Here is a 144,179-nt window from a genome sequence, read left to right on the forward strand (position 1 = left end):
TATTTAATTATAACCCTACTAGGATTCTAATTAAACAAAGTTTATCTATTAGGATTAGATTTAATCATATTACGAATCCCGGTAGCCTTAGGATTCCGAGTAACACACACGAGTGGCGCACAAGCACCGCACGCCCGCACGCAGGCCTTGCGGCCCACGCCGAGCGCACAGCGCAAGGCCCACTGTCGCAGCCTTGTCCGCGCGCGCGCCCAAGCTTCGGCTGGGCCTGGCTTTTGCGCTGGGCCTGGTCGTATGCTTGGCGTGTGGTTGTTGCGCTTGGCTTGCTGGGCGATGGCCCGGCTTCGTGCTGGGCCTTCGTCTGGCAGGCCTCGTCCGATGCTAATTCGTACGATACGCTTCCGATTAAATTCTCGATTCCGGAATTCATTTCCGATACGAACAATATTTAATATTTCCGATTCCGGAATTAATTTCCGTTTCGAACAAATATTTAATATTTCCGTTTCCGGAATTATTTTCCGATTCCGATAATATTTCCGATTATGACAATATTTCCGTTTCCGGCAATATTTCCGATTCCGGTAATATTTCCATTTCCGATAATATTTTCCGATACGTACCATGTTTCCGTTTCCGGCAACATCTACGACTTGGATAATATTTATATTTCCGATACGATCCATATTTCGTTTCCGGCAATATCATCGTTTCCGGAGTATTCATTTCTTGCCTGTGACGATCTCAGCTCCCACTGAAACCAAGATCCGTCGATTCCGAATATCCATAGATGGAGTATTTAATGCCATTAAATACTTGATCCGTTTACGTACTATTTGTGTGACCCTACGGGTTCAGTCAAGAGTAAGCTGTGGATTAATATCATTAATTCCACTTGAACTGAAGCGGCCTCTAGCTAGGCATTCAGCTCACTTGATCTCACTGAATTATTAACTTGTTAATTAATACTGAACCGCATTTATTAGACTTAACATTGAATGCATACTTGGACCAAGGGCATTATTTCCTTCATTTGGAACATAAAACTAAGTGTAATAAATATGTAAATGGTTTAAAATACTCATTTAGGTTAATTAGTTGAAAGTTGGGAGCGAAATAAGCCATTTTTGTCGAAATGTGACCTATAATGATCAAACAACCCTTATATGTGCATAACTTGACCTAAATGGGTTATAATGAGTCTTTGAAACATAAACCTAAGTGTATTAAACATGGAAAGACGTTAAAATACTTATTTAAGGTCATTAGTCGAAAGTTGAGACCGAAATAAGCCGTTTTAGTCAAAATGTGACCGATAATGATCAAACGAGTCTTATATGTACATAACTTGACCTAAGTAGTGAGATCGAGTCTTTGAAACATTAAAATAAGTATATAAAACATGTAAAGGGTTTAAAACACTCATTTAGGTGATTACCTGAGCGTTGCCTTTATAGCCTCCTTTTACGGTGCGACGGTTGGTCAACGTCAAAGCAACCAGTTCTCAAACAAGTAATCTCAAATCACTCAGGTATTGAGGATTTAGTGTCTAATAATTTTAATGAAATTTACTTATGACAGATTTTCATCTCTTACAGTAAAGTTTCATAGGTCTTGTCCGATACTAGTCTTCCCAAAGTAAGTATCTATGCAAATGATTATGACATTGCCATGTCCACATAGTTCAAGAAACAGAACTACTAGTCATCTTGCATTCTAGTCGTCTAACGTTTTCTATGCGTCCAATTTTATAGAAAACTCCGACTAGGGACCATTTTCAACCTTTGACATTCAAGTTCACTTGATAGGCATTTCTTAGTCACAGGACTGGTCCTGACAGTCTATCTTGAATATATTGTCAAATTGAAGGGACTCATCATTTAATAAACCACAAATTAAATGGAAAAATGAATTCTTTTCATTTATTGTGAATGATTAACCAATAATGTTTTACAAAGATTTAAACTCTAAAACTTTAAAACATTAAACAGGGTCATCAAAGCCATTCTCCAATATGCTTGATTCCCATAGCTGCAGTGTGCGAGTTGTGCTTCGCCTGCGGCAGAGGTTTAGTCAATGGATCTGATATGTTATCATCAGTTCCAATTTTGCTTATCTCGACTTCTTTTCTTTCAACGAACTCTCGTAGAAGGTGAAATCTACGAAGTACATGCTTGACTCTCTGGTGGTGTTTAGGCTCCTTTGCCTGTGCAATAGCTCCGTTATTATCACAATACAGGGCTATTGGTCCTTTAATGGAGGGGACTATACCAAGTTCACCTATGAACTTCCTTAGCCATATAGCTTCCTTTGCTGCTTCATGTGCAGCAATGTACTCCGCTTCAGTTGTAGAATCCGCAATGGTGCTTTGCTTAGCACTTTTCCAGCTTACTACTCCTCCGTTGAGGCAGAAGACAAACCCAGACTGTGATCTGAAATCATCTTTGTCGGTTTGGAAACTTGCGTCCGTATAGCCTTTAAAAATTAATTCATCATCTCCACCATAGACCAGGAAGTCATCTTTGTGCCTTTTCAGGTACTTCAGAATATTCTTGGCAGCAGTCCAGTGCGCCTCTCCTGGGTCTGACTGGTATCTGCTCGTAGCACTGAGTGCGTACGCAACATCCGGGCGTGTACATATCATAGCATACATTATTGAACCAATCAATGATGCATATGGAATCCCATTCATTCGTCTACGCTCATCAAGTGTTTTTGGGCACTGATTCTTGCTTAGAGTCATTCCATGAGACATGGGTAGGTAGCCTCGCTTGGAGTCCGCCATCTTGAACCTATCAAGCACCTTATTGATATAAGTGCTTTGACTAAGTCCAATCATCCTTTTAGATCTATCTCTGTAAATCTTGATGCCCAATATGTACTGTGCTTCTCCTAGATCTTTCATCGAAAAACATTTCCCAAGCCAAATCTTGACAGAGTTCAACATAGGAATGTCATTTCCGATAAGTAATATGTCGTCGACATATAATACTAGGAAAGAAATTTTGCTCCCACTGACTTTCTTGTATACACAAGATTCGTCTGCGTTCTTGATGAAACCAAAGTCACTGACTGCTTCATCAAAACGTATATTCCAGCTCCTGGATGACTGCTTCAATCCGTAGATTGACTTCTTTAGCTTGCATACCTTTTTAGCATTCTTTGGATCCTCAAAACCTTCAGGCTGTGTCATAAACACAGTTTCTGTTAAAACGCCGTTTAAGAAAGCAGTTTTGACATCCATCTGCCATATTTCGTAATCGTAATATGCAGCGATTGCTAACATTATTCGAATAGACTTTAGCATTGCAACTGGTGAAAAGGTTTCATCGTAATCCACACCGTGGACTTGCCTGTAACCTTTTGCAACCAATCTAGCTTTGAAAACTTCAAGTTTCCCATCCTTGTCCTTTTTCAGTTTGAAAACCCATTTGCTTCCAATGGCTTGGTAGCCATCTGGCAAATCGACCAAATCCCATACTTGGTTTTCAGACATGGAGTCTAATTCAGATTGCATGGCTTCTTGCCATTGCTTGGAGCTAGGGCTCGTCATAGCTTGTTTGTAAGTCGCAGGTTCATCACTTTCAAGTAATAGAACGTCATAGCTCTCGTCCGTCAAAATACCTAAGTACCTTTCTGGTTGAGATCTATATCTTTGCGATCTACGCGGGGTAACATTTCTAGATTGACCATGATTCTCACCAGATTCTTCTAAAGATCTCTGAGTTTCATCCTGAATGTCATCTTGAGCATTCTCTAGAGTTTGTTATTCGACTCGAATTTCTTCGAGGTCTACTTTTCTCCCACTTGTCATTTTGGAAATGTGATCTTTCTCCAAAAAGACACCATCTCGAGCAACAAACACCTTGTTCTCAGATGTATTGTAGAAGTAATACCCCTTTGTTTCCTTTGGATAGCCCACAAGGATACATTTGTCAGATTTTGGATGAAGTTTGTCTGAAATTAATCGTTTGACGTATACTTCACATCCCCAAATCTTAAGAAAAGACACATTTGGAGGCTTTCCAAACCATAATTCGTTTGGAGTCTTTTCGACAGCTTTAGACGGAGCTCTATTTATAGTGAGTGCAGCTGTATTTAGTGCATGTCCCCAAAATTCTAATGGAAGTTTGGCCTGACCCATCATTGACCTGACCATGTCTAGTAAGGTTCTGTTCCTCCGTTCTGACACACCGTTCCATTGTGGTGTTCCAGGAGGAGTCAATTCTGATAGAATTCCACATTCTTTCAGATGGTCATCAAATTCATAGCTCAGATATTCACCGCCTCTATCAGACCGCAGTTCCTTAATCTTCTTGCCTAATTGATTCTCTACTTCACTCTGAAATTCCTTGAATTTGTCAAAGGATTCAGACTTATGCTTCATTAGGTAGACATAACCATATCTACTGAAGTCATCAGTGAAAGTGATAAAGTAGCTGAAACCACCTCTAGCATTTGTACTCATTGGTCCACATACATCTGTATGGATTAAACCCAATAGTTCATTTGCTCTTTCTCCAACTTTAGAGAAAGGTTGCTTTGTCATTTTGCCAAGTAAACATGATTCGCATTTACCATAATCCTCTAAGTCAAATGGTTCTAGAATTCCTTCCTTTTGAAGTCTTTCTAAGCGTTTCAAGTTTATATGGCCTAATCGACAATGCCACAGATAGGTGAGATCTGAATCATCCTTTTTGGCCTTTTTGGTATTTATGTTATATACTTGTTTGTCGTGATCTAATAAATAAAGTCCATTGACTAATCTAGCAGATCCATAAAACATCTCTTTAAAATAAAACGAACAACTATTGTCTTTTATTAAAAAGGAAAATCCCTTAGCATCTAAGCAAGAAACTGAAATGATGTTTTTAGTAAGACTTGGAACATGGAAACATTCTTCCAGTTCCAAAACTAGCCCGGAGGGCAACGACAAATAGTAAGTTCCTACAGCTAATGCAGCAATCCGTGCTCCATTTCCCACTCGTAGGTCGACTTCACCCTTGCTTAACTTTCTACTTCTTCTTAGTCCCAGTGGATTGGAACATAAGTGTGAGCCACAACCTGTATCTAATACCCAAGAAGTTGAATTAGCAAGTATACAGTCTATAACGAAAATACCTGAAGATGGAACGACTGTTCCGTTCTTCTGATCTTCCTTTAGCTTCAAGCAATCTCTCTTCCAATGCCCCTTCTTCTTGTAGTAGAAGCATTCGGATTCAGAAGTGGGTTGACTGACCTTCCTCTTTACAGATTTGGCGCCAGTTTGCTTAGTTGGGCTGGCCTTGTTGCCACCTTTCTTAGCATTCCTCTTCTTTCCAGATTTCTTGAACTTGCCCCCACGCACCATAAGCACATCATGCTTATCACTTTTGAGCGTCTTTTCAGCGGTCTTCAGCATACCGTGAAGCTCAGTGAGCGTTTTGTCCAGACTATTCATACTGTAGTTCAGTTTGAACTGACCATACCCGCTATGAAGAGAATGGAGGATGGTGTCTATAGCCATTTCCTGAGAAAATTGCTGATCCAGCCGACTCATATTCTCAATGAGTCCAATCATTTTGAGAACATGTGGACTTACGGGCTCGCCTTTCTTAAGCTTGGTCTCAAGAATTTGCCTATGAGTCTCGAATCTTTCGACTCGAGCCAGATCTTGGAACATGTTCTTCAACTCACTGATGATTGTGAAAGCATCTGAGTTGATGAACGTTTTCTGCAGATCCGCACTCATGGTGGCGAGCATTAGACATTTCACATCCTTGTTGGCATCAATCCAACGATTGAGGGCTGCCTGAGTGACCCCGTCGCCTGCGGCTTCGGGCATCGCCTCTTCTATGACATACTCCTTTTATTCCTGCATAAGAACTATTTGCAAGTTCCTTTGCCAGTCAAGGAAGTTTTTCCCGTTCAACTTCTCCTTTTCGAGAATTGATCGAATGTTGAATGAATTGTTGTTTGCCATATTAAAAACTACAATTGAAAAGAATAAACAAATAAATAACCATTCACAGTTTCTCTTAATAAACTTAAATTCTAGCATACATGCATAATTCAATGTTTATTAAGCATTTTATTCAAGTTATGTGTTCCGGCAGGTGTGAATAAAATGATTCCAAGATCCTAAAATCATTGAAGAACTAAGCACAGTTTGTCGACTTAATCCTAAAACATCTTAGGTAAGCAAAAGCCTTTTGCTAATAGTCTAGAAACTATTCTTGGTTGATAGGTACGTCTAAGAACTTATTAGGTAAACCTATCGATTTTGCCACGACATAAAAGGACTCCTTACTTATATCGTTGAGTTTCACCAAAACTAACATGTACTCACAATTATTTGTGTACCTTGCCCCTTTAGGACCAATAAGTAACACCTCGCTGAGCGAAAACTATTACTAGATTGATGTAAAGGATATCCAAGCAAGTGTATATTTTGGCATGGCACCTTTTAACTCAATTTTTTTTAAGTTTGGAACTTAAGGCTCTTACTATGTTGGTTAGATTTTAAGTGAACTAAAATCCTTAATCATGCAACATAATCAAGCCACAATCTCATGCATAATTAAGACATGTTTAAAGCAATAAATAACTTAAAGCATGCATAAGATAAATGTGATCTAGTATGGCCCGACTTCATCTTGAAGCTTTAACTTCAAAGTCCGTCTTGAAAATCTCCGTGGGAGGCACCATTTTCTTCAAATAGGATAAGCTATAATTAAAACTAATTACAACTATTTGATGGTACGCAGACCATATTTGAATTGAAAAACAACTTTGGTACTTTAGACCAATTACATTCAAATTAATGGTACGCAGACCATATTTTCTATCCTATTTGGGCCATACTAGTCACTTCATAACCTGCAAAACAGTACATATACAATATATACCATTCACCCATTCATTATCATGAATGGCCCACATAGCTGGTTAGTAAAACACATTATGCATCACGTAAACATTTGCAGCAATTAATCAAGGGCACCAATAATCTACCAATTATTCAGTCCTTATTAATTCTAATCAAGTTGTTTTAACCTTAAGGATTTGTAGACCTAATCAAGAGTTTATGACTAAAAGGGCTCCCACTTAAACCAATAAATTCATATGCTTTACTAATTTTAAACATAAAAATGTATTTCTAGTCTAACCGGAAACATACAAATTTAATTAAAATTTAAAGCTCATATAAATTTATAATTGAATCCAAAAAGTTTAATTTAATTTCAGTCGTATTTAAATTAATTCATGATTTTAATTTTAGTAAAATAATTAGAATAAATAAAATTTATTATAATTACAATATTCAAAATTAAAATCCAAGAAAATAATTTAAATTATTAATTTTAAAATTAATTAAAATTACGTAAACTGAAAATTTCAAATTAAAATTTCAAAACGATCTAATCGCAACGCAACAACCCTACGCGACGTTCGCCCATGGGCCACACGCACACAGCTATCGCTGGCCATGTGCGCGCAGCCCATGCGCTGCGTCGCATCGCTGCTGCTGCTTTCCTTCGCAAGGCCTCATGCGAGCTGGTGCTTGCTGCGCGCGCGCCAGCGCTCGATGCACGCGAGCCATCGCTCGCTGCGCTCGCTCGCCAGCGCTCGCTGTGCGCGCTCGCCAGCGCTCGCTGCATGCGAGCCAACGCTCGCTGTGCGCGCTTGCCAGCGCTCGATGCTGCGAGCCATCGCTCGCTATGCGAGGCATCGACGCTGGGCGGAGCACTCGTGGCACGCGAGCTTGCGCTCGCTGCGCGCGAGGCTCTGCACGCTTTGCGCGAGGCAGTGCGCGCTGTGGCGCAGCTCGCTTGCTGCCCACACGCGACTGTCGTGCCTTGCCTTCGCCCATGCCCATTCGTCCATTGCTCATAGCCCACGACACAAGGCAGGGCTGCTGCCTTGTGCTCGTGCACCATGGCCTTGCTCATTGCATTCGTGCCGCATGGGCGACGAGCTCCCTTGCTCGTCGTCACATGCCCGCACTATACAACACCCCTTAAGGGTAACACGTAGCGTCCATTGCTTTGTGCGTGCAAGTTATATGAGCGAATCGCATAAAATTTAAAAATTTTATATTTAAAATTAATGACAAATTAATAAATAATATCAATTTCATAATTTTAGGGCAAAAAATCGAAAATTTATTATTCAATTGATTTCCGATTATCATGGATTCAAGCCTAGGTCATAAAAATTTAAAATTTATCATAAATTTACAATTTTTATGGTGGTTTTTAATCATAGGTATCTAATTAAATTATAATTAATTATGAAAATCAAATTAATTCTAAATTATTCTAATTTTCAACAAATTATTCATAATTACAAATTAGATTGCATAATTAACAAGGCTAGGCATTCAAACTTGTTAAACATATACAGTAGGTCAATCAAAAATTCAAGATTTATCAACAAGAATCGCAAATATTTAATTTAACATCTTAAATTTACGAAATTTTGCATTCGAAAAACTAAAACCTCCGAAAAGTCATAGTTAGGCTTCGAATTTGAGAATTCTGGGTTCGGCAGTAAAATACTACTTTTGTCAAAATTTTAGAATGCCTTTTACATGCGGAATTGACACAAAAATCACTCGATTTGGATGAGTAACGAAGAAACTGCCGAAAAACTGCGTACGTATAATTAAATAAACGCAATTTGCAATTAATTAACAATTACGAAAATTAATCACCCCTTTTAATTCTTGCAAATTTGTAATATTTAACCATGTTCATGCAATTTAGATTATGAAAATAATAAGAGGCTCGTGATACCACTGTTAGGTTATGATACATATGACAATTCATAAATCATGCGGAAACAACCATTAAGCCAGGAATACATATTATTTACACATAATCATTTAGCATAGTTTAGATGCATACTCTTTGTTGCGTGCCTTCCCTAGCTGCGCCCGAACCGAACAAGAACGAGTCTTTAGGACTCCAAGTGTCGTCCCTCCGTAGATAGTCCACAGCACGTCCGGATCCGCCTTAAGATTGACCAACTAGAATCGCCCTTAAGGTACTATTATTTTCGGCACTTTTAGGCAAATGTGTGACTGAATTTTTCTCTCAAAAACTCACTTTGAATACTTGAAAACTCGTTGTAAATATGTGACCCTAGGCACTTATTTATAGAGTTTATGGAAAGGAATTATAATCCTATTAGAATACAAATCTATTTAATTATAACCCTACTAGGATTCTAATTAAACAAAGTTTATCTATTAGGATTAGATTTAATCATATTACGAATCCCGGTAGTCTTAGGATTCCGAGTAACACACACGAGTGGCGCACAAGCACCGCACGCCCGCACGCAGGCCTTGCGGCCCACGCCGAGCGCACAGCGCAAGGCCCACTGTCGCAGCCTTGTCCGCGCGCGCGCCCAAGCTTCGGCTGGGCCTGGCTTTTGCGCTGGGCCTGGTCGTATGCTTGGCATGTGGTTGTTGCGCTTGGCTTGCTGGGCGATGGCCCGGCTTCGTGCTGGGCCTTCGTCTGGCAGGCCTCGTCCGATGCTAATTCGTACGATACGCTTCCGATTAAATTCTCTATTCCGGAATTCATTTCCGATACGAACAATATTTAATATTTCCGATTCCGGAATTAATTTCCGTTTCGAACAAATATTTAATATTTCCGTTTCCGGAATTATTTTCCGATTCCGATAATATTTCCGATTCTGACAATATTTCCGTTTCCGGCAATATTTCCGATTCCGGTAATATTTCCATTTCCGATAATATTTTCCGATACGTACCATGTTTCCGTTTCCGGCAACATCTACGACTTGGATAATATTTATATTTCCGATACGATCCATATTTCCGTTTCCGGCAATATCATCGTTTCCGGAGTATTCTTTTCTTGCCTGTGACAATCTCAGCTCCCACTGAAACCAAGATCCGTCGATTCCGAATATCCATAGATGGAGTATTTAATGCCATTAAATACTTGATCCGTTTACGTACTATTTGTGTGACCCTACGGGTTCAGTCAAGAGTAAGCTGTGGATTAATATCATTAATTCCACTTGAACTGAAGCGGCCTCTAGCTAGGCATTCAGCTCACTTGATCTCACTGAATTATTAACTTGTTAATTAATACTGAACCGCATTTATTAGACTTAAAATTGAATGCATACTTGGACCAAGGGCATTATTTCCTTCATTTGGAACATAAAACTAAGTGTAATAAATATATAAATGGTTTAAAATACTCATTTAGGTTAATTAGTTGAAAGTTGGGAGCGAAATAAGCCATTTTTGTCGAAATGTGACCTATAATGATCAAACAACCCTTATATGTGCATAACTTGACCTAAATGGGTTATAACGAGTCTTTGAAACATAAACCTAAGTGTATTAAACATGGAAAGACGTTAAAATACTTATTTAAGGTCATTAGTCGAAAGTTGAGACCGAAATAAGCCGTTTTAGTCAAAATGTGACCGATAATGATCAAACGAGTCTTATATGTACATAACTTGACCTAAGTAGTGAGATTGAGTCTTTGAAACATTAAAATAAGTATATAAAACATGTAAAGGGTTTAAAACACTCATTTAGGTTCATTAGTTGAAAGTTGGGATCGAAATAAGCCATTTTAGTCAAAATGTGACCGATAATGAACTAACGAGGCTTAAATGTGCAAAACATTACCAAAATGGGTGAGAATGAGTCTTTGAAACATAAAACTAAGTGTATTAAACATGGAAAGACTTTAAAATAATCATTGAAGTTCATTAGTTGAAAGTTAGGACCGAAATCAGCCATTTTAGTCAAAACGTGACCGATAATGAACTAACGAAAAGCTTAAATGTGCATAACTTCACCAAAATGGTAAGAATGAGTCTTTGAAACATAAAACTAAGTGTATTAAACATGGAAAGACTTTAAAATACTTATTTAAGTTCATTAGATGAAAGTTGGGACCGAAATTAGCCATTTTAGTCAAAATGTGACCGATAATGAACTAACGAGGCTTAAATGTGCATAACTTCACCAAAATGGGTGAGAATGAGTCTTTGAAACATAAAACTAAGTGTATAAAACATGGAAAAACTTTAAAATACTCATATTAGTTCATTGGTTGAAAGTTGGGACCGAAATTAGCCATTTTTGTCAAAATGTGGTCGATAATGATAAAACGAGTCTTAAATGTGCATAACTTCACCAAAATGGGTGATAATTAGTATTTGAAATATAAAACTAAGTGTATCAAACATGTAAATACTTTAAAATACTTATTTAAGTTCATTAGTTGAAAGTTGGGACCGAAATTAGCCATTTTAGTCAAAATGTGACCGATAATGAACTAACGAGGCTTAAATGTGCATAACTTCACTAAAATTGGTGAGAATGAGTCTTTGAAAGATAAAAATAAGTGTTTTAAACATGGAAAGACTTTAAAATACTCATTTAAGTTCATTAGTTGAAAGTTGGGATCGAAATTAGCCATTTTAATCAAAATGTGACCGATAATAAACTAACGAAGCTTAAATGTGCATAACTTCACCAAAATGGGTGAGAATGAGTCCTTGAAACATAAAACTAAGTTTATTAAACATGGAAGGACTTTAAAATATTTTTTTAACTTCATTAGATGAAAGTTGGGACCGAAATTAACCAATTTTATTATTATACGGTTCATTATTTATTTGATATGAACAAATTAAGTCTTAATTTATTGTACGATTCAATATTTATAATATAACTAAAGTTTATATATACATTTTTTTTATGGTCGATCTTTTTAAGGTATTCAATAATCCGAGGGAGCGGCCTTTTACCTTTGAGGAGATAGATGAAGTTCGAGAAATGTTGGCAAACTTCATTACCAGTGATCGTATTTGATATTTTCTTGTACTGAATCTTATATTATGGATGCTAGTTAGTTTTTCATATTATTGTAATGTAATCGACTTTTATATTTACAATTATATACTATTTAATTTAATTATCTCTATAATTGGATACTTTTTATATGACGTATGGAGGTTAATCATTGGCGTGGTCCAATTGTAATATGTAGCAGGGAAATCGGTTATACAACAAATCTAGATCAAGTGCGGCTCATTTATAGGCCAAGTGCGGCTCATTTATATATCAAGTGCGGCTCATTTTTATGCTTGTGCTGCCCATTTTTATGTCAAGTGCGGGCTCATTTTTGGCAGCATCAAATATGTCAAGTGCGGGTTCATTTTCAATATTGGCAGCATCAAATGTGTCAAGTGTGGACTCATTTCAAAATTGGCAGCACCAAATATATCAAGTGCGGGCTCATATTCTAAATTTGGCAGCACAAAATATATCTAGTACGGGCACATTTTCCAAATTGGCAGCACTTGATACATCAAGTGCTGCCAATATTTTGGCAGCACTTGAGAAACATCAAGTGCGGGCAGGCCATGTGCTGCACATGTAAAAGCCCGCACTAAACCCCTTAAAATGAGCCTGCACTTGAGGTTTTTTCCTCTAGTGGTTACACCGTTCTTTTACATAAATTGACCAAAATTATTTTTGTAATTAGTTATGTAGTTTAAGAAGCATGCTTATTTGTTGACAGAATATAATACTCACTCATATTAGGATAGATTTGGTTATATTGTGTTGATAAATACTTTTTAGACTAAAAATGTAATAATAAGCTAGACATATTAATGTGGTTTTTTTCAAAAACTTCACACCGCGTCAGCCGAGAGCCGTTCTATTCTTCCGTTACAAGCGGTTTCCGCGACAATGCAACCGTTACCGTAAACGCGACCGCATTCGCGTTTTTTTCCTATGCGTATGACTATACCTCCATTTAACGAAATCAATATCTATATAGTTTGTTGGAATCTTTTCAAAAAGGGTCAAATGTCATTTCCCCATTAATTAACTACAATTCATTGACAACAACTCAAACTCCTAAACATACAAAGATCAATTAGTAGGTTTTTTACATGAACATTTTGCAAATGTTTACTTGATTTAAGATGATTAAAACCTGTTGTACACAATACATCTACCATATACTTATACTTTGGAAGTAATGTATTAAAAAAAAGATAGAGGAAAATCAGCCCCGTACCAAAAAGAATAGGTACGGCCCGCAAAACCCACCCATGCCCGCAAACTAAGAGCCCATGTACCATGGCCCGAACCCGGCCTGACGCGTGTTATGTGTCCACCCATACCACTCTCACACTTTCTCAAACAAACAAGAGTTACACCCACACCCCAATTAATAAACAAAGAGAATATAAAGAGTTTTCCCCATATGAGACTCTTATTTTATACTTTCTTCTTTGTGTTTCCCAATAAGAACTTTCCAACAGAATGTACCTAAGGTTCGACCATATGATCACCATATGCATGATTTATTAGGTTGTAGAATCAGTTCTTGAACTGCAATGTTCCCTTGAAGCATGTTTAGTGATGCTGACATAGTAGGCCTAAGTGCTGGAGATTGAAGCACAAATCCATCTCCAGCACTTAGTCCCCACTACTATGTCAGCAGCACTAAACATGCATGCTTGAAGGAAACATTTTATGCAGTTCAAGAACTAATTCTGCAGCCTGAATCATCATTGATGCTAGCTTCTTCCTTGTTGTAATCGGTTCCCAGTAATTGCAATTATGTTTGGTAAGTAAGTATTTGACGATTTGATATCGATATTTATGCTTCAATTCCAATAAGACGTTTTTATTGTACTCCATAAGTAACTCTACATGTGCTTGTGTCCCACAATAATGTTCGTTCTTGACTTCTAGACTTGACGACTTGTTACACAAACTTGACTCTAGCCACATAGGGCCATGAACTTCACTCTAGCCACATAGGGCCATGAACTTCACTCTAGCCATATAGGGCCATGAACTTGACTCTAGCCGTCCTATCGTTTCCCACCTCAAATAGGGCCACAAACTTGAGTATAGCTTGTATAGAGACATGGACCGTGTTGGCGGACCTGGAGTATTTTTTTACAAAGGGATTAGCAGAAGAAATTTAAGGATGGGTGTGAACCGGGCCGAACTAAAGTCCTACACGACAAATCGTGCGCCTTAATTTTTAGGAAAACGCACGACACGACTCGATCCGGCACGATAAATCACGCTAAATTTAGTAAAATTAGTCTTACACACGACGGGCCGACCCGACCCGACCCGTCAAGAAAGCTCGTGTGCTTGGGCCAGGCCTGGGCCTATTTTGAACTTTTCGGCCAGGCCCGACACGTTACAATGTGGGTATGTCGTGGGCCTGGCCCGGTTAGGCCCGAAACCTGACCCGACCGGGCCTACGACCATCTTTAGGAAGAATTACTCGGTCAATATCGTTTTTTTTTGTTTTATGTTTTTTACAAAACTAAAAACCAATATCTGAAACCACAAAAAAATAGTTTCCAGTTGTTTGATGTCAGTTTTAATTTAATATGATTACGATATGTATGACAATTTTTAATTTCATGATTCAATCTGAATCATGTGACATACAAAAATAAAATACTAGAAACTGATAGTGATGCCGAATGAGTCATATGCAATACAGAATGAAATATACTTCGTATTCAATAATACACAAATTTTAAAGGGGACTAGAACTAAAAATACCCTTCATAATTTTCCGTCTAGGGAAAGAAGGGTACCCAACTGACCAGAGCCATATACTTCCTCCGTCTTTTAATACTCGCAACGTTTGTTAGTTTCACGCATGCCAATGCACAACTTTGATCATTTATATCTTAAATTCTCTTTATGCAAAAATTATAAAAAGTTGATATTTTGAAAATACACATTGAGACGAATCTAACAAGATCACACATGACTATGTTTTATCTTATATAAAAAAACACTACGAATAGTCAAAGTAGATTATATGAATAGTGGCAAAAGTCCAAACGTTGCGAGTATTAAAAAACGGAGGAAGTAGAAGATACGCCACTGGTAGTGGTGGTGTAGTTCCCCAGCCACCAAATATCTATATGAAATATCTAATACTCCATACATGCAATCGGTAGAAGATATACACGGCCGGTTGCATATAGAGCTACATGCAACCGAGTCAATTTTGTATTTTCACTCCTTTAAAACACATTTTTACACAAAAAGTACATCCACTTTAAAAGAACAAACAATATACGAAATATATGCTCTATTCTTTTTTTTTAGGGTACGAAGTATATGCTTTTAAACTATAAAATGTGCTTTTAAACTGTAAAAATATACATTTAAACTGTAAAAATGTGTTTTTAACCCGGTTGCATGTAGAGTTACCTACACCGAATACACCTTCTAATTTGGTCTAGGAATATTACGTAGAGCCCGCAGATCAGAAAGGGATGGATCGAAGGAGATCGAGGGGAAATTCGAACAAGATCCCGCGTTATGAGTCAATTCAATTTCTCTAATTGATGGGTTTAGAAAGGAACAAATAATTCCTAATTAATCAATATCATACATATAAGTAGTTTTTTTAATAATTTTTTCTATTTCATTAAAAAAAATGTGTACATTTTCTCTCTATAGATGATGATAAAAGTTCTCCCGTTTCTAAATACTTGAAACAATTTTAATTTTTACCCCTATTCACATACTAAATATGACTTTTAATTTAACTAATACAACACGATTACAGTACGATACTTAACTAATAATGATCAACTGGATAAAGATCATGTAAAGACGTCGAGGAAGAAGATAAATCAACCTTGGGTGCACTTGGTGAATGTATTAGGCTTTGAGTTTCGGTTTCAATCATTTGGCTTTGCCAATTCCTAGACGATCCGTACATCCATTCGTGACCATATGTGTTATTAGGCTCTAATATTAGTTCTTCAACCTCTATGTTTCCTTCAATCATGCTCAACGCCTTTGACATTGTAGGCCTAAGTGCTGGAGATGGATTAATGCATAATAATGCGACTTGGATTATCGTTGATGCTTCTTCTACGTTGTAATCTGTCCCTAACTTCGGGTCTACCAGCTCTATCAGGTTTCCTTTCCGTTGAAGAACAAAGGCCTGGAAATTAAGTGAAAAGCAGTGGCGTATTCAGGATATCATATCAGGATGGATAGACACAATTATAAAAAGTGATTAACTTTATACGTAGTATAATTGAAGAACAAAGGTCTGGAAAGCAAGCAGTGGCGTATTCAGGATATCATATCAGGAAAGACACAATTATATAAAGTAATTAACTTTATATAGAAAGATTGTTGTGGGCCCGCCCGACACGAGCCCTGACCCGACCCGGTACGGAAAAAGCACGGCCCAACATGAGCACGAAGTTGAGGGTTGGGCCTGGGCCCATTTTTTGAAACAATCACGATTAGGCACGACACATACTGCTTGACCCGACACGACAAAACATGCTAAATTTAGTACAATTAGGCTTAGGCACGACGGTCCGTGGGTCTGGGAAATGTTTTGAACTTTTCTGCCCGATCTGACCCATCACGATGCAGAGTGGGCTTGATGTGGGCCGGGCCTGTTCAGATCATCGGTCCGAAATCCGACCCGCAACCATTTTTACTTGTGTCTACCAGTATTGTTTACTAGATACGCCCGTGAGAGAAAGTAAAATTGTTACGTACGTAGTACTTTAGTTTCAAGGCCACTATTTTACTTTTAAGCATCATACCCGCGTAGCTCGTCTAGATTTAGTTGTCACATTACTATTAGTAAACTTTAAATTAGTATCAATGTCACAGCTAATTCCGAACGGGCCGAGTTATAATTTTTTTTTATGTGATACATGTAACAAACTTTATTTGTCTGTTAAAAAAAAGAAGAGAATTACCAAATCCAGGAGACAAAAAAGATCACCACTTGGTTGAAATTTCATATTACTTCTTCCAGCTACTATTTCTAACGCAACAACGCCAAAGCTGTAAACATCGGCCTTGTCTGTTAAGTAACCTCGCATTGCATATTCTGGCGCCATGTATCCTCTACAAGGACAAAATATATATGTTATAACATAAGCAATAATATAAATAAAGAACGCAGAAATTTAACTTGGTTCACTAACAATGTGTTAGCTACGTTCACATGCAGAGGAGAGTGAAGTTTTATTAATCTTGAACAGTACAGATTACAGAATACAACTAGGTTATTATCAATTCAAGGCATGCATATTCTAACAATGTCAAAAAAAAGTTCATGAAACATGGATATGATGGCATGGTTGATTAAGCAGTATAAAATGAAGGTTTAGTAAGCTTACATTGTTCCTGCAATTCGGGTGCTAATATGAGTATTATCTTCTTCATTTAGCTTTGCTAAGCCAAAGTCAGAGATTTTTGGGTTAAGATCGCGATCAAGAAGTACATTTGTAGCTTTGATATCTCTATGAACAATTTTTATTGTTGATTCATCATGCAAGAAGGCTAAACCCCTAGCAATTCCTACACAAATCTTTTTCCTCGTTGGCCAATCTAATCTCAACGAACCATTCTTTGAACCTTCATCTGCAACAAAAACCAGTTACTATGTTACGCGATTTACATGGTAGCGAAAAGCAAAGATGCATAAACTTAAGCATACAAATGAAGTAAGGTCACGTTCTTTTGAGCTGAACCGAAATGAACAGAATTGAACTGAAAGCTACTGAACTGAACTGAACTAAACTAAACTAAACTGAATGCTACTGAACTGAACTGAACTGAAATGAACTAAACTGGACTTAATGCTACTAAACTGAACTGAACTGAACTGAACTGAATTCTTACCAAATAGAGCATGTCCAAGGTCATTGTTCTCCATAAATTCATAAACCAAGAACAATTGGCTCGTATCAACACTACACCCATACAATCTTACAAGATTTGGATGGCACAAGGTAGAAATAATGCCAATCTCATTTACAAATTCCCTGTTCCCTTGAGATGATCTTGAAGAAAGTTGTTTCACTGCAATATGAGTACCATCCCATAACCTCCCCTATACAAAGATACAAGGATTTTAGATCATTTAAAGTCCTGATCAATGAAAATGCAGGACATATTACAGATTTCTAGCAATTAATTAAGAATAAGATGCAGACCTTGTACACAGAACCAAAACCACCTTCTCCAATCTTGTTAGCTGCATTGAAGTTGTTACAAGCAGTCTTGATTTGTTTGTAAGTGAATAAACCTATTTGTGGATTCTGTCCTAGAAGATCTGATCAAGAAAAAACAAAGAAGTTTTTCTTATGACACAAATTTTATGATTACATACTTGACAATCTATCAAAGTTAAGCAGTTTGAATATAATGCAAGTCTTGTTCGGACAACACTACTCACCTTGTTCCCTTGCTGCTATGTCTTCCATACGGCGTTTCCACCAAAGTATACCAAGAACAATAATAATTACACAGAACATAGCCCCGATTAAGATCCATACGAGCAATCTCCAATTAAATGGAGGGTCGAACTCTACAATGAGTAACAGAAAATAATCAGATAATTAGATTAAGGGTCTATTTGGCAATTGATTGTTAGGTTGTTGGTTGATGGCTGTTTCACTTGGCTTGTTTGACCAGCGGTTTGTGTTGGCTGTTTGACTTTAGATTTTCTAAAAATGTGTTTGGTAAAGTTGGATGTTGGCTACTTGTTGTTTCATACAAAATGTAATTACCAACATGAAAAGCCAAGAACCAATGTAAAAAGGTATATGTTACTAGCTTTTGAGTTTTGGAGGAAAATACTGCTTTTTTGCCAAGGAGAAAGTTATTTACCAAACATGTATTATTGGCTGTTTGACCACATAAAAAAGCAAAAAATCAAAAGCCAGCAAAAAGCCATTTACCAAATAGGTTCGAAGACATACAGAAAGAAACAACTGATATTAGCATTATTATAAGAGCATGAGCAATGGTGAGGTTGCTCACAACCATGCATAAAGTTATCTCTCTTCCACATCATGTTTCCACATCACTTTCTACAATAGTGAGGTTACTCACCACACTCATATGACACTAAGAAAAAGCCAAAAGTAGGTTACAAGTGTCACTTTCTGCTTGGATCACAAGAAATCCTGCTTGTTTTCCATCATAACATGGCTCGTGGGCCAAGGTTATCAGTGACTCGATAGTCACTAGCTAGAGCCCCATCCCACGGGCAAGCTAAGAGTCACCATCTACAATGGTGAGCTTACTCACAAAGAGGAGAGAGAGTGTTGTGAGTAACCACAAACTCACCAATGCTCATGCTCTAAGGCATGCAGAGGAATAAATTGAACAAATGTGCTGAAATACCAGTGTGTGCATGCATGCAATACTCACCTGCTTCTACTGAAATGGCTGAGATAAGAGGACCATAATTCCCTCTTACTGGGAGCTGCCAGCTCCCTTTTCCAGCGTAGTAGAACCGAATCTCTACATAATTCGTTACAAATATGTGTGGAAAAGTTACATTGATTGCCTTACTCGTTCCATTCGCTTCCTTCTCTATATTAAAGTCCTTCGCTACCAACTTCTCCTGCACCAAAAATTCATGTCTATGAAGTGTTATGACTCAGGGTTGCACACGGGTCCAAAATCGGACTGAAAACCGGAATCAAGAAAATTACGGACCGAAGACCGGACTGAAAAAAAATCTGATATGGATCGGACCGAATCATTTTTTTTCCAGTCCGATCCGGGTTTAGACTGGATTGGACCGAAATTATTTAATATGACTCCATGTAATTTTCGAGGTTTATTAATTTTCAAACAAAACGTAGTTAAAAAAATACCTTTCAAACTTTAGTTCTCCATTTTTAAGAGAGATGGTAGGGAAAAAAAATAACACGTGATTTTAGGACACTAAAAAGGTCTAAAGATTTGTTTGATATAAACCAGGTCAACCGGCCAGGACCGGGAAATTTTGATTTTGGACCGGACCGGACCAGAAACCTAGAAACAAAAATTTAAATGACCAAAGACCGGACCGAGATTAACCGGTCCAGTCCAAAACCGTTCGATTTCGGTATATTTTCCGGTCCAGACCTGATTTTGAACACTCCTCAGTCCTCACTCCTAGTGCTACTAATTGCAATTTTTTAATTTTTTTTGAGAGAAGCTACTAATTGCAATTTAGACAACAATATCAGGAAAAGTTTTTGTTAAAAACCTGGATATAGATATCAAAAAATCTTCTCCCAAGACTCAGAAACGAGTTGTTATCAGCAAACACGATCTCAGAAAAGTAAAGAGTCACTGTGTAGTTCCCTTTTGCCAGACAACGACCATAGTAAGTGAGAGATGTAGCTGATAGTCTTGCTTCTTCATACAGCTCCGTACCATTCATCTTCAGTTCAGAAGAATTCTGGGCAATATAAAGATCAGTAGGAAATCTAGGATTCCAGAACTCCCCACTACTACTGTATCCCCACTCTGCTCTTCTTGGAACAAATTTAGCAGCACCATCAGATTCGTTATCTTGCTCAAAGGTTGTTTCTCCTATTCTTGTTCTTCTTCCTCCACAGTTGATGTGTAATGAGTACCGAGCTTCAAAATTACACGAATTTGATTAGAATAGAGTAATAAGGTACCAAATCTTCATAGACATGGGTAGAATTAGAGTTCAGATTCTGACGAATTTTTGTGTGTTACATGTTTTGCACATATAGATTAACATGTAACGAAGAAGTTGTTATAACATAAGCAAGAAAGATTATAAATAACGTAAATAAAGAATACAAAGATTTAACGTGGTTATGACCTAGGGATTTTATAAAGTACTCTCTAGACAGATGCGGAAAAGCCCAAAAAATAGGTCTAAAACAGATAACCCTAGTGTACAGTAATAGATACCGTGCTTGAGCGTTGCAGTGAGGGACTTGACTGATTCAATGCATATTCTAACAAAGTAAATGCAAAAGGAGCATCAGACTATTTCTATAGAGAATGTATAAGATCATTTACCTTTTGAACATCTAAAGCTTGTCATGCATGTGCTTGTATCTCTTTTTTTGGTTTTTCAGAAACCGAAACAAAATCAAAGGTCAAACATCAGACTACAAAAATGATGTGTTCTTAATGCGAAAGAAATGGTAAAAATGACTTCTTACAAGTTTGTATTGAAATCCCTTGCATTGCATCTGTACAAGTTTCTGAATGAAAGAAAAGAACAAATCAGCCTCATCATCTAATCTAATTAAACTGAAAGAATTATGGAAATTTTAAAATGTAACCCACTTACAGAGTTGTTTTATCACAACGAGATGGTATAGAGCTATCATTAAAATTGTTGTAAGAAAGGTCTATACGGCTGAAACCAAGAAGTATCGAAGTTCAGGAAACCAGAAAGTATGAAAGAATCAGAAAGTATGGCCTATTCGCCCAAAAATTGAAAGAATTACAACCAAAAACTGACAGTATGATCTAGAACTGATCAAAGGGCGGGCCGGGTTCGGGCCGGACCGGGTGCATAAAATCTGCCCATTGTGTCGGGCCGGCCCAATTTTGTGTGCCCAAAAACAGCTTTTTCGGGCCAATTTTGGTCCGGGTCAAATTTATAACTAAAATTGTTGTTTTACGTTGCCCAAAGCCCGTAATTTTTAAAAAAGTTCGGGCCGGGTCCGAATATCGGGCCGAGATATGCTGTCAAAACCCGACACTTTTCGGGCCGGGCCCATGTTGATTAGCTCTAGTATGATCGATCTGTAACATTGAGGGAAGACTGAAAGTCCAAACCTACTGTCATCTGTGTCTGTGATCCAGCTGGGAATTGTTCCAGTTAACATATTGCTTGTCAGATATCTAGTAAAAGTTTCAATGAAGTAATCAGATACTATTTGCATAATCTTGTCATACGAAATTCACAACTAACAATATTTTGATTCAATTATGAATTCAAAAGTTTAGTTTAGTTGCTTACAGTTTTCGCATTAAGTACAAATTTTGGAAGCTATCTGGAATGATGCCTGTTAACTTGTTGAAGCTAAGATCTCTGCAACACAGCAAAAAGATTATAAAAATCATACACCAAAATGTATATGATGATCATATTTATGTATGAAAAAAGAGAGGAAGATGAAATACAGATGGACTAATTGTGGCATTCTGTCTCCTATGTATGAAGGAATAATTCCAGTGATGTTACAGCTTCTTAAAACCCTGTTAGAAAAACAAAAACATTTTCTCAACATAATGTGTTGTCTTAGAAACAAAAACCATATTTGATTGAAGAAAAATGATCTACATTGTTGTAAGTCCATTCAAATTTTCGAATGGTGGAAACTTAGATCCATCTCCATTCAGATCAGTGATTCTCCTGCAGAAATATATTATGAAAATACTTTACTAGGTAAAACTTTGATTGTTCAAGTATAAGAACACAAGAAAAAAAAAGAATGTGTAGATAACTTACAGTTCCTTTAAATCATTCAGAAGAGAAATATTAGATGGTATTGGCCCTTCAAAGCCACTACCTTGAATTTCTCTGCCAACAGAAACATTGAGATCGATCAGAACAGTTGTTGGAAGTTGGAACTAGACATGATCAACATGAGCCCGGATCGAAATTTGGCGGGGTTCGGCAGATTTTTTAGGCCCGATTTTCAGGGCCTGGCGTAATTTTAAAACTTTTAAAGAGCTTTGGGCAACGTAAAAAATATACTTTTTTAGTTATAAATTTGACACATCCCAAAATGGCCCTGAAAGCCCGGATTTTAGGCCCGAATACCGGGCTGGACACAAAAATTGACATGAACTTGGCCCGGCCCGGCCAGAACCCGAAACGGCCCGCTTTTTTATCAGGTCTAGTTGGAACATACTCCGCATGCAATATTTGCGATTCAGAAAACAAACTTATAAAGCTTTGACAACGTAAAAACTACACTTTTTAGTTATAAATTTGACGTGGTCCGAAAATGTCCCTTTAAGCCTGACATTTTAGGCGCGAAATTGCGGACAGGGCACAAAAGCCGGCCCAAATCTTAGCCCGGCCCCTACATACGGGCTGATTTTTATGCCTCGACCCGGCAAGAACCCGACCCGGCCCGCTTTTTGATCAGGTCTAGTTGGAACATATGCAATATTTGCGATTCAGAAAACAAACTTACAGAGCTTGGAGTTTTGGCCAACTACGGAAATAATCAGGCAAGCGTCCGCTGAAGTTGTTACTGCTTAATCGACTAAAAACAACATTAAAAAGACAGGAAAAGAGTTAATTAATTAGTCCATTATGAGTTTATGACTAAAGAAAGAAGGGTTCTTCAAAAAATGGATACTTACAATTCTGTTAGATTGTTTAGTTTAGTTAACTCGACTGGTAAGGACCCTGTAAGTGAGTTGTCGCTTAAAGTTCTTCCATCCAAAAGTACAAGTTGAAAGAAAAAATAAATCAGTAGATAGTATCAGCATAGATTATAGTGTTAATTAATGCAACAAAAATTATCTTGATTATAACTAGAGCTGATCAACATAGGGCCGGCCCGACTCAGCCCGAAAATCATCGGGTTTTGGGCAGAATATTTCGGCCCGGTTTTCAGGCCCGGGCCCGCCCAAACTTAAAAAAATGCGGGCATTGTGCAACGTTAAAAATGCACCCAAATTGGCCCGGTCCAAAAGGCTGCTATTTTGGCCCGAAAGAGCGGGTATTGGGCACAAAAAATTGACCCGAATTTTGGCCCGGACTGACAAATGGCAGATTTTACCCTCGACCCGGCCCGGCCCGCCTTTTGATCAAGTCTAATTATAACCTAATAAGAAGAAATTTGACATACAAGTTGCTCAAGTTGGTTAAATTCCCAAGTTCAGGAGGAATAGTTCCGTTGAATAGATTGCTCTCAAGGCTTCTGATTAATTTAAAATGAAAACAAGTACGGATCGAGTAAGAAATATGTGCAACAATTCGAATGTGGAGAAAATGATTGTTGATCAAAAGTGAAGGAACGTAGTAGCATACAAATATGTTAGGGTGCTAATATTTCCCACATAATCTGGAATTGGTCCTGACAAACGATTAGCAAAAACAGACCTGCAATAACAAACATAAAACATCATATCCCTTTTTAATTAACAACAGATTCTGAGAACAAAAAGAACACCATTACATTGAAGTGTTTTCTTACACGAATTCCAAATTTGTAGCTGTCCATTCTCGTGGGATAGTTCCAGTAAGAAGACTCCTTGAAAAGTCACTAAAAATATACAAGGAACAGATAAATTAAATGTCATATACTCATATATCTTTGAGTATCCATGCATGATTCAGTATGTAACACAAGTGTAAGGCTCCGTTTGGTTGGGGTGTAAAACATTTTCAGTATAAAATGATTTTCATGTAAAATAATTTACAACGGAAAACACAATAAGACTTTGTTTGGTAGGGTATAAAACGTTTTCATGGAAAACGATTTTCCCCTTTTCAACATTTTACGTCGTTTGGTTGGGCTAAGGATGGAAAACAATTTTTCATAACTCCCTTAATGGTGGAAAACCCTTTCCATTTGAAAGGGGGGAACCATTTTTCCTCCTTTCCTCCCTCTCCTTTCTTCCCCTCAATCTTCACCATCTTCTCTCATTTTCTTTAAGGAATCAAACAAAGGAAAACTATTTTAGAATTGTGTTTTCCTTGGAAAATGTTTTCCACGGAAAATCATTTTACAATGAAAACGTTTTACACCAAATCAAACGGAGCCTAATTCAAAAATTAGTTTTCTGTTGTTTGGTTTCATGTAAGAAAAATGATGAAACCAAAGGAAAATGAAAGGGGAAAGTAAGCAGGCCGGTAGTGAGAGGAGTGTACAAGAAAGATAAGGAAAATGAAGGAAAACAGTTTTCCCTGCAATTTTACTCCTAGAGAAAATGGTTTTACACTCGTTTGCAAACCAAACAATGTAAAATTGAAAATAGAAGAAAATTATTTTCTAGGAAAATGTTTTAACGCCCTATCAAACAGAGCCTAATTGAGGAGAGTGTTCAATTGTTCATACATAGTGGTAAGGTATGAGAGATTTGCAAGGGATCTTGGAAGGACACCTTGAAGACTTTGGCCCTTCCATGAACTGCATGTTTTACAAGAAATAAATTAAAACCTTGATATTGTTAGGAGTAAATTTAATCAATTTAACAAGATTAGAAAGACATTTGAAGCATGTTATAATTTGTTCTTACATATTTGCTACATGTGTTACACCGTCAATGCATGAACATGAAACTTGGTTAACATAACTATGCCTTCTTGGATCAACTTCTGTATACCAGCAAGTGTTATTTCTGTCACATGGATCCCTCGTGCAGTTACTCATACCAGGTTTTTTTAATTCTTCGGCAACTTTTAGAAGGGCAACCACTGTAGACACAAGAACATAATCTAAAGTAATTAAGTTACTATTCGAGGTCTAGTCTATTAGGTGTATTGTGTCCCAATGGTATTTGTATGCTCATTAGTGGTCTGTATTACATTTTCTCCTCGTATGGAAGGAGAAAATGAGAGAGGATATATTGTGCATCCATGTGCATATACTATGCTCTATAACATGCATATAGTTACAACTAGATTAGGTCCCGTGCACGCACGGATATTTGAGAATTATTATTTGACCATTTTGTTATAAAAATTTTAATTGAATTATTTATCCCTTAAAATCTTAAATCTATTGCGTAAATAGTAATCTCGAATATACTCATTTTATCATATAATATACAATTTTAACCTACTACGTAATATATTTTATATGTTTAATACGATGATTTGACTAAAATATTTGATATATTTAATATGCTAATTTGACCAAAATATTAAGTAAGAATATTTTCTATTATTGATATGGCAATTTGACTAAAATATTACCAAAATTTTCTAATAATGGCATATTCCATAATTCTATATTTTTTTTCCATATATAAATATTTATACAAAAGAAGAGAAAATAGGAAAAAATAATGAAATAGATATGTCTTTTTAGGAAAGAGTTTTTGGCGGGAAAAATTTTCACCAGGAAGTGACACGTGTCATTCCCGGTGTCTCTTTTAGTATATAGTAATAGATATCAAGTTACAGCTAAACGGTCAATGCCTAGAAAAGCATAATTCCTCTTTCAATCTTTGTATCTAGGACTTTTTATGTTAGAGGAAATTAACCTACAAGTGAGTTGAGATTAATTGTCCCACATAGAAAAAATATAGGAAGATTGACTAACATAAAAGAATGGTAGGGTACTCTAACTATCACCAATTGGTTTAGGATGGAAGCTCGTCAAACTTATATGTAGTCAATCTCTTCTCTTGTATGAAATTGTGTATGGACTGGTGAGTTTATCACCCTTATGACTCATTTGGTAGATGAACCTATACAAAAAAGTTAGGAAAATATTAAATATTCTAATTTATTACAAATATAATAAATATTTGTTGAAAATATTAATATTCTAATTTATTATAAATAGGATTTTTTTGTTAGAAAGGACCTTTTATATAAGGTTGTTTGTGTGAGAAAGAACCTTATATAAAAAAAAAAAGTGGCATTTTGGGACCTTAAACTTTACTTTTGTTGTTGACTAGGACCTCTTGCCGGTTTATTGGAGTTGACCCAATTTTCAGGCATTGACTTGCACACATGGCACCCGAAAACCGACACGGCGACACATGGCATATTAATGGATTTAAATTTTTTTAAAAAATTAAAAATTTACTCAAATCCCTCCAAAACCCAACTGACCCGTCACAATAAAAAAAAATTAAAAAAAAAAATGAAAAAAACCAAAATTTCATTTTAGTTTCTGGCTCGACGCCATTGCAAGGAACATGGATTTTTTGAAGGCCACACAAATAACCTTCCCCAGTTTAATTAGCTTCCACATATTGTGATTAACACCAACGCGAATCAGGTATGATGTTTTTCCCTCTCAAATTCAACCCCATTTTTCCGAATTTTGCCCCACAAGAATTAGGGTTCTTCGATTATTCATGAACACAAATTGGTAAGCCGCCGTGAAAGGAGAGGAGATGCAACTTCTGAGAAGGAAGATGAAGGAATTCCGATAAATTCCTGAACCATTGCTCGGAAATTCGTCGTATCCGTTGTTAACACCGTCGCAGGCGCTCTTCTTGACGCTCGTGTCCTCTTCCTTGGATTCTTACTCCCACCACCACCACCACCACCACCACTACCACCGCTACCGCTAGCTCCTCTGACAGCGGTGTTAGAATTCTGTTGAAGGGATGATACAGACGACGGCCCAACGACTGATCGAGGAGGCGGATGAAGATGGTTAGGGATGGTGCAACTATGATTAGGAATTACATTAACAGGATCGGTTGGGTTTAATGTAATGGGTAAATTGGGTTTTGGAGGGAATTGGGAATTTTTTTTTTAATTTAAATACATTAATATGCCACGTGTCGGTTTTCGGTTACACGTGTGCAAGTCAATGCTTGAAAATTGGGTCAACTCCAATAAACCGGCAAGAGGTCTTAGTCAACAACAAAAGTAAAGTTTAAGGTCCCAAAATGCCACTTTGTTTATATAAGGTCCTTTCTCACACAAATAACCTTATAAAAGGTCATTTCTAACAAAAAAATCCTTATAAATATAATAAATATTTGTTTCCTCCTTTGTGTCGACTACCTTATTTACATATTTTCATAGTAAAAAATATTGCATTGATAGTAAAGTATTTTGATGACGCATGTCCTACATGGCGCATATATGTACCATTTATAATCTGACACGTAGGATTGCGACAAATAAGTATTGTCACAATTTACGACATTTATTATCACCTTGGAGTTGATGCTTGCTGTTACAACTTGCAACAGTAATCAGGCATCGCAGCCTCAAAACACTGATTCGAATTCACACACATATATGACTATATGAGATAATCTCTTATAGCTTAATTAATCTAATGGAGCTGCAATAATTGACTAAATTAGTTATTTATAAATTTCTTACGTTTTTAGCCAATGCAAACACAAATACAAATACCATCTTATTCAATTCCTACTTCTGTATGACTAACAAGCTTAGGTTTTAATTACATAGAAAATGACTGGTCAAATAGCTAATTAAAACATTGTTATAATTTTGAACACCTCAACTCCTTGACCACATTTGTGTAACTTAAACATTATTATAACTTTCATGCATATCATGACGGAAAGATTACAAAACAGATTTGCAAATTATCATACTTCCTCCGTTCTGAAAATTTCACACCAATTTTTTTACACTAATCACATTACAACTTTGACCATTTTTTGTGATTCGTATGTAAGGAAGTTTTAGTCATGTGGGGTCATATTTGATCCGTATCGATATATATTTTCTAAATATTAAATTTTATATTTTTTATTTGCACAAAATCAATCATGGTGCGATATTTCCGAAATCGAAGAAGTATAATACTTCTTTCGTTTGGAAATTGAAATTAATTAGTTTGTCTTAAACCCTATACGTTGTAAGGGGCGTATAACGTCTTATTCCTATACGACTTACAAGAGATTTGTAGGGAAAAGGACTGCATTGACAATTGTACTCTCGTGTGAATTAATGATCATAACACAGCATTAATAGTCTTATGTACGTGATGCCAAATAATTTTTAAATATAAATTGGGAAATCTGTTGAATGTGACACATTTAAACAAAGTTGAAAAGGTCTAAAAAGGCCGGTATTAACGTTTCAGGTTTGGATTGCACAAACTCAAAGGTATTAATGACAAATTGAATTGTTCTAATCTAGCTACATCTTAACGAATAATCAAACTATACAATTGAATTAAGAGACTGATCAAAGACAAATGCAAATTGGTAATGTTAATTAAGCATATACGTAGTACATTCATCATGAATTCACGATAATAAGTACGTCAATATAATGCATGTCACTGGCTTAGTTGATAAGGATACGGAGTATCATTTAACAAATTTCTAATGAGCGTAAAAAGTCTAAAGATGCATCTATTGAGAAACGGATGATGTATAAGCATATAAAGTGAAAATGAACACAAGAAAATCGAATTAGCAAGATAAAGTTGAATTATGAGAATAATTATATATTTACAACATACATACACATTGTGCATGCTCTACTCGATCACTTCTTTTTCCTAAACTTAACTTATCCAAACTTATTAAAGCTTATTGAATGAACTTGGATAATCCTTAGCTTTTTGAAAACTGGGTTTAATTGAACTTTTTATTTTTTTTCCAGATAAGAGAAAATGTGGTGAGTTTGACATAAAAACCAATTCCGCAAAATAGTAACGGTTCCCGGTAAACTTATGTAAAGACCTATCCCGATCAAATTTCACCATATATGGCTCACATGCAAATATGCAATAAGTCAAAGTCAATGTTTACAATATGGAGTTTAAAAACATTTCATTGAGCTGGACAGGAGCCGAACCAAGCCAAATTCTAACATGGCTCGGCGTGGTTTGGTTAAAGTTAACCGAATTTAATTCGGGTTCGAATTGAACGTACCCACCTCAAGCTTAAGAATTAATTCTTATCGAGCTAGTCTTGATACAATTTTTTCGAGTTTGAGCCAAGCTTTGAGCTTTTTACGAAGAACTATAAATAAAAGCTCAAGCTCGAGACGCACCGTTTCCGAACTGTTCAAGAACAGTTATGTTCGTGTCCACCCCTTATTTGAGCAGTTTGATGAGATGATCTTACGTAATTACTCATGCCAAGCAACAAGGGAAACAAACACAAGAAATGGATGATGTATATTGATATTATTGTATAAGTTAGGATAAATTAAGTTTTGAGAGAAGAATATCATAAATTTTATTGTATCTTTCCATTTATAAAAAAGAAAAGAAATGGATGATGTATTGATATTATAGAAATAAATAATGAATTGAAATTTGATTTTTCTTGTGCATAATATTTCACAGTTTTAAAAATCCCGATCCCTCACCCGTTTGTAATTTGTATTTCCCTAGTATATAGGCTTCATTCGAACCGAAAATTACTGAATAGAAGTGAGTGAAAATACTAACCTTCTTCCGGAGGTGTGTTTGGTGCGCAAACATCAACAGATGCGCAGAAATGCGAAAGCAGAAGCAACATGAATAAGAGCAACATGAGCATATAATTTGAACAGGATGATGATTTGGCACTCAAATATGCCATTTCCTTAGCTTGGTCGATCGATCTTCAGGTGTGTACGAACAACTGTCTTTGTTGTGTTACGTTTTGCGTCGCCAACAAAGACAATTTATAGATTTCTTCAATTTATAGATTTCTTTTCAAATTATAACCCAAACAAATATCATAGTTTATTAGTCGTAATAACGAGTTGACGAGTTAAGAGCAATTCCAAACGGTGAGCTATAAGGTGGTGTGGTTAATATGTCACATTAAATTTATATCTACAATATTTTTTACGGGGTAGCTCTTATAATATTTATTTTATTTATTTGATTCAAAATAAATTATTCAATGTCCAACAAGATTTAAAGCTGCCTGCTCAAAATAGCTATAAGATTTTGATAGCTGCTAATGTCTATATCATTGATGTGACAACGGTTCACTACCTGCTCACGTATCTTTTATTTTGTGAGCATATATTTTTTTTAACCACTGGAGTTGCTCTACTTTTAATAGTTGTACCTTTAGGAGTATGTGTATTTTTTTTCAGCAAAATCTTGCATGAGTCTGACTTAATCATATTACATTTGTTTTGAAATGAGTTTTACAGTTATTATTTACACAAATGTTATAACAAAAGAAAAAGATTATCTAAAAAGGCGGGTGATCGAATATAACACTACAAGAATTTGTATCTTTAACGACAACCTAATTACGACGGGTCAAAAATCCCGTCGCAAAAGCCTTTTGCGACGGGGCAAACAACCAAACAATGACGGGAATAACCGTCGCAAATGTCTTTTACGACGGGTTTACGACGAATTTACGACGGGATTTCTATTAACGACAGCCCCCTTTTATGACGGGTTCGCGACAGGAAATTCCGTCGTTAATCAACGATTATTGGCCTTTCGCGACGGGATTTCCCGTCGTTAATAGTACAATTTCTTATAGTGTAATGAACTATGGATATAGTAATAAAAAGGTGAGTGGTGTAAAGAAAAAAAAAGAAAAAATTAAAAGAATTTGAGTTGAAAATTGTAAATGTTGTGGGGTAAGAATAGAATAAAGCACAATGTAAAAAACATTATGAAACGGAATAAAACAGAACTGTAAATTAGATCATTTTGAAACGGAAGTAGTGTGAATAACGACCCTAGTGCGAGCCTATTAGGGATGGCAATCACATCCGAATCCGAACCGAGTCCGACCCCTTCCGAAGGAAAAAATCCGATCCGAATCCGAGAAAAAAAAGTCGAATCCGAATCCGATTAAAAACATCCGAATCCGAATGGATATGGATAGGATATGGAGTTTGTAGAGTCTTCGACCCGACTCCGACCCGAGTCCGAATCCGAGTCCAAATCCGACTCGAAATTATTTCAAAGTGTATTATTTTTCGTACATAACTTTTTTTTTAAGGAAGTTCCCAATTTAATCTAATATATTTAATTAAAGCGCATACATTTGTAATTTATTAATTTATTAGAAACTCATTAAATTTTGGTAAATGAGAAATATGATTTCTAATTTATTTTAAAATTAAGAAATACAAGTTCTATGTAAGTAAAGTTAACGCATTATTCGGATTTGGATGTGGATATGGATATGGATTCGAATATGGATATTATATGGATGCAATTTTGGAGTCCGAATTTTAAATGGATATGGATATGGATATGGATGTGGATATGGATGTGGATATGGATATGGATATGGATGCAATTTTGGAGTCCGAATTTTAAATGGATATGGATATGGATGCAATTTTAAAGTCCGAATTTTAAATGGATTGGATTTGGAATTTATTACATCCGACCCGAATCCGATCCATTGCCATCCCCAGAGCCTATGCTTGTACTCGAACGAAACTCAACTAGCTAAACCAAATTTCACCATATGAGCACTCACTAATCACTACACTTAAAATATGTACTTTTATTAAAATTAACAACAAATTACAAAACAATCAATTAATTAAAGAGAATTTTAAGGGTCAAGAATTTTCGGCCGTGAGAATCGTAACTTTTATAATACCCTAGATAGAAAAGGATAGAGGAAGCAGCGGCAATCATCAACCAACTCGTTTAGCAGGCGATTATAAATGGAGTTAATTAATTAAAGATAATAATGAAATTTATAATTGAAATTTGCTAGAAAAGTCTTACAAATCTAAATAAATCTCGATTATCGGCTAATGTGTACGTATTGTTATTTGCCAAATTTCAATTTGACAAATAGTTATTTTGACTTTGCATTAATTAAAATTGATATAATTCTACGTAACTAACTCCTTACCTATCTACTCCATAATATCGTACTCCCAAATACCAAATCTCAATAATAGTGTTGTTTTTGTAGCCGATGTAGCTCTATTATATAAATAGATATCTCCATTCATGTATATCCTAAAGATGGATGTGGATCGGGTCGGGCTTGGTCGGGCCGGCCCGAAGTCAGACCCGACCCAGCACGAAAAAAGCCCGATCCGGTACAATCACGTAGTCGTGGGCTGTGGGCCGGGCTTGTGCCTTAATTTTTTTTGGAAAAAATACTACAAGGCACGACTCGATCCGGCACCAAAAAGCACGTTAAATTTAATAAAATTAGTCTTAGGCACGATGAACAGGCCCGACACTGCACGAAAGCCCGTGGATTCGACTCGAAGCCGACCTGACCCGACCCACGACCACTTTTATGTGTATATGATTATATGTCAAATGAAAAGGTCGAGTTGATCCATATATGATTCTAACGTTATCAATGTGAATATATGAATGAAGTTCAACGTGCATGCCTAAAACTGACAAATCTTTTAACTATCTCTACGTGACTTTAGATTTTCACTTTTCTACTACTAACAATTACTCCCTTCGTCTCTAAATATTTTTCTCGTTTTCTTTTAAGGTGTTACTGAATGATCTTTCCACTTCTTTTCTTTCCTTTTTAATCTCCTCTTTGTAATTTGTGTGCATATAACCTTGTAATTCTATTGAATTATCTTAAAAAAAAATTAACCTTATAATTATTATTTTTTGGTAAATAAATGAGCTTTATTACCAATAAGAACGTTAAATGGTCACATCCTCAAAATAGTTTGTATTGTCATAAATAAAAAAAAACAAATTTAGCCACAAAAGTAGATATATATACTCCGTATATGTTTTTAAAAAACACTTAAGTAAAAGTTAGTACGTATTGAACATCAAAACCCCGAAGTAGAAATATATAATATTTAATCAAGTATACCTAACATACCTCCCTATGATGTCCTATATTTTTTTTAAAAGGTAAGAAAAATAGTACATTAGGAACCCCTCTACACGAGGGTTACTCCTTAACTGTCTAATTAAGATGCAAAGTAACAATGAGAGTTTGAGTATTACTCCCGCCATTTCGAAATAATATATAGGGACACTTTGACTTTTTGATACTATTCACAAATTTTAATTTTGTCTATCATTTATGAATTATGGGTAAGAAAAAAATATAGTCATGTTATTTCTTGTTTGATTAATCTCGATATGTATTTTCAGAATATCAACTCTTTATAATTTTCAAGAACACAAAATTAGAGATAAAAATGTCCAAACATTTACACGGACAAACTTGAAAATTTTAATTATTTTCATTATTTCAAAACAGAGGGAATATTTTACAGAAACCTACTCCAAGTTGCGTAAATATTTTATTATGAAATTAAAAATACAAATAAGAAAATTAGTGATAGGGAAGAATCCATGTGTCGAAAACGAAAAAAAAAGTTATCTTGAAGGGTTCGAGAAGTGGAACTAGCTGCTATAACACGTAGCAGAAAAGAAGCTAATAATTGCATGGCACGTGCCGGTTTACGTGTCCCATGTCAAGACACGTGGTGTCATTTAGGAGAAGCATGCAGAGTTATAAATATAGGGTCGTTTCAACCTAATAGCTCAACACAAGTCGAATAATTAACTCATACTTATCACTTTTAATTACTATCAAATACTCAAGTTTGGAACTTCCTTTTAGAAAAGACTGAAAATGGCATCTCATGATCAGAGTTACAAGGCTGGTGAAGCTACTGGTGTCGCTGAGGTAATGTGCTTAATTAGTTTTTTTTCATACGTAATTAACTAGTCACATACTACGTATGAGTATAATTAAGTTATATTTTTATGTATTGTTACTATTTTTAGTTTGAAGTGTTACAGATAATTGATGATACATTGATACGTACTCCTGTTTTTTCTCTCTTTTTTGTTTTTTTATTTTTTATATATGTATGTATTTTCCTTTAAAAAGTATTGTTCTTTACATTTACATTAATGTAACACATATGATGAAAGTTTGAAATCTATCTAAAGTTATCCACTTGTCCATATGGATAGTAAATACTGCTAGTTTCTGAATACTGCTAGCAGTTTGATTAGCATACCTGTTAAAGACACTAGTTTAAATACAAATACATATTGGTAAAAGTTTTAAAAATTATATATGTGAATGTATACACTAAGACTAATCTAGTAATATATTATACAACAATATTTAATTTTTATATATTAGCATAAAATATAAATTGTTTCAAGTATTCATGAAATGATTGAAAGGAGGGCCTTTAATCACTGGCCTAACTTTTGATTCTGGGAGGAAAATCATGATGTTAAGAATAACCTATTTTGTACATAGATTTTTCATATTATTCTGTACATAAATTATTCTTGATGTGGTGTTATCTCTTCTTTGGAACATAAAAACATTGTTACCTACTGCATCCGTTTTAAAACATTGTGGGAATTTATGGTTAAAAGTTTTGATTTTTTTTACAATTAGTGTAAACGACCTTATGAAAAAGGAGTTTTTATTTTGATAAAAAAAAACCCACATAACTGGTAGTTTCTATGTTACTTTAAAAAATATTTTAGATCTATAATTCAGAGTCCCAATGGATAAATAAATTATCAGATGCACGAACATCCAGTATAATATCCCAAAATTCTCGAAGTTTTCCTTCAATTAACAGTCATTATTGGGCTTTTTCACAGGAGAAAGCTAATCAAATGATGGGCAAGACTAGGGGAGCAACAGATGCAATGAAGGACAAAGCCCAACAAGCAAAAGACAAGACAATGGAGACGGCCCAAGCTGCAAAAGACAAGACATCTGAGAAGGCCCAAGATACCAAAGGCCGGGCCCAAGATACAAAGGACGAGGCATACGGGGCAGCCCAAACCACCAAGGACAAAGCGGCTAGTGCGGCCCAAACCACCAAGGACAAGACTGCAGGCGCGGCCCAAGCAACCAAGGACAAGACTGCAGGCGCGGCCCAAGCAACCAAGGACAAGGCGTATGGGGCGGCCCAAGCCACCAAGGAAAAGGCCTCTGAAATGGCTGAGGCCGCCAAAGAGACGGCCCAAGCCGGTAGCGAAAAGACGGGTGGGATACTACAAAGGACTGGTGAACAAGTGAAGACCATGGCTCAAGGTGCTGCTGATGCTGTTAAGAATACTTTTGGAATGGGTGAAACTGGTGAGGATGACCCAACTCACCCAACTAGTACTACTACTACTAGGACTACTAAGACTACTAGGCCATAGACTAGATAATCTAATTGTCTGTTGGGCTTTTGTATTTGTGGGCTTTTTCTGTTTTGTTGTTAAGTTTTTTGTGGTTTTGTTGTTGGATTGTGTTTTGTATTTGCTTTTCAGCTGGGCCCATCTTGGGCTTGTAAGAGTGACACTTTTTTTTGTCACTTTTTGGGAATTAGGGGTGTGATTAGTTTGGTGAATTTTATTAAGATCCCCTTTATGAAAGTATAAATGAAAAAAAAAAACATGTTTTAGATTTTACTTTCTCTTCATGGTTGGAAAATGCAATGTATTATGCAAAGCTTTCAAAAATAGAAAGGTTGTAATTAAAGACAAACCTTGAAATAGAGACTTTACAACTAAAAGAAACAAGAGTAAGTATTATGGTTGTGTAGCTTGTGTTTTACCATGTAACCAAGAATCATCTATGAAAAACTTTGGAAGAAAGAAATGATAAATTTGTTGTTTGTACTCCAGATCTCTCCGTCACGGAATACTTACACTGCTTGCTTTTCTTACGTTTTAGATTACTTGCACCGAGTTTATAAATGGTAAATTTTATTAATATTATATCAACTACTCCCTCCGTTTCTTTTTGTTGTATCCGTTTCCATTTTAAGCGTTTCATATTGTTGTATCCATTTAGAATCTATTCTATTTTTGGACATACATTTTATCCTAAAATACCCTTACATTTCTATCTAATTACCAAAATACCTAAAGATTCTACCCATATTCCCACCTAATTTTCCCCACCCATAATATTTAATTCTTTTCCCTTCCCCATATACCCACTCTCTCACCTCCTTTATCACCCATCATTATCACTCCTCTCTCTTACCTTATTTCTTTATTATTTTTTCACTCCTTTATTTATTATAATCTCTTACACCCAATCATTTTTCTTACACCCAATCATTACACTTATACCCATACAAATCAATATTCCAATTTTCTTAAAAACCACACCAGATTCCAAATTGATACATAAAAAAGAAATGGAGGGAGTACTTCCTTCACATGTCATTGTGGTCCCATACTCCCATGCACCTTTTCCCTACCCCTTAACTTCTTTAAAAAGTTGACACATATCTCATTTATGTGAAAAATATATCAACTACTAATTCCGTTTCAGAAAGTTCTTTACGCTTTGAAAAATGTGTCAAAGTACGAAAATTTTGACCGTGGATTTCCACGATCTATGTATAGTGTATATTAAAAGGCGTTGTGATAAGCAAGCCTATGTGCCACGTGGCACTCACACTAATCTCACTTCAAGGTTCCATGTAATACACAATTATTTAAAAATTGGTACAAGTCTTGAACCCGTTACCTCTAATTTGTAAACCAAACAATTAACCACTAATCCAAATCAAATTATATGTCATCTTTTCATAACAAAACATAATAAATGACAATTTAATAATTATGGAGTATTGAATTTATTTAAAATTTGTATCGCGTGTATTAACCCGGGGCATTACCCGGGCCCAAATACTAGTTATATATATCAAAATTTGTAAAAAAGTTTATGAAACGGATGTAGTATCATCTAATTAAATAATAAAGTCAATTATTTGTATTAATTTTGTGCGGTCAAACCGATTCAAGTATTCCGGGACGGAGAGAGTAATACACAGACACAATTTTGGCACACAACTTCTGAATTCTGATAAAGAAATTTACAAATTCACCAAGTGTATTGTTCTTTTATACACAATCTCCTCCATCAGAATAAGGATTACTTTCAGTTCTGCTCGAATCATTCAAAAGCGGCTCTTCCCTATTATTATCCTCTGTACTAACCTTCCCAAAAATCCCAGAACAGTAATAAAGAATTACAGACAACACATACAACATCAAGTACAGGTACCAAAACTCGGATTTGGTTTTTACCGCTATGAAATACTCCTTCCGTCCCTTAATACTTGACTTGTTTTGACTTTTTGCACTATTTACATAATTCACTTTGACCCTATTTTATTTTTAGTATATGAAAATAAATGTTAGTATATAATATATTGTTGGATTAATCTTAATATAAATTTCAAAATATTAATATTTTTATAAGTTTTCATAATATGTAGTTAAAGAAATTGGTGGTCAAAATTGTGCATCGGCAAACGTGTTCGGTCAAAACAGGTCGAGTATTAAGGGACGGAGGGAGTATGCATAATACAAGGCAATAACAAGAAACACTAAGGTAATTTTTCCACCAATATCTCAACACAAGTGTAAATTGCACATCTTTTGAGTGGTCAAATTGAGTATGCAAATAAATAGAAAGAACCAAGAAAGCAAGTACCTTCAGAGCTAAATCCAAAAGGGTATATAGCTGTAATTCATTTTCATACCAGTAATTCAAGCAAAACGATGTGAAATTTCGCCGAGAAAAGAAAAGTGCACTTTGCATAACCATGAAACGATGACATACAACAACAAGAGTAAGTCTAAGATAACAGAGAATTCTCGGTACGTCAAAGAAAATGAAATTCCCATATCCATTTTAATGGTTTATGTAATAACGGATGTAAAAAAAAATTAAATAATGTAGTAATAAAAAACGCAGAGATTTAACGTGGTTCACTAACAATGTGTTAGCAAAGGGGATGAAAGTTTTATTGAATACAGAATACAACTAGGTTATGACCTAGAGAACTTATATACTACTCTCGTGTTGGGGTGTTATAGTAAGGGCTTGACCGATTCAATACATTATTCTAACAGTTTCTATGGAAGAGTTATGGCTTCTGAGAGATGAAGCAGTAACAGAGTTGGGTTTTTAGTTCTTAATTTTAAGTAGAAAACTCGAAATTTATAAAAGAAAGGAGATTAACATCAACAAACAATCCAATGGCGTTGATGATCAGATAAATCAGAATAGCATTCAAAAGCTAGCGGAAATGTCAGTTGGCGTGCTTGACGTAGTAGTAGCGGGAACTTTGATGGGTGGTGGGAATTTGAAAAGTCCCCGGTCTTTTTTCACGTTATTTTTATTGTTTATTTTTATTAAAATCAAACTACATACATAGGAAAATTTTCAAACTAGATTAGATTAGAAAAAGTAAAAAGACTCTCACAGAAAAAATTCAGACCAGATGAAGAGAACAAAACCTTACATGGAAAGTGTAGCCATTCATAAGACAATTATTGTGTCTCTAAATGTCTATTGTACACTCGGGTCGGGAGTTTTTAAAAAAATACCTTCTCTAAAACGAGCGATTTCCTTCAATATTGCTTAAAGAACGTTAAATTCCTAAAATACGCCACTTTATAACATATTCCTACCATACCGTCCACGTCAGCATCAAAACCGGTCTAATTTTTATTTTTATTTTTATCAATCGGTACTAAACTGCGAATTGAAATAGCAGTTGACCCAACTAAACCGCTATTTCAATTAGCGGCTTAGATTTCAGCCATTTTCTGGCTGCAAACTGGAAACAACAAGTTATGAGATATGATGCATACAAAACCGCCAACTCAAATGACAGTTTTGTTTTAAAGCAAACATCCTTTTGAGTTGGTGGTTTTATACTGAACCGAGAAAAATATTATTTTTCTTTTTCCATGCTAACATGTACAATATGATGGAAAATATGTTATAAAGCGTCATATTTTAGGAATTTAACGTTATTTGAATAATATCGAGGGGAATCACTCCTCTAAAACCTGTGAAAAAGTAGGAAATATCACGGGAGTTTGAGACTACTTTTCAAAGGCCCATGCCTAGACTTTCATCCTTGGCGGCAACTATCCTTGACCTCCATGTAGTGGAAATGTTGCATGTTGTTTGGCTTATTGAGTGGCCCTCCTTAGTCCTTACCTATGAACCAAAGGCACAAAGGCTAAGGTGTCTATTCTTCCTATGAATAACTTGTTCCAATGCATATCCCTTTACCGCACGAGTTAACATTCACCTTTTAAGGCACCATGCCACCATATAGAACGAAAACACAATTTCTTGTTACCCTAAAACCCTTTTCTCCGCCCCTGAATTTTTAGTATTTTATTGGATTTATTTAGGTTGTGTGAATTTTCTGTATTATAACGGATGCAAATGAAATTTAACACTAATAATAATGAGTTAACTACGTTAACAAGTAGGGGAGGAAAGGTTTATTGATCTTGAAGACTGAAGAGTACAGATTACAGAATATAATTAGAAAATAGGCCAAAAACAGATAAGTCTAATCCAGAATAACAGATACAGTAAAATTCGAGATCTCGTATTAGAAACGTTACGGTAAAGGGTTTGACCGATTGAAAACACTATTGTGACATTCTGGTCGACGGTTCTTTCCCACTCTCTGGGTTCTTGGTTGTGCAAACTTCTCAACTTCTCCACTCTAACAAACTTAACAAAACCCCAGTTTTTCAATCTCTCTCTCTCATATTTTTTCACTGAACAAATTCCACTAAATCTAAATTAACATGGGTATTTCATCAATTTCACATTTCCTCTCTCCATTAAAATACCCACCTATTGATTTCCTTCAAAATCCAATCTTTTTGAGAGAATCCTCTGTTTTCATACACTTAATCCTATTATTTGGTCTAATTTTTGCATGGGTATACAAATTATTCCGAAGAGTTGAGAATGAACACTCCAAAGATAGAAACTTTTGGTATTATAAACCTGCTTTCTTGCCTTCTTTAGCTCTTTCTTTATATAATCTACCTTTGTTTTGCTTAAATTGCTTCTATTGGTATAGAAATGGTTGGTTAGATGAATACCTAGTTACCCTCTTAGATTTAACATTGAGGGTGTTTGTTTGGTTGTTAGTTTCTATTTACTTGCATACACAATTTATTAACCGCTCAAATGGGGTAAACCTCCCCATTTTATTGAGAATTTGGTGGGGTTTTTATCTTGTTGTTTCTTGTTATTGCCTTGTGGTAGACATTGTCCAATTTAGGGGGAAGCAAAGTTTGCCAATTCAAGTTTTGGTGTCTGATGTTGTGTATGTTATGTCAGGGATTTTTCTTTGTTGTGTTGGGATTTTTGGGAAGGTTACTAGTGAGGATAGTGATCTTCAAGAGCCCTTTTTGGATGGTAATGGTAATGGCAATGTTAATGGTAATGGTAGAGTAGAATCGAGTAAGAGTGAGGGGAGTGAAACAATTAGTCCTTATTTGAATGCTGGGTTGTTAAGTAACCTAACTTTCACTTGGGTAGGATCTTTAATCACCAAAGGGTATAAGAAAACTTTGGACCTTGAGGATGTTCCGTCACTTTCGGGTAAAGATGATGTTAGTGAATCCCATATGATTTTTAGAAATTGTATGGAGTCTTCTAGAAATGGCAGTGATAAGAAGGTGACTAGTATGAGCCTTGTGAGGTCTTTGATCTTAACGACATGGGTCGATATTGTATTGACGGCTTGCCTTTGCCTCATTAAGACATTAGCTTCTTATGTTGGCCCCTACCTCATTGACACCTTTGTCCAATACCTTAATGGGAAAAGGGAATTCAAAAACCAGGGCTATGTACTTGTTTCTGCATTCTTCGTTTCAAAGCTTGTGGAATGCCTTTCTCGGAGACATTGGTTCTTTAGGCTTCAAGTAGTTGGTATAAGGGCAAAAGCTGTGCTTATAGAGAGCATCTATAATAAGGCATTGACCCTCTCTTGTCGGTCGAAGCAAGGTCATACGAGTGGGGAGATGATCAATCTCATGTCTGTTGATGCTGAGAGAATTGATGACTTTAGTTGGTATATGCATGATCCATGGATGGTCATACTTAAAGTTGCATTGGCTTTGCTTCTCTTGTATAAAAGTCTAGGGGTTGCAGCAATTGCTGCACTTATTGCAACCGTGATCATCATGTTGGCCAATTTTCCTTTGTCAACTGTGCTTGAGAAGTATCAGGAAAAGCTTATGGAATCGAAAGATAAGAGGATGAAGGCTACATCTGAGGTATTGAAGAACATGAGAATTCTGAAACTTCAAGCATGGGAGATGAAATTCTTGTCTAAGATTGTTGAACTAAGGAACGCTGAAAATGGTTGGTTGAAGAAGTTCCTTTATACTTCAGCAGCAACAACTTTTGTTTTCTGGGGTGCTCCAACATTTGTGTCTGTTATAACTTTTGGGACATGTATTATCATGGGTATCCCTCTCGAGTCAGGGAAGATTTTAACTGCACTTGCAACATTTAGGATTCTTCAGGAACCCATTTACAATCTACCAGACACAATCTCTATGATAATTCAGACAAAAGTTTCCCTTGATAGAATTGCCTCTTTTCTTTGTCTTGATGACTTGGAACCTGATACTATAGAGAAAATTCCTAGAGCTTCTTCTGAAGTAGCAGTTGAGATAAATGAAGGAAATTTTGGCTGGGACCCATCTTCCCCAAGCCCTACATTGAAAGACATAAATCTTAGAGTTCAACATGGTATGAGGGTGGCAGTTTGCGGTACAGTTGGTTCCGGAAAGTCAAGCCTACTCTCTTGTATTTTGGGAGAAGTACCAAAGATCTCTGGATCTTTACGGTTGAGTGGGTCCAAGGCTTATGTTCCACAATCCCCTTGGATTCAGAGTGGCAAGATAGTTGATAATATTTTGTTTGGTCAGAAAATGGATCATGAAAGATATGACAGGGTTTTAGAGGCATGTTCCTTGAAAAAGGATCTCGAAATCTTGTCTTTTGGAGACCAGACAGTTATTGGTGAGAGGGGTATTAATTTGAGTGGTGGTCAGAAGCAAAGGATGCAAATTGCTCGTGCTTTATACCAAGATGCTGACATATATCTGTTTGATGATCCTTTTAGTGCTGTTGATGCTCACACTGGTAGTCATCTCTTCAAGGTATTATCTTTTTTCCTTTAGCATATCATATATTCTATTTTGATCCATTTTCTTTGTACTGATACAAGAGAATATTCACACGATTCCTGTTAGATGGTGTAAATCTCCTTAAGTTAGGACACTTAGGAATTGTATATTCCCTTCAATTTATACCAAGAGATGGAGAGTCCTTATCGAAACACAGTATTAACAAGAAAATGCATGATATATTCACACAATAGCTATGCACTAGAATATTTCCTATTCTAACAATTCCTAATGATAGATATTTTACATAATGATCACTGTTAGGGCATGCTTGGATTAAGTGTAATGCATTAAGGAGGTAGTAAAAGTCAAACTAATTTTGGGTGTAGATAATTTTGTAAAAAAAAAATGTAAAGAGGGATATTCGATATAGAATTACAGTTGTAAATTCTAGGATTAGTGCAGAGGATAAAACTTGGTTTGACAGTATATGTCACTAAGGTTTTCCCTGGTTTTTTGCTGCTCTAAGTTGTTAGCCTTGTAGTTTTGTTGTTCTCTGGCTGTTTCCATGGTCCCTCCTAGATGGTTTGTGGCGCCAGTTAACTCTTGGTTGTAAACGGGTGTTTGGATTGCAATATAATTCTTACTTGCTTACAAAAAAAAAAGTCAAAACTAATAAAGGTGATTGGAGGTGATGATAAGGGGATGAAGTAGTGGTAAAGTGAACAAGCTAGTGTTGGTAATAAGAAAAGAAAAGGAAGAGGGGAATAATTACTCTCATTATCGGGGTAATAGTTACCCACCATCCCCCTAGGGTAATTATTACTCTCATTTGGGAGTAATAACATTCCCCTTCCTCCCTTCTGCTCATAACACCACGACTTCTCATTATAACACCACCACATCACCCTCCTTGCAACCACCTTAATTTACCTTCATTTTTTCATCTATTAAAGTAGGTTTGACTTTTATTACCCCCTAATCCATTACCCTCAATCCAAGCATGCCCTTAGAGTTAATGTTATGTTGAGAGTGTATGAGGGTATTACAGTAATAGCTGCAGGCTACTACCTATGCCATTGTGATACTGGCCATCCGTCGTGCACGTTTGATTCTGCTTCTTGATCTATGTACATGTCTAAGCAATCAGAAGTGCTGACTCACAATTGTTTTAAATGTGCATTCTTAAGGTCTGACTGTCTGAGTCTGCAGATGCAGTGTGTGGAAAGCTGAGATTCAGGCTTATTGTACACATTACATGTGCAAGCTTCAAATATGTTGTCCTGTTTAGAATCTCTTGTTTTCAATAGTGAATTTCATTTTGCCAATTTCCCTTTCCATTCTCTAGTTACTTTCTTGTCCCAGAGATCATAACTTATTGGGAACTGCCTGATTTACAACACCTATAATGCTAGTTAATTTGTGTATTTGCATGGATTCCCTTGCAGGAATGTCTGCTTGGATTATTAGAATCCAAGACTGTGATATATGTCACACACCAAGTGGAATTCTTACCTGCTGCAGATTTAATCTTGGTGAGATTTTTTTAAAAAATTTTGCTTCTTTCTCTATTCGATGCCATTGTATTTTAAATCAACTTTTGATTGCTTTCTAACACATATATCATTTAAAGGTCATGAAAAATGGGAGAATATTGCAAGCAGGAAAGTACAATGCTATTCTTGCTTCAGGAACAGACTTCATGGAACTTGTAGGAGCACACGAAGAAGCCTTATCTGCACTTGATTCAGTTGAGCCTGGAATGATAAAGCCGACATTTCATGAGGAATATAGTGGTACAAAACCCTTAGAAGAGGGGAGCAATGTTGGTGAGGATGGAAAAGCTGATGACACGGCAGGGATTAAGGGACAACTTGTTCAAGAGGAAGAAAGAGAGAAAGGTAGAGTTGGACTTTCAGTCTATTGGAAATATATCACAACAGCATATGGAGGTGCTTTGATACCCTTCATATTGTTAGCTCAGATACTTTTCCAGACTCTTCAAATTTTAAGCAATTATTGGATGGCTTGGGCAACTCCTGTCTCGCCTGATGCCAAACCTACAGTTGATGATAAAACTTTAATAATGGTGTATGTTGCTTTGTCCGTTGGAAGTGCCTTTTGTATCTTAGCAAGGGCAAGTCTCCTTATGACTGTTGCATATAAGACTGCTACTTCACTTTTTACTAAGATGCACTCTTGTATATTCCGCGCCCCAATGTCATTTTTTGATGCTACCCCAAGTGGGCGGATTCTGAATCGGGTACTTTACACTTCCCCTGCTTATCCTTTGTCATATTGCATTTATTTTCGAGAATTTTTTTGAAAATTGATGGTAGAAGAAGAATAGGAAGGTAGAAAATATAACGAGATTTCCCTAAACAGAAATAAGTTTCATACAGCATTTGCTGCGACATTATAGTTCCATGTCATGATTCAGGCATCTACGGACCAGAGTGCTGTGGATTTGAGCATTCCATCTCAAGTTGGTGCTTTCGCATTCTCTTTGATACAACTTTTGGGAATTATTGCAGTGATGTCAATGGTTGCATGGCAGGTTTTCGTGATTTTCATCCCTGTTATTGCAATCTCTCTATGGTATCAGGTAAATCTGATGATCTGTGTTTTTTTTTTTTTTTTTGACGTGAAATCAGATGAGCTTTGCACCCTTGTTGTTATGCTTAATTGGAACTTGCTTTGGGGTTGTTCAGGAGCTTTGTGTTGAAACTGTGGTTTTTCATGCAGTATATCTCAACAATTTACTAAATGATTTTCTCAAGTCTTTTTCCTCTCAGAACCTAGCTCCAGTGTTAGTGATATTTGTATTCGTTGCCACAACATCTTGACTCCAAAAAGTCCGAATGGAAAATATATCATTTAGTTAATAATCTCCTGTCGTTACTAAACAAATCAATATTCTACAAAGCATTAGGTTTGTTGTTAAACTATACTGCTTAGGATCAGCGTTCTAGTATTAACCTTCTACAAGCATTATCTAGTTTGTGAATATCAGCTGAAATGCGAAGATTGAGCTGCAGCTACTGCAGTACAGGCACAATCATTTGATACTCAATTGAAAATCAATTTCTTTTCCCGATTTGCTGCCCCTTGCTGACATAACCGAGTATGAGGTGGGGAGGTTGTGGGTGGGTGGTGGGGTAAGAGTGGACAGCTGCTGCAACTAGATGCCAACAAGTTTTCTCTATGTTAGCGAGATCAAAAGTTTTTTGTTTATCTCTCTTATGTTGTCCTTTTTCCTTGATTAACCTTAGGCGAGTACTGTTTAAAAATTCTGATAAAAAGGTATCAGATGTTGGATTATTAAGGAAATAGAATTGTCAATTTGTCACCAGGAAGCACATTGGTTAATGCCACGGTTGGCAGCCCTGGCAGGTGTATTGCATGGGAATGGAAACGGGCAACGAAAACATAAAAAATGTGTAAAGAACTGAATATTTTGGGCAGAAATATGTTTAATTTGATTGAAAGATGAAGAACACCAAACTGAGGTACCAAAGTAGTGACTTGAGGCCACCAATCTCCAAGGGTTAGTGACTTGAGGTCACCACTCTCCAAAGCCTAAGCTTTACTAATTTTTCCACACCCTTTCTCTTTCCTCTCCTACTTTACTTATACTATTGTGCTCTCTCCTACTTACAAGTACAACATTAATTGCTGCTGCTGCTGCTTTTATTTGTCAAGTAGTGGCAACAGCTTCACTTGGTGTTGTTGGTGTTGTTGGTGTTGTTGGGTTGCAGTCTGCTGTCTGCTGCTGTGTCTGTTCTTTTGGGCCTCATTAAGTGGGTTCATTACAATACCGACCCCCTAAACTTCCACCTTGTCCTCAAGGTGGGTAATAATTAGCTGAGAATTCACGGCCTCGGTAGCAATGGTCAATGCCATTCAGTTTTCTTAAATTGACGCCCAGTTTCCATTGACGCTCAAGCTCTTCTTTGTTAAGTGTTGCAAGAAAAATGATCAGGTTGTCATGGGGAAGTAAAAAGTTGTCATGTGGTGAAGTCAAGGTGAGAGTGGAAGTGGTCATGCTTCTCATGTGCTGAAATAAGTTTTGATTGAAAGGTTTTGGGTTGTAACCAGGAAAGTGATTGGTTTTAAAAGTAAAGGGTTGGGTAAGTTTGATGAAAATTGGGCTGGGTTGATTAGATAAATGAAGAGTAGAGAAAGTAGGTTTAGAATTTTGGGCCTTAAAGGTGGGCTCTGTCTCATTAATCAAAAAGAGATTAATTTGTGAAGGAGGGGTTGCCAGCTTGTCTTCTGCCTGGTTGATTACAGAGTTGCCCTTAGTAATCTATTGTGGATTTTCCCCAACTTTTTCACCCTCTTCACGTATCTTCACCAACCTTACATGACCCTTTCTTATGTCACCTTGCCCACAATTTACCCATTTGCCCTTACTTTCACCATCCTCTAAAGTTATCTTCTTCTCCAAGCCAAAGAGTAACACACTGAAGCTTCTCCCAGACACTTCATTTTCTGGAAACCTCTTCTGCAAGCTCCACCGACATAGAATTGCTCCACCACCAGTCAGACCGCCAGCGAAAAGACCTTGCCCACTTATGACCAAGCCACCTCCACCAGTGTACCCATTTGAAAAATCACCTTGTCTTCCACCAAACTTTGGTGGCAAGTAGTTGACTTTACCAACTCCGTTCACGAACTGAACACCACTGCGGCAGCCACCCACGAGAAGACCTGGACCACCACCAGATCCGCAACCTCCAGCACCGCCACGCTCAAATCCTTGTACAGTTGGTCTGCCTACCAAAACACCAACATATCCACCTACTCTACCATACCTAGCACAGCCTGGTCCTCCGCCCAATCTGCTCCCCCAGGCACCACCGCTCTCGAAAACATTTTCGCCACTGTGGTTGTTTCCGTCGACAAAAATTTCTGAACCATCAACATAAAAAACCCAAGGAACACCTCCATCTCCAAATTCTGGTAACAATCTCCCAGATCTACTTTTCTCAATCTCCATTTTCTCTTGCATTACCTCCACAATTTGTGGCTTGGTTTCGAAATTCTCCCCCACTAGATCTTGATCTTCGTCCCCAAGATCCTCCCGAATCCGCTTCAATTCTCGTGGAAGGAATGCTTCACCTATTATCTTCTTCAAATCTTCTTTAAACTTCTTGATTTCCTCCTCCATTTTCTCTTTGAAATTTTGTGTCGAGGGAGGTGGTGATAACCCAAAACGTCGCAATACATGGTCCTTCAATTCTTGCCAACCATGGAAAGGCAGGAACTTGTGTTCTCCTTCGAACCATCGCAATGCTTCACCATCGAGTCCGATAATGGCAGCCTTAAACTTGTCTTCTTCATTTAAGTGAAAAAAATCGAAAAAATCCTCCATTTGAGGAATCCAGACATGTGAATCTCTTCCACCAAACACATGAATTTGAAGCTCTTGTCGGATGCGCTGCTCCTCCTTGCAATCTGAAATCCCTTGATTTCTTTTGCTTATGATGTAAGAAAACTTATCACGAATCCACCTTTGCATCAAGTGTGCTGACTGTTTTCCAGCAAACTCCATGGCTGATTCTTTTTCTTTTTCTCTTTTTTTTTTTTTTTTTTTTTTGGTGAAAATCAAAAAAAAAAAAAGTAAGATCAATAATCCCTCCCAGAACTGTACCGCTCTGATACCAAGTGTAAAGAACTGAATATTTTGGGCAGAAATATGTTTAATTTGATTGAAAGATGAAGAACACCAAACTGAGGTACCAAAGTAGTGACTTGAGGCCACCAATCTCCAAGGGTTAGTGACTTGAGGTCACCACTCTCCAAAGCCTAAGCTTTACTAATTTTTCCACACCCTTTCTCTTTCCTCTCCTACTTTACTTATACTATTGTGCTCTCTCCTACTTACAAGTACAACATTAATTGCTGCTGCTGCTGCTTTTATTTGTCAAGTAGTGGCAACAGCTTCACTTGGTGTTGTTGGTGTTGTTGGTGTTGTTGGGTTGCAGTCTGCTGTCTGCTGCTGTGTCTGTTCTTTTGGGCCTCATTAAGTGGGTTCATTACAAAATGATAAACACAAATACTGAAAATTTGATTACGATTTTTTGGTCGAGAAATTTAAAATTCTTGTGTGTGCTTTTACCATTGACATAAATAGAGGTACTTGGGTTCACTTTAAGAAATATATAATTGGAAAAAAAAACATGGTTTAGGGGCTGTAAAAAGCTACTAGGGGAACAACTTGCTGTTCATTTAAAGAAGAGTCTTCCCTGAGTTTCTCTGAGTTTTTGAAATGAGAAAGTGACCTTCATAGATTCATGAGACCATTCTGTTGGCTATCATTTATTCTCTCGACGAGGACAACTCTGTTTCCTCGGCCTGTTATTGATTGCTCATGTCCCTGATTGAGGATTGTGTGGTTATGTTTCAAAATGAAAACACTCATACTATAAGCTTAGATTAATGGGAAGATCGTGTTAGATGGACCATTTCTTCTATTTTATTATTATTTTTTTTTTTTTTTTAGAATCATGTTGTATAGATACACGAGGTACTTTATTCCCGTTATATTACATCTTGAGTTTGATTATACTGCAGCAATATTACATACCATCAGCACGAGAACTTTGTAGATTGGTTGGAGTAACTAAAGCTCCAGTGATACAGCATTTTGCCGAGACTATATCTGGAGCAACAACTATTAGGAGCTTTGATCAAGAATCAAGGTTTTGTCAAACAAGTGTCCAGCTAGTAAACGGATATTCAAGACCAAAGTTTTACAATGCTGCTGCAATGGAATGGCTTTGCATTCGCTTGGACATGTTATCTTCAATTACATTTGCTGCCTCATTGATCTTTTTGATCTCCTTTCCTGTAGGATTGATTGATCCTGGTATGTGAGCCCACTTCATTCCTTACTTGATATCCTCCTGCTTACAACATAAACCTTCTAACATACAGTTCTCTATATTTGAAGGAATTGCTGGTTTATCTGTTACATATGGGCTTAATCTTAACATGCTACAAGGCTCGTTGATTTGGAATTTATGTAATATGGAGAATAAAATCATCTCAGTTGAGAGAATCTATCAGTATACTTGTATCCCGAGTGAACCTCCACTTTTTATAGAAGAAAATAGACCAGTTCCGTCTTGGCCGTCTCTTGGAGATGTCAATGTTCAAGACCTTCAGGTAATTTTAGTTTCACTTCACTTTAAAACTTAAACACAAAAGTCGTTTTTTTTAGCCTCCGTTTGGTAGGGTGTAAAACGTTCTCATGGAAAACAAATTTCCCATTTTCAATCAGTTTACGTTGTTTGGTTTGAGAAGGGATGGAGAACTATTTTCCATAACCCCCTCAATGGTGGAAAAACCTTTTCCATTTGAAAGTGAGGAAACCACTTTTCCACCTTACCTCCCCTCTCCTTTCTTCCCCTCAATCTTCCCCATCTTCTCCCATTTTCTTTTAAGGAACCACACAAATGAAAACTAGTTTGAAATTGTGTTTTTCCTTGGAAAATAATTTTGCACCGAAACCGTTTTACACCAAACCAAACGAAACCTTAATGCATGTTGGTTTTAACATTGTGGTGGATATGTACAGATTCGTTATGCTCCACACATGCCACTTGTGTTACGAGGTATTACTTGCACTTTCCAAGGAAGGAAGAAGACTGGCATTGTAGGAAGGACAGGAAGTGGTAAATCAACCCTCATACAAGCACTTTTCCGCATTGTTGAACCTGCAGTTGGGAAGATTATGTTAGATGGTATCGACATATCTTCCATTGGACTGCATGATTTAAGGACCAGATTAAGTATAATCCCACAAGATCCTACCATGTTCGAAGGAACTGTCCGAAGCAACTTGGATCCCCTTGAAGAATACACTGATGAACAAATTTGGGAGGTATATTTTACATTTTGTACACAACTTTGCTCCATTTATATCCTCTTTTCCACCCTAAACTAATGTATTATTATCATCTAACTGTTTTAGGCCCTTGATAAATGCCAACTTGGAGATGAAGTTAGAAACAAAGAAGGGAAGCTTGATTCAATAGGTTTGTTCCTTCGTTTACTTTTTTTTTTTTTGATTTTGGCCGTTCACAAATTCTTATTTACAAGTGGTGTACAATAAATATTGTACACCGGAGTAAAAGTTGACTCAAAATGCTTAAAAATTACCCTAGTAAAAGTTGTCTATTTTTAGTGGTAAATTTTTTCATTTTAATAAAAAAATATTTCTCCAAAATCACTAATAATGTGCAAAATTAATCGTTTAACCCTTTAAAATGTTTATCTAACAACTTTCTTCTATATAATATAAAAGCTAATCAAAACATATTAAAAGTTACAAAAAACTGGATAAACAACTTGGGCGCGCAAGACCTTTTGTTGGCCGTTTTCTACTTTTCACTTACAGCGGTTCTTTTTTCAAAATCTCAGTCACTGAGAATGGAGAGAATTGGAGTATGGGGCAAAGACAGCTTGTTTGTTTAGGCCGTGTTCTTCTTAAGAGAAGCAAAGTATTGATTTTGGATGAAGCAACTGCATCAGTCGACACAGCAACAGATAACTTGATTCAGCAAACACTGAGAAAACATTTCTCAGATTCAACAGTGATTATCGTTGCACACAGGATTACATCTGTTATTGATAGTGATATGGTGGTGCTTTTAAGCTATGGACTTGTTGAGGAATGTGATTCTCCTCTGAAATTGCTTGAAAACAAGTCATCTTCGTTTGCTAAACTCGTTACAGAGTATACAACAAGAGCAAACTCGAATGCAGAGGAAGCAACTTAATACCACAGGGGGATTCATAGAAGGAAAAAAAACATCTTTGCATATCTAGATGATGGCGAAATTCATTGCAATATAAAGTTTGATACAGTATACTCAATAAAACTGTTCAAGTAGAGTTATGTGGTGGTGGTGTTGGTATTAAGGATAATTCTCACTTCAATATACAAACGATAACTATCCTTAATAGTTGGTGGTAAGTAGTAGCATGTAAGAGCGAAGATTTTGATGTTGATAGCAAACCAATTCTGAAAGAATATTATTTTTGAGACGATGTAAAACAATTGATCTCGGATTCTCGATGCCCCTCATGCATGATTCATGAAAATTTCTGGTTCCCCACTGCATCAGTCATTCTGCTACACACTAACACACACTTCCATTCAGGGCTTCAACATTGGTAGCTTGCTACACACACTTCCATTCAGGGCTTCAACATTGGTAGCTTACTAGCTTTCTGGTAATTGCATTGACCCTATCTCTCTTTTCTTTCCTGTTTAGTTGCTCTGTTTTTTTCTTGCACACAATATAAGTCATTGTAGTCCTTGACCGCACGTTTGGTCAGTAATAAATGGTGGGAATGAGAATACTCTAATGGCCTGTTTAGATAGAGGGATTCCATTTCAAAGGTTGGAATTGGACAAAGTCAGCTGTTTGGGAATGCAAAGTATTTGGAACTGAATTTGGCCCAATTCCAAGCATTTTAGGAATTAAAGCCTAAAATTGGAATTTGAAATTACGTTAGAATAACTAGTATTTCAAATCCAAAATCACAGTCTCATGACCTCTCAGTTCTTCTCTTACTCTCTCCTACGCGAATCGATCTTCTGTTTGAGGAGGTACAATTTTCTAACCTTTTTTGGGTTTGTTTTTCCCAAAATTTTGTATTCTTAGGGTTTGATTTCAGTCAATTCTTGATTAATAAAATGATTACATGAATTATTCTTATTTTTGTGTGTTAATTAACACATTTTTTCCGATTTTGATTTTTAGGGTTTGATTTGTGCGAAACAACAGGTATATTATGATATTCATTCTTTGTGATTGCTAATTTCCATCTTCCTATGCGTAGTTATGAAATTAAAAACAGGTAATGTATCAGTTTGAGACTTTGAACGGTAAGTGGTATGTCTTGCTGGATAGCTTGTTTATTTTTAGAATTTTGATTACATGTATGTCTTTATTCAAGCATGTGTATTGATTCATTTAAGCTGGAAAAAACTAAAATTTGATACCTACCTCCTCTGTTTGGAAGTTTTGAAGAAGCTAGTGAGTTCTGAAAAGTACTTGAAGCTTTAGAATAGGGGGGCTGTTGTTTTATCAAGTACGATGTATGTTTTGTCTATTCTAAAGTACTTGTTGCTCTTGAAGTTATGAGTTTTTATTGAAATGGGTTGTTTAGTTGATACTTGATATGCCTTGTGTAATTAGCTTCAACTGGTATTGTTTTTAATTTCTTTTTAATTTTTAATCTCTGATGGATATTGTTGGAACTGAATACTTCATATGTTGAATTAGCATTCGGGACATAGATTCCAGTTGAAGCTATTCTATGATCATTCATTATCATTACCCCATTGCCTCAAAGAGGCTCCCGTAAGAAGCAGGGTAAGAGGGGGTCGAACGTACGTATCATTGCCCCTGCAATTGCAGAGAGGTTGTTTCAAATTGACCAAAAGCGACAACGGGACGACAACGTGACAACCATCTTCTACCTCATGGAAAGGAAGAGCCATTTTAATTTAGTCTATTACATCCAACCGCCAAAAAAATAAATGAATCTTTAAATTAAGGAAGCTATTCTATGAATGCAAAATATAAAACGTGACAACCATCTTCTACCTCATGGAAAGGAAGAGTCATTTTAATTTAGTCTATTACATCCAACCGCCAAAAAAATAAATGATTCTTTAAATTAAGGAAGCTATTCTATGATGAATGCAAAATATAAAGTATGCCTGCTCAGCTAATTCAGCAGTGTTTGTAGTGTCAGATTAACTGTTTATGCTAATATGATTCATATTTTGTGTAATGCTGTTAATTTGGACAGGAAGTACCCCAGAACAAATGCATCGACAATTGGGAAGATATTTGCACAATATTTGCCTCGGACAGAGCTATTGGTGAAGGCGCAGAGCAACATTATGAATCTGGAGACTGAAAATGAAGGTGGGTGTACTTCCGAAACAACATCTGGAGAGTCAAACAAAAGGTTCAAGAGAGACCGTCTTGCTGATACGGTTAGTACTTAGTAGCTTTGCTGAATCTTTCAAGGCACGAAATCCTCCAAGACCAACTAGCCAAGAGATATATATACGATGTGGTGTCTAGCGTTCTAGGTTTGTCTCGTCAGCCAGTCTTAAGGGCGGTCAAGCGATTCGTTAATGGTATGAATGATGAGTTAGATATGCTCAAGAGCCTACCGGATGATCAAAAATTAGATTGGATCTTATTATGTATGGACGGGTAGCATTTTAGGTATATTAGATTGGATCCTATTATGTTTTATTAGATGTCATATTTGAAATTTCAATTCCATCCAAACAATTTACTAGAATTTGAAATTATGAATTTGAAATTCTTATGTTTCCCAGCCACAAATTTGGAATTGAATTCCATCAATTCAATTCCAGAAATTGTATTTCACTATTTCAAATGAATCTGTGTATACAAACGCACCCTAAAATCATTCACGTTGATAGCCGATCATAAATAGCGTCAATGGGAATGGGAATGGATTTGTGTGTAAATGACTAAATGTGTAAGGAATATAAATACACATTCTCATGGTAATGTTAGTTCAATCAAAAAAATCTATTTTTCTTCTCAATTTTCATTGCCACCCCCATTTGGAGAGTGGTATTGGAGGGAATGCAAATCTATCAAGAAAAACATCAAGTTTGAGAAAATGTTTCATTACCATAGACGTTATGTATTATTTTTCTTGTCAAATTACACTTAGATTATTTTCATTTCCACCATTTATTACGATTACCAAACAGGCCGGTATGACTTATATTGTGAAAACAGAGAGCAACTAAACAGGAAAGAAAAGAGAGATAGGATCAATGCACTTACCAAAAAGCTACCAATGTTGAAGCCTTGAATGGAAGTGAGTGTAGTGGAATGACTGATTGAGTGGCGGAACCAGAAATTTTCAAAAATCAAGAGGGGATGCCGAGATCAATAGTTTTACATCGTCTCAAAATAATACAGTATTCTTTTAGAATTGGGTAGATACAGAAAAACTAACCATTTGTAATCAACTAATTTTTGCTATAAACATCAAAATCTACCCTACTATTAAGGATAATTATCATTTGTATATTTGAAATGAGAATTATCCTTAATTCCAACAAAACAGTATTACTGTATCAAACTTTATATTGCAAAGAATTTCTTCATCATCATCATCCACCTATGTAAAGATATTTTTTCCCCTATGAATCCCTCTGTAGTATTAAGTTGTTTCCTCTGCATTCGAGTTTGCTCTTGTTGTATACTCTGTAACAAGTTTAGCAAATGACGATGACTTGTTATCAAGCAATTTCAGAGGAGAATCACATTCCTCAACAAGTCCATGGCTTAATAACACCACCATATCACTATCAATAACAGATGTAATCCTGTGTGCAATGATTATTACTGTTGAATCTGAGAAATGTTCCCTTAGTGTTTGCTGAATCAAATTATCTGTTGCTGTGTCGACTGATGCAGTTGCTTCATCCAAAATCAATACTTTGCTTCTCTTAAGAAGAACGCGACCTAAACAAACAAGCTGTCTCTGCCCCATACTCCAATTCTCTCCATTCTCAGTAACTGAGATTTTGAAAAAACAACCGCTGTAAGTAAAAAGTGGAAAACGACCAACAAAAGTGTAACTTTTACCTAGTTTTTTGTACTATCGTTCCCTAAAGTTCTTTACGACTATTTGCACGGACTCCAATGCAATATTTAACTACTAATATGTCCAATTCCGTAATTCCGTATATGAAAAAATTATAAAAAGTTGAAATTCTGAAAATCAATACCGAGACCAATCTTACATGACAACGTTTTGATGTATATATACTAGTGAGAATTTATTCTGAAAAGAGTAAATGAAGGAACAAACCTGTTGAATCAAGCTTCCCTTCTTTGTTTCTAACTTCATCTCCAAGTTGGCATTTATCAAGGGCCTAAAACAGTTAGACAATGCATTAATTTAGGGGGGAAAAGAGGATATAAATGGAGCAAAGTTGTGTACAAAGATGTAAAATATACCTCCCAAATTTGTTCATCTGAATATTCTTCAAGGGGATCCAAGTTGCTTCGGACAGTTCCTTCAAACATGGTAGGATCTTGTGGGATTATACTTAATCTTGTTCTTAAATCATGCAGTCCAATTGAAGATATGTCGATACCATCTAACATAATCTTCCCAACTGCAGGTTCAACAATGCGGAAAAGTGCTTGTATTAGGGTTGATTTACCACTTCCTGTCCTCCCTACAATGCCCGTCTTCTTCCCTCCTTGGAAAGTGCATGTAATACCTCGTAACACAAGTGGCATGTGTGGAGCATAACGAATCTGTACATATCCACCTCAATGTTAAAACCAGCACGCATTAAGGCTCTGTTTGGTTTGGTGTAAAACGTTTTCAGTGCAAAATGATTTTTCATGGAAAACATTTTCCAAGGGAAAATACAATTCTAAACTAGTGTTCCTTTGTTTGGTTCCTTAGAAGGAAATGGGAGAAGATTGAGGGGAAGAAGGGAGAGATAGGTAAGGAGGAAAGGTGAAAAAGTGGTTTCTCTCCTTTTCAAATGGAAAAGGTTTTTCCACCTTTGAGGGAGTTATGGAAAATAGTTTTCCATCCCTTGTCAAACCAAACAACGTAAACTGATTGAAAATGGGAAAATTGTTTTCCATGAAAACGTTTTACACCCTACCAAACGGAGGCTAAAAAAAAAACTTTTGTTTTCAAGTTTTAAAGTGAAGTGAAATTAAAATTACCTGAAGGTCTTGAACATTGACTTCTCCAAGAGATGGCCAAGACGGAACTGGTCTGTTTTCTTCTATAAAAAGTGGAGGTTCACTTGGGATACAAGTATACTGATAAATTCTCTCAACTGAGATGATTTTATTCTCCATATTACATAAATTCCAAATCAACCAGCCTTGTAGCATGTTCAGATTAAGCCCATATGTAACAGATAAACCAGCAATTCCTTCAAATATAGAGAATTGTATGTTAGAAGGTTTATGTTGTAAGCAGGAAGATACCAAGATATCGATTAGTAAGGAATCAAGTGGGGCTCACATACCAGGATCAATTAATCCTACAGGAATAGAGATCAAAAAGATCAATGAGGCGGCAAATGTAATTGAAGATAACATGTCCAAGCGAATGCAAAGCCATTCCATTGCAGCAGCGTTGTAAAACTTTGGTCTTGAATATCCGTTTACTAGCTGGACGCTTGTTTGACAAAACCTTGATTCTTGATCAAAGCTCCTAATAGTTGTTGCTCCGGATATAGTCTCGGCAAAATGTTGTATCACTGGAGCTTTAGTTACTCCAACCAATCGACAAAGTTCTCGTGCTGATGGTATGTAATATTGCTGCAGTATAATCAAGCTCAAGATGTTAAAACTCAAGATGTAAAATAACGAGAATTGAAAAATAAAAACAAATAAAAGAAAGAAGAAAAGAACCATCTAATGGGGTAATGATGGACAAAAGGGTAGCCGCTTCATGTTCAACACCAACAAGATTTTTTTCATGAGTATGTGTATTTTCATTTTGAAACATAACCAAATAATCCTCGATCCAGGGACATGATCGATCAATAACAGGGCCGAGGAAATAGAGATGTCCTTGTGAGAGAATAAATGAAAAGCCAACAGAATCGTCTCATGAATCTATGAAGGTCATGTTCTCATTTCAAAAACTCAGAAACTTAAGAGAAACTCAAGGAAATAATCTTCTTTAAATGAATAGCAAGTTGTTCCCTCTAGTATATTTTACATCCCCAAAAATCATGTTTTCTTTCCTATAATCTCTTTAAGTGAACCCAACTACCTCTATTTATGTCATTGGTAAAAACACACAAAAAAAATTCACATTTCTCGGCCAAAAACCGTAATCAAATTTTCAGTATTTGCGTTTCCACATTTGCTAAATTTCTTCTGAAATTTTGTTTTCGTCTTCCTCATTTTTTATGTTTTTGTTGCCCATTTCCATTTCTATGCAACACACCTACCAGGGCTGCCACCTCTGGCATTAACCAACATATGTAAATGTGCCTCCTGGTGACAATTCTATTTCCTTAATAAACCAACATCTGATACCTTTTTATCAGATTTTTTAAGCAGTACTAGCCTAGCTTTTAATCTCGCTAACATAAAATGTGATGCTATGGTGACGCGGAAGCTTTGGCAAGGAACACTCAGTACCACTAGCTAGGAGACAGAAGATGCAGCTCAATCTTCACATTTCAGATGATATTTACAAACTAAATAGTGCTTGTAGAAGGTACTAGAACACTGATCCTGAACAGTATAGTTTAACAATGAACCTAATACTTTCTAGAATATTGATTAGTTTAGTAACGACAGGAGACAATAACCAAACGATGTATTTTCCATTTGGACTTTTTGGAGTTAAGATGTTGTAGCAACGAATACAAATATCACAAAACTGGAGCTAGGTTCGAGAGGAAAAAGACTTAAGAGAATCATTTAGTAAATTGTTGAGCTATACTGCACGAAAACACACAGTTTCTATACCAAGCACCTAAACAACACCAAAGCAAGTTCCAATTAAGCATAATAGCAAAGGTCAAAAGCTCATGAGATTTACCTGATACCATAGAGAGACTGCAATAACAGGGATGAAAATCACGAAAACCTGCCATGCAACCATTGACATCACCGCAATAATTCCCAGAAGTTGTATCAAAGAGAATGCGAAAGCACCAACTTGAGATGGAATGCTTAAATCCACAGCACTCTGATCTGTAGATGCCTGAATCATGACATGGAACTATAATGGTCAGCAAATGCAGCAGATGTTGTATGAAACTTATTCTGTTTAGGGAAATCTCATGATATTTTGCACCTTCCTATCTTCTAGACTTCTACCATCAATTTTCAAAAAGTTTCTCAAAAATGAATGCAATATTTACAAAGGATAAGCAGGGGAAGTGTAAGTACCCGATTTAAAATCCGCCCACTTGGGGTAGCATCAAAAAACGACATTGGGGCGCGGAATATGCAAGAGTGCATCTTAGTAAAAAGTGAAGTAGCAGTCTTATATGCAACAGTCATAAGGAGACTTGCCCTTGCTAAGATACAAAAGGCACTTCCAACCGACAAAACAACATACACCATTATTAAAGTTTTCTCATCAACTGTAGGTTTGGCATCAGGCGAGACAGGAGTTGCCCAAGCCATCCAATAATTGCTTAAAATTTGAAGAGTCTGGAAAAGTATCTGAGCTAACAATATGAAGGGTATCAAAGCACCTCCATATGCTGTTGTGATATATTTCCAATAAACTGAAAGTCCAACTCTACCCTTCTCTCTTTCTTCCTCTTGGACAAGTTGTGCCTTAATCCCTGCCATGTCATCAGCTTTTCCATCTTCACCAACATTGCTCTCCTCTTCTAAGGGTTTTGTACCACTATATTCCTCATGAACTGTCGGCTTTATTACTCCAGGCTCAACTGAATCAAGTGCAGATAAGGCTTCTTCGTGCGCTCCTACAAGTTCCATGAAGTCTGTTCCTGAACTAAGAATATCATTGTACTTTCCTGCTTGCAATATACTCCCATTTTTCATGACCTTTAAATGATATATGTGTTACAGAGTAATCAGAAGTTGATTTAAAATACAATGGCATCGAATGGAGAAAGAAGCTAAAAAAATCTTACCAAGATTAAATCTGCAGCAGGTAAGAACTCCACTTGGTGTGTGACATATATCACAGTCTTGGATTCTAAAAGTCCAAGCAGACATTCCTGCAAGGGAATCCATGCAAATACATGACTTAGCAAACATCATAGGTGTTTAATCAGGCAATAACCTATAAGTGATCTCTAGGACAAGAAAGTAACTGGAGATTCCAATGGAAAGAAAAAAAATGGCAAAATGATAGTCACACTGAATGACTGAATTGAAGAACAAAAGATGAACAAAAGATTCTAAACAAGACAACGTATGCTAAACAACACATGTAATGTCATGGCACAATAAACCTGAATCTCAGATTTCTACACACATCTGCAGACTTTGATATCACTATATCAGTGAACCTTAACAATGTACATTTTAAAACAATTGTGATCAGCACTTCTAATTACTTAGCCATGTAACGAGATCAAGAACCAGAATCGAACTTGCACGGCGGTTGATGGTCAGTATCACAATGGCATAGGTTATTGCCTGTAGCTATAACTGTTATACTCACATAGTCACACATACTCCTAGTATTAAAATGACTCTAACAGTCATAATTATGTAAATATACGAAGTATATCATTAGGTATCATGTGAATATTCACTTGTATAAGTACAGGAAAAAAAGGATCAAAATAGAATGTATGATATGCAAAAGGAAAAAGATATAGTACCTTGAAGAGATGACTACCAGTATGAGCATCAACAGCACTAAAAGGATCATCAAACAGATATATATCAGCATCTTGGTATAAAGCACGAGCAATTTGCATCCTTTGCTTCTGACCACCACTCAAATTGATACCCCTCTCACCAATAACTGTCTGGTCTCCAAAAGACAAGATTTCAAGATCCTTTTTCAAGGAACATGCCTCTAAAACCCTGTCATACCTTTCATGATCCATTTTCTGACCAAACAATATATTATCAACTATCTTGCCACTCTGAATCCAAGGGGATTGCGGGACATAAGCCTTGGATCCACTCAACCGTAAAGCTCCAGATATCTTTGGTACTTCTCCCAAAATGCAAGAGAGTAGGCTTGACTTGCCGGAACCAACTGTACCACAAACTGCCACCCTCATACCATGTTGAACTCTAAGATTTATGTCTTTCAATGTAGGGTTTAGGGAAGATGGGTCCCAGCTAAAATTCCCTTCATTTATCTCAACTGCAACTTCAGAAGAAGCTCTAGGAATTTTCTCTATAGTATCAGGTTCCAAATCATCAAGACAAAGAAAAGAGGCAATTCTATCAAGAGAAACTTTTGTCTGTATTATCATAGAGATTGTGTCTGGTAGATTGTAAATCGGTTCCTGAAGAATCCTAAATGTTGCAAGTGCAGTTAAAATCTTCCCTGAATCGAGAGGGATACCCATGATAATACATGTCCCAAAAGTTATAACAGACACAAATGTTGGAGCACCCCAGAAAACAAAAGTTGTTGCTGCTGAAGTATAAAGAAACTTCTTCAACCAACCATTTTCAGTGTTTCTTAGTTCAACAATCTTAGACAAGAATTTCATCTCCCATGCTTGAAGTTTCAGAATTCTCATGTTCTTCAATACCTCAGATGTAGCCTTCATCCTCTTATCTTTCGATTCCATAAGCTTTCCCTGATACTTCTCAAGCACAGTTGACAAAGGAAAATTGGCCAACATGATGATCACGGTTGCAATAAGAGCAGCAATTGATGCAAGCCCTAGACTTTTATACAAGAGCAGCAAAGCTAATGCAACTTGAATTATGACCATCCATGGGTCATGCATATACCAACTAAAATCACCAATTCGCTCAGCATCCACAGACATGAAATTGATCATCTCCCCACTCGTATGACCTTGCTTCGACCGACAAGAGAGGGTCAATGCCTTATTATAGATGCTCTCTGTAAGTACAGCTTTTGCCCTTATACCAACAACTTGAAGCCTAAAGAACCAATGTCTCTGAGAAAGGCATTCCACAAGCTTTGCAACAAAGAATGCAGAAACTAGTACATAACCCTGGTTTTTGAATTCCCTTTTCCCATTAAGGTATTGAACAAAGGTGTCAATGAGGTAGGGGCCAACATAAGATGCTAATGTATTAATGAGGCAAAGGCAAGCCGTTAATACAATATCGACCCATGTTGTTAAGATCAAAGACCTCACAAGGCTCATACTAGTCACCTTCTTATCACTACCATCTCTAGAAGACTCCAAACAATTTCTAAAAATCATATGGGGTTCACTAACATCATCTTTACCCGAAAGTGACGGAACGTCCTCAAGGTCTAAAGTTTTCTTATACCCTTTGGTGATTAAAGATCCTACCCAAGTGAAAGTTAGGTTACTTAACAACCCAGCATTCAAATAAGGACTAATTATTTCACTCCCTTCTTTCTTACTCGATTCTACTCTACCATTACCATTACCATTAACATTGCCATTGCCATTACCATTACCATTCAAAAAGGGCTCTTGAAGATCACTATCCTCACTAGTAACCTTCCCAAAAATCCCAACACAAAAAAGAAAAATCCCTGACATAACATACACAATATCAGACACCAAAACTTGAATTGGCAAACTTTGTTTACCTCTAAATTGGACAATGTCTACCGCAAGGCAATAACAAGAAACAACAAGGTAAAAACACCACCAAATTCTCAATAAAATGGGAAGTTTTACCCCATTTGAGCGCTTAATAAATTGTGTATGCAAGTAAATAGAAACTAACAACCAAACAAACACCCTCAATGTTAAATCCAAAAGGGTAACTAGGTTTGCATCTAACCAACCATTTCTATACCAATAGAAGCAATTTAAGCAAAACAAAGCTAGATTATATAACGAAAGAGCTAAAGAAGGCAAGAAAACAGGTTTATAGTACCAAAAGTTTCTATCTTTGAAGTGTTCATCCTCAACTCTTCGGAATAATTTGTATACCCATGAAAAAATTAGACCAAATAATAGGATTAAGTGTATGAAAACAGAGGATTCTCTCAAAAAGATTGGATTTTGAAGGAAATCAAGAGGTGGGTATTTTGATGGAGAGAGGAAATATGAGATTGATGAAATACCCATGTTAATTTAGATTTAGTGGAATTTGTTCAGTGAAAAAAATATGAGAGAGGGCGAGAGATTGAAAAATGGGGTTTTGTTAAGTTTGTTAGAGTGGAGAAGTTGGGAGCAGGAATTTATAATGTATAGGAAATCAAAACAAAATAAAAAGCATTAAAAAGTCAAGAACCCATATGAGTGGAAAAGAACAGTCAACCAGAAAATCTGCACAACCTAAATAAATCCAAACAAAATACTAAAAGTTCAGTGGCGGAGAAAAGGGTTTTAGGTTAACAGAAATTGTGTTTTCCTCTCTGTGGTGCCTTGAAAGGTCAATGTTAACTCATAAAGTGAATGGTTTATACTCTAAGTATAATTTTTTGATATTGTTAATAATTTAACACATAAAAACATAGAAATTATATGAAGAATTCTCATTTAACGTGTTTTTAGTGGGAATTAAACCCTAAATCTTTTAGTTAGAAGAAGCAATCTTTTTTTTATTATGTCAACACATCAATATCACATTGGAGATATGTCAAACATTCAAAATGCATTCAATTCAATACGGAATTAAAAATTAAATGTGCACATGTAAATGATAGAAATACGGAGTATTATTTATGACATATTCGGTATTGCTAGAACATTGTTGACATTTGAAATGCAACTTCGCTGCATGGAATTTGTAATCCTTCCTTCAGCTGGCGGCTACACTTGAATGTTGTTTCGGCAAAAGTAGCGGTAGCGGGTAGCGATTAGCGGTTGAGTAGCGGGTAGCGGGTATCGGTTGGAGTAACGGGTAGCGGTAAATAATAGTGGGTAACGGCTAACTATCAAAGTAGCGGGTAACTAACATGAGTGTTCGGTAAAAGTAGCGGTTGATATTGTAACGTAAAAATAAAAGCTAAAATATTATTTAAAAATTTACTATAAATTTGTCAAACGCAACCCGCTATCTTAAATTAATCGCTACTAATTTTAACGTTTGGCAAAAGCTACCCAACCGCTACCTCTACTGCTAACCGCTACCTTGCCAAACACTTACAAAATCTACAAGTAGCGTCTTGAGTCTTGACTAGGCCAAAACGCTACCCACTACCTCAAACGCTACCGCCGAACACGCCCATATGTCACCCGTCTCTAAATGTTTGTCCTTTTTTTAAGGTCAAATTATTAAATGTTTGACCATTAATTGTGAAATAAAAAAACACAAAATACAGGTAGAGCTGGCAATGACTCTCGTTGTAAGACTAAACGCAACGAGGGACACGTCGATGGGACATGGGCCGCACATGGACGTCATTTGAGAAATTTGTCACCGCGGGTTAGCCCATACTTAGGCACGCTTTATTTTTAATAATTAGCAAAAACATCTTAAAATTAGTAAGGAGACCTACTAGTATAACACGATTCTGCCCGACACATCAGGTGACTCAGGTCGTACACGAGCCTCATTTATAGAAATAGATGCATGAGTCTAGCACCACACGACTTTTCTTTAACCCATTCCAAATACGACCCATCAAGGCACCACACGCGGCCCGGCCTGGCACGTGCCCAACCCCCATCCCTGCGTGAGTCCTTGAATCAACTCCTTGTTCCTCAAGTAAAGACCATGGAACAATTTCCACATAATGATTAATGAGTCATATTATATAAAAGTATTGGTCCAAAATGAGTCCAACTTTCCATATTCACAAGAATTAACAATTAAAATAAGACGTCAAACTTTTTTTTTTGACAAGAAGCGTCAAACTTTTCTTGGGGATCAAGGATATTCCATTAAGAAAATCATGTCATTTGAATTATTTGAAAATGATATCTTAAATGGAATAATCTGCCAAAACTCAAAAGACAAAGCCAAATTGCAACTACTCTGTAAATAAAATGCACCATTCATTGAAACTTCCCTCTTAATTTCTTGATTCTGACTCTTAAATAACCACAAGCCAAAAACCTTAATGCATCATTTTCATCTCGTGATACCACAAGCCAAAAACCTCAATGGATCTCGAAAAGTACCTATAAAGAATTCAGAATCATGGGTGGTTTATCCCTATATTTTTTTTAGGAGTACCTATATTTTGTATATTATTTTTTACTTTATTTTTTAAAGATTTACATTTCTCTTTATAAAAAAATTTACATTAAAATATTACAATCAAGTTCCCCACTCCCCCATTGTTTATTATTTATATCCTCATTGTCTCCACACATACTCACAATATATTTTCTCACGCTAAATTATTCACTCAGTACAAAATAAAGAAATAACACATCCACCACTTGCATCATTATTACGAGAAAATCTACTCACCTTCCTTAATTTTTGCGTCGGTCAACATATAACTCTTAAAAAAAAGTTACAGAGAGGGTATCACTAAATATTGGATGCTAGTTGGCTTAACCAGCTAAAAACTCGTTGTGTTATTAATTTATTATGTCGTACTACCTCCGTTTCTAAATAGTTGAACCATTTCGACTTTTAACACTATTCATTTATCTTACAAACTAAAATTTTCTACTAATAAATAAAACAAATATTATCATGAGAAATATTATTAGAATTGTCTCAATGTACAGTTTAAATGTATCAACTATTTTGAAACGAGGGAAATATAATATCTGAAATGGAATCTCCTCTATATCACCCTTTGTTGCTACTTTATGCATAACCTACCAAAAGAATTGAATTAAAAGGGTTAGCCTATGGGACGAGTATTGCCATGCCGAGTACGCGTACTCTTTTTAACAAAGGTGGTCGTAATTTTCTATCTAGCAAAGTGATTGAATTGGTTATGATATAATGCGTAATTGAATTCTAGCAAAAAGTTTCAAGACTCCTACAAGTAATCTAATTCTCACCAATTACAACAAAATTTTCTTCTAACCCGAAAAGCCCGAAAAAATGATAATAATAGCAATACAAGATCATGTAATTCAATCACTAATAAATCCTTCACTTAGTTTAGCATCGCTTATACCACTGAAATCTTCGGGTTCTTTAGTGTCTTCATCGATGTCCATTGCATCTTCTTCGGATTCTTCTTCTTCTTCTTCGCTTCTTTCATCCTTGTCCTCGTAAATGACCGGAGGACCAAAGTCATACTCGTCTACTCCTTCGTCCTCAACCTAGTTCGTAAGCAAATCATATATTGATAAAAAAAAAAAACACTTATCCCAGAAGCTAGGAGGTCCACTCTCAATGTTCTAAATTTATTCAACCATGTTCTAAATTTTCAAGCTCATGTTCTAAATTTATTCAAGCATGTTCTAAATGTATTCAACGATGTTCCAAATTTGTTCAACCATGATCTAAATTTATGCATGCATGTTCTAAATTTATTCAACCATGTTCTAAATTTAGAACAAGTCAACACATATACATATATAAATGTTCTAAAATTTCAAGCTCGTGTTCTAAATTTATTCAAGCATGTTCTAAATTTATTCAACGATGTTCTAAATTTGTTCAACCATGTTCTAAATTTATTCAACTATATTCTAAATTTATTCAAGCATGTTCTAATTTTATTCAATCATGTTCTAAATTTTCAAGCTCATGTTCTAAATTAATTCAAGCATGTTCTAAAATTATTCAACCATGTTCTCAATTTTCAAGCTCATGTTCTAAATTTATTCAACCATGTTCTAATTTTATTCAACCATGTTCTAAATTTGTTCAAAAATGATCTAAATTTAGAACATGGAACATAGTCAACACATATATATATATATATATATATATATATATATATATATATATATATATATATATATATATATATATATATATATATATATATATATATATATATATATATATATATATATACATGTTCTAAAATTTCAAGCTCATGTTCTAAATTAATTCAAGCATGTTCTAAAATTATTAAACATGTTATAAATTTATTCAGGCATGTTCTAAATCCAATCAAGCATGTTCTAAATTAATTCAAGCATGTTCTAAAATTATTAAACATGTTATAAATTTATTCACCCATGTTCTAACTTTATTCAACCGTGTTTCAAAATTTATTCAAGCATGTTCTAACTTTATTCAACAATGTTCAAAATTTATTCAAGCATTTCTAAATCCATTCAAGAATGTTATAAATTTATACAAGCATGTTCTAAATTTATTTAACAGTGTTCTAACTTTATTCAAGCAAGTTCTAACTTTATTCAAGCATGTACTAACTTTATTCAACCGTGTTCAAATTTTATTCAAAAATGTTCTAACTTCATCCAACAGTGTTCTAAATCCTGATATACGCTTAAACGAGATCTGATTCGCTGCCACCCAAATTGAAATCGATTTTTATTTTTGAATTTAGAAATCGATTGATTTAAGAATCGAAGAAATAGATTGATTTTAGAATCTCAGAAAATCGAAATCGATTGATTTTAGAATCGAAGAAATCGATATCGATTGATTTCGAAGAACCTTACCGAAATTGAAATCTGATTCAAGAACCACAACCACCGCGAACGGTATAATCGAAATTGTTGAAACCACCGCGAACCACAACCACCGCGACCGGCGATTGAAAGGTAGTGAGTAGCGGCGAGAGTCAAGCAGCGGCGGCGGCGAGCGAGGCCGAATGTTGGTGGTGTTCGAAAAGGAGAGAGAGAGGAATTGAAGAGAGAGAATGAGAGCCGGAAATAATGAAAACCGCCGCCACAATCGATTTCGTTCGATTTTGGTTTGAATTTTTCGAATGACGATTGAGAATTGTCGTTCGATTTTGGTTCGATTTCGATTTCGTTCAAATTGAGAAATCAATTGATTTATATTTCGCGGCAACGAAGGAACCACCACTGCGAGCACCGACCGACGAGCAGCTACCGACGACATACTGGCGGCGACCAGCGAGAACGAGCGGCGACCATTGATGGTGGAGAGAGAAAAATCTGAATCTAGAAGAGGAAGTGAAGAGAGAGAAAAAGAAATCTGAAAATGGGGAAAGAGAAAAAAAATCTGGGAAAAAAAAATTTGTTTTTAATCCCAACCGTAAAATATTTTAAGATCCAGATTTGTTAAAATCGATTCATTTTGGGCGGTCAGATTAGAAACAATCCAATAGTCTAGAAAGTGTTCTCACCGTAAGAAGTGTTCTTACGAGAGTCTCTCTCTCTCTCTCTCTATATATATATATATATATATATATATATATATATATATATATAAATATATATATATATATATATATATATATATATATATATATATATATATATATATATATATATATATATATATATATATATATATATATATAGGAAAATCCTTAACAGTCTACTTGTTCAGTTGCAAATTCCATGTTCTCATACAAAATCCTTAATCAAAGTTTGACTCCTATGGTAGATATTTTTCAGACTATACAAAATACATAGTATAGTCCGAAAAATGTCTACCCTATTTCAAAATCCTGGATACGCAAATCCTATGCGTAGTTATGAAATTAAGAACAGGTAATGTATCAGTTTGAAATGTAAGTACGTGGTATGTCTTGCTGGACAGGTTGTTTATATTTAGAATTTTTTTTATTACATGTATGTCTTTATTCAAGCATGTGTATTGACTATTGATTCATTAAAGTTGTCAACAAGGTAAAACCTAAAATTTGATACCTACCTCCTCTGTTTTGAAGAAGCTAGTTAGTTATGAAAAGTACTTAAAGCTTTAGAATAGGGGGGGTGACGGGTGTTGTTTTATCAAGTACGATGTATGTTTTGTCTATTCAAAAGTAGTTGTTGCTCTTGAAGTTATGAGTTTTTATTGAAATGGGTTGTTCAGTTAATACTTGATATGCCTTGTGTAATTAGCTTCAACTGGTATTCTTTTTAATTTTTAATCTCTAATGGATATTGTTGGAACTGAGAACTTCATTTGTTGAATTAGTATTCGTGACATAGATTCCAGGTGAAGCTATTCTATGATGAATGCAAAATTTAATATATGTCTGTTGTTGCTGCCTTAAAGCTTCTTGAACCAAAGAAAACAGACCTTTGTTCTGCTATTAATTTAAGCTAATTCAGTATTGTTTGTAGTGTCAGATTAATTGTTTGCGCTAATATGATTCATATTTTGTGTAATGTTGTTAATTTGGACAGGAAGTACCCTAGGCCTCTGTATATCTGAACAAATGCATCGACAATTGGGAAGATATTTGCACATTATTTGCCTCGAACAGAGCTACTGGTGAAGGCGCAGAGCAACATGATGAATTAACTACTGCAATGGAGACTGAAAATGAAGGTGGGAGTAATTCCGAAACAATATCTGGAGAGTCAAACAATATCTGGAGAGACCGTCTTGCTGATGCGGTTAATAGCTTTGTTGAATCTTTCAAGGATTATGTGAGCAAGGCGCGAAATCCTCCAAGACCAACTAGCTAAGAGATATACGATATATGTGGTGTCTAGCGTTCTAGGTTTGTCTCGTCACCAAGTCTTAAGGGCGGCCAAGCGGTTCTTTAATGGCACATGATGAGTTCGATATGCTCAAGAGCCTACCGGATGATCAAAAATTTGATTGGATCTTATTATGTATTGATGGGTAGCATTTGAGGTGTATTGGATTGGATCCTATTATGTTTTATTGGATGCCATATTTGAAATTCCAATTCCATCCAAACAATATACTAGATTTTGAAATTCTTATGTTTCCTAGCCACAAAATTTGGAATTGAATTCCATCATTTCAATTCCAGAAATTGAATACCATCATTCACTAGTAGAAAAAACCCTTGTTGCAGCGGGCTTTTAGACCCTTGTTGCAGCGTACATTGTATGCTGCAAATGGGGGGCCTGCAACAAGTCTGAACTTGTTGCAGCATACACTGTTCGCTGCAAAAAGTGCTTTGCAGCGTACATATAAAATTAGGCAAAAATCAAGACTTGTTGCACCGTACAAGTTGGTGTACATAGTAAAAGAACCATCATGTTGCAGCGAACAACACTTTGTACGCTGCAACAGGTCTTCAATTTTGCAGCGAACAATATTTTGTACGCTGCCATAGGATGGCTCTGTTGCAGCGAACAACAATATGTCCCCTGGAAACAGAGCCGTACTTTTGGCAAAAAAAAATTATTTTATTTAGCTATATCTAGAGTGGCTCGCACCAAATATAGAAACCTATCAACAACAATAATAGAATATCGTAACCTGTATAACAAATATAACAAATATAAAACACAATAACTTATATATATATATATATATATATATATATATATATATATATATATATATATATATATATATATATATATATATATATATATATATATATATATATTCCAAAACCAAAGTGCACGTACTACATTTAAATATATGTTCCAATTTCAACGTACGCATACATTTTAATGTAAAAGATTGTTCTATAACCAACTCGATCAAGCGCTCAGGCCAATAATAAATACTTGTTGACAAAGGAAACCAATCCGAGACTTTTCAACTGATTTGGTATCATCGTGCAATAAATACCTACAAAGTTAACCAATGTTACACTGTTAGGATCGATAAAGAAAAAACTTCAAAGAAAGAATAGTTCACAACACAAAAAACATTTGCAATATGTAGCAATGTCATTTTAGCCTAAATATGACCTATAACAACTCCATGAGCCTTAATTGTGCATAAATAGATTGGAATGAGTCTTAAAAAGTTAAAACTATGCATATTAAACATGTAATAAGTATAAAATGATTCATTAGGTTCTTTAGTTCAAAGTTGGGAGCGAAAATGCTTCATTTTAGCCTTAATATGACCTATAACGACCCAATGAGGCATAAATGTGAATAAGTAGAATGGAATGAGTCTTAGAAAGTTAAAACTATGCATATTAATCATGTAAAAGGTTTAAAATGAGTCCTTAGTTTCTTTAGTTCAAAGTTGGGAGTGAAAATGTCATTTTAGCCTAAATATGGCCTATAACGACCCAATGAGCCTTAAATGTGCATAAATAGATTGGAGTGACTCTTGGGAACTTAAAGCTAAGCATATTAATCATGTAATAAGTTTGAAATGAGTCCTTAGGTTCTTTAGTTCAAAGTTGGGAACGAAAATGTCATTTTAGCCTAAATATGACCTATGACGACCTAATGAGCCTTAAATGTGCATAAATATATTGGAATGAGTCTTAGAAAGTTAAAAATATGCATATTAATCATGTAAAAGGTTTAAATTGAGTCCTTAGGTTTCGTTCAAAGTTGGGAGCGAAAATGTCATTTTCGCCTAAATATGGCCTATAACGACCCAATGAGCCTTAAATGTGCATAATTATATTGGAATGAGTCTTAGAAAGTTTAAACTATGCATATCAAACATATAATAAGTTTGAAATGAGTTCTTAGGTTCTTTAGTTCAAAGTTGGGAGCGAAAATGTCATTTTAGCCTAAATATGACAATATAACGACTCAAAGAGCCTTAAATGTGCATACATAGATTGGAGTGAGTCTTGAAAACTTAAAACTAAGCACATTAATCATGTAATAAGTTTGAAATGAGTCCTTAGATTCTTAAGTTCAAAGTTGGGGACAAAAATTTCATTTTAGCCTAAATATGAGTTGTTTATAAATGAGTAACTAAAGACTAAGATGATGAAGTTTTGTGCTTTTTTATTGTTTTTCATGAAGTTTCAATTTATTTTTCATAGTTTGATGATGGTTTGGAAATATTGGCCTGACTCCATGTTGTATCGGTCCATAAAAATTAATGTTATTGTAAAGTAAATCATTTGAGGATTGATGGCATATGGAAAGGATGAGAACGACTACATGGTAACAAATGTACTCTCTCTGTTCATTCACTTTTAATTTGGTGTCCTTTTTAGAAATGTAGCTGAAATTTGAAATGCTATAAATATCGTTCATGGTTAACATTTGTTCATCTCTACCGTTCCAATGTGGTTTTTCGTTAGAACTCTTCGTTAGAAATGTAGCTGAACTCTTATTCTGCAACTATCCACTGATTTTCACATACACGAGAATTATATTTGAACATTTAAAAAAGACCGAACCAATAAAAAGAAAATTCATCTTCAACTTACTCATATCAAAGAAAGTAAGAAATACATAACATACCTTTTGACCTTGATTTCTAGCCTATATTACTCAATACTAGTATATGCCTCCCAAGTTTTAAAAAGCCTCTGGTACTCTGGATATTCAATTAGCGTTGCAAGCTTTGTTTAACTACGCGACTACAGCAGATACTTCTAGCAAGTCAGAGACTTCTTAAGTCTCAAGAGTCTGTGACTCTGAGTAACACAGACAGACAACACATCTCATGTTTCTGCAACTCCGCCAGCGTACAGACAGACAAAACAAGTTAAAGAGATGGAGATAGGACATACCTTGTAACTTTCAGCAGCAACATAAACTGGTTTGTTCAAGCTGTGAGCAACCAATGCAATCTGGTAAGTTCCCATCATGTTAATTATGCCACCACTTTCAACCACTCCATCTGCCCCAACAAAAACCATGTCAACCTCACCCATAGAATTTGCAACTGCTGAGTCAATTAGAAGTTTCACAGGTAAATATCCTTACGCAAGAGAAGCAGAGATTTCGTTTCAATATTTGGTGTAACAGAGGGTAAGGGAAATCTTCTGAGAAACTGGAATTTCGCTAATGAAAGGGGCCATATGAACCATTACAACTGTTTCCAGGTGATCAGGTAGACGATACCCGGCATCAAGCATATTTTCATTCATCTTAGAGATAAGGCACAGTAAGATGTAATGTAACCACTTGTATCCAACAATGGACACTGAAATTGCAAACTCACCACGGGTGGATCGACATGTACTTTTGCATTCACCACTCCAAATTCTAAAAAAAAAAAGTTGGTATGAAATGGTAATGTTTCATTAAGAAAACATAGCAAAAACATAGACGTATACATTGAAGTTTCTGGAGAATACATATGACCCAGTATTTAATTATCACAGTCATACATGATAGAGCATAAACTTAAGTACTTAATCTTTAAAAACAAAGATAAGATATTGCCATTAAATAAAGTTAATCTGGTCAAATTTAGGCGCAGGTCCACATAAGTCACGGACTACAAGCTCCTCTTGGATAGATATGTATCTACTTTAATTTTCCAGCTAACGACAACACCAGCCAAATATGATTTTTGTTTTATAGACTAGCGCATACATGCAGCTACTTTAGTTTACAATGTGATAATTGAACAGATGATGATAACGATGACGACACACTGGCGATAACAATGATGACACACCGATGACAACAAAGACGATACGGTAGTGGTAACACAATTACTAGGCTGAAGAATATCTATAACAAAACGGAATATCAATGAGTTGCAACACTAAAAAACACCAACTCATTACCCACCTATAAGGAATATGTTGATGGGTTGTACACTTGTACTGTCTCTATACTTCTTTGCTAGACCAAAATCAATCATATATACCTGTATAAAGTTAGCAAACCGCACAAGATACATTAGAATGAAAGAGTTATTAATTTATCAAAATAGATCCCTAAAAAAAAAACACCCAACAAAAATTTTCAAATAACACACAGATGGGAGTCATACCTGATTTGCACGCCGCCCTAACCCCATGAGGAAGTTATCAGGCTTGATATCTCGATGCAAGAATGACTTAGAATGAACAAATTCAACTCGATTGATCTGACAATGCCATATCAACTAAATTAAAGAAAATTTGGTACATCGAAAGAATTAAATGAATATCAACTAATAAAGACAAAAATAATACCATCTGATCTGCAAGCATAAGAAGTTAAGAACAGTCTTCAACGAAAATTTCCTACTACAGAAGTTGAACAAATCTTCTAAGCTGGGCCCAAGTAAATCTATGACTAGAACATTGTAATCTCCTTCAACACCAAACCATCTTACATTAGGAATTCCAGGTGCCAACATCAGAGAAAATCAGAGTAAGAACAATATCACGCTCCAGGAAGGAACAAAGCAGCCAGATGATACGTAACATTAGCTTTAGAAACAATCAAAACCCAAATTCAGAAGATAAGTTCATACTTCCTCCTTGCAGAATTTTATATAATTTGGACTCATACAGCAGTTGAGGATGCTTTGTTCTCACGTTTTCCTGAGAAGCATAAAAAGAAATCAGAAAGGAAATAACTGAGAAATATGGCATGGCAGACATTGTTTTATTTATCACGCAGATCGCAATCACATCAATTTTATCATACTACCAAAACACATACAACCCTAGAATGCATTAACATAATCTTCATCACCAGAAATTGAATTCCACTATTTCAAATGAATTCCGTGTTTACAAACGCAACCTAAAATCATTCACGGCACGTTGATAGCCGGTCATAAATAGCGTCAATGGGAATGGGAATGGGAATGGATTTGTATGTAAATTTGTAAGGAATATCAATGCATATTCTCATGGTAATGTTAGTTCACTCAAAAAACCTATTTTTTCTTCATAATTTTCATTACCACTGGTATTGGAGGTAATGCAAATGTATGAAGAAAAACATCAAGTTTGAGAAAATGTTTCATTACGATGGACGTTGTGTATTATTTTTCTTGTCAAATTACACTTGGATAATTTTCATTTCCACCATTTATTACTGACTACCAAACGGGCCCGTATGACTTATATTGTGCGTAAGAAAGAAACAGAGCAACTAAACAGGAAAGAAAAGAGAGATAGGATCAATGCACTTACCAAAAAACTACCAATGTTGAAGCCTTGAATAGAAGCGAGTGTAGTGGAGTGACTGATGGAGTGGCGAAACCAGGAATTTTCATAAATCATGAGGGGATGCCGAGATCAATAGTTTTACATCGTCTCAAAATACTACAGTATTCTTTTAGAATTGGTTGGATACAGAAAAACTAACCATTTGTAATCAACTAATTTTTGCTATAAACATCCAAATCTCCCCTCTTACATGCTACTTCTATTAAGGATAATTATCATTTGTATATTTGAAATGAGAATTATCCTTAATTCCAACAAAACAGTATTACTGTATCAAACTTTATATTGCAAAGAATTTCTTCATCATCATCATCCACCTATGTAAAGATGTTTTTTCCCCCTATGAACCCCTCTGTAGTATTAAGTTGTTTCCTCTGCATTCGAGTTTGCTCTTGTTGTATACTCTGTCACAAGTTTAGCAAACGACGATGACTTGTTTTCAAGCAATTTCAAAGGAGAATCGCATTCCTCAACAAGTCCATGGCTTAATAACACCACCATATCACTATCAATAACAGATGTAATCCTGTGTGCAATGATAATTACTGTTGAATCTGAGAAATGTTGGCTTAGTGTTTGCTGAATCAAGTTATCTGTTGCTGTGTCGACTGATGCAGTTGCTTCATCCAAAATCAATACTTTGCTTCTCTTAAGAAGAACACGGCCTAAACAAACAAGCTGTCTTTGCCCCATACTCCAATTCTCTCCATTCTCAGTAACTGAGATTTTGAAAAAAGAACCATTGTAAAGTGAAAAGTGGAAAACGGCCAACAAAAGTGTAACTTTTACCTAAGTTTTTGTAACTTTTAATATGTTTTTATTAAATTTTATGAAGTATTATATAAAAATAAGTTGATAAATAAACATTTTAAAGGGTTAAATGATTAATTTTACACATTATTAGTGATTTTAAAAAATATTTTTATTAAAATGAAAAATTGTATCACTAAAAAGTGGAGTAGATAACTTTTACATACATATAAGGGTAACTTATAAGCATTTTGAGTCAACTTTTACTCTTGTGTACAATATTGTACACTACTTGTAAATAAGAATTTGTGAACGGCCCAAATCAAGAAAAAAAAAAAAAATGAAGGAACAAACCTATTGAATCAAGCTTCCCTTCTTTGGTTCTAACTTCATCTCCAAGTTGGCATTTATCAAGGGCCTAAAAAAAGGTAGATAATGCATTAATATAGGGGGGAAAAGAGGATATAAATGGAGCAAAGTTGTGTACAAAGATGTAAAATATACCTCCCAAATTTGTTCATCTGAGTATTCTTCAAGGGGATCCAAGTTGCTTCGGACAGTTCCTTCGAACATGGTAGGATCTTGTGGGATTATACTTAATCTGGTTCTTAAATCATGCAGTCCAATGGAAGATATATCGATACCATCTAACATTATCTTCCCGGATGCAGGTTCAACAATGCGGAAAAGTGCTTGTATGAGGGTTGATTTACCACCTCCTGTCCTCCCTACAATGCCCGTCTTCTTCCCTCCTTGGAAAGTGCATGTAATACCTCGTAACACAAGTGGCATGTGTGGAGCATAACGTATCTGTACATATCCACCACAATGTTAAAACCATAATCCATTTAAAAAATGATAAATTGTTTTTTACCACCTAAAAAAATCGAAAAATTGTTTTTTGTCACCTAAAAAACTAATACTTGTATTTTACCACCTGAAAACAGGAAAATAGATAAATTGTTACGTAGGGCCCACTAATTAAATTTTACTCCAATTTTTTACACTCCCTTGCGATTTTCTTTAACTCCTTCACCCTCCTCTCTTTACTGCCATTGATTTTTGTCAATTTGTAAATTAATAGGGAGAAAATTTATGTGAATTCATGGACGAGAATGAAGCAAGGGAAGAGAAGGGAGTTAAATACATGAAATCGTGGAAGAAAAGCAAATATAAGAAATATTAATGTTATTGTAACCCCAACATAACGGTTTCACCTTTTTTTTCCATATTTAGGTGGTAAAAACATATATTTTTTTGAGGTGGTAAAAAAACAATTTTTCGATTTTTTAAGGTGGTGAAAAACAAATTTTCCTTTTAAAAAAATAAAATTGTTGCTAAGTTTTTAAGTAAAACGAAACTAAAATTACCTGAAGGTCTTGAACATTGACTTCTCCAAGAGACGGCCAAAACGAAACTGGTCTGTTTTCTTCTATAAAAAGTGGAGGTTCACTCGGGATACAAGTATACTGATAGATTCTCTCAACTGAGATGATTTTATTCTCCATATTACATAAATTCCAAATCAACGAGACTTGTAGCATGTTAAGATTAAGCCCATATGTAACAGATAAACCAGCAATTCCTACAAATATAGAGAATTGTATGTTAGAAGGTTTATGTTGTAAGCAGGAAGATACCAAGATATCAATTGGTAGGGAATGAAGTGGGGCTCACATACCAGGATCAATTAGTCCTACAGGAATGGAGATCAAAAAGATCAATGAGGCGGCAAACGTAATTGAAGATAACATGTCCAAGCGAATGCAAAGCCATTCCATTGCAGCAGCGTTGTAAAACTTTGGTCTTGAATATGTGTTTACTAGCTGGACGCTTGTTTGGCAAAACCTTGATTCTTGATCAAAGCTCCTAATAGTTGTTGCTCCGGATATTGTCTCAGCAAAATGCTGTATCACTGGAGCTTTAGTTACTCCAACCAATCGACAAAGTTCTCGTGCTGATGATATGTAATATTGCTGCAGTATAATCAAACTCAAGATGTAAAATAGTGGGAATAAAAGACCTCATGTATATATACAGATGATTACAAAGAACAGTGAAGAAAAAACCATCTAATGGGGTTATGACTTATGAGTGAAAACAGGATAGGCAAAGCAGTTATAGTTTCAACACAAAAAGATCTTCTCATTAACAATTTGAGCATATGTGTTATGATCAGTGTCCTCATATAGAAACATAACCACATAATCATAAATTAGGGACATAATAGGGCAGGGGAAACAGACCTTACCTTGTGAGAGAAAATCAAAAGCCAACAGAATTCTTTCATGAATCTAAATAGTTCTTGAATCAAAATAGTTCTAAATAGCCAACAGAATTCTTTCATGAATCAAAAGCCAATGCAGCTCAATCTTGAATAGCATTTCAGCTGATACTCACAAACTAAATAGTTCTTGTAGAAGGATAATATTAGAATCCTAATTCTGGCCGGGTATAGTTTAAGAACAAATTACTACGTACTTTGAAGAAAATTGATCAAAAATCAGTAAAGACAGGAGAAAATAGTTAAATGATGTAATTTCCATTTGTAACCAAGTCGTCGAGCAATGGAATACAAATATCACTAAAGGTGCGTTCTATTCACCTGATTATCACTTACTTTTTCTGGATTTATCTTATCTAAACTTATTTGAACTTATCTGAACTTAATTGAACTTATTTGAACTTATCAAAACTTATTTTAGTTATAAATTGTACTTGGTCAACCCTTATTTTTCCTGAAATTTTCTTATCTGAACTGAACTTAACTGAACTTATTTTTCCTGAAATAATAACGTGAACATAACAAAGCCAACACTGAAGCTAGGTTGGAGAAGAAACAGAGAAACTTTAAGAGAATCATTTAGTAATTATTGAGCATACTGAATGGCAAACCACAGTTTCATTACCAAGCTCCTGAACAACCCCAAAGCAAGTTCCGATAAAGCATAATAACAACAATTCAAAAGCTCCATCAGATTTACCTGATACCATAGAGAGATTGCAATAACAGGGATGAAAATCACGAAAACCTGCCATGCAATCATTGACATCACTGCAATAATTCCCAGAAGTTGTATCAAAGAGAATGCGAAAGCACCAACTTGAGATGGAATGCTCAAATCCACAGCACTCTGATCTGTAGATGCCTGAATCATGACATGGAACTATGGTAAGCAGATGCTGTATGAAACTTATTCTGTTTAGGGAAAACTCATTACATTTTCCGCCTTCTTATTCTTCTTCTACCATCAATTTTCAAAAAGTTTCTCAAAAATGAATGCAATATGACAAAGTATAAGAAAGAGAAGTGTAAGTACCCGATTTAGAATCCGCCCACTTGGGGTAGCATCAAAAAATGACATTGGGGCGCGGAATATGCAAGAGTGCATCTTAGTAAAAAGTGAAGTAGCAGTCTTATATGCAACATTCATAAGGAGACTTGCCCTTGCTAAGATACAAAAGGCACTTCCAACGGACAAAGCAACATACACCATTATTAAAGTTTTCTCATCAACTGTAGGTTTTGCATCAGGCGAGACAGGAGTTGCCCAAGCCATCCAATAATTGCTTAAAATTTGAAGAGTCTGGAAAAGTATCTGAGCTAACAATATGAAAGGTATCAAAGCCCCTCCATATGCTGTTGTGATATATTTCCAATAAACTGAAAGTCCAACTCTACCCTTCTCTCTTTCTTCCTCTTGAACAAGTTGTCCCTTAATCCCTGCCATGTCATCAGCTTTTCCATCCTCACCAACATTGCTCTCCTCTTCTAAGGGTTTTGTACCACTATATTCCTCATGAACTGTCGGCTTTATCACTCCAGGCTCAACTGAATCAAGTGCAGATAAGGCTTCTTCGTGTGCTCCTACAAGTTCCATGAAGTCTGTTCCTGAAGCAAGAATATCATTGTACTTTCCTGCTTGCAATATTCTCCCATTTTTCATGACCTTTAAATGATATATGTGTTAGAGAGTAATCAGAAGTTGATTTAAAATACAAAGGCATCGAATGGAGAAAGAAGCAAAAAAAAAATTAAAAAATCTTACCAAGATTAAATCTGCAGCAGGTAAGAACTCCACTTGGTGTGTGACATATATCACAGTCTTGGATTCTAAAAGTCCAAGCAGACATTCCTGCAAGGGAATCCATGCAAATACACGAATCAGCAAACATCATAGGTGTTTAATCAGGCAGTAATTTGTAAGTTATGATCTCTAGGACAAGAAAGTAACTAGAGAATGGAAAGCGAATTTGACAAAATGAAAGTAACTGAATTGAGAACGAGAGATTCTAAACAGGACAACATATGGTAATATTGCACATGTAATGTCCTGGCACAACAAGCCTGAATCTCAGTTTTCCACACACTGCATCTGCAGAATCGGACCTTAACAATGTACATTCAAAACAATTGTGAGTGCACTTCTGATTACTACTTAGCCATGTGTGGAGATCAAGAAGCAGAATCAAACTTGCACGCGGATGATGGTCAGTATCACGATGGCATAGGTTAGTAGCCTGCAGCTAAGACTGTTATACCATCATATACCTCAAATATATAGAAGTTAGAATAGGAAATATTCTAGATATTATAGTGTGAATATATCATGCATTTTCTTGTTAATACGGTGTTTCGATAAGGACTCTCCGTGTCTTGGTATAAGTTGAAGGGAACACACAATTCCTAAGTATCCTAACCTAAGGAGATTTATACCATGTAAAGGATCATGTGAATGTTCTCTTGTATCAGTACAAAGAAAAAGGATCAAAATAGAATGTATGATATGCAAAAGGAAAAAGCTAATACCTTGAAAAGATGACTACCAGTATGAGCATCAACAGCACTAAAAGGATCATCAAACAGATATATGTCAGCATCTTGGTATAACGCACGAGCAATTTGCATCCTTTGCTTCTGACCACCACTCAAATTGATACCCCTCTCACCAATAACTGTCTGGTCTCCAAAAGACAAGATTTCGAGATCCTTTTTCAAGGAACATGCCTCTAAAACCCTGTCATACCTTTCATGATCCATTTCCTGACCAAACAATATATTATCAACTATCTTACCACTCTGAATCCAAGGAGATTGTGGGACATAAGCCTTGGAACCACTCAATCGTAAAGATCCAGTGATCTTTGGTACTTCTCCCAAAATGCAAGAGAGTAGGCTTGACTTCCCGGAACCAACTGTACCGCAAACTGCCACTCTCATACCATGTTGAACTCTAAGATTTATGTCTTTCAATGTAGGGTTTGGGGAAGATGGGTCCCAAGTAAAATTTCCTTCATTTATCTCAACTGCAACTTCAGAAGAAGCTCTAGGAATTTTCTCTATAGTATCAGGTTCCAAGTCATCAAGACAAAGAAAAGAGGCAATTCTATCAAGGGAAACTTTTGTCTGTATTATCATAGAGATTGTGTCTGGTAGATTGTAAATGGCTTCCTGAAGAATCCTAAATGTTGCAAGTGCAGTTAAAATTTTCCCTGAATCGAGAGGGATACCCATGATAATACATGTCCCAAAAGTTATAACAGACACAAATGTTGGAGCAACCCAGAAAACAAATGTTGTTGCTGCTGAAGTATAAAGAAACTTCTTCAACCAACCATTTTCAGTGTTTCTTAGTTCAACAATCTTAGACAAGAATTTCATCTCCCATGCTTGAAGTTTCAGAATTCTCATGTTCTTCAATACCTCAGATGTAGCCTTCATCCTCTTATCTTTCGATTCCATAAGCTTTCCCTGATACTTCTCAAGCACAGTTGACAAAGGAAAATTGGCCAACATGATGATCACGGTTGCAATAAGTGCAGCAATTGATGCAAGCCCTAGACTTTTATACAAGAGCAGCAAAGCTAATGCAACTTGAATTATGACCATCCATGGATCATGCATATACCAACTAAAATCACCAATTCTCTCAGCATCCACAGACATGAGATTGATCATCTCCCCACTCGTATGACCTTGCTTCGACCGACAAGAGAGGGTCAATGCCTTATTATAGATGCTCTCTATAAGCACAGCTTTTGCCCTTATACCAACTACTTGAAGTCTAAAGACCCAATGTCTCTGAGAAAGGCATTCCACAAGCTTTGCAACAAAGAATGCAGAAACTAGTACATAGCCTTGGTTTTTGAATTCCCTTTTCCCATTAAGGTATTGGACAAAGGTGTCAATGAGGTAGGGGCCAACATAAGAAGCTAATGTCCTAATGAGGCAAAGGCAAGCCGTCAATACAATATCGACCCATGTTGTTAAGATCAAAGACCTCACAAGCCTCATACTAGTCACCTTCTTATCACTACCATCTCTAGAAGACTCCATAAAATTTCTAAAAATCATATGGGATTCATTAACATCATCTTTACCCGAAAGTGACGGAACATCTTCAAGGTCTAAAGTTTTCTTATACCCTTTGGTGATTAAAGATCCTACCCAAGTGAAAGTTAGGTTACTTAACAACCCAGCATTCAAATAAGGACTAATTGTTCCACTCCCTTCGTTCTTACTCGATTCTACTCTACCATTACCATTAACATTGCCATTACCATTCAAAAAGGGCTCTTGAAGATCACTATCCTCACAAGTAACCTTCCCAAAAATCCCAACACAACAAAGAAAAATCCCTGACATAACATACACAATATCAGACACCAAAACTTGAATTGGCAAACTTTGTTTACCTCTAAGTTGGACAATGTCTACCACAAGGCAATAACAAGAAACAACAAGGTAAAAAACCCACCAAATTCTCAATAAAATGGGAAGATTTACCCCATTTGAGCGCTTAATAAATTGTTTATGCAAGTAAATAGAAACTAACAACCAAACAAACACCCTCAATGTTAAATCCAAAAGGGTAACTAGGTTTGCATCTAACCAACCATTTCTATACCAATAGAAGCAATTTAAGCAAAACAAAGCTAGATTATATAAAGAAAGGGCTAAAGAAGGCAAGAAAACAGGTTTATAATACCAAAAGTTTCTATCTTTGGAGTGTTCATTCTCAACTCTTCGGGATAATTTGTATATCCATGAAAGAATTATACCAAATAATAGGATTAAGTGTATGAAAACAGAGGATTCTCTCAAAAAGATTGGATTTTGAAGGAAATCAAGAGGTGGGTATTTTAATGGAGAGAGGAAATATGAGATTAATGAAATACCCATGTTAATTTGGAGTTAGTGGAAATTGTTCAGTGAGAAAATATGAGAGGGAGCGAGAGATTGAAAAATGGGGTTTTGTTAAGTTTGTTAGAGTGGAGAAGTTGGGAGCAAGAATTTATAGTGTATATTCGGAATAACGAGGAAATCAAAACAAAATAAAACCAACGCATTACTGGTATAGTTTTTTAATATATATTTATTGCGGCAATTGGGTTGAAGATACGTCAAATATTCAAGATAGAATTCAATTACGGAATTTAAAATTAAATGCGGTCATGTAAATGATAGAACAGTAACTTTTCGGTAGGACCGTCTTACAGGCGCGTGTAGGAAAGACCGGCTGAATAATTACGCGCGCGTGGCCTCACGCGCGGTATAAATATAATTTTTTTTCTCTCTCCTCTCATTTTCTACAAACGCTTCTCTAAACTCTATCGTTCTCAGTAGGGGTGTAAATGAGCCGAGCCGGTCAATAAACTACTCGGGCTCGAGCTCGTTTAAAGCTCGTTCATGTTCGTTCATTTATTAAACGAGCCGAGCTTGAACAACTTTTGAAGCTCGCTTAATAAACGAGCTTGAACATGAACATAGGTATGCTCGTTCATTTAAGTTCATGAACAACTCGTTCATTTATGTTCATGAACAACTCATTCATTTATGTTCGTGAACAAGTTCGTCTAGTTATATTATGTATTATATTTTACCATATATACGTTTTTCAAATATAAATAAAAATCATGTTTTTGACTTTTGAAATCTGTAATAGAATAAAAATATTTTGAAATAAAATTTTAATTGCTAAATTAGTGCTCTTTGACTCTTTTTAAATTATTAGTTTGTTTATCAAATAAAGTAATGTACTTTAATCTTTATTATTAGATATGATTATAATTTGTTAGATTTTCAAGTGGTTATACTCTAAAGCTCGTTTAAGAATGCTCGTTCATGAAAAAAGCTCGTTTATAAACTCGGCTCGATTAATAAATGAGTCGTTCACGAACAGTTCGCGAACACAAAATCTTTTAAACGAACCGAGCTTGAACAGATTTTTGAGCTCGGTTAAAAGCTCGGGCTCGGGCTCGAGCTCGCATAAGTTAAATGAACATGAACATGAACAGGGTAAAGCTCGGCTCGGCTCGGCTCGTTTACACCCCTAGTTCTCAGTCTCTCTCCTCCAAATCTCTATGCCTTTATCTCTCCTCCAAAACTCGAACACACTGTCGACTCGTCGTCACAGTCACCTCCTTTCCGCCGCCGTTTCATCCTCACCGTCCCATCCTTGCAGCCGTCGTTGTCCCCTCCGCCTTCGTTGTACTCGTCGCCGTCCATTCCAAAACCCTAGAAACTCGCATTCTCCTTCCTCAATGTCGTTGTCCCCTCCGCCTTCGTTGTACTCGTCGCCGTCCATTCCAAAACCCTAGAAACTCGCATTCTCCTTCCTCAATCTCCGGCTAACTCATTCACTCCATTTGCGAGTACAACGACGGTTTGTAGATCGAAGAATTTGTTTTCGAATTTGTTGATCGAAGAATTTGTTTTTGAATTTGTAGATCGAAGAATTTTGTTTTCGAATTAGTGATGTGATTTAGTATTGTTTTGTGGTTTGATTGCGTATGAAAGGCTTCGTGCAAGGACTAGGAGGCAGAGAAGAGCTTGCGATCTCATACCGAATCGGTGATTGAAGAAGACAGGCCGACGGTTCATAAAGAATCGGGATCGGTGGCTGATTGATGCGACGCGAAGGAAGAACAGCTGCACAAGCCTGGCCGGTGACCTGGGCTGCAGTTTTGGCGCTAGTGTGTAGCCTTGCGGTGGTGGGCTTGTGGCGCTGACAGTCGTGGCCTAACGTCGGCAGCGGAACGGAGTAGCTAGGGTTTAGTTGACGATTATGTAAATTTATTTGATATTTTTGTTGTAGTCAAGATTAATTTTGTTTTCGTTTAAATTTGTTTTAGTTAAGAAAGAATTTGAATTAGTTAAGAATATTTTGGTTTTGCTTAACTAATTAGTTCCATTACCTAACTAATTGGATTTCAAACTTAACTAATTGAATTTCAGGCTTAACTAATTAGTTTCATTGTTTTAACTAAATCGTTCCCTTGCTTAACTATTTGGTTTCATTGGTTAACTAATTGGTTTTATTTCTTAACTAATTGAAATTCAAACTTAACTAATTGGTTCAATTGCTTAACTAATTGGTTCAATTGCTTAACTAATTGAATTTCATGTTTAACTAATTGGTTTCATTGCTTTAACTAAATCATTCAATTGCTTAAATGAAATGTTCCATTACTTAACTAATTGAAATTCAAACTTAACTAATTCATGCAATTGCTTAACTAATTGAATTTCAGGCTTAACTAATTGGTTTCATTGATTTAACTAAATCGTTCAATTGCTTAACTAATTAGTACCAATACTTAACTAATTAGTACCATTGCTTAACTAATTGAATTTCAGGCTTAACCAATTGGTTTCAGGCTTAACTAATTGAATTTCAGGCTTAACTAATTGGTTTCATTGATTTAACTAAATCGTTTAATTGCTTAACTAATTAGTACCATTACTTAACTAATTAGTACCATTGCTTAACTAATTGAATTTCATGCTTAACTAATTGGTTTCATTGCTTTAACTAAATCGTTCAATTGCTTAAATGAAATGTTCCATTACTTAACTAATTGGAATTCAAACTTAACTAATTCATGCAATTGCTTAACTAATTGAATTTCAGGCTTAACTAATTGATTTCATTGCTTTAACTATATCGTTTCGTTGCTTAACTAACTGGTTCTATTGTTTGACTAATTGATTTCATTGCTTAACTAATTGAATTTCAGACTTAACTAACTGATTCAATTGCTTAACTAATTGGTTCCACTGCTTTAACTAAATCATTCCGTTGTTTAACTAATTTGTTCCATTGCTTAACTAATTGAATGTCAAGCTTAACAAATACTTTATATCTGTAAACTTATTGGTTTCCATGCTTAACTAGTTGATTTTAATGCTTAACTAATTGGTTACAGTGGTTAACTAAATGGTTCTATTGCTTAACTAATTGGTTATATTAATTAACTACTTGGTTTCGGTGCTTAACTAATTGGTTTCATTGCTTAACTAATTAGTTCAATTACTTAACTAATTAAATTTTAGGCTTAACAAAAATTTCTTTATATCTGTGAACTTTTTAGTTTTATTATTTAACTAACTCGTCACAATGTTTAACTAATTGCTTTCATTATTTAACTAATTAGTTCCAATGCATAACTAATTGAATTCCACGCTCAACAAATATTTTCTTTATACTGGTAAACTTATTAGTTTCAGTATTTAACTAATTAGTTTTATTGCTTAACTAATTGGTTCCATTTATTAACTAATTGGTTCCATATCTTAATTAATTGGTTTCATTTTTGGATCTTAATTAAAGCTTTGAAATTCGTTGTCTGAAACTCGAAAATATGTAACTTAAACTCAAAATATCATAACTAAAATTCAAAAAACCTTAACTAAAACTCAAGAAATTATAACCAAATGTCATAAATTAATCACAACTAAAACTTAAAAAATCATAACTAAAATTCTAAAAACCTTAACTAAAACTCAAAAAATTACAACTAAACATCAGAAATTTATTCTTAGCTAAAACAATTAATTTTGAACTAAAAGAAATTATTCTTAACTAAAACAATCGTAATGTTAACTAAAACAATTGTAATCTTAACTAAATCATAGTTATTCTTAACTAAATATAAGATAAGAAAAAACAAAAATATTACAAGTATTAACTATTAGCAATTTAATCATTACTAAATACATCGGAAATATAACTAGAACGAAAATATTATTAACTATAAGCAATTTAATCATTACTAATTATATCAAATCCATTAATAATTACACTTTTAAAAAATACAAATGATTCTTGAACTCTTGTTTGTTGTTGAATAGCAATCTCAATCCAACAACAAAACATAACACCAACATCATCAATCACCACAAGCTCAGGCAACCCTTGCACTGGCTGATGTTCCATCGAGTCGCAGCTACCAGCAGGGGATTTAGGGGTGTTCATCGGTCCAAACCCGAGCCGGACCGGACCGATCCGGACCGGACCGAAGACCGAAATTTGATAATTTGAGACCCAAAGACCGGACCGATTATGCTTGGACCGAACCCGGACCGGACCGATAAAATCGGTCCAAAACCCGGACCGGACCGATTTGGACCGATTGTAGACCTTTTTCTATATATTTTTTATTTTTCTAAAAATTATGGTAAAAAAGAAAAAGTATATATAAAAAAATTAATTTTTTAAGGCCTTTTTTGGAAGCTAAAATAAAACATATCACAATATAATAATATTTACAACATATTAAAGGAGAGAATTAACTTTTTAAATATTTTATATTATATTTTATTAAGAAAAAATCGGTCCGGTCCAAAATCGGGTTTTGGACCGGACCAGACAGGACCGGACCGGACCGAAGACCGGAAATTGATATTTCTCGACCCGATGACCGGACCGATTGTCTTCGGTCCGATCTGGTCCGGTCTGGGTCGGTCCGGTCCGGTCCATTTTTTCGGTCCGGACCAATTTTTGCACACCCCTAGCAGGGGATAGCGAAGCCACTGCAAGACCACCAGGCCACACTGAAGAAACATCGCAGACACCAAAGCATGTTACTTCGCGATTGCAGTCACTGGCAATTGCAACAGCTCCTCCAGTTCTCTCTCCTCAAACATCTGCTGCCTACTACCATCTCCACCATCGACCGCTCAACATCCTCTAACATCGCATCCAAAGCACAACCTCGATTCAGCCTGTGCCTGTGCCTGTGCCTGTGCAGCATCCAGAGATCAGATAAGACAACAAAAGAGAGGAGGACAACAACAACATTATGATAATGCAAATGCTTAAACAGTAGAATTTTAACAATCCAGAACAACATACCCCAAGTCAATTATTCAATTGATCCAACTAGAAATTGCAAAATTAAGGAGAAAAGGCAGTAGAAACCTAGAAAACGCAATCGAGATTAAATTCAAGCTCAATAGATCCACACTCAGATTACATAACACAACATCAAGCCTAAGACATCCAGAAACTCCTAATTGCATAAAATGTAGAAGAAAATAACCAAAATTGCAACCAATTCAATTTAATCGGCACAAAATTAAATCCTAAAAGAATGACCAGAAATATGCTCATAAATCTTAAAAGATCCTCAAAATATGCCTCGCATCAAGAGTGGTGGCAGCGGCGGATTCAAAATGAGGAGAGAAAGCGAGAGATACCTTGAGAAGGAGACTCTGTCGTCGACAATGAGGCTCTTCCCCGTCTTCAGCTCATCGGTTTAATTAGCAAGTGAAATCGATCTTGAAAAATCAAAAAGAAAAAAATCGCTGCCGCACCTTGACCGTCGTTGTAGCATGGTCGCCGCAGCGGCGCCATCCGCCGGAACCGGCCAGTTCTCTGACACGTTTAATGACGGTGTCTCATCCATTAAGCGCCCTCGTTGTAGCCTCAACCGCCACCTCTGCCGCTGCGGTGTAACGTCAGATAACATCAAATCAACCCAAATTCAATTGAACATTCAAATCACATGATCTTAAAAATCAAAAACCTAACTAAATGAATAAGAATAAAGGAGAGAGGTGGAGAAATACCTCAAGAGGCAACGACGATTCTCGAATCTCGATAACCAGCGGCGGCGAGATGAAATATCAGAATGGCCGCGGTGGATCTTGCGGCAACGAAAAGATCGCCAGCGTTTTCTGAGGAAGAGCGACCCCGTTGAGCAAGAAGAAAGATCGCCCGAGAGAATCGGCGTAGCCGCCATGAAATTAGGGTTTGAATCTTTGAGAGAGGTCGAGGAGAGAGAAATAACCAGAGAGCTGCGAGGAGAGAGAAATGAAAATGAAAAATAAATGAGAAAGTAGTATATATATTTTTGGAATTGTTTTCGGAAAGTAAGGCTGACGTCGGATTAACGTCAGCGTCCACGTTTTGCAAAGGTGAGACCGTCTTTTATAAAAGTTTGTAATGATAGAAGTACTCCTTTATTTATGACATACTTGGTATTGCTAGAACATTTGGAGGGCTTTCGAGTCTTATTTGTAAGGCTGTCACATCTCAACCCGAATCGTTGAACCCGTTGGGTTAATCCGAATCGTTAAGAACCCGAATCGTTAATAATCCGTTAGTTGGAACCCGAAAACTAACCGAATCGATAACATTCAACCCGAATCCGAACCATCTCGAAAATATTAAACCGATTAATACCCGATACCCGATAACAAACCGCCATGCGTCAACCCGAACCGTTTCTACCCGAACTGAATGGACCCGAAAACCGTTAATAACCCGATTTATTTCAACCCAAACTGTTACAATCCGGACCGTTTACAACCCGAACTGTTTCAACCCTGACCGTTAGAACCCGAACCGTTTACAACCCGTAACCCGTTTACAACCCGTTTAATTCAAACCGTTTTAAACTAATTATGATCATCAATTCAGCTGTTATTAGCTTATTAGAGTAATAAAATGTAGAATGTTATATTCCTTAATTCTTGACAATGTTATAAAGGTATAAAACTCATGAATTTGTATTGTTTTATTAGCGCATGCCTTTCACTCTTTTATTGACTCGTATTTAACTGACTAATGGTCGAATCGATCATTAAACTAAATTGATCTAATTCAATACCTTATAAGCTTATAACCTAAGAACTAATAGAAAAGATATGCTATGTTAATTGAATCGATTTAATTCATTAACAATTTGAACTTGTTTGTCTCATTTCGTTGTTGAACATGTTAGTCTCATTGCTGTTTAAACCAATATGAATATATGACAAACGTGTATTTACAAACTTTACAAATTCATTACGTATTAATTCATCATTATCGATTATTAATTACTATGTTATTAGTATTTAGTTCATCAATACATGTTTCGTAATACTCTGGTATGATGGGGGAGGGCATAGGTGATTTTGATTCCAGGTAAATATTACAGGAAATAATAAAAGACATTGACTGACTTTTCTTAATTAAGTTTATGAAATTAATTGGATAGTAATACATTAGTTGTTCGTCAAAAAAAAAATAACATTAGTTATAAATGACGTAATCAAATTATATGGCCTATTTTACCTTTCACTTTGCTTTAATAATATAGATTAGTAGATATTATAATATAAACGTATTGAAAATTGTGATTTTAGTAATAACCCGACATTGTTTGTAATTTGTATCCGAATTGATCTGACTAAACATGAACCCGGCCCGATATGAACCCGACCTGATATGAACCGGACCCGACTACATGCAATCCGACTAAACCCGTTAACAAACCGAACTGAATTGACCCGACCCGACTACAATCCGACCCGATCTAACCCGACCGGATATGAACCCGACCCGATATGAACCCGACCCGATTATGACCCGACCCGATATGAACCTGAACCGATATGAACCTGACTTAACCCGTTTATGACCCGACCAAATATGACCCGCCCCGATATGAACCCGATCCGATATGAACCAGACCCGATATGAACCCGACTCGATATGAACTCGTACCACATAACCCGAATATGAACCGAACCGTTAATTTTTCAACCCGACCCGAACCGAACCGATAGCAGAATAAACCGATTTTAACCCGAACGATGAACCGATTTGACACCGGCCCCTACTTATTTGCGTTGACAATTTGAAATGCAACTTCGCATGCATGAAATTTGTAATCCTTCCTTCGGCTGGCGGCTACCCTTGAATCTTGTGTTTGAAGTATTCCATCCGTCTCTAAATGTAGGGATGTCAGTGGGGTGAGTTTCGCGGGAGACCCGCCCCGCATCCGCCCCAAGTAGGCGAGGATGGAGGTAGATTTGGCGGGTGATGAGGCGGGGATGGGTATAAAAATTGTAACCGCCATGGGTGATGGGGCGGGTGTGAATTTTGTGTTGAACCCGCCCCATTCCCGCCCGCCCCGTCTCATCCCCACTCGCCCCGCCCCATCCCCACTCTCCCCGATTCATACCAGCCATAGGTGATGGGGTGAGTTTGGATTTATTTGCATCTTTAGGTGATAATTTAGGTGAGATTTTTATGTTTTTTGTTTGGATTTTTTTTGTTATGACGAGTATTTTTTTCCGATTATATAGGTTACTTTAGTCATAAGGTATTTTTTCTATAGTTAACTTTGATTACTCCGTATAAATGGCAAATGTTTGCTAAATAAGAAAAATTAGCCGGGTATTAGCGCGGGTATGAAGCGGGGATAAGACGGGGATGGATACCCAGTTGGGTGGTGGGGCGGGGATGGATTTTAGCTTACATCTATTGGGGCTGGGATGGGGATGAATTTTGTACCCGCCATGGGTGATGGGGCGGGGATGGGGATGAAAATTTTAGGTGGGGTTGGGAATAGAGGGACCTACATCCGCATCCGCCCCGCCCCATTGACATCCTTATCTAAATGTTTGTCCTTTTTATTTAGGTTAAAGTATTAAAAGTTTGACCATTAGTTGGGAAAATTAAAAAAAAAAAAAAAAAAAAAAACAAAATACAGGTAGAGTTGACAATGACTCCTATTGTAAGCCTAAACACAACGAGGGACACGTCGATGGGCCATGGGCCGCAAATGGACATCTTTTTGAGAAATTTGTCACGGCGGGTTAATTAGCTCGTACATAGGCACGCTTTATTTTAAAATAATTAACAAAATATCTTAAAATTAGTAAGGGGACCTACTAGTACAACACGATTATGCCCGGCACGACAAGTGATTCAGGTCCTACACAAGCCTCATTTATAAAAGAGATGCATGAGTCCATCATAACACGACTTTTCTTTGACCTATCCCAAATACGACCTGTCGAGGCACGACATACGGCCCGGCCCGGCACGGCACGGCACGTGCCCAACCCCATCCCTGCGTGAGTCCTTGAATCTGCTCCTTGTTCCTCAAGTAAAGACCATGGAACAATTTCCACATAATGGGTCATATTATATAAAAGTACTGGTCCAAAATGAGTCAAACTTTCAATGTTCACAAGAATTAAAATAGACGTCCAACTTTTCTTGGGGATCAAGGATATTCCTTTAAGAAAATCATGGTATTTGAATTATTTGAAAATGATATCTTAATGGAAAAATCTGCCAAAACTCAAAAGATAAAGTCAAACTGCAACTACTTTGTTAATAATACAACTCCCACTTAATTTCTTGATTCAGGCCCTGTTCTTCTTGACTTTATTTGAACTGAACTGAACTGAACTAAATAATAAATAATAAATAATAAATAATAAATAATAAATAATAAATAATAAATAATAAATAATAAATAATAAATAATAAATAATAAATAATAAATAATAAATAATAAATAATAAATAATAAATAATAAATAATAAATAATAAATAATAAATAATAAATAATAAATAATAAATAATAAATAATAAATAATAAATAATACTCCCTCCATTCCTAAATGATCTTCCTATTTGGTGTTTGGGGTGGAAAATAAGAAAATGAAATCTTGTAATGATTGAGTGTAAGAGTAATGATTGGGTGTAAGGAAAATAATAAATAAATGAAGAAAAGTAATAAAGAAATGAAGGAGAGAGAAGATATTTTTATTAAAGTAATAAAAAATCATAAAAGTGGGGTTTGGTGGGTGAATGGGGAAATGTGAATGAACTAAGTAAGGGATGGTGGGAAAATTTATGGTAAAAAGTCAAGTCCAAAAATAGAAACAGGAAGATAAAATAAGAATGACATTTATAGAAACAGGAAGATAAAAAAGGAATGGAGGGAGTAAAATAAATAATAATAAATAAATATAATGTTAATATTTATAACAATACTCATAATAATAAATAATAACTACGGAGTACAATAATCATAATTATGTATTAATAACAATAATTACATATAATATTAATATAATAATAGTAATACTTAAGTAATAATAACAATAATAATAATAATTTATATATATATATATATATATAAGTAATAATAAATAATAAATATAATGTTAATATTTATAACAATACTCATAATATTAAATAATAACTAAAATAATCATAATTATTTATTAATAACAATAATTACATATAATATTAATATAATAATAGTAATAATTAAGTAATCATAAATAATAAATATAATGTTAATATTAACAATACTCATAATTATAAAAATAACTACAATAATCATAATTATTTATTAATAACAATAATTACATATAATAGTAATATAATAATAGTAATATTTAAGTAATAATAACGATAATAATAATTTATATATATATATATATATATTTATAAGTAATAATTGTCGATTTTAATTGCAATATCAAGAATAAAAATAATTACAAAGAAAGATGAATCCGTTCTTTTGAACTAAACTGAACTGAATTGAACTGAATGAAGCTGAACTGAACTGAACTGAATGGAGCTGAACTGAACTGAAATGAATTGAATAGAACTACAATAAAATCCAAAAGAACAGGGCCTCATACTCTTAAATAACCACAAGCCAAAAACCTTAATGCATCACTTTCATCTCGTGATACCACAAGCCAAAAGCCTTGAATGAATCTCGAAAAGTACCTATAATATGCGTAAGAATTCAGAATCATGGGTGGTTATCCATGTATTTTTTTTAGGAGTTACATCCTCTGTTCAATTTTACTCGTAATGTTTGTTACTTTCACGCATGTCAATGCACAACTTTGATTATTAATATATTAATTCTTTTTAAGCAAAATTATAAAAAGTCAATATTTTGGCAATACACTTCAAGACGAATTTAACAAAATTCCACATGACTATTTTTACCTTACGTGTAAATCAACAACAATAATCAAAGTATAATATGTGAATAGTGTAAAAATTACAAACGCTACGAGTATTAAAAATCGGAGGAAGTATATCATTTTCGACTTTATTTTTTTAAGATTTCTCTTTATAAAAAAAATTACATTAAATATTACAGTCAAGTTCTCCACTCCCCCGTTGTTTATTTTTTATATCTCCCCCATGGTCCCCAACACATACTCACGTTATTTTTCTCACGCTAAGTTATTCACTCACTATCAAATATTAACAATAAAAAATTAACACATCCACCACTTGCATCATTATTATGAGAAAATCTACTCACCTTCCTTAATTTTTGCATCGGTCAACATATAACTCTTAAAAAAATTACGGAGAGGGTATCACTAAAATATTGGATGCTACGAATTGGCTTAACAAGCTAAAAACTCGTTGTGTTATTATGTCGTACTACCTCCGTTTCTAAATAGTTGCACCATTCTGACTTTTGACACTATTCATTTATCTTGCAGACTATAATTTTTTACTAATAAATAAAACAAATATTATCATGAGAAATGTTATTAGAGTTGTCTCAATGTACAGTTTAAATGTATCAACTATTTTGAAACGAGGAAAGTATAATATCCAAAGTGGAATCTCCTCTATATCACACTTTGTTGCTACTTATACATAACCTACCAAAAGAAATGAACCAAAAGGGTTAGCCCATGGAACAAGTATTGCCATGGCGAGTACGCACCAATACCTTTCATCAGAAGTTGCATTTGCTTAATCACTTGTGTTGTTGATACCCTTTATAGATATTGTATTATCGCATATTTTTAAGCTTTCCAAGACCCATCAAAGTCTCCCGCAAAACAGATACATTCTCGTCGTCGATCCCGCTTGTGCCTGTTGTGCGCACACAATGACACAAGCACCCCGATCGACTCTCGACCCTCGCTCTTGTCGCCAATAGGTAAGAGTTCCCATTCTAAAGCAAACACCCGCTCATGCCCCGAGCCTTGAGATTCACTTTCCGCACAAGGCTTGCGACCTTGCCGCCCCATAGACAAGAGCGCGCCGCACGATCCGGTGTCAAAACACTCGGACCACGACAAATAGGCGCGTAGCCTTTTTAACAAAGGTGGTGGTAATTTTCTATCTAGCAAAGTGATTGAATTGGTTATGATATAATGCGTAATTAAATTCTAGCAAAAAGTTTCAAGACTCCTACAAGTAATCTATTTCATCACCAATTACAACAAAATTTTCTTCTAACCCGAAAAGCCCGAAAAAATGAAAATAAATAGTAATACAAGATCATGTAATTCAATCACTAATAAAGCCTTCACTTAGTTCAGCATCACTTATACCACTGAAATCTTCCGGTTCTTTAGTGTCTTCATCAGTGTCCATTGCATCTTCTTCGGATTCTTCTTCTTCGCTGCTTTCATCTTTGTCTTCGTAAATGACCGGAGGACCAGACTCATACTCGTCTACTCCTTCGTCCTCAACCTAATTCGATAACAAAAATTATGAACTTGTTTTATCCCGAGATATATAGTTCGTAAGCAAATCATATATGATATTATTGATAAAAAACACTTACCCCAGAAGATAGGAGGTCCAAACTGCTAGCCAATTGGAGTGAATGATTCAAATTTGCAACCCTAGATTCTATAAGCTGCCAAGAACCAAGGAAAACTTGGTCAGGAAAATTAAACCAAGAAAACTTTTCACTTCACACTAATTTTGGTTGTCAGAAACAAGTTGTTTGACGAAGGAGCATACACCTAGGCCTGGCAATCCATGACCCGACCCGATAACCCGACTCAAACCCAAACTGAAGTTACTGAGAGAAACCCGAACCCGAAATCGACCCGATTTGACCCATTTATCATATTTTGTAGTAGAAGTAGAAGATCGTCGTCCCGTTATCGCTTTTGGGTCAATTGGAAACAACCTCCATGCAATTGCAGGGGTAAGGTTGCGTACGTCCGACCCCCCTTACCCCGCTTGTTGCGTGAGCCTCTTTGAGGCAATGGGGTAATGATAATGATCATATTTTGTAGTAATGTTGAGTTTTACAATATTTCTGATATTTTTTTGACACAACCAGAAAGGCCAAAACCAAACTCAAATCTGACCCATTGACCCGAATTAGGATTGTATAGTATACGTTACATGGGAAAACTTTTTATTCTCTTCTGTTGTATACGAATATGAAATAATATAACTAAGCTAAAAGTAGATGTAAATTTTCAACTTCAGATTCTGTGAAATGCAAGATAAGAACCTTTACCTGGTATAAGGAATTAAGAGCAGCTAATGAAGACTCTTGCGACATTATCCTGCTAGAATGCTGGAGAAGTAAACTCCTAACCCACGGAAGAGCACACACCAAAACTGCACCCCTGCAGCATAAATGTGTGAAATTTCTAGTTTTTATTTATGCGAGTAACATTTAAAATTACAAGTTTAACAAATAGAGCTGGAACTTGTAGAAACAACTTGAAAAGAACAAAGCCCAAAAGGATGAAGACGATGCAGTAATAAATCAAACAGTTAAAAGCCTATTTATAAAAGACCATTTTCTTCGTCATAAACTCATAGTTATGGAGAAAGCATATTTTCCGAAGTTTCATTCAAACCCAGAGTTTCCATATCTCACTGTAAGAGGCCAACAAATTTTGATGTTGATACACTTCGAAACTTAAAATAAGTCCCAAATCTCAGAGAAATCCTAATCCATTAATATGTCTGCATTCCAATTGCAATTCCAATTCCACGACATAAATTTCTACCTACTGGCTAACACCACAAACTAAAAATTATGGATGAGCTCACTGAAAGAGTCAAGCTTACCACAAACTTCCAACACAACAGTATGTAGAAACTCCACTACAAAGATCTAAGTGCAAAAATTAGCAGCTAGATATCAAAGATTAACAAACAGTAATTGATAAATAAGTAAATTGTCATTCGATCTAATAGGCAACACAAAGTCAAACTCTTTTAGATACTTCACATGAAAGAATAAAGGTAGGAAATTTCTACTCATATCTTCTCCTCTACATTGTTAAAAAGAACAACTACAGAAGTACGGAATCTTCTGGCTCATGAAATTAAGATGTAAAGAATAAAGAACCTTAAGAAGCTCTAAATGGCTTGAGTTTTTGCTGACATCTACAACAAATGGTGTGAAGGAAATTATAGATAATTCCTGTATGCAGGAGGTCTCAGTTGCTTGTCAAAATTCAATAACATCTGACTATCCCAACTGCACAGATGATTAGAATGTATAGCTTGAGAGCGGGAAAACTTTCTTCTAGATTTGACACAACTTTATTGGATGTAGGTTGTATTTAGCTTCAGACTGTTGTAATCCAAGCTTAATACATTTATTCCAAGGATGCCACTTAGTCATCCTGTTGGAAGATGGGATAAGAACAAAATCCTAGCACTCATTGGAGGATAAAGAGGGGTAAAATTTTGATCCGGATGGCATTCAAGAAAAAAACTGATTACCAATGATAATTGGGAAGAGGCAGAGAAACCACTCTCTCCCCACCGGCAATTGATCGTTTAAGAGGCAAACACTCTAGAAATGGAAGCTAGCTACTTCTGACTGGGATAGAATATATATACTTCATCCGTTCCTTAAATATCGCACCATGGTTGACTTTTACTCCTCTAACACATTACTTTGACTCTTAATATCTTAAATTGTGCTTAAGTAAAAATATTGATATTTAGAAAATATATATCGATACGAATCTAACATGACTCCACATGACTACAATTTTCTTACGTATGAATCACAAAATGGCTGTGGGATGTGATGGACTAAATCAAAATGGCTCTTAATAGAAGATGGTCGTCCCGTTGTTGTCCCGTTATCGCTTTTGGGTCAATTGGAAACAACCTCTCTGCAATTGCAGGGGTAAGGTTGCGTACGTCCGACCCCCCCTTACCCCGCTTCTTGCGGGAGCCTCTTTGAGGCAATGGGGTAATGATAATGATGAATCACAAAAAATGGCTAGTCATAGTGAATAGTATAAAAAACAAAATGGTGTGATATTTACGGAACGGAAGAAGTATAAGACTATAAGGATGTAAAAGAGTAGTGGATACTCTCACTTTCACTATGATGCATAGAGAGAGGAAAATCCTTAACAGTCTACTTGTTCAGTTGTTCTAGGTGGCTATGTTTGAAAAGGAAAATAGTCTTCCAAATAGGCTTTTAGCATGCCTCATAGAAAAACAGATTAACAGTCTCTTCAATTTATACAGTAGCTGAGTAGCATATAGCATGACTAGCACAAAACTTGTTTCATCAACCTCCAGATGAAGAACTTCAAATAAAATCACCACAAAACGCTGATTTACCTTGATTGGATGATAGATAAAAGAGAGTCCAAAAGCTTGAAAATGTCAACTGCATTTAACATGGAAACAGTATTCGTAATAACCTGTCAATTGGAAACAATTCTGGTTAAAATAAAATAAAATGTCCCTTACAATAGTTTGAAAAAGTAAATAAAGAGAAAATGAGGAAAACGAACCCTATCATCTTGATTGTACAAACAATCTAATAGAAGAGCGCTATCATCAGCGTGTAAAGCTTGGCGTAGCAAAACATGAACAGAGTCTGCACTAGGAGGCAGTGTTTGAGCGGGCTCTGGCCTTTCCTGAATTTCAGTATTATCTTTCTTTTCAATATCTAAAGTAGAAAGTTTCTCAGCCATGGTAGGTTCATTATCATCAATCTGAATCCCATCTACATCTTCTTTATCTGTACGAAAGGGAAGATACGATCACTAATTACAATTTGCAAGAATAAAACAACAAAAAATACACAAACATAAACATCGTAATACTTCCTTTTCCTTTCTTTTAGCTGCAACATGGATGGTAAAAGTATGAAGTATAAAGTCTAAACCTTTCACAATCTTACCATGAGCTTTGCACACCAGGTATAATTATAAAGTTCATTGTGCAGAACTTCAGTGAAGAACCACATCCAACAACATATTTGGAAGTTCTAAACCAAACCAATACACCCAAAAAATGTTGTCAGTTCTCCGGTGAGGAATCGTGGTTGGGACATGAATCAGTCAAACCGATTAGATGATTAAATCTATCATATATCTGAGAAAGCTAACCTTAAATTAATTCTCTTCATACTACTCATGTGCTCGACTTTAATTTTACAGAGTTTAGCTTCCTACATGTCATATTCTTGCTTAAAATTTCATTGAGATCATTTAAAACAACAACAGGAAGGCTCTAATTCTGCAAAATTGCAATCACAGTTATCTAAACACCAGTTCTCTAAATTGAACAACCCCCTTTTCGGATGTTTTGATGGAGGACAGAACTCCATGAACTCTACCTTGTACTTTTCTGAACTTTTTAATCTAATGTTCCAAGCTTGCATCAAAAAAAAAAACAAAAAAAAAAACACCAATTCTCAATTACTCCATCACAACTCAATTACGCCCCTAAACATTAAATTATGCAAGTGCTAAAGCAACATACAATTCAATAAAACTACCATTTCTTGCAACCCCACATGTAAAAAATAATAAAAATCATGCCCCAACTATACAAAGTAAATCTGTTAATAAATCATAACTTCAAATCAAGCAATAAACAACAACAACAACAACAAAAAAAAAATCCCAGAATTAAAAAGGGGGTAAATACAAAAAATAGTCATAAAATCAATACCAAGAGCTGTAATCTTCTGTGTAGCTTGAACATCATCATCATCTTCAGGTGCCCTTCTCTTTTTCCTTGATTTTTTCTTCGAGCTCTTCTCAGCAGATGATCCCAACCCCAAATTCGGAACGCCCATGTTACAATATGGGTTCTAACTCAAACTAAGTATTACACAGCTAAGAGGGTTTTGAGAAGAACAAGTAAAAGTTGGAGAGGTAATGACAGTCGAGGAGAGAGAAAATGGAGAAGAAGAGAAGAAAGGGGCTGAGAATGAACTAGAATAAACCCTCTCAGTCTCAGGGTTTTTGCTTGCGGAATACAGACCAACGCCGCGGTGGGAAAACTTTTTTTCGACCTTAAATTTGGGAGAATTTTTTAAAATTAAAAAAACCTAAAAAATTATTACTTCATTCGTTTTTTTTTCATTTACGTTTAGTTTTTTGCAACGCGTGGATGGTGCAGGGGCCTGCACGTAGATCTACGTGCACCTGCACCAAAACGCAAAAACATTAAAAGAAAACGCAAAAAACAAAAAAATGAAAAAGAACATAAAAAAACTAAACAAAAAGAACTAGAGTAAACAAAAAGAACATTAACTAAACCTGAAAAGAACACTAATGTCAAAAAACTAAAGAAAATGTACAAAAATAAAAATAACATATTCTCTCTCCTGATAACTATAAAAAGAACAACTATTTTTCAAAAAGAACATCGTGTGAAAAATGCAATAGAAAAACAAAAAAAATACATATTATCGATAATATTATTAAATATTAAAAAACTGTAAAAAAATTAAAAAGAACACAAAATAATTATAAAAAAGAACAACAACTTTTTTACAAAACACAAAGAACAAAATTAGAAGAAAAATAAAATAACAAAAACTCAAAAAAAAAAACCACAATAAAAAAAGAAAAAAGAACAGAACACATGAAAAAAGAACATCATTTTCTTTTTCCTTATCAAACAAAAGAACAGAATGAAAGGGACGAAAAGAACAACAAATCTATGTTCTTTTATTAGTTGTATTTGTTCTTATCAAACCAATTAGGGTTCTAATTAAAAAGACGAAAACGACGATACTTTGATGCACTTAAAACTAGATCTATATTTTTATTTAAATGTATTTTTGTTTTTATCCCACACATAAGATCTATGTTCTTTTATTAAGTGTTATTTGTTCTATTCAAACGATTTTATGTTCTAATTAAAAAGACAAAACGACGATTTTTTGATGCACTTAAAACTAAATCTATATTTTTTTTAAAAAGTATATTTGTTCTTTTACCACGAATCAGACTATGTTCTTTTTTAAGTGTTATTTGTTCTTTTCAAACCATTATATGTTCTTTTTTAACAATCTATGTACGTTGATATAAAAGAACAAACTATGTTGATGACACAGTAAAAATAAAGTTGTGAAAAAGAACATAACAATCCGAAAAGAACATTAGATGAAAAAACAAGGAAACGTACCTTAAACACTTGATCAACATTTATCAGGAGCATCAACATTGAACTAGTGTTTTTCTTAATTCACTCATTTTCAACAAACGAGAAACATTCAGAAGGAATTTTAGAGAGATAATAAGGAGAAAATGTATTTTTTTACTCTTTCATTTACCATCTCACTCTTTCTCTCTCGAAAAATCTCTCTTATGTTGAGAGAATATAAATCCTCTCCCCTCTCTCTCTCTCTAAAATGTATTTCTAAAATGACTAATGGTTATGACTCATAAGTACAATTATTATATATATAGTTGCTGAAAAATAGAAAATGAACAAATAGGAAGTAGAATCAAAGAATTGAAGAACAGAGAAGGAGAAAAGAAAAATTGTTAAAGGAGTGCATAATGAGAACCGTGCACGTGTTTTTATTTTGTTATTTTAACAGAGTATTATGAAAAGAACAAATGAAAAGTCTTAAAGAACAAATATAGAGACTAAAAGAACAAGTCAAGTACTTTGTCCCACAATAACATATGATTCGGAATCATCATTTTCATCATTCTGTTATGAATTATCAAGCACATTATTCATAATATCTGAAAAAATAATAGGTTAATATGTATAAAAACAAGAAAAAGAACGCAATCAAAATAACAAAGGATAAATAAAAGTAACAAGAAAAATAACACAATAAAATAAAAAGAACAAGTTATGAAATGCAAATAAAATTGAAAATAATAAAAAAGAACACAATAAAATAAAAGAACAAATTATGAAACGCAAATGGTCTATTTTTCTACTATAATGAAACTGTTCTTTTAATACGAGCATAATGTAACTGTTCTTTTCATTCGAGCATATGTTCTTTTAATACGTAAAACTGTTCTTTTCTGGAAAAAATCGTAATTACATAATCAAAATCTTCAAAATCAACGATTTCAACGAAATCAGCGTGTTATTACATAATTTAATTCATTAAAATCATCAAATTCGTCAAAACACGATTATTACAAAATCAAAATAGTCAAAATCATCAAAAACACAACTATTACAAAATCAAAATCATCAAAACATGCCATTTGTTATTACAAAAATGAAATTTTACCTCCCAAAATCTGATTATCAGCTGTAGAATTCAGATTTGAAGAAGAAGAATCAATTTAATTTGATGTTGAAGCAGAAAAATCAACGAATTTTTGGGGATTTTCATTAATTTCTCTCTCTAAAACCCATTTTAGAAAACCTAGACTTTCTCTCTCCTCTTCACAGTTTGAATTCAAAACATAAAACCCATAAGAATATATATCGCAAAAATAACAAAAATCAAATAAAAACGCGATAAACATAACTGAAAAGAACAGAGCCTTTAATGTTCTTTTGTTCAGGGGTGTTCTTTTGTTCAAGGGCATTGTTCTTTTTTCTGGGAATTTAATGAAAACGCGCGTTTTGTATTTAATGTTGGTCGTTTTAATCCCAGTGCACCTAGAGCTACGTGCACACGCCTGCACCATCCAAATTGCGAGTTTTTTGCACGTTTATTAACTATATTTTAACGTGCATAGTTACATCGAAGGCACTCCCAAGGGCAAGATGAGATTGCTCGCAGAGGACTAAGGTCGGTAGATAGGGATAGGCCAGCAAATGCAATGAGAAAGTCTTATTCTTGTCTTGCAAGGAGAAAGGTCCTTCCCTTTTGGGTCGGTTGTGGACGAGGAAGGATTCGAACCTTCCAAAAACTTTGCTTTAGCGACTTCATACCAAGGCTGCAATTTACAAGCTTCTTTAGAATTTGGCTCAAAAGAAGGATAAAGCTTGGGTCAAATGGGTGAATGGAAAAGGGTTTTTTGAATCCAAGTTTGACCTTGAGATTCCTCTATTTTTTTTTATTTAAACAAGGAAAATTACGTTTATTTATAATGTTTTCACTCTTGTCAAAATTCAGATATTGGAAAAATGAGAAAATTTTAATGTCTCAATAGAAAAGTGTGAGATATTAAATGACCCAATGAATTTAATTGGTTAAAATAATCATTTGACACAAATTTTGAAAGAACATTAAAGCATTTATGTGATAATATAAAAAAAAATGTAGAGAACATTTTGAAACACCCTAAAAGTAAAACGTAAAGAACAAAAAGAAACAAAGGGAGTAGTAATCTGTACATTTTTTTTTACTACCTCGAAACACTTTTCCTCCTAAAATTGAAAAATAAGGGTTGGAGAAGTAATAAAAATCGTTGAACTGAAATGTACATTGAATTCGAGCTCAATTTATACCATGATTAATATCATTATATTGAAAAGAAAAGGAAGCAAAAATAAGCTAACATCTTAAGATAGAGTTATTTTAAAACTCTAGAGGATCCAAAAATAAGCTAACATCTTTTAGTTCTTTCTTTCTTCCAATTTTGGTATGAAATGAAAATTGAAAATTTATAAGATTATGAACTCAACCTTTTCTTTGCATAAAACTGGAAAATATTAGTACAACAGTAATACAATTGAACCCAAAAAGATGATGAATAGTGATGTGTACAAGGCCTACATTTGGAATTGGATCATGAATTGACCACATCCAAAATCATTTATTGGCGCTAGTTGAACACAAATATCTTAGTGTATATTCATTAGAGGAGCACATCTCCGCCAAATCCTGATGCGAACTAATAATTGCTTTCTGCAAAGATTTCAAGGCCGGAAGCATGTTTCTTGAACTTTGTTGGATAGATTTACCATGAGCTTTGCAGATTTCCTGCCCAGACAAAATGCAAAAATTAGGGTCATGAGTAAAGATGGCTGTGGGCCCGATGCCCGCGTACGCGGGCTGGGCTTGGGCATTATTTTGAAGTTTCTTGCCTGGCACGGTGTCGAATGGCCCTGGTCGGGTCGACCCAAAATCCGGCCCGACACAAGCACGAAAAAACCCGGCCCAAAACGAGTACGAATTCATGGGCCGGCCTGGGCCTAATTTTTTTAGAAAAAGCACGACAAAGCACGCTAAATTTAGTAAATTTAGCCTTAGGCACGACGAGCCGAACCGGCATGGAAGCCTACGGGCTTGGGCCCTATTGTGAACTTTCCGGCCCGGCACAGCAGACGTGGGCCTGGAACGGGCCCGGCCCATTTAGACGACAGCCCATGAGCTCGACCCGAAGCCCGACACGACCCACTGCCATCTTTTGGCATGGGGCCGGCCTGTTTAGGGCTTTAGGCCATGGCCTGAACCAGCCCGGCCCACAGCAGTAACTGTAGAAAAGATCATACAAGTATTATGGATCATATTGAAGACTTGGATACAAACCTGACACCATCTAAGAATGAACTCCAAAAACGGGCAGCCCTCCAACAGTTCTGTCAATGCCTCGATTAATCTTTGCAGATATCTGAAAGGAACTGACGAGGCAACAGCTGGTATATCGATAGGATTGACAGCAAGAATACACTTTTTCACGAGCGAATCTTCATTTAATCTGAGACTCAGGATTAGAGCTCTGCTTGGTTGATCTTCGTTTAGTGCTGCATCAACTGCCTGAAAAGTGTGGGAAATACATTTGTCTTGAATATATAAGTTTCTGAACAAAATGGGAATGGGAATTCCTTCACTCATGAAAACAGAACTACAGAACAAACGTATTACGAACATACTTGTATAAACTAAAGTTGTAACAGACACATACATACACAAATCTTAAACAAATACTTCCTCCATCTTAAAAAAAATTGCAACACTTTAACTAGCACGTTTGCTAATTATCTTGTTTTAAAACAAATCTTAAAATTGTCTCTAATTGATACAACTTTGATCATAATTGTCTCTAATTATCTTGTTTTAAAACAAATCTTAAAATTAATATTATGAAAGTATACAATTAGATTAATTCAACGACATTTTACTTGAATATATTTTCTTTTAATAGATTAGTAAAATATATGGTCAAAGTTGGTGTATGAATAGTGGCAAAACCAAAAGTGTTGCAATTTTTTTTGAAATGGAGGAAGTGTAATGAAATACACATTTATCAACCATGGCAAGGTGACAAAGGTCTGTTCCACACATTTCCTGTTCTCCAGAACAACGCAATAATATAGCTACTGAGAATGAACAAGGAAAGAGGAAAGACAATGTTTTTTCCAGTGAAAACGGAAAAGAAGAAAAGGGGAAAAGACTACAACATGCAGAAGGGGGGTAGCTGCAATATTGGAAAAAGAAAAGAAAAAAATAGACGTGAGTGAGTACCTCAGGAGTAACATCTATGTCAAGATCAGTGGGATCAAAAATAAAGGATTCATCAACAGAATATACTAGAACTCCCTCTGTTGTTGCGGCCACAAAACTGCGTCCAGTAGGGGCTAATCTCAGGCACTTTGTTCGAATAACAGGCCTTCCACGGTTAGGCATAGATCCTGGCAAATCCAAACCCAGTTTTCCCCGTGTTTGTTTGTCGATGCCTTCCTCTGTGTCACTATTGTCATCATCAATTAGATCCAGAGCACCGGCTTCTGTCATCTTTTTAGAGTTTAAGACATCCAAGACCCCATCAAGTGAAAGGTTGTGAGTTATTTGAAACCTCCGCAACAATACCTGAGCAAGAAAAAGTCAAAAAATATTCACAACCAGTTGTACTGAACATAGAAAGAGCTCAGTTGTAATCTATAGATAAGAAGAAGAAAAAAATGTATCCAAAGAAAAAGGGATTGGAAAAAAACTAGAACATCCATGACTTTCATGCATTTATTCACAGCTCCTAAGAAACGGCATCCAGGAATAAGACACGTCTGGATTACTTCTGGTGAAGGAAAGATTCCACCCCTAAAGTTGAATTTCATTCATTTATTCATAGCTATTACATCAAGCAGTTCTTAGAAGGCAACAACACCAAAACCACGAATATTTATCCATAAGGCCCTGACAAGTAACCTATGATTGCATTTGCACAGCCACCATGCACAAGTGGTTGCAACAGAAGAAAGATACCTCTTTATTTCACAAAATGACCATGATCCTAAATAAAAATTCTTAAGACCACAGATATATAAGCTTAACCACATCCTGGAAGGGAAATGTTCCACCTTAGCTTGAGTTTGCTAAGTAGTTAAATCAAGTAGGCTTATAGAAGGTACCTCCATTTGCAGAACACCCTCACACCCTATTTGGTTTACTCTAGTCTTTCCTCTCATATTTACGTACAACATACAAGTATAATTTATTTTGCTCTCGGCTCCTTTTTTTATTTTCCTGGATGCAGGAGAGACTAAGATGGCCATGGGTGGTGCTTCATGCAGAGCCTGTGTGCCTGAATGGGCCCAGCCCAGTCAGGCCCATGCCAGACCAACAATTTCAAAAGGGTGGCCCTGACACGGCCCAAGCCCACGTGCCTTCGCGTCAACCCTTCGTGCTTAAGCCTAATTTCACTCATTTTAATGTGATTTGTCGTGCCATACCTTGTCGTGCCTTTTCCAAAAAAAAAGAAAAAACGGCCCGAGCCTAGCCCAAGACTTCGTGCCCGTGTGGCGCCGTACTTTTTTAGGCTAGGCCAGGCCGGCCTAGTGCCATCTTTAGGAGAGACTAATGTGATTCTCACATTAGTTACATAAATATAAACAATGTAGTTTAAATATTTTTTCAGGCTCAAGGAGGAAAAAAAATTCTGCTGAGAAAAGGTTGTAGTTAACACTTAATACATGTATATTTTTTGTTAAAGAAAAACTAGCACGACAAAAGCAGAAAATACATGCAATACATGATGAAAAAAAAAAAGCAGGGGAAGATAAAGTGGGGTGAAGAAGAAGACAAACCTGCTCAGCAACATCATACATGCAAATAAATTTGCTATTGCCACCAGCCAGTATGTAGCTTCCATCAGCAGAAAAGCATAAAGTTGTGAAATACTTTCCTGAGGTAGAGTTAGCTGCTGATCTGCGATCAGTCATTAACCGACCTCCAGCAATATCTCTACGACCCTCAATAGTATACATTAATGAACCTTCTAGGGGATCCCAGAAACTAATTAGGCCATCTAATGTGCTGCAAGCTAGTTGTTTTCCATCGGGACGGTAAACAACAGTAAGAACATCATGGACATGTTGAAATGTCTCAACAGAACCCTTTCCTTCAAAAACATCCCACAGCCGCACGGTTTTGTCCCATGAAGACGAAGCCAAAATTGCCTACAAGTAGTCACACAAAAGTAACATTAACATGTATGTGATGCTTACAACAAACACAACATACCTCATATTAGAATATTAGATACCCCCCCCCCCCCCCTATCTATTTATCTCATCCTAATTTTTTACTTTAAGGATTTAACCTTCATCTATATGTTTACAGACTTCAAACGACCAATAAATGTAACTAGCTAAATAAAGTCATCAAGGGCAGCCAATCGGTTTAATTTTGCCTCCATGGGAGAAAAAGACTCAGATCCTCAAATATTAGTAAACAAAAGAACCCATCCCCTTCCCAAAAATTACTTCTTTAATATACAGAACAACTTCATCCTCCTCCTCCCTCCACGGCCAACCATCTCAAAGCTAAAAAATGTCAACCTTCATCTATATGTTTACAGACTTCAAACGACCAATAAATGTCACTAGCTAAATAAAGTCATCAAGGAGCAGCCAATCGGTTTAATTTTGCCTCCATGGGAGAAAAAGACTCAGATCCTCGAATATTAGTAATCAAAAGAACTCATCCCCTTCCCAATAATTACTTCTTTAATATACAGAACAACTTCATCCTCCTCCTCCCTCCACGGCCAACCATCTCAAAGCTAAATCCCTCATCATAAAACCACAAAAACTTCCAACTAATAGTATACTATCTCTGGACAGAAAAGACTTTTCTTAGATCTAGCTACCCGTGCTTAAATAGTCTTGTGAGGAGTCCAGTCTTGCTTGGATTTCTGGTTGGTTGACCCCTTTATACCAGTGATTCTAGACAGTTGATTGAGCGGGGCATCCATCTACAACCTTCTCTCTTTGGACCCTACCTTTCCAAACCCCCAACCTCACTTTAAATAGGGTAGATTAAGGCTCTGATTGGGCTTGAGCAAGCACAGTAGGTTTCCAAGTATGGCCCCAATGGTTTGACAAATTCCCTTGTTGCTGAGAATTTAAAAAGCTAGGAATTTAATGGTGGTGGTGAATTTGGGAACTTAAGTTCATGTTGGTGGGAAATTTGAGAAGCAAATAGGTGTTTTGGGCAAGACTGCAAGAGAGAGGACAAACTCATCAATAAGATTCACAAAGGTTGGGAGAAAAGGGTTAATAGAGGTGACAAGGGAGAAGAAAGAAAGAGGGAGATTAATGGTGGATCCAATACATGACTCTCTTGGTATTATATCAAAGCTGGGTAAAGGAAGTTCAGAGATTGCTTACATGAGAAATCTGAGGACATAGGGAGGAATCGGGGATTTAGAGGGGTATATGAGTCATTGCAACAAAATATTAAGTCCTTTGTTACATTAAAAGTAAAAATTGGCAATTTGAGTAATGAATGCAGCTACAAATTGAAAGAAAGAAAGAATACATACATTTGACGGAGAAAACATTAATCCATGCACAGGCCCTTCATGACCGCTTAGAACATCAAGCAAACGTCCTGTTTTCATTGACCAAACAAAAATCTGACAGAAAAAAGAGCATATTGTATCAGATATGTTCTACAGCACAATACCGATATGAGGATTGAGGATGAAACCTTTTAAATAAATATGTACCTCAAATGAGTCTAAAGTTCCAGCACATATCACTTCACCACTCTGATCAGCAGTCAAAGAAACAAACTGCCTAGAAGAAGGTGTAGTAAATGTCCTAAAGTTCCGATACCGGAAAAGGTCCCATGCACGAACTGTTCCATCCAAAGACGCACTTAAGAGGCTATGATTGTTAGCCATAAAATGGAGGGCTGTGACTGCATTAGTATGCTCGGGAAATGTCACAAAACAAAATCCTGATAAGACATTCCAAACCTGCAAACGGGGGTAAACTTAAGCATCTAGACATGGAAACCTGCCAACATAGCAAAGCCTGCTATAGTGCTATCATACAGCACAAATGCAAAATTCAGGAACAGATTAATACATTTATATTCAAAACCAAGTATCCAAAGTAACCTTTCAAATAATCATGTCAATTTACTCAATGACAGTTCAAAGGTTTGGAGCTCAAATATCTGACAAAAACAACATATCAATGAAACAAAAAAGGAGGGAATAAGCAGCAATTAAACACTAGCAATGCAGGGAAAAGAATAGACTGCCATAAATTCAACATCAGCTCACCTTGATTTTGTTATCATCAGCTCCAGTAGCCAGGAGCTGAGAATCAGGCGAATAAGCAAGACAATTAACGTCAAAATAATGGCCCTGCTGCTTCAAAATATAACTCTCTGACTTCCATTCCCACACAAGCAGTTGGCCAAGCCTTGCACATCCAAAGGTCAACCAGTTACCCAGGTCATTAAAAACAGCAGTAGTGATCTTCTCCCGCGAAATCGACAACATGTGTATGCAAACAAAATCAGGCATTTGGTACAACCCAAAAGCCCCACTTGAATATCCCACAACTACAAGATCAATACCCTGGTGATAATCACAGGCAGTCACTTTAGCCGGTGCTTGCATAAAGTAATCCTTTTTCAGCAACTCCCACTTCATCTTATGCAACAAAAACTCACTCCCTTCATCCTCAAAATCGTTTTCTTTCCCATCAAACTCCTTCCTCTTCTTCACACTATCCACAGCTTTAACATCATCGCCACCAACACCGCCATCCTCGTCCATCTTATCAGGCGTCCCGGGAGAAGGAGGGTCAGCCATTTCCACATTCCTCTCTCCCAATTCACCCAACTTAGCATCAAAATCAGGATAAACCCAACTAAACAACCCCCCATCACGCGAAACACTATAAACCCGTGAAACCTTACCTGTCTTCTTATCAACCCCGAAAAATGCACCCACAATTACATCCCTATGACCCAGAAACAAAAATGGCTTATTATTCTTAAACTCCTTCCATTTACTCAAACAAAACAACCTCACAGTCAAATCACTTGAACCTGCGATCAAATACCCCGAATCCGGGCTCCAATTCAAGCAAGTAACCCTATCATCAAAATCAGCAAAAGTCCTAACTAATTCAAATGGGAAAAACTCCTTCCTAAAACCAGGAGACCGCCAAATTTGAATCAATTTACCAACAGCAACAGCAATAAACTGCCCATTTGGGCTAAACTGAAGGCAAGAAACTTTACCCTTGAAAGTGATTCTATGAAGAACAATCCGACGGTGGAGATTGATGTATTGGGACCTGCTGTTCTCATCAACGGCGAGAATGAAGTTTCCGTCAGGCGATACCGCGATACGAGAGATGTTTGCTGAGAATTGACAAGGTAGAGTTATTGTTTCCGATTTGATGAGGTCGGTGACGGAAATACGGTTACCGACGGATGAAACTAAGCGGTTGTTGCCGGAAACAACGACGTTTCCTCCCCTGTAGGGAGCTCCTAGAAGGTTCTGGAACCTGTAATTCATGGTGGTTAGGGTTTTAGATGATGAGAGAGTGTTAAACCCTACAAATTTTGGAGGTGAGAGAAATGCAACAATGGAGTCGTTAAACCCTAAAAAAAATTAGAGGGTTTTGGTTAGTTGTTTGTTTGAGTAAAGAATAAAGAGTAACATTTCTAGCATACAGGGTTACTTTAGGGTTTTCAATCATTATGGGCGATATAAATAAAATTGGCCAAACAATTATCATTAAGATTTAAGAGGTGAGACACTAGATGAGAGTAGTAGGGGGTGTGCAAAAGTTGATCCGGACCGGAAAAATAGACCAGACTGAATCGAACGAAGGCAATCGGTCCGGTCTCCGGGTCGAGAAATATCAATTTCGGTCTTCGGTCCGGTCCGGTTTGGTATAAAATTCGATTTTGTACCGGATCGATTTTTTTCCTTAATAAAATATAATATAAACTTTTTAGAATTTTAGCTTCCAAAAAAAGCTTAAACAACTGACTTTTTTATATATATTTTTTCTTTTTAACCATAATTTTTAGAAAATATAAAAAAATATATAGAAATAGGTCCAGTCCAAACCGGATCTGTCGGGGTTTTGGATCGAGTTTTCCGGTCCGGCCCAAGCACAATTGGTCCGATCTTCAGGTCTTGAATTATCAAAATTTTGGTCTTCCGGATCGGATCGGTCCGGTCCGGATTTGGACCGATGAACACCCTTAGATGAGAGTATGAGACATATGATTCTCCACCATATAGTATATCCACAAGACCACAACCTATAATTCTCCTATGTCTTCTTACCAACTCTCTTCTTAAACCTTGTTACAATCACATCTATAATCTCAATGTCATTTGGAGTAATTCAAAACCTGAATATAACCTAATTGAACTAATTCAATTCAAATCGGAATAACCTGATCTAAATAATATATTTGTCGTGTATATCCCTTGTTAGTGATCAAAAAGTGTTACAAGGAGCTGATAATTAATACCATTCTCTTTACCTTTTTTTATGTGTATCCCTCCACAAAAAATTCCAAAACTATCATGTTGATTCTGCCAGAATAATACCAAATGGTAAGGGTAATAATTAAAGAGTTGAGTTGAATTCATGTTTATAGTAACTCGGCTCGACTTAAAACCCTCATATGCAAGGTTGAGTCGAGTTTTTATAGAGTTTGAAATTATCAACTTTTGCTCAACCTCTTATATAGTTACAACGTAGTGATTCATCCGCTCGATAGTACGACTGTTGTAACGTAGTGAATATTCTTAATTGAATCTCTCAAGTTTAGAGTCAATATCCTAAACTTGTAGGTGATGGTGCATTTATAGTTCTCTAAGAGAAAAGTTTATATTTTACTAGACCTGATTAAATTGCGGGCCGGGTCGGGTTCGGGTCAAGCCGCAACATAAAAATTCTGCCCACTAGGCCGAACTTGACCGGGCCATATATTTCTGACCAAAATCCACTATTTCGGGCCAAATATAGCGCACTTTTAGGGCGCAATTTTGAGTTGCCCAAAACCCACTCAAAAAATATTAAAAAATTGGACTAGGCTCAAAAAACGGGCCTAAAAATTCTGCCTAGCTTTTACAATGGCCCTGTTTGGCAAATAGCTTTTTGCTGGCTTTTTGGTTGGCTTTTGGCTGTTGGCTTTTTAATCTGGTCAAACAGCCAAAAAATATGTTTGGATTTGGCTTTTTGTTTTTCACTATCTAAATTACTTTTTTGTCCTTGTTTTTTAATAATTAATTAATAATTAATAATTAATAATTAATAATTAATAATTAATAATTAATAATTAATAATTAATAATTAATAATTAATAATTAATAATTAATAATTAATAATTAATAATTAATAATTAATAATTAATAATTAATAATTAATAATTAATAATTAATAATTAATAATTAATAATTAATAATTAATAATTAATAATTAATAATTAATAATTAATAATTAATAATTAATAATTAATAATTAATAATTAATAATTAATAATTAATAATTAATAATTAATAATTAATAATTAATAATTAATAATTAATAATTAATAATTAATAATTAATAATTAATAATTAATAATTAATAATTAATAATTAATAATTAATAATTAATAATTAATAATTAATAATTAATAATTAATAATTAATGATTAATAATTAATAATTAATGATTAATAATTAATAATTAATGATTAATAATTAATAATTAATAATTAATGATTAATAATTAATAAATAATTAAATAATAATTAATAATTAATAATTAATAATTATTAATAATTAATAATTAATAATTATTAATAATTAATAATCATTAATTAATAATTAATAATTAATTATTAATTATTAATTATTAATAATGAATAATTAATAATTAATAATTAATTAGTAATTAGTATTTATTAATTAGTAACAATTAGTTATTAGTTAAAATAATATTCTATTAATACTACTGCATAAAGTAATTTATTTTTAATGTATATTTAATTTATTTGTTATTACGTTTTACTCCGGACATAATACAGAGTATGTATTAAAAATGACAAAAAGACATTAAATGTCCTTAAATGTCATTTTACATAGCTACAACCAACAGCCAACAACTGATTTTACCAAACATATTTGTAACCAATCCATAGTCAAACAACCAACAAAAGCAGCCAACTTGAACAGCCAGTCAAACCAGCCAAATAAAACAGCCGACATCCAACAGCCAATTGCCAAACAGGGGCAATAACTCAATTTTAAGTTGAAGAAATAAGAATTTCAAAAAGACACTATAACATTAGTATGTCATTGTATTTGTGAGAAGCCGCAATACACTATGTAAAGATTCTAATAAAAAAACCATAGTATTATAGAACAACCAATCTCATTAGCTACAAGCCTAGAAACCAATCCCAAAAAAACTGATGAAAAACAAAGAACTTTCAAAAATAAATTACATGAAATTTATTGGTAAACAGGCTTATGTAGCCGAAAACATATCATAGAATATCTGTAAACGATCCTATAGGCTATACTGTATGCTCTCAAACTATATTCTTCAATCCATAATGTTCTTCTTGTTTGTTTACACAGGTCAGTACTCAGAAACTCAGAAATCCTTCCAAAACACGGCAAATCAGGGCGCCTTAATTCAGCGGTAACATTCAAGTCCCAACCTGGATACCAAGAAATTACAGACTTCATCCATCTCCATTGGTATTGTGTAATGTCCAAGCCTGCATTTTTATCCAAACATGATTCATCTCAGTTGAAAAGATGAAGGCAAAACCCAACAAAATTAATTAGATGTTAAGATTTTTTCATAATTACCACCTTATAAAGTCCAGCTTTTCAAATTTACCACCTTATTAAAAGAAAATCAAAATTACCACCTTAAATTTGTCTGAACTTTTAAAACTTCCACCACGTAACAGAAAACTTAATGGTTTCCGTTAAGTAGTGTTAATTTTGAAAGTTTAGACAAATTTAATGTGTTAATTTTTAAATAAAATTTTATAAGGCGATTATGAAAAAATCCTAGATGTTACTACAAAAGAAACAGATGCTAAATCATACCCATCATGGCTTTTGAATGTGAGATTTCGAAATCCAGCTGAAGTCAAGGCTTGTGCAGATTTCTCCCCAAATTTATATGCAACTACTTCATCAGCTGCAAGAACAAACGGTGATGTTAGAATTAACCCTCAACATTGTTCGAGTTAATTGAGTATTTGTCTATTTAATGTCCTTTAAACTATCAACATCCATTTGATGTTTAAACTAGTGTGTAGCCCGGGCGATGCCTCGGTTGAGACTTTGAATAATTAAAATTCGAAATTCTTTTTCAACTCAATATTTGACTAAAATACATGTAGACCATAAAAGTGAAATTCATTAAGTTCATCAATTACACATGTACATTACCTTTATAATGCCAAGTAATTTTCTTAATGTTTTAATTGTTTAATTCATGGTTTTTCTAATATTTTAATTATTATTTTTATTCCAATATAGTCCATAAGAAATAAGAGGTAACATAGAAATTTAGTTGTTTTAGACTTCATGTTAACATGTATTTATAAATTAACGTGCATTGATAAACAACAATTAGAGGTTGGTTAAGATGGTAATGAGAGTTATTCTCCAAACTTGAGGTCTTGAGTTCGAACCTTATTGTATTGATTTTTAATTGTCAACAAAATCCCATAAACTTGGTGAGTGAATGACGTGGCGTAAACAGGAGAGTTCTACGTGGCACATAAACATTTTTCGCAACGCCTTTTAATATATTAGTATAGATTGTTCTAATGTTCTATGACAACAACATGAGTAAGGCCCTGTTCTCTTTTTTGCTTAACTGCAGTTTCAGGAGTTTCAGGACTTATTTGGCAGTTCAGTTCAGTTCAGGAGAATTCAGTTCAGCTCTAAAGAACAGGGACTAAAGGAGAGAAGGTACAGAAAGGGACTTACATTTCCCATGACAGATGAAAATAGGCAAGGACGTGGCCCTCCTTGCAGCATCATGTGAACCTCCCATCTTGTTCCTCAAATTCCTGCAACAATGAATGAACATCATCGAGTATTATTAGCATTAACAAGAAAATAACATCCTAATTAATGACATGTTCTATACTGTACATGAGAGTTTAATTTAATTACTCCATATTTCATAACCAGGAAATCATTAATACCTTGCACTTGGAAGCCAACCACTAAGTCCAACTATCGCCCTCAAATTAATCGGATAGAAGTTTCCATTCGCGTATTTCCCAACAGCAAAACAGGATGCTGAGTATAGCCCAACAGCAGCACCCATACTAAATCCTCCAATACCAAGTTTAACTGTTTAAATTACAAAAAAAAAGGCAAGGAATATTCAGATTTGTCTTGAATTTTTGTTGGATTTTTCATTTTTGTCTAGTTTTAACACAAAGCATTTGGATAATCTCGGTCATTAACATAATTAAACTGGTATTTTATGGCAGATTTTATTGTTCTTGCAGTGGAAAAGTTCAAAGAGTTTACCATCAGCAGGTTCTGTTGACAGTAGATTTGCAATATGTGCTGCAGAGGCATCCAATCCTTCAAGATCATCTTGACCATTCTCTGAAATTTCCTCTACATCAAACCCTATTATAGAAGTAATTAAGGAATTTAATTAGATGATTTTCCTCACAAAAGATGTAAACTTAGAAAACAATAAAAGAAATGCAGGCTTACATGCTGTGCATGTAAATCCTCCAAGTAATGCCACAGCACGAGTTGGAGCAGTTGGGCATATAAACTTAACCTGCATATATCACAAATTTACAATGCATATGTATTTGTATCAGTAAATGAGATGTATAGCGCCTTTAACACCCGCCACTGAAATAAACAGCTGCAGATATATACTCCCTCTGTATTTATTTAAGAGATACATTTGCCTTTTCCGACCGTATTTATTTAAGAGATACACTTGCCATTTTTAATAACTTATCAACCCCACTATCTAATTAAATAAAATATCTACACCCCACCCCCATCCCCCACTCCCTAAAATGACATGATCCCCACACGTTTTTCTTATTAAAATATCTACTCAACCCCACTTGTTTTATTACTTTATTTAATTCAATTCTTTTTTTTAATACTCGTGCCCGGCCAAGTGTATCTCTTAAATAAATACACGGAGGGAGTAATAGATTTACAGCAAAACAATGAATCAATGAATAATCTCAAAGTTGGTGTTAAAGGATATAATCCACATGTGAGTATTGGAGCATTGGACTAATTATCCCACATTGGAGAAATAGAGAGAGATTGATTAACATATAAGATTGGTGGGCTACTCCGCCTATCACCAATTAGTTTTAGGATGGAAATCTGTCACGCTTATATGTGGTCAATCACTTCTTATATGTGGCCCGATGAGTTTATTAGTAGTTGGTAAGAGAAAAAATATGCTTACATTTGGAAGAGGAAGAGATTCCAAGAGTTGGCAAGCACTGCAAGAAAACCAATGGCTCAAAAATCAGAAGATATTATGTTAAGAAAAATGTATGAACATTGTCAAAGAAGCATTATAAATATAAGAAACAAATAACCTGGAAAAAAGTAGACATGAAAGCAGCAATAGCTCTAGATCAAAGTGGACTAATTAAGTAATTAGCAAGTACGAAGTATGTCTTAGGCATAGATTTTGATTTTTGATTAATATGTTCGATACCCAAAACGTTTCTCATTGCCTTACAAGTTACAATTATGTAGGAGAATCAGTGTAATTAAAAATGGGGAATAAACAATCATGAGAAACCAATTTGAGGAGAGCTTACTGGTTAGAACTCAGTAGTATCATGAAAATCATGTCAGGGTTTTTACAGACAACTAGCAAGAACTAGGAACTCATAAACCCATCACGAACAGTGAGAAAAAAAAACAGGAATCAGGCATAAAATCAACGGTAACTTTTGTGTAAGACCGCCTTACCAAAAAAACCACTTTGATTGTTTAACTAATTGGTTAAATTGCTTAACTAATTAGTTCTATTGCTTAACTAATTGGTTTCACTGTCTAACTAATTGATTCCATTGCTTAACTTATAGTCTTTTGTGTAAAAACGCCTTATATAAAAGTTTGTATAAAATCAAATGATCTGAACTTTAAACTCAACATTGTGATTTGTGAGTTAGCTTGACAGAACTGATTTCTGACATCATTTTTTTCATTTAAGGAAGAAAGAAAAAATGTTGAATCAATCCCTTTAGTTCTAGTCATTTGCAACATATGAACATATATACAGAAAAAGAAACAAGATAGAATGAGAACCTTGAACCATTATCACCAAGTCCATGTAGCCAAACAATTGTGGCTAGGTGCCTTCCTTTTGGCCTAACTACATGTGTCCTCCCAAATTCAAAGGTCCTCCTTCCACCTCTAACACCTGAAAATTCATCCATATCAATGAGTTCAATACTTTGACGGTAGTCACGGTATGTTTGGTAGTCAGCAATAAATGGTGTCAATGTGAATGAATTTGTATGTAAATTTATAAGGAAAATCAATTTTCATTAACATGATAATGCCAATTCACTCATAATAATCTATTTTTCTTTATAAATTTTCATTACCATTTGGGGAAAGGTAGCCGTCCATAAATAGTGTCAATGGGAATGAATTTGTATGTAAATTTGTAAGGAAAATTAATTTTCATAATAGTGATGTTAGTTCACTCAAAACAATCTCTTTTTCTTTATAAATTTTCATTAACATCCAGGAATGGTATTAGGTAGCCAGGTAGGAATGCAAATTTACGAAGAAAAACACCAAAATTTGAAACAAAATTTCATTACTTTAGACATAACAACAAATGAAAATATAACAACAAATGAAAATACACAAAACATGAATGAAAGAAGAACTAACCAGACCCAGTTGAGTAATTGGAATAGCTCATACTGAAGTTGCAGCAAAGTTAACTGGTTAAAGAAGCTGGTAAATGTGTGTAATACAAGTTGAAGAAGAATGCAATGAACAAAAACACAGATAGGGGGGGAGCTATTTATAACTTAAAAAAAAGGTGGAAGAATATATGAATATGCAATAATAAAAAATAATAAAAATAAAAAACAAAAACATAATGTGTATGAACTGAAGTTTAGGCCTAAAAAAAGAAGGGGGAGAAAAAAAGGAAAAAAGAAAAGAAAAGGAGGGGCATAGATGAAAAGGAGAGGAAAGACAATGACAAAAAGCTGGAAATCTTTTATGGAAATTAAGAGAATCAAAAACACCCATTACCATTCCTGAAACCACAGTGTTAGTATACAGTATTATGTCTCTGCTATTTCAGAGGAGGACTCTGGTTTTTTCTTGCACTTGTTTGAGAATCTAATGCTTCTTTGCAGTGGCGTTTTAAAAAAACTAGTTAGTGACCCGGGCGATGCTCCGGATTTTATTTTATTTTGTTATTTGTTCTTTGTCCGGTTAGTGATTGCTTTCATTGCAAAAAAAATTGTATTTGTTTTGTTTAATTTTATTGCCATATTACATTATTTCCTTTAAATATACGAGATTCTTCAGAAGAGTTCATTTGTTCAGATACTTTGTTTTTTTCAAGTCTTACTTGATTAGTACTCCGTATAAAACTTTATTTTTTTTATAATTCACTTATAAACATAAAAAAGTTATTAAAGTATCAATTATTATAAATTGAATAACAAAAAATATATTTGCGTATTATCTGAGTAAGTAAAAAAGATATAAAAAAGTTTATAATATGTTGTCACTCAAATACGAAGTATATATATTTGGTATTAAAGTTTTAATATTTATAAGAATGATTTTTGTTTTTTTTCATTACTTTAGAGTCATACATTGTATCATTGTAGAGATGGTTATAACTTTACATTATGATTAAAAGGTCATGGGTTCGAACATTGATACTACTAACATTTTTTGTGATAATAAAATTGAATAATGCATGTGTGCGCGCGCATGACATGACACATCATCATTTCACTTGCCAAATCACAGTGACATGTGGCAACGTGCCATTTCTTGCCTTGAAGATTTAATAATAGTATAGATAGATTGGGAAATACTTGTATACTCCGTACAACGGGTTGTTCGGGTCTCGTTTACGTCATTGTCTTTTGCGACTTTCTCTATTTTAAAGGTAAAAATTGTAGGGGTGAAAGTTCGTTTTTCGGTTTGGATTAAGTCCCAAACCGAACTAATTCGGTTATCATTTTTTGAAACCGAATCCACACCAAATTACCTTTTAATCCAAACCAAACCAAACCAGATTTTAATTTTCGGTCCAATCCAAATCATAAAACTGAATTTCCATGGGTCTGTTTTTGGGACTATATTATGCATGTTTTTAGCCAATTTTCGAGCCCTTATTATACTTTTAATCCAAGTTCGATTTTAGTTCGGTTTATTCGATTCCAGACTTTTCAGTCCAATCCAAACAATAAAATCAATTTTTTTTAAAAAAATCTCAGTCCAAACCGAACTGGATAAAAAAAAAACCGAACCGAATTTCTTATTCGGTTCGATTCGGTTTGATTTTCGGTATTTTGCTACCAAACTTTCACCCCTAAAAAATTGTCGATTTTTATTAAGATGTTATTAGAAAATACTTAAATATATTCATACTTGTAAGATTTATAGCCAATATCATAAAGATTTTAAGGGCATGTTTGGTATAAATTTAGGAAAGGAAATAGATGAGATAAAAATAAATAAGAAGAGGAAAGGGTAAAGTTAGCTATTAATATATTATCATTAGTAGGTTTTTTTTGGTATACTTAGGTAATGAATTATTTGTAATAAATCGGGGATTGAGGAGGGTAACATTTTTATCCGACCTACCCAACCCACAAAACATAGCCCACCGGTACCCAACACACGAACCTAGCCTACCCGACATATAGGCCCAACTCACTTGACCCTGTGACCCACCCGACCCGCCATCCTAATTTAAACTATTTTACAATGTTAACAAATTTTAATTTTAATATTTAAATATACACATTAACTACATTTATCTGAGTAAATCAATAATCTAGAAATTAATTATTGTAAGTTTGTGTGAATTTTGGAAATAAATAAATTACACTTAAGTAATCACCTAACCCACCAAACATCCTGACAAACATCAGTCCTCAAAGCTCGTTGAAACCAACTAGACCCACACTAGCCTCAAAACTCGTCCAAACCACGACCAGCATGTACTATGTCCTTTTCTCTGACACAACCCAAGATCTGACCCACCCTGACCTACGTTGTATCAGTCGTGTGTTAATTATCCCCGACGCATAACCCACCAAATTAAACCCACCTCATTGGCCATCTCTACTTATTGTGCAAGCCCTTGTCTACCCTCTAATGCGGCGGAGATCCTTGCTAAAAATAATATGGAATCAATGGTGGAGCCAGGAATTATTTGTTGGAGTGCGGAATGTCAAAAATATCGTATTAACAAAAACAAAAATTGTGCTTGCTATGCGTTAAAATCAAGATCGGTCAGGCGGCCACCTGAGTACAAAACTCTATTTCATCACCCTTTAGCACTAAAGCGAAGAATAGGGAGTGTTATGAGTCGACCAACTGGTGCGAAAGAATAGGGAATGTTATGAGTCGTTCCTCCTTCGCTTCGATGATGTCTTTGTTTGGTTTACATGTTCTAAGGGGGGAATGGTTTATTGGGTAGTACTTAGTAAAACTAGTAATGTTCATATTTTGGTTTTCGGGCTGTAAGTTTTTGGTGGCATAGCCCGAGTATTTTGTAAAGTTACGCTAATGTGCCGTTAATATAATATAATATCTTCGTTTTTTGCGTAAAAAAAAAGCGAAGAACATTTTCTGATCTTTGCTTTCATTAAAAAGTACTTCAATATAAACGCTTTTTTAAAAAAAATTGAGAGAACGACTGCCCCCGCCTGACATCCCTAGCTCTGCCACTGTATAGAATAGAGAAAATCCATTACGATAAATCGATAATAACGAACGTTCCCCGATTATAAGTACACATACAAATCCTGCTTTATCTTTCACTATTCAAAAAGAGCAATTTCAAAATTCCTATTTACCTAATTAAATAATTTAAAATGGATTTATTTCTTTAATCTTTATCTACGCGGTTGATAGATGCCCATTAAGGACATAGCAAAGGTTCGATATTTTGAGTTCACAAAGGTGCAATTTATTTTAGCAAAAATTAATAAGAAAAAAAAAGTAGTGGAAAACAGTGAAAACAAGAATAGTTTGAGAATTGAGATTTTGGTACTTTTAATTTATCTTCAGATTGCAAAGGCCAAATTAAAGTACAGATTTACACTTTCAACAAACATCCACATGAGAACACACGTGCGACTTCTATAATCTAGAGTACTTTACAACTTTGTAAATACAGGTTACCGATTAATGGTTACACTTTGAATTTTGACACCATTTCTAAATATCATTTGAAATTTATACATAAAGAAAAATATATTATGTGGAATCTTGTGGGATTGGTCTCAAATGTGTTTTTAAAATATCAAATTCTTTTTATAATATTGAGTAACTTTCCCAATATATAATTTAAAATTTTAGTCCCTACAGTTTTACATAAGCGAGCATATACGAAAAGTTTTTTGGTGTTAGCACCCGGTTCACCCTTAGGGCTAATCCGGATTCGGGACGAGTTCTGTGTGGATAGGTTCCAGTCCCCTCCCAATTGAAAAGTAGTGTAACAATTATTTCAACAATATGGGGTGCTTAATGACTTACGGCTTATCCTCTTTGGTATAACGTTTTTAAAGGGCTGGAAATGACATTACTCCCTCTGTCTCAGATTAGTTGTTACACTTATCTTTGCACAAACTTTTAGGTGATAAGTGGTTATTTGGTTATCAATTGTTATTTTATTAAAAAAGTACTCCCTCCGTCTCTTTTTGTTTTTTACGTTTGATGTTTTTCACGCGATTTAACGACTATTTAATGTGCATTGAGATTCCTCTACTTTTTTACTTAAACAAGAAAAATTACGTTTATTTATAATGTTTTCACTTTTATCAAAAATCTGACATTGGGAAAATGAGAAATATTTAATGTCCAATGAATTTAATTGGTTAAAATAATATTTGGGCACAAATTTTGATAGAATATTAATGCATTATGTGATAATATAAAAGGAAATGTAAAGAACATAATGAAACACCCAAAATGGAATACGTAAAAAACAAAAAGAGACGGAGGGAGTAGATATGGTAGGAGTTAGTGAGTTACTCCCTCCGTATTTATTTAAGAGATACACTTGGCCGGACACGAGTATTAAGAAAAAGAATTGAATAAAATAAAGTAATAAAACAAGTGGGGTTGAGTAGATATTTTAATAAGAAAAACAAGTGGGGACCATGTCATTTTAGGGAGTGGGGGTGGGGGTGGGGGTGGGGTGTAGATATATTATTTAATTAGATGGTGGTGTTGATAAAATGATAAGTTACTAAAAATAGCAAGTGTATCTCTTAAATAAATACGGCCGGAAAAGACAAGTGTATCCCTTAAATAAATACAGAGGGAGTATTTTTTTTAATTGAATGAGAGAGGGTGTGGGGACAAAAAAAAATTAGTGGGAAGAGAGAGACAATATAATAATTGTGGGGTCATTCCTAATTTAGAAATGTAACAACTAATCTGGGACGGACGAAAAAGAAAAGTGTAACAATTAATATGGGACGGAGTGAGTATTATTTCAGAAAAAAATAAGTTCAAACAAGTAAAAAAAAAGTAAGTTTTTTCCATAAACTTTCAAATAGCTAGCAGTAAGTTTTTTGTACAATTTTAGACAAACAAGTAACTTTCAAATTACGTAAGTACAAATAAAATGAAAAATTGATTCTAATAATCTTACTTCATGCCGATTTTCTTTTATTAATCTAACATATAAGTTCTTTTTGTTTTAGTAATCCGATCTTTTGAACCTATCTCTTTTACGAATCTCTTACAACCGCCGACCTGAATAACCAATTATATATATACCTTTTTCAATGTGATTTAATAGAGCTATCTATCTTTAATAATCTTTGTCTTTTTTTTTGACAAAGATTATTCTTCTATGTCAAAAAAAAAAAAGACAAAGATTATTCTACTTACTATACGTAAACAATATTCATTTTTGTTTTTATTGGGAGGGCTCAAACAAAATGCCAAATCTTTTCATATACAAAGTATTCTTCAATTCTTTCTATAGTTTGAATAACCTTTCGATTTACCATGGGTTTTCAAGCACCTTAATTTGTCTATTGATGCATATGAGAAACAACGAACTCAATGCACCGTCCTTTGTACAAATTATTCTTTTTGTCATCCACGCACAGTTTACTTGTGTTTATAAAAATCACTTATTGCATACTCAATCTCCACTTACAATTTTCTATATGAATAACAGACAAAATGATGATAAAGGTCGCAATCTTATGTGTAGTCTGAATAACAGACTAAATGTTGTCGCAATCTTATGTGTCGGAGTTTAATTAGTACATATAAACGTCATGTAGGTTATGCATCATCATAATATTTTGACTATCAATGCAATAGTTTTACTATGAAATATGTAAATAAGGTAGTCGATATAAAGAATGAAACAAATTAGAATATTAAGATTTTCGTACCTTTTTTTTAAAACATGTATAATAGGTTATGTAAGTTAAATATTTTAGTTATCAATTTAATCATGACACATAACCATGACATGTCATCATTGTGACACGGGTTAAAGGTCGCATGTTGCGACCTTTATCATTTTTGTAACAGGAATTATACCAAAATATGTACTACATCAACATGAACAATTCAACCAACCAAAATAATACAATCTCCACGTAACCATTTTTGTCCCGAGAGATTCCTGAGGGAAATAATTTATTGGTGATGTCGGGATTTGAAGAAATTGAATTGAATTGAGCTTATTAGATCAACTGAACTACTGAACCGGAATTTTTAAAGAGAAAAAAGTCAAAATAGTTTAACCAACTAAACTAGTTAACATTCACACGCTGTATAATTTGTTATATGATGACATTTTAGATTCTTGCTAAAGCTTAAAAGTTAACTTTTAATGTGAATTCGTTGACTTATGAATGTATGAGTGTTGTAGTTAATAAATATATTGAGTTTTGAACCGCATTTTAGCATCTACTTAAGGACCTTTATTAATAATATAAGTCAACATTACGACATCATAGAACTCCCTCAAATAAATAAATAAAAGTCAACATTATAACAACATTCCTTTCCTTTCTATAGGAGGAAACTAATTAGGTTAAACTTTTTATTTAATTGTCAACGTAACCTTTGATTTGCAACCCTATCCTACATTCCTAACGTATGAAATTATGAGGGAACATCTTTACCATAACAAATGCAATTATGCATGCACATATACTGATATACCTCACTTAAGAATTTTGTTTATGATAACATATTAAGGCATTTTATATATGCACTAATTAAATTGTGGGCAGGTGATGTATAGCTATATATTGACAAAAAAATGAATTTAGACAACCTTTATTCCACTTATATTCTAACTTTGAATAGTCGTTTCTTTAATAAATTTTATGAGCCCTAGGAAAAACATGAAAAAAGACCCTTATATTAAAAAAAGTTACTATTAAGAATTTGCAAAATTCATTGTCACCAAAGAGAATTTCATTAAAATTTATTTTCCAATAAAAATATTTTATACTATATATGTTTAACTACGTTAATCAACCAAAACAGGAAGTATGATGCCCCTCAAAAGACATTAGTATGAAGGAACTACTGATTACAAAAAAAAAAAAAAAATGTAGGCTACAAAATTATATTTATTTTTAGAACCAATTACACTTATATTATTTGAGTCTCTTATATCAATACAATCCTATCAAGGTCAAAGAGTATAAACAACTAACTTAGTCATAATATTTGATTCAAGAAAAATATTTACTACTAGTATATATTTTGATGTTTTTATAATATTGAAATCAAAAGCAACCAGCGGGGTTTGAACCTAGGTTGCAGGTGAAAGAAAATACAAAACCAACCACCACGCCACATTACTCTAACATTAGTAAATGTGCGACTTACAATATATGTATAAAATATTAGTAGACCAGTCAGCAATTTTAGGTTCCCTTCCGACCTTGAGCCCTAGGTGGTCGCACTCCTCGCCTATGCCCAGGGTCGGGCCTGATCGAACACGCGGTCCACCTTAACAAATTCAGCCTCAATCACCACTGAACCAATAAACAATTGATATTTTACCTGTAATTCTGTAATTATTAAGCAATATAATTACTTGTGAATAAAGTCCTAAAAAAGTGATTGCATATTTGCATGCAAGTACAATTTTACGTCTTTTATAGTGAAAAGATTGGAGTTTAGCAATCGTGAAATGAAAAGATCCCGAAAGTGGCCGAATTTTGCATTGAAAAAGACAGTTGGAACACTACAAATTTTATTTGTTATTTGTAGCATAAGAAGCATAATTTTACCATTAACCATCGACCTTTTGGATCAATTGAGACATGTTTTTGATTAATATATCACACGAATCTTAATTAATTAATTTTATTACAAGAGAATTTGATGCATTTTTATATATAAGGACGGCTGAATTTTATTATCTATTATTATGGAATGTATTTATCTTTTTGTCCTCCACTTTCAAAAAATACAAGGAATCAAATTTGTAGCTAGTTTGTACTCATATTAGTTCCTTTGCGCCTTAATGCTCTTAATTAAACTTTATCAAAGGGTAATTAAATTATATCTAGAAATAATAAGGAAAGGAATGATTAGAATAAAGTAGAAAATACCCCCAAAATAGCTAGCACTCCGTATAATTTTATCCGATTTAATTTAATAATTAAATATCAAGCCGACCTTAATCCTCTTATTAATAGATTAAAATTTATATTCATTATAGTCTATCACTAAGAATTTTAACAATGATACCTAGAATTTACCCCTCCCTCCAAGTCTTCGACCACCTAATGAGAAAGAAACGTTGTTCAATTTCATAAAGTTCTAATTTAGCATTCCAAGGGAAAAGAACAAGGAAAAACACAGCCAAATTTCGACATTAATTTTTTTTAGTTTACATGAGTCCTAGTTAGGTAATTCTTTACACAAATTGTCACTTAAAAATGGTTCCATTTAACCTTTTAGAGTTATGGGAGATGATAAAGGTCGCAAGTCGCGACAACATTTAATTGCCGTGATCCTATATGTCGGATATTAAATGGTACATATAGGCGTTACGTAGGTCATGCATCATCAAAATATTTTTATTATCGATGAAAATATATAAATAAGGTAGTCGATACAAAAAAAAAGGAAACAAATATTTATTATATTTATAATAAATAAAAATATTAAGATTTTCCTATCTTTTATATAACATGTATAATAGTTTATATAAGTTAAATATTTTAGTTTCCAATTATATACGTTCATGACACATTAACATGTCATGTCATCATTGTAATTGTGACATGACGACCTTTAACATTTTTTAAACTTTTTTATGGTCTCTAAAACACACAGTAAAAGACTGATATATCTCCAACTCTGTATCATTTTTATACATTAGTAATGAAAATTCATGGTTTAAGTTCAAAATTTAAAAGTTTGCCCTAAAATTTGTAATGGGACAATCGTTAAGAGACGGAGATATCAAGTTGTGGCACAAGTACAAAAACATTTTAATACCTTGAGAAAGAAGTCATTTCAAATGTCTTAGTCACAACTGTGAAGCAAACCTGAAAAGGGAGTAATTTGGAATAATTATAGGTGTGGCTGTCCATCAAACAAAGTTCTTAATTGTACGAGTATATTTTTAGCGTTACAATTGTCCATATTTTAAGACCAAACTTTTTGCATGCTAGCTAGCTAATTCACACATAGAATTTGAAGAAAAAGAAAGATTAATAAATAGAGAGAATATGCTAAAAAATACTGCTAATAATTTGATATATATTTCTGTCCATCAATTTCCAGATTTATATCTTCTTTTTTCCATTTTAGTGTACAACGGTTCATTTAGAATCATCTACAGATATTATTCTCAAACTTTTTTTCTGTACTAATTTATGTTCATATATGATAGAAAGTTCTTATGAAGGTGAACCCTATACGAGTTTTCATGATAGAAAGTTCCTCGAAAAGTTCAAAAAAAAGGAGAATAATTATGTTATCAGATTTTTTAATTTATTCATTGAGTATTGCTTGTCTAATGTTTATATAGGAAAACATGTACGTCCCGTTAAAAAAAATAAGGAAATTTATGGTTGATCTTTTGTTGTCAATTTATGTCTTTTGTTAACTTAACGTTATTTATCTCATTAATGCCACGGTTGATAACTACTACTACTCTACAAGTATTTATAATCAGAAAACTTTTGGCTACGTTACCATAAATAAAATTTCATAACACAGGGCCGTCCGTTGAGAATTCTAAATAATAATAAATAAATAAAGTTCGTCCATATGTAATTCATGCAATTAAATTGCGAGACTTTTTTTTATTTTTTTATGAGATTTAAACATTAATTATTTTACTTGGTTTTATATGTTGAAATGTTATCTGAAAGATGCTCTAGAAACACCTCATAATATAATTTGATCGAATATAAAATCCATACACCAAACACCAACGGGTAAATTAATATCAAAAAATAAATACCCATAATAATTTTAACTAGATAATTAAATAAATAAATAAATTCAGACCCGTTAGTCAAACTCGAAAAAATTAGGTCATGTGGTTTTTTTAAATAGATTATTTACGGAAATTTCAATCAAGTACGTAGTAATTGATAGATTATGGCGATAAAAGACACAAAAGAAGGAAGATATATAGATGGAAGAATAATAAGAAAAAAACAAAATGTAAGGTTATATCAAATTATTGAAATGATAGAGATAGATAGATGCGTAAATTTTACTTCTAGGGAATAAAATGTGCAGATTATTCTGAACAATATTATGATTGCCTCCTTGAAAAATATCATTGGAACAACTCGAACACCAACCAAATTTAACGAAAGAGACATGCATTTTTCAATGTAGTGGAGAATGAAGACGTACTACTTTTTGCAGTGGAGGAGGACACAAAAACAACTGTAAGCCTCGTAACAACGGACTAGAAGAGGAGGCGTAACAAATATGCGTCCTCATTTCAAACCCATCGACATCCGTGTACTATGTGTCTATGTCGTTATCTACCGTTAGGCCTGTTCTTTAGAGGTGAATTGAACTGAATTGAATTGAACTTAACAGAATATTACTGAAATAAATAATAAATAATAAATAATAAATAATAAATAATAGGTATTAGGTATTAGATAATAGGTAATAAATAATAAGTAATAAATAATACGAAGTAAATAATTAAATATTAATAATTATTAATCTATAGTTAATTACAAAATTATAATAAAAATAATAATTAATAACTTAATAATAAATATTAATAACTAAAAAATAATTAATAATTCATAACTAAATAACTACGGAGTACTCACAATTTGTAATTAATTACTAAATAATCATAATAAATGAAAAATATTAATAATAATTCATAATTAATTAATAACTAAATAATAAATAACTAAATAAATAATAATTACTCCGTCCATTCCTAAATGATCTTCCTATTTGGTGTTTGGGGTGGAAAATAAGAAAACTAAATCTTGTAATGATTGGGTGTAAGAGTAATGATTGGGCCGGTGTAAGAGAAAATAATAAATAAATGAAGAAAAGTAATAAAGAAATGAAAGAGGGATGATGCTAGGGGTACACATGGTGTGCAAGAGCATCTTGCACACCACCAATTACAAAATACCACATCATTTGTGAAAGATTCCCTTCTTATGAAAATTTCAATTTAAAATTTGAAATCTGTTTTTAAATTTTTAATTTGAATTTCAAATTTCTTTTACCTTTCCAACAATGTTTAATTAATTCCCAAAAAAAAGTTAGGAGAGAGAAAACATTTTTTTTGTTCCCTTACACGGTTTTCTCTCCTTCTGGTTGTTCTTCACTGTTCTTCTTGTTTTTCATTGTTCTTCTGATTATTTATTTATTTTTCATTTAAATACATTTATTTGTGCTTTATGGTTCTTCATTAATTTGGGCTGATGAACGATGGTTTTTAGCGGCGGGTGAATCGTGGCTTTTAGCGGCGACTTTAGGATTCATTAACAAAATTTCAGCCCTAGAATTTCATCGGGTTATTTTTCGATGCCCAAAAAAAAATTTCTCTCTTCGGCGATCGCCACCTTCATTTTCCTCCTCCACAGACAATCGGAAATTGTGGTGGTGCTATTTTTTTGGGCGGATTCATGATGGTTACTTGCAATTGATAAATCCCAAATTAACGAATTTGCAATTGGAATTGGAACGTCCCAAATTTATGAATTTGCAACAAATCCCAGATTTAATAAAATCGGATTTAATAAATTAACAATTTATACTGCAATATAAAATCTATAATTGCAATTGAAGTTCAGATTAATCTTGGAAACGCAGAATCGGATTTCCTTTGTTCATGCTCAATAAAATATATAATGTATTTAGAGGATCATTTTATTGCCATCTAACACAGTAGGGTGTAATTGAAATCTTATCATAAAATCTATAATCATTCTTGTTGTATACTTTGTATTGTAAATATTCATGTGCTGATACCCCTTGCCAAGATGGTCACCAAGACGCACCTTGATTATGTACCCTGCACCCTTGTTCGAATCTTTGTAACTGCATAACACAACATTTTTTTAATCTGAATAGATAATTATACGGGATCATTTTATCTTAGAAAAAATCAAAGAGTAAAGTTTTTAAAATTATTTTCTAGAGTAAATATAAATTCAGTGTTATATTTCCAATATACCTCTTTGATAATAGGGACATTAAATATACGCGTACTCCCGATAAAAGTAACAAGTTACCAAAAAATTGTACGGAGTAGAACAAAATTAGCTCAGTTTTCTGATTTTTTATCACTAAAATGATCCCGTAAATAATCTCTTACAAGTTCAAATAATATGTTATTTCTTTGTAAATAATCATGGTGGCAAGCAACGAGTCTTTATCACTCACTAAAATGATCCCTAAACCCTATTATAATCTGATGATTTTATTTTTTATCTATTTAGATTCAGATGATTTCACAACAATTATTGATTTTTCATTCAATTATAACATTAATTTGTGTACCGTTATAAGATTAGGTTAACGTAAATAATATATATATATAGCTTAAAACAAATCGAGGTGATTTCTAAACAATTATTTAAATATTTGTGTATCGTTACAAAATTAGGTTAACATAAATAAAATATATATAACTTGATACAAATTATTGTCATACGAACATTTGCGCGTATTATTAAATATTATTTTTTACTATCAATTTGGGTTTTCTTAGGATCATGATCACTTATATATATTTTTCTAAATGTAATATTTATATTAATTATTTGTTATAACCAATGTTGATAAACAATGGGGATAATAAATGTTGTATTAGTCCCCATAAAAAAACTTTATGGCTGCATATAACATGAAACATAGGCGTGAAAAAATAACTCATATTTTTCATAAAGATACTATATATAGTTAAATGATACTTATAATTATATGTTGACGATTTTTACACTAAATTTAATAATTGCCATAAAAGTAATGAGTTACCCAAAAAACAATCCTAATTCTCTAACTATGATTTATTTTTTTATTAAAATGATCCCATAAATGATTTGTTAATATTTGCAACATAACTTTTATTTTTTTATTTTTTTATATATAGGATTTAGATTGAGATGATTTCTAAACAATTATTTATTTTTCATTCAAATTATAATATTTGTGTAACGTTATACAATTAGGTTAACGTAAATAAAATATATATAACTTAAAAAAATTGAGATGATATCTAAATAATTATTTATTTATTTGTGTACCGTTATAAAATTAGGTTAGCATAAATAAAATATATATATAACTTGACACAGATTATTTTCGTACGGACATTTTTCGCGTATTATTCAATATTATTCTTTACTATCAATTTGGGTTTTCTTAAGATCATGACTTATATTTAAAAAAAATGTAATATTCATATTAATTAATTGTTACAACCATTGTTGATAAACAATGGGGATAATAAATGTTGTGTTAGTCCCCATAAAAAACTTTACACCAATTGAGGTGGGCATGAGTGGTTAAGGGCCTCTTGCTCCTTAACCAAGGTCTTGGGTTCGAGCCTTGGGAATGGAAAAAATCTCAACTGGGAGGGATGCTGCGCATCGAGGTACCCATGCAAACTCCCACGGGAGATTACCTCGCCAAAGGCGGTGGGAACTCCTCGTAGTAGAGCAAAAAAAAAACTTTACGGCTGCACATAACACGAAGTATAGGCGGTTAAAAATAACTCATATTATTCATAATGATACTGTATATAGTTCAATGATACTTATAATTATACATTGACGATTTTTACACTAAATCTAATCATTGCCATAAAAGTAATGAGTTACCCAAAATATATTCTTAATTCTATAACTATGATTTATAGTTTATTAAAATGATCACATAAATGATTTGTTAACCTTTGTAACATAATTTTTAATTTTTATTTTTTTATATAGGATTTAGATTGAGATGATTTCTAAACAATTATTTATTTTTTGGGAGTGGTATATTTTACGTAAATCTATTTTTTTTTAATAGGATCACAAAATATTTAGTTTTGAACATAATAAATACAATCAACATGGTGTTAATTCTGGGAGGGGTTTGTTATACATATAATCTCTTTTGTGTTTAAAGGATCAAAACAAATTCAACTTTTTACATATAACATGATTTTAGTTTCAGGGAAGGTTTTATAGTACATAGATTATGTTTTGTTTTTAAAGGATCAACTAGAATTACTTTTGTACACAACAAATAAAATTCATAGTGATTTTGGTTCATCGATTGAAAGAAACGTGAGATTTTTAAAAAACAAAATCCTAACCTATTGTTAAGATACGAACACGGGTGAATGTAAGGCAGAAGCGTTGAAGTTACCACCACTATGACAAGGGGTATCAACACATTTACAACTGCAATACCAATTTATACGACTTATAAAAATCAATGATCCCATAAAAAGATGTCATTTTTTTAAAAACGGTGTTTTTGCTAGAGCCAGGATTTGAACACATGTTGATCGCAAATATATTGAAGTTTAAGCAGTAAAACAATGACCATAATGACAAAGGGGTATCAGCACGTTAACATTTGCAACATAAAATATTTTTATCTATATGGAGGGAGTATGATTTTAGTTCTTTTAATCATATTGTTTTAAAAAAATTCTGATGGTATCAATTAACAAATCACCCTTTCATATAATACAATAAAATAAGAAAATAACCTCATCACGAATGAATTAAGTCGTGAAAGCTTTCACTTGACAAATGAATTAACTTCATCACGAGAGTCTTCACCACGTCGAATTATGAACCCAAGTTGATTCCTGATGCACAAAGGGTAATTCGGATAAATTTCTTTTATTTTTATTTTTTGACGGATAAGTTCAACAAACACGAGTTTATTTTTTGACGGAGTGTTTTAATTGTGATATATCTTGTTATTAATAAATGTTGCATTTGAAGAGTTCGTGTTTAATTTGTGGGATCATTACATGTATACTGAAATTGGAATACATACTGTTTATTAACTTCATTAGCTATCGTATCTTAAAATTTTAGGCAGCCCACTATGATGTGCTGATACCCCCCGTTAAATTGGTTACTTGATTACCCTTACACTAGCTTAAACCCGTGTTCGAACCTACGTGGTTGTTGAAAAACAATATATTTTTTCCCTATTCATTTATTTTTATTTTTTTAATGAGTATTTTTTATACAAATTCTACAACCAAAACGCATTCATGAGTATCGTCTATACAATTTCTAGAATAAAAAATCATAACTGAATCAAACAGGTTCATTGCTATACAAAAGCTTCAACATTGTCACTTCCAATTCATCATCTCCAGTTTCGTAGAAAGACAAATAACAGTTACATCCATTTCAATATATATTAACTATCTTTTCCAGCCATTGCAATAGGTCAAGCTTTTGTCACTTTCAATTCATCATTTCCAGTACATCGCAACTGAAACACTATACTAAATATGATTGAAACTCTCTTAGTAATTTCATCAAACATGTTATATGCATCACTAAATCCATGGAAGTTCTTTTAATGGCAGACTTTTATATGCTTCGAAAAAAAATTATAACTCATTTAGATAGTTAATGCTTTCGAAAATGGCAGAAAATGGAACGAGAAATAGAAATTCAGAGGGTGGAAAAAATGAATCACATACTTTGTAGTTGCTTTAGCAATATAAACCAGAAAAAATGGTTCTTTGCAGTTTCTCTTATTATTAGTGGAGGTGAAAGATGAAAATTTGAGGTGAAGAAGTGTTTGACGCAAAGATGAAAATGGGTATTTTGGCGCAATTAAATCCCGCTCAAGTGAACAGAATGGCGCAAATGGCTGAAAATATTTGCCGCCCAAAAAAAATATTTCAGAAAGCTTTTCCCTCTATTTTTTTAGTGGGATTTGTGAGGTGGCATTGTGTAATTGATGGTGTGCAAGATACCTTTGCACACCAAGTGTATCCCTAGCCTTTTCCATGAAAGAGAGAGAAGATATTTTTATTAAAGTAATAAAAAATCATAGAAGTGGGGTTGGGTGGGTGAATGGGGAAATGTGAATGAATTAAATAAGGGATGGTGAGGAAATTTATGGTAAAAATTGATGTCCAAAAATAGAAATAGGAAGTTCAAATAGGAATGACATTTATAGAAACAGGAAGATAAAAAAGGAATGGAGGGAGTAATAAGTAATAATCCGTAATTAATAACTAAAAATATAATAAATGATAAATAATAGGATTATTTACTTTAAATAATCCAACCTTTGAGCCATTTTCCAAAAATAATCCAACCTTTTGATTATTCTGTGTTAATCTAACCTTTATACCCCTTTGACACGTAATGCTCCCAACCTGTTACGAAGCAGGTGAAGCCGGTCACTTTGCTGACGTGGCTAATAACCGTTATAAAAGTATGTGGGTCCACTTTTTTTCCAGCTATATTTTTACCCTCCCCCCATTCAAAACCTCAGTCCCCTCTTCTTCATCCCATACTTCTTCCCCAACGCATCTTCTTCACCATTGAAGAAGGCTAAGCTTAAATTTTTTTTTTTCCAAAAAAATCAAACCTGAATGGAATCTCGTAAGGGGCAAAGTTCAACTGGGTCTGGAGCTTCTCAAAATTCACGGGGTACATTGAAATGCGAGTGTGGTAATGATTCGGTTGTGCGGACTGTTAAACATGGCCCTAACATTGGAATGAAGTTCCATGGATGCCCTTTATGGCCAGTAAGTGTGCAATAATCCTTGATTTTAATTTTTCATTCAATAATTTTTTTAATTTGTTGAAATTAATAGGTTTTAAAATTGTGGAAAAATTGGGGGAAAATTCAGTGTTTTCTGATGGATTGGTGTAGCGTACCACATGTCAATTTTTCAGATGGATTCTTCCTGAAAATAATCAAATTGAAGAGCTACAATGTACAATTTCGGAGAAGGATTCTGTCATAGCAAAGTTGGAGGTCGAGCAGCGTTTGATGGCAGAGAAAATCAAAAAATTGCAGGTGAAGAAAGATAGCCTTGAGGAAGAGAATCAGGAAATTAAAATCGAGCTTCGCCACACACGCATTGAACTTATGAACACCTCTAGAAATGAGAAGAATTTCTCCATGGCTCTGTTATGCTCTTGGGTGTTTTTTTGCATCATAATTATGTATTTGAAGTAGTTGTTGAATTAGGACGATCACCCGACTAAGCATTTACATTGTCTTTGTCAATTGTAATGGCTCATGGTGATGTTTTGTTCCTGTATTTTGCAACAATGAAGAAATAAAGAAGCATTTGTTTGCACAAAATTGAATGATTCAAATTGAAAGCATATGATTAATGTTTAATGTTGAACATCACAAACTGTTACAACAACAATAAACCAAAAGGAGGGCACAATGTTGTTTGAATCCAAAATATCAGGGATTAGTGAACACCTAAATTGAAATTCCACTACAGTTTTGGCATACACAAAAGTTGTCAATCTAAACATGATATTGAGTTGTCATTCCACTGAAGTTTGGTGTACTCTTGAGCTAAATATGCTACTGAGTTGCTTGGTACACTGTCGATGCTTGGCTTGATTGTGTTGCTTGGCTATCCACTGGTCTAGGCTGTGCATAACTACTGCCACCTTGCTGCAAATACACTTATAGGCATGAGTGACTGTATAAGGCATGCTGACAGCAAATGACATGTACTAAAAAAAACACTTACATTGGTATATGCTGACCCATCTGAAGCAATGTACATCCCAACACCAATTGGAACCTGCAACGCAAACACAAATAATGGACACACGCAATCAGACTATCAGACCTGAAAGGAAAATAACAACAAATTCAAACCAGAACCTAGATATGACTGTCATTTTTCGTATGGAAAACCCGAGTACGCGTTTACGTGTTTAAGTGTAAAAAAAATTGGGGAATAAATAAAACAACACAAGGGCCTGCAAACTCACTTGGTTTCTGCCCCTTCCTCTTGCTGAAGTTCTCCTCCCTCCCCTTGACCCTCTGCCCCTTCCTCTTGCTGAAGTTGTTCTTCCTCCCCTTGAACCTGCTCCACCTCCCCTTGAACCTGCTCCACCTCGACACATTCTACCACCTCTTCCAAGTTGGGTTGGCTGTGCAGTTGCACTGTGGTGATCAGTTGATTGTTGTGGGGTAGTTGATGTAACATGTGAGTGTGAGACAGGAGGTTGACCATCTTTCCTCGGCCTACCTCTTGGCCTCTTTGGTTGTGGTTCAGTTGGGGCAGCTGGAGCAGTCTCCCTGTTGGGGCATCGTCGTTTGTTGTGGCCCTTAACATGGCATGTACTGCATGTCATCTCCATGCCAGTTCTTGTCAAAGTTCCAGGCTTCTTCGGATCCTCCGTTCGACCCTTGATCCTTTTGGTCCTAGGTCTCCCCGGTCCAATTTTAATCGGGGGAGGATCTAAAGCACGGTCCACCCTAGGCCAATACCTTTCACCTTCAATAGCTGGTATTGAACCTGTACAAACAAGTAACAAATGCCAAACTCAAAACACGAGTAGAACATAAGTTACGTGTCTACGTGTTACGTGTCTAAGTGAGAACATGAAAAGTTAGAACAAAAAATTACGTGTCTAAGTGTTACGTGTCTAAGTGAGAACATGAAAAGTTAGAACAAAAGTTACGTGTCTAAGTGAGAACATGAAAAGTTAGAACAAAAGTTACGTGTCTAAGTGTTACGTGTCTAAGTGAGAAGTGTCTAAGTGAGAACATGCTTCCATTTGTTGTACACTGAAATAAATGAAGCACATCAGGAACTAAAACAGAAATGTACCTAAATATGCTTTCAAGTAGTTTTCCCTTTTATAGCATCCTTCTACAAATTCTTCGGCCTCTTTGTTGAGGAAATATATGCATGCAATGGCATGACAGCAAGGTATTCCAAGCATATTCCACATCCTACAGCTGCATGTCCTCGCTTCCAAATCAACTACCAACTGATCCAAGTAGTAGTTCACATTGAACACACTGTCAGTAGATGGAATGACCTCACAATTTGCTGCTTTAGTCTTCTCCTTCTCAAGTTTCTGCTGAATTCTAGGACACAAAACAGAACTGGACTTCTCCATCTCTTGCCTTTTTAAAACAAGCCTCTGCATCAAAGCCAATCTGATGTCTTCCAGCATGTACAACAAGTGCTTCGTCCTCGCATTTATGATATATCCGTTGAATGTTTCCGCCATGTTGCTTGTGATGGCATCTGACTTCATAGAGCAATCAAGGTAAGCTCTGCAGAACAGTTTAGGGTTGTATGAGTTGAATTTAGTCACTACTTCCTCGTTCATCTCACCAAGTTCAGCCAGTGCATCATTGAAGTCTGCCAAGTTATATGCTTTTGCAATTTTCCAAAACTGCAACTTCATTTCATCCCCTTTAAATGCCTTGTGCCAGTGAGCAAAAATGTGTCTTGCACAATGCCTATGCTCGGCCTTGGGGAATACAACAGCTACACCATGGAGTATACCCTATGATGTAGCACAAACAACACACAAAATAAGACTAACACACTAACTAAACTACTGAGGTTACTACCTACAAATCAGACATCAATGTAGAAAAGCAAACTGAAACTACTACCCATTATTCAAGCTAATTAGAAAGTAAACTGAAATTAATGAAAACATGAAGGATATTCAAAAGTGAGAACAAGAAGTAAACAAGAAGGGAACTAAAAACAAGAAGAATAAATAGTAAACTGAAAACATATTTAAATACGTACCACGTGTTCATCAGAAATCAAAGCAATGCCTGAACCATCTCCTAGGTCAAGACAATTCTGAAGATGCTTCAAGAACCATTCCCAAGAATCGTTGTTCTCACCCTCAGCAACTGCCCAGGCAATGGGATACATTTGATCGTTCCCGTCTCGACCAACAGCAACCAACAACTGACCACCAAGGAAAGTCTTCAAAAAACAAGCGTCGACACATATAACCTTCCTGCACCCCTCTTTCCACCCCTTCTGCAACCCTTCAATGTTAGGTTATGATACATATGACAATTCATAAATCATGCGGAAACAACCATTAAGCCAGGAATACATATTATTTACACATAATCATTTAGCATAGTTTAGATGCATACTCTTTGTTGCGTGCCTTCCCTAGCTGCGCCCGAACCGAACAAGAACAAGTCTTTAGGACTCCAAGTGTCGTCCCTCAGTAGATAGTCCACAGCATGTCCGGATCCGCCTTAAGATTGACCAACTAGAATCGCCCTTAAGGTATATTATTTTCGGCACTTTTAAGCAAATGTGTGACTGAATTTTTTCTCTCAAAACTCACTTTGAATACTTTAAAACTCAATGTAAATATGTGACCCTAGGCACCTATTTATAGAGTTATGGAAAAGGATTTGGAATCCTATTAGGATACTAATTTATTTAATTATAATCCTACTAGGACTCTAATTAAATAAACTAAATCTTTTAGGATTAGATTTAATCATATGACAAATCCCGGTAGCTTTAGGATTCGAGTAGCACACAAACACACACGCACAACAGCCCACGAGGGGCGCCATGCGCGCGCGCGCAGCCCGCGAGCTCGCAGCCCACTGCCGCAAGCCCACACGCTGCCGTAGCCTTGGCGCGCGCTGGGCCTGCCTTGCGGTGGGCCTGGCGCAGCCTTGGCTGGTGCGTTTGTGGCGCGCTGGCTTGCTGGGCGATGGACCGGCTTCGTGCTGGGCCTTCGTCTGGCAGGCCTCGTCCGATGCTAATTCGTACGATACGCTTCCGATTAATTTCCCGATTCCGGAATTCATTTCCGATACGAACAATATTCAATATTTCCGATTCCGGAATCAATTTCCGTTTCGAACAAATATTTAATATTTCCGTTTCCGGAATTATTTTCCGATTCCGATAATATTTCTGATTCTGACAATATTTCCGTTTCCGACAATATTTCCGATTCCGGCAATATTTCCATTTCCGATAATATTTTCCGATACGTACCATGTTTCCGTTTCCGGCAACATCTACGACTTGGATAATATTTATATTTCCGATACGATCCATATTTCCGTTTCCGGCAATATCATCGTTTCCGGAGTATTCATTTCTTGCCTGTGACGATCTCAGCTCCCACTGAAACCAAGATCCGTCGATTCCGAATATCCATAGATGGAGTATTTAATGCCATTAAATACTTGATCCGTTTACGTACTATTTGTGTGACCCTACGGGTTCAGTCAAGAGTAAGCTGTGGATTAATATCATTAATTCCACTTGAACTGAAGCGGCCTCTAGCTAGGCATTCAGCTCACTTGATCTCACTGAATTATTAACTTGTTAATTAATACTGAACCGCATTTATTAGACTTAACATTGAATGCATACTTGGACCAAGGGCATTATTTCCTTCAGTCTCCCACTTGTCCTTAGGGACAAGTGTGCATTTCCTAATTCCTTTGTCGCTCGATGCTTGCTCTTGAACATAAGGTAAGAGTTGTCATCCTTATTATGTCCAGAGGTGTTCCTCGGTTTCAGAGTTCAACTGATCAAATAAACAGATAATCATAGCTTATGATTCATCCGAGCACGGTCATGCATTTCACAGTTTCTAGCTCTCCGAGTGGCCTTGTACAACTTTTAAGCATCTCATCCCGATTTATGGGAGGACAATCCCAATCTTGCGATCTTGAGATTAGACTTCGTTTGATAGGTGATTACCTGAGCGTTGCCTTTATAGCCTCCTTTTACGGTGCGACGGTTGGTCAACGTCAAAGCAACCAGTTCTCAAACAAGTAATCTCAAATCACTCAGGTATTGAGGATTTAGCGTCTAATAATTTTAATGAAATTTACTTATGACAGATTTTCATCTCTTACAGTAAAGTTTCATAGGTCTTGTCCGATACTAGTCTTCCCAAAGTAAGTATCTATGCAAATGATTATGACATTGCCATGTCCACATAGTTCAAGAAACAGAACTACTAGTCATCTTGCATTCTAGTCGTCTAACGTTTTCTATGCGTCCAATTTTATAGAAAACTCCGACTAGGGACCATTTTCAACCTTTGACATTCAAGTTCACTTGATAGACATTTCTTAGTCACAGGACTGGTCCTGACAGTCTATCTTGAATATATTGTCAAATTGAAGGGACTCATCATTTAATAAACCACAAATTAAATGGAAAAATGAATTCTTTTCATTTATTGTGAAGGATTAACCAATAATGTTCTACAAAGATTTAAACTCTAAAACTTTAAAACATTAAACAGGGTCATCAAAGCCATTCTCCAATATTCTTGATTCCCATAGCTGCAGTGTGCGAGTTGTGCTTCGCCTGCGGCAGAGGTTTAGTCAATGGATCTGATATGTTGTCATCAGTTCCAATTTTGCTTATCTCGACTTCTTTTCTTTCAACGAACTCTCGTAGAAGGTGAAATCTACGAAGTACATGCTTGACTCTCTGGTGGTGTCTAGGCTCCTTTGCCTGTGCAATAGCTCCGTTATTATCACAATACAGGGCTATTGGTCCTTTAATGGAGGGGACTATACCAAGTTCACCTATGAACTTCCTTAGCCATATAGCTTCCTTTGCTGCTTCATGTGCAGCAATGTACTCCGCTTCAGTTGTAGAATCCGCAATGGTGCTTTGCTTAGCACTTTTCCAGCTTACTGCTCCTCCGTTGAGGCAGAAGACAAACCCAGACTGTGATCTGAAATCATCTTTGTCGGTTTGGAAACTTGCGTCCGTATAGCCTTTAACAATTAATTCATCATCTCCACCATAGACCAGGAAGTCATCTTTGTGCCTTTTCAGGTACTTCAGAATATTCTTGGCAGCAGTCCAATGCGCCTCTCTTGGGTCTGACTGGTATCTGCTCGTAGCACTGAGTGCGTACGCAACATCCGGGCGTGTACATATCATAGCATACATTATTGAACCAATCAATGATGCATATGGAATCCCATTCATTCGTCTACGCTCATCAAGTGTTTTTGGGCACTGATTCTTGCTTAGAGTCATTCCATAAGACATGGGTAGGTAGCCTCGCTTGGAGTCCGCCATCTTGAACCTATCAAGCACCTTATTGATATAAGTGCTTTGACTAATTCCAATCATCCTTTTAGATCTATCTCTGTAAATCTTGATGCCCAATATGTACTGTGCTTCTCCTAGATCTTTCATCGAAAAACATTTCCCAAGCCAAATCTTGACAGAGTTCAACATAGGAATGTCATTTCCGATGAGTAATATGTCGTCGACATATAATACTAGGAAAGCAATTTTGCTCCCACTGACCTTCTTGTATACACAAGATTCGTCTGCGTTCTTGATGAAACCAAAGTCACTGACTGCTTCATCAAAACGTATATTCCAGCTCCTGGATGCCTGCTTCAATCCGTAGATTGACTTCTTTAGCTTGCATACCTTTTTAGCATTCTTTGGATCCTCAAAACCTTCAGGTTGTGTCATAAACACAGTTTCTGTTAAAACGCCGTTTAAGAAAGCAGTTTTGACATCCATATGCCATATTTCGTAATCGTAATATGCAGCGATTGCTAACATTATCCGAATAGACTTTAGCATTGCAACTGGTGAAAAGGTTTCATCGTAATCCACACCGTGGACTTGCCTGTAACCTTTTGCAACCAATCTAGCTTTGAAAACTTCAAGTTTCCCATCCTTGTCCTTTTTCAGTTTGAAAACCCATTTGCTTCCAATGGCTTGGTAGCCATCTGGCAAATCGACCAAATCCCATACTTGGTTTTCAGACATGGAGTCTAATTCAGATTGCATGGCTTCTTGCCATTGCTTGGAGCTAGGGCTCGTCATAGCTTGTTTGTAAGTCGCAGGTTCATCACTTTCATGTAATAGAACGTCATAGCTCTCGTTCGTCAAAATACCTAAGTACCTTTCCGGTTGAGATCTATATCTTTGCAATCTACGCGGGGTAACATTTCTAGATTGACCATGATTCTCACCAGATTCTTCTAAAGATCTCTGAGTTTCATCCTGAATGTCATCTTGAGAATTCTCTAGAGTTTGTTGTTCGACTCGAATTTCTTCGAGGTCTACTTTTCTCCCACTTGTCATTTTGGAAATGTGATCTTTCTCCAAAAAGACACCATCTCGAGCAACAAACACCTTGTTCTCAGATGTATTGTAGAAGTAATACCCCTTTGTTTCCTTTGGATAGCCCACAAGGATACATTTGTCAGATTTTGGATGAAGTTTGTCTGAAATTAATCGTTTGACGTATACTTCGCATCCCCAAATCTTAAGAAAAGACACATTTGGAGGCTTTCCAAACCATAACTCATATGGAGTCTTTTCGACAGCTTTAGACGGAGCTCTATTTATAGTGAGTGCAGCTGTATTTAGTGCATGTCCCCAAAATTCTAATGGAAGTTTGGCCTGACCCATCATTGACCTGACCATGTCTAGCAAGTTTCTGTTCCTCCGTTCTGACACACCGTTCCATTGTGGTGTTCCTGGAGGAGTCAATTCTGATAGAATTCCACATTCTTTCAGATGGTCATCAAATTCATAGCTCAGATATTCACCGCCTCTATCAGACCGCAGTGCCTTAATCTTCTTGCCTAATTGATTCTCTACTTCACTCTGAAATTCCTTGAATTTGTCAAAGGACTCAGACTTATGCTTCATTAGGTAGACATAACCATATCTACTGAAGTCATCAGTGAAAGTGATAAAGTAGCTGAAACCACCTCTAGTATTTGTACTCATTGGTCCACATACATCTGTATGGATTAAACCCAATAGTTCATTTGCTCTTTCTCCAACTTTAGAGAAAGGTTGCTTTGTCATTTTGCCAAGTAAACATGATTCGCATTTACCATAATCCTCTAAGTCAAATGGTTCTAGAATTCCTTCCTTTTGAAGTCTTTCTAAGCGTTTCAAGTTTATATGGCCTAATCGACAATGCCACAGATAGGTGAGATCTGAATCATCCTTTTTGGCCTTTTTGGTATTTATGTTATATACTTGTTTGTCGTGATCTAATAAATAAAGTCCATTGACTAATCTAGCAGATCCATAAAACATCTCTTTAAAATAAAACGAACAACTATTGTCTTTTATTAAAAAGGAAAATCCCTTAGCATCTAAGCAAGAAACTGAAATGATGTTTTTAGTAAGACTTGGAACATGGAAACATTCTTCCAGTTCCAAAACTAGCCCGGAGGGCAACGACAAATAGTAAGTTCCTACAGCTAATGCAGCAATCCGTGCTCCATTTCCCACTCGTAGGTCGACTTCACCCTTGCTTAACTTTCTACTTCTTCTTAGTCCCTGTGGATTGGAACATAAGTGTGAGCCACAACCTGTATCTAATACCCAAGAAGTTGAATTAGCAAGTATACAGTCTATAACGAAAATACCTGAAGATGGAACGAATGTTCCGTTCTTCTGATCTTCCTTTAGCTTTGGACATTCTCTTTTGTAATGGCCTATTCCATCACAATAAAGACAGCTTGATGTGGACTTGTCCTGCTTTGATTTAGCATTGCCCTTGGACTTTCCACCTTTCTTGAACGGTCTCCTTCTAGCCTTGAGTAAATCTTTGGCTTCACAGTCCAGTATTATTTCAGCCTTTCTGACAAGGTGAACAAATTCTGCAACTGTTTCTTCTCTTGGTTCACTTAGGTATAGTTGCTTGAAGCGACCAAACCCACTGTGTAGTGAATTGAGCAAGATAGAGACTGCCATCCTTTCGCTTATTGGTGTTCCTAGTAGACTTAGGCGATCAAAGTATGAACGCATAAGATCCACATGGAACCTCAGTGGGACGCCTACCTCTGTTTAGTGCGAAGGAGCTGAACATGTGTTTCTTGGACCTCCATCCTATAACACCTGTTGGGAGAACTAACCTTTAGACCAGACATTGATTCAATCAACTCATGGACGTTCAGGTCTCTGTCCTCCGTGCTTCCACGACAGATATCCCTCAGATTCTTGATGAGCGTAAAAGGTTCATAGGCTACAAACCTTCTAGCCCAATCATCAGGGATATTGTTCAGCATGAGACTCATAACCTTTTTGAGATCCGCATCCCAGGCGTAAAATCTCTCAGGGGTCATGTCTCTGGCATAGTAGCTTGGCATGGGATGTGACAGTACATACTCAAGTCCATTGAGTTTGACTATTTCAACTAGCTTAGCTTCCCATTCAAGAAAATTTGCCAGGTTCAGCTTGACCATAAGCTCAGAACCTATGATGATGTTTTGATTGTTGTTTGCCATATTTAAAACTACAATTGAAAAGAATAAATAAATAATTAACCATTCACAGTTTCTCTTAATAAACTTAAATTCTAGCATACATGCATAATTCAATGTTTATTAAGCATTTTATTCAAGTTATGTGTTCCGGCAGGTGTGAATAAAATGATTCCAAGATCCTAAAATCATTGAAGAACTAAGCACAGTTTGTCGACTTAATCCTAAAACATCTTAGGTAAGCAAAAGCCTTTTTCTAATAGTCTAGAAACTATTCTTGGTTGATAGGTACGTCTAAGAACTTATTAGGTAAACCTATCGATTTTGCCACGACATAAAAGGACTCCTTACTTATATCGTTGAGTTTCACCAAAACTAACATGTACTCACAATTATTTGTGTACCTTGCCCCTTTAGGACCAATAAGTAACACCTTGCTGAGCGAAAACTATTACTAGATTGATGTAAAGGATATCCAAGCAAGTGTATATTTTGGCATGGCACCTTTTAACTCAATTTTTAAGTTTGGAACTTAAGGCTCTTACTATGTTGGTTAGATTTTAAGTGAACTAAAATCCTTAATCATGCAACATAATCAAGCTTTTGATCTCATGCATTTTAAGACATATTTAAAAGCAATAAATAACTTAAAACATGCATAAGATAAATGTGATCTAGTATGGCCCGACTTCATCTTGAAGCTTTAACTTCAAAGTCCGTCTTGAAAATCTCCGTGGGAGGCACCATTTTCTTCAAATAGGATAAGCTATAATTAAAACTAATTACAACTATTTGATGGTACGCAGACCATATTTGAATTGAAAAACAACTTTGGTACTTTAGACCAATTACATTCAAATTAATGGTACGCTGACCATATTTTCTATCCTATTTGGGCCATACTAGTCACTTCATAACCTGCAAAACAGTACATATACAATATATACCATTCACCCATTCATTATCATGAATGGCCCACATAGCTGGTTAGTAAAACACATTATGCATCACGTAAACATTTGCAGCAATTAATCAAGGGCACCAATAATCTACCAATTATTCAGTCCTTATTAATTCTAATCAAGTTGTTTTAACCTTAAGGATTTGTAGACCTAATCAAGAGTTTATGACTAAAAGGGCTCCCACTTAAACCAATAAATTCATATGCTTTACTAATTTTAAATATAAAAATGTATTTCTAGTCTAACCGGAAACATACAAATTTAATTAAAATTTAAAGCTCATATAAATTTATAATTGAATCCAAAAAGTTTAATTTAATTTCAGTCGTATTTAAATTAATTCATGATTTTAATTTTAGTAAAATAATTAGAATAAATAAAATTTATTATAATTACAATATTCAAAATTAAAATCCAAGAAAATAATTTAAATTATTAATTTTAAAAGTAATTAAAATTACGTAAACTGA

The 144,179-nt window shown here is 35.1% G+C and overlaps 8 protein-coding genes and 1 long non-coding RNA gene across 22 annotated transcripts; 2 read left to right on the top strand and 7 right to left on the bottom strand.

Moving 5' to 3' along the window:
• Positions 1–15,425: 15,425 nt before the first annotated feature.
• Positions 15,426–30,287, bottom strand: LOC110798291 (probable LRR receptor-like serine/threonine-protein kinase At1g07650). 4 transcript variants are annotated; one of them, XM_022003468.2, is made up of 24 exons: positions 29,872–30,286; positions 25,034–25,211; positions 24,853–24,924; positions 23,989–24,057; positions 23,823–23,894; positions 23,641–23,712; positions 23,150–23,221; positions 22,978–23,049; positions 22,284–22,355; positions 22,116–22,187; positions 21,956–22,030; positions 21,792–21,863; positions 21,608–21,673; positions 21,114–21,182; positions 20,983–21,024; positions 20,837–20,877; positions 20,043–20,419; positions 19,214–19,409; positions 18,234–18,365; positions 17,992–18,110; positions 17,678–17,888; positions 17,173–17,416; positions 16,747–16,897; positions 15,426–15,965 (listed from the first exon to the last, which is right to left on the bottom strand). In XM_022003468.2, the coding sequence occupies exons 1-24, from the start codon at positions 30,002–30,004 to the stop codon at positions 15,594–15,596; spliced, it is 3,051 nt and encodes a 1,016-aa protein (XP_021859160.1). In that variant the 5' UTR covers positions 30,005–30,286; the 3' UTR covers positions 15,426–15,593. The 4 variants fall into 4 exon arrangements, with proteins under 4 accessions (XP_021859160.1, XP_021859161.1, XP_056698799.1 ...); XM_022003469.2 differs by lacking the exon at positions 22,116–22,187 and having other exon boundaries at positions 15,460–15,965; positions 29,872–30,287; XM_056842821.1 differs by lacking the exon at positions 25,034–25,211 and having other exon boundaries at positions 15,460–15,965; positions 24,899–24,924; positions 29,872–30,285.
• Positions 30,288–33,881: 3,594 nt separating this feature from the next.
• On the top strand, positions 33,882–35,790 carry LOC110798284 (late embryogenesis abundant protein 1). The gene is made up of 2 exons (XM_022003459.2): positions 33,882–34,039; positions 34,987–35,790. The coding sequence occupies exons 1-2, from the start codon at positions 33,986–33,988 to the stop codon at positions 35,536–35,538; spliced, it is 606 nt and encodes a 201-aa protein (XP_021859151.1). The 5' UTR covers positions 33,882–33,985; the 3' UTR covers positions 35,539–35,790.
• Positions 35,791–39,817: 4,027 nt separating this feature from the next.
• LOC110798300 (ABC transporter C family member 3-like) lies at positions 39,818–52,043 on the top strand. 3 transcript variants are annotated; one of them, XM_056842823.1, is made up of 9 exons: positions 39,826–42,342; positions 43,758–43,844; positions 43,943–44,572; positions 44,867–44,914; positions 48,889–49,183; positions 49,268–49,482; positions 49,895–50,200; positions 50,291–50,354; positions 50,740–52,043. In XM_056842823.1, the coding sequence occupies exons 1-9, from the start codon at positions 39,964–39,966 to the stop codon at positions 51,096–51,098; spliced, it is 4,383 nt and encodes a 1,460-aa protein (XP_056698801.1). In that variant the 5' UTR covers positions 39,826–39,963; the 3' UTR covers positions 51,099–52,043. The 3 variants fall into 3 exon arrangements, 2 of the variants coding, with proteins under 2 accessions (XP_056698801.1, XP_021859169.2); XM_022003477.2 differs by having other exon boundaries at positions 39,827–42,342; positions 44,750–44,914; XR_008932307.1 differs by lacking the exons at positions 49,268–49,482; positions 49,895–50,200; positions 50,291–50,354; positions 50,740–52,043 and having other exon boundaries at positions 39,818–42,342; positions 44,844–44,914; positions 48,889–48,950.
• Positions 52,044–54,270: 2,227 nt separating this feature from the next.
• LOC110798290 (ABC transporter C family member 3) lies at positions 54,271–62,214 on the bottom strand. Its single transcript, XM_022003467.2, has 9 exons — positions 59,708–62,214; positions 59,009–59,095; positions 58,290–58,919; positions 57,937–58,101; positions 56,402–56,696; positions 56,091–56,305; positions 55,359–55,664; positions 55,210–55,273; positions 54,271–54,914 (listed from the first exon to the last, which is right to left on the bottom strand). Exons 1-9 carry the CDS (start codon positions 62,096–62,098, stop codon positions 54,556–54,558), a joined length of 4,512 nt encoding a protein of 1,503 aa, XP_021859159.2. The 5' UTR covers positions 62,099–62,214; the 3' UTR covers positions 54,271–54,555.
• A 2,682-nt stretch (positions 62,215–64,896) lies between these two features.
• On the bottom strand, positions 64,897–67,067 carry LOC110798299 (uncharacterized). The gene is made up of 2 exons (XR_002536048.2): positions 66,530–67,067; positions 64,897–65,209 (listed from the first exon to the last, which is right to left on the bottom strand). It is a non-coding gene; the product is annotated as an uncharacterized lncRNA (long non-coding RNA).
• Positions 67,068–69,394: 2,327 nt separating this feature from the next.
• On the bottom strand, positions 69,395–81,895 carry LOC110798286 (ABC transporter C family member 3). Of its 9 annotated transcripts, none has more exons than XM_056842829.1 (15): positions 79,391–81,895; positions 78,630–78,716; positions 77,901–78,530; positions 77,565–77,729; positions 76,262–76,556; positions 75,951–76,165; positions 75,085–75,390; positions 74,935–74,998; positions 73,795–74,549; positions 73,125–73,194; positions 72,841–72,961; positions 72,657–72,752; positions 72,452–72,530; positions 71,440–71,917; positions 69,395–69,569 (listed from the first exon to the last, which is right to left on the bottom strand). In XM_056842829.1, the coding sequence occupies exons 1-9, from the start codon at positions 81,761–81,763 to the stop codon at positions 74,191–74,193; spliced, it is 4,494 nt and encodes a 1,497-aa protein (XP_056698807.1). In that variant the 5' UTR covers positions 81,764–81,895; the 3' UTR covers positions 69,395–69,569; positions 71,440–71,917; positions 72,452–72,530; positions 72,657–72,752; positions 72,841–72,961; positions 73,125–73,194; positions 73,795–74,190. The 9 variants fall into 9 exon arrangements, with proteins under 9 accessions (XP_056698807.1, XP_056698806.1, XP_056698809.1 ...); XM_056842828.1 differs by having other exon boundaries at positions 72,841–72,978; XM_056842831.1 differs by having other exon boundaries at positions 71,440–71,549; positions 71,874–71,917; positions 72,841–73,194.
• Positions 81,896–93,763: 11,868 nt separating this feature from the next.
• Positions 93,764–98,677, bottom strand: LOC110798302 (uncharacterized). Its single transcript, XM_022003479.2, has 6 exons — positions 98,343–98,677; positions 97,175–97,404; positions 96,999–97,081; positions 94,912–95,023; positions 94,219–94,293; positions 93,764–94,124 (listed from the first exon to the last, which is right to left on the bottom strand). Exons 1-6 carry the CDS (start codon positions 98,467–98,469, stop codon positions 93,939–93,941), a joined length of 813 nt encoding a protein of 270 aa, XP_021859171.2. The 5' UTR covers positions 98,470–98,677; the 3' UTR covers positions 93,764–93,938.
• A 3,546-nt stretch (positions 98,678–102,223) lies between these two features.
• LOC110798285 (periodic tryptophan protein 2) lies at positions 102,224–109,433 on the bottom strand. Its single transcript, XM_022003460.2, has 7 exons — positions 108,068–109,433; positions 107,504–107,755; positions 107,318–107,410; positions 105,579–105,950; positions 104,020–104,364; positions 103,084–103,311; positions 102,224–102,534 (listed from the first exon to the last, which is right to left on the bottom strand). Exons 1-7 carry the CDS (start codon positions 109,316–109,318, stop codon positions 102,364–102,366), a joined length of 2,712 nt encoding a protein of 903 aa, XP_021859152.2. The 5' UTR covers positions 109,319–109,433; the 3' UTR covers positions 102,224–102,363.
• Positions 109,434–112,139: 2,706 nt separating this feature from the next.
• LOC110798282 (uncharacterized) lies at positions 112,140–116,863 on the bottom strand. Its single transcript, XM_022003458.2, has 9 exons — positions 116,705–116,863; positions 116,108–116,222; positions 115,251–115,287; positions 114,521–114,590; positions 114,326–114,430; positions 113,992–114,142; positions 113,771–113,853; positions 112,877–112,970; positions 112,140–112,536 (listed from the first exon to the last, which is right to left on the bottom strand). Exons 1-9 carry the CDS (start codon positions 116,733–116,735, stop codon positions 112,452–112,454), a joined length of 771 nt encoding a protein of 256 aa, XP_021859150.1. The 5' UTR covers positions 116,736–116,863; the 3' UTR covers positions 112,140–112,451.
• Positions 116,864–144,179: the final 27,316 nt, after the last annotated feature.

The sequence above is a fragment of the Spinacia oleracea genome, chromosome 4, assembly GCF_020520425.1.
Source record: "Spinacia oleracea cultivar Varoflay chromosome 4, BTI_SOV_V1, whole genome shotgun sequence".
NCBI classification, from domain to species: Eukaryota; Viridiplantae; Streptophyta; class Magnoliopsida; order Caryophyllales; family Amaranthaceae; genus Spinacia; species Spinacia oleracea.

Bases quoted from the DNA above. Each gene is read 5' to 3' on its own strand.
- LOC110798291 (XM_022003468.2), bottom strand. From the start codon at position 30,004: ATGGCATATTTGAGTGCCAAATCATCATCCTGTTCAAATTATATGCTC. The intron at 22,188-22,283 runs GTAAGTTATCTA...ATATTTCTGCAG, and splicing joins CTGAATGATTTAAAGGAACT to GAGAATCACTGATCTGAATG. The intron at 21,025-21,113 runs GTAAGTGGGTTA...TCTTTCATTCAG, and splicing joins CGTTGTGATAAAACAACTCT to AAACTTGTACAGATGCAATG.
- LOC110798284 (XM_022003459.2), top strand. From the start codon at position 33,986: ATGGCATCTCATGATCAGAGTTACAAGGCTGGTGAAGCTACTGGTGTC. The intron at 34,040-34,986 runs GTAATGTGCTTA...GCTTTTTCACAG, and splicing joins AAGCTACTGGTGTCGCTGAG to GAGAAAGCTAATCAAATGAT.
- LOC110798300 (XM_022003477.2), top strand. From the start codon at position 39,964: ATGGGTATTTCATCAATTTCACATTTCCTCTCTCCATTAAAATACCCA. The intron at 44,915-48,888 runs GTAAATCTGATG...ATTATACTGCAG, and splicing joins CAATCTCTCTATGGTATCAG to CAATATTACATACCATCAGC. The intron at 50,355-50,739 runs GTTTGTTCCTTC...TCAAAATCTCAG, and splicing joins AGGGAAGCTTGATTCAATAG to TCACTGAGAATGGAGAGAAT.
- LOC110798290 (XM_022003467.2), bottom strand. From the start codon at position 62,098: ATGGGTATTTCATCAATCTCATATTTCCTCTCTCCATCAAAATACCCA. The intron at 59,096-59,707 runs GTACTATATCTT...ATTCCCTTGCAG, and splicing joins CTGGTAGTCATCTCTTCAAG to GAATGTCTGCTTGGACTTTT. The intron at 58,920-59,008 runs GTAAGATTTTTT...TATCATTTAAAG, and splicing joins CTGCTGCAGATTTAATCTTG to GTCATGAAAAATGGGAGTAT.
- LOC110798286 (XM_056842829.1), bottom strand. From the start codon at position 81,763: ATGGGTATTTCATTAATCTCATATTTCCTCTCTCCATTAAAATACCCA. The intron at 78,531-78,629 runs GTAAGATTTTTT...TATCATTTAAAG, and splicing joins CTGCTGCAGATTTAATCTTG to GTCATGAAAAATGGGAGAAT. The intron at 74,999-75,084 runs GTATATTTTACA...ACCTTTTTTTAG, and splicing joins CAGATGAACAAATTTGGGAG to GCCCTTGATAAATGCCAACT.
- LOC110798302 (XM_022003479.2), bottom strand. From the start codon at position 98,469: ATGGGCGTTCCGAATTTGGGGTTGGGATCATCTGCTGAGAAGAGCTCG. The intron at 97,405-98,342 runs GTATTGATTTTA...CCTTTCGTACAG, and splicing joins ACAGAAGATTACAGCTCTTG to ATAAAGAAGATGTAGATGGG. The intron at 97,082-97,174 runs GTTCGTTTTCCT...TCCAATTGACAG, and splicing joins TGTACAATCAAGATGATAGG to GTTATTACGAATACTGTTTC.
- LOC110798285 (XM_022003460.2), bottom strand. From the start codon at position 109,318: ATGAATTACAGGTTCCAGAACCTTCTAGGAGCTCCCTACAGGGGAGGA. The intron at 104,365-105,578 runs GTTTGTCTTCTT...TTTCTTGCTCAG, and splicing joins TGTATGATGTTGCTGAGCAG to GTATTGTTGCGGAGGTTTCA. The intron at 102,535-103,083 runs GTTTGTATCCAA...TTGTCTGGGCAG, and splicing joins TCATTCTTAGATGGTGTCAG to GAAATCTGCAAAGCTCATGG.
- LOC110798282 (XM_022003458.2), bottom strand. From the start codon at position 116,735: ATGAGCTATTCCAATTACTCAACTGGGTCTG. The intron at 114,431-114,520 runs GTAAGCCTGCAT...CTTCTATAATAG, and splicing joins AGGATTTACATGCACAGCAT to GGTTTGATGTAGAGGAAATT. The intron at 112,537-112,876 runs GTATGATTTAGC...ATAAAAATGCAG, and splicing joins ACATTCAAAAGCCATGATGG to GCTTGGACATTACACAATAC.